The sequence below is a fragment of the Sphaerodactylus townsendi genome, linkage group LG06 (assembly GCF_021028975.2).
Source record: "Sphaerodactylus townsendi isolate TG3544 linkage group LG06, MPM_Stown_v2.3, whole genome shotgun sequence".
Classification (NCBI taxonomy): Eukaryota; Metazoa; Chordata; class Lepidosauria; order Squamata; family Sphaerodactylidae; genus Sphaerodactylus; species Sphaerodactylus townsendi.
Genome location: NC_059430.1, coordinates 82,671,925 through 82,816,103, shown reverse-complemented (window position 1 = coordinate 82,816,103; position 144,179 = coordinate 82,671,925). Strand labels below are relative to the sequence as shown.

Below are 144,179 nucleotides of genomic sequence, written 5' to 3'. Positions count from 1 at the left end.
TGGTCAATTGAATAGCTTTTTCTTGTTTGTTTCTTTTAAAAATTGCTTGTCCAAATAAAATAATGGTAATAATAAAGATAAATTTAGCAATGGATTCTGGGCAGGAAGTCAAGTAGTTGTATGTTATCTTTTGTTGTTGATGTAATTTTTATGGTAGAGTGACTGGTTTGCTATAGACTGGTTTGCTATATTGTAGTGTATTATTTTAGTTGTGGTGTGTAGTAATTAGAAAATTAATAAAAATCATAAAAATTAATAAAAATCAAGAGAGAATGCTGCTAGAACACGGCCATACAGCCCAGAAACCACACAGCACCCCAGTGATTCCGGCCGTGAAAACCTTTGACAATATAATAAAAATCATTATTTTAAAGAATAAGTTCATACAAATTTGAATCCTGAACTGGTAATGTCCCACCCAAAAATGTGCGATTACAGTAAAAATCTCCCTCCCCAAAACCCAGATCAAAAGTTATAATGAATTTTTTCTTGGTGCACATCCTACCTATTACTGTTGTTTTTTAATCATAATTTACCCTCACCCTTCTTTCATGAAGATCAGAATAGCATTCAGAATTCTCTCTTTCTGTTAACGTTCACAATAATTCAGTTGTGGGTTAGGGTAAGTGGTGGTGGTGACAAATGAGCTTCATGGCTCAGAAGTCAAATTCCGGCAGTCTAGTCACTACAGGACACTACCAGGCACAGTGACTGAAAAGAGCCATGTTTTAAAGAGATGGAAATAGACCATTAAAAAAAATCTGTACCTATTTAACAATTAAAACTGGAAGAGGGAATGGTAAAAGTAGAAAATTATATTTTGCACTGATTCTATTTGGCATCCCTTTGTTATTCTGGTACTCCATAGATTTTTGAATCTTTATTTAACTTTAGCTTTAGCATATCCAGAATAATTGAGGTTTCCCCTTTAAGGGAAAGTAGCACCTGAAGAATATAAGAATTGATCATAATGACAATTTTTTTTGGGGGGGGAACCAGTTTTGGGGGGAAAAAACAGAGAAAGCCAGTTGTATCAGGCAGAGATAAAAGCCAGAAGGTGCTCTGTGCCTTTTGTAAATTAGCATCTTATTCAAATGTGTGGAAGTTTCACTGCAGCCCAGCATAGACTATGCATTCTCATTGTTAAAAATAAATTTAATATGCACTTCTGGCTTTAGTGAAGAGTTTCTGGGGAAAGCAAAGGTATTCATGCACCTTGGCTGCTGAGAGTGGATATGGTATTCATGATAAAGGAACACTCTGCTTCTAAAGTATGACTATGCTGCCACATTTTTCAGCTGAATTTTGTTCAGATGAAATATCCTTTTAAGGAGATATTTACAGCCCTTTAATATTTTTCCATTTGCCACCATTTGAGTCTTACATTGGATTGCATTGTCTCTGGAAAGAACTATATAATACCCCAAATATAAGTTAGTAACCAAATGCTATCACCTTTTTAAAATTCCCCTCCTCTGCCTTTTAAGCTATGGCTTAAAGGAATGCATGAAGAAATGCATGAAGTGATGTCTTGTTATATTATTACTCACTTGATCAGTGGACTAACAGTCATTCAGTTTTGGGGTTTCAATCACACATAATGGAAGTTCATGCCACTCAAAGTTATCTTGACTTGGATGTCATCATATTGTTCCAGTTTTGGTACATGCAAATTCATCACTGGATTTTTGAGGGCATGCATTTGCATGTTTTTAGATGTATAAATATTGTATTGTCCTATTCACACAAAATAGTGACCACACATACGTATATGCTTTCAAGAGTCAGATAAGGGTACCTTGATGATATCTAAAGGTGCTACTATGCTATTATACTTGATCTTTACTCTTCTATTGCAGACCAACATGGTTATTCAGTTGAAACTTTGATCAATTGTGGCTCACCACATTTAAAAGATCACTTTTAAAAACTGGAGCAAATCTTCAGTAAACCTTTGGTGACATGATTTATTTAGCAATTGCCTGGAGTTGTCCAGTGTATGATCATTCACCTTACATGTTACTACAGTTTAACAAACACCCCCTATCCAGCTTTTATAAAGTTCTCAGATTTTAATATGAATTTGAGCTATATTCTCTGCTCAGCACTATTTGCGCCTTCAAGTTTAGAAAAGTGCTATGTGTGTGTAAATGTAATCGCTTCCTGCCTCTCTAATCAGATCAACCATAAAAGCTTCCCAGTACAGTCTATAAACTCAAGCCCTGTGATTTATCATGCTGCACATTGCTTTCACTGATCCCTCCCTTCTAGGGCTGTGATTGACTAACCTTGCTTCTGAGTCCCTTCTCAAGTATGGTATTTTGCTTCAAAAAAGAATGATCAGCATAACTTCAATTAGATCAGATTGTTTTATGGTACTTTCTCTCCTGCTTGACACTTAAATATGTTAAATCCAAATTGCTTATTTAATAGAAATATCTGAAGTGCTGGTGGCAGCTCATCAGTTGAGAACAATGCTTGAAATCCTAGAGAGGGGGGAGTTGTTGCTTTTATGACACCCCTAGCTCCTCGAAGTACAAGACTGTGGGGGGGGGGGGGAGAGAGATAGAACCAATATCTACTTAAAATAAAGGATTTCTCACACAACTTCCCTCTTTTGTCCATTGCCACCCCTTCACTCACATTCCTTCATTTCATAGTGTTGGAAGGGGACATATAGGCCATCTACTCCTTAATAGTGTTGGAAGGGGACATATAGGCCATCTACTCCTCAATATAGGATCAGCCTAGCACATCTCAGACAAGTGTCCAAAACTAATTAAAGACTGCCAGTGAGCGGGAGCTCACCACCTCTCTAGGTAGCCGATTCCACTGTTGCAAAACTCTTACTGCACAAAACATTGTAACACAGATAGTTACAATATTTTAATCTAAAGATGAGACTGGCTTCTTGGCAACTGAGTAGGAAAAATATATCTCACTACCCCCATTATCATCAGGGATATGAACAGGTAAGCAAAAGTAATGCCATGCCTGTAGGCATCAGGGCACTCACTTATGTGTTTATCTTCTACAAAGTACCTCTGCCTCATTGATTCAGCAGCCCAGAAGGCATCTCCCACTGTGATTCTGGGAGAATCCTTTCAGAAACATATGCCTTCATCATGGGAGAAGCTTGGCTTGGAGCCTCCTAACTTTTTGGCAGACATTTTGTAGTAGAACCTACTATCTGTTATCAAAATTTTTAAAAATGCCATCAGGTTTAACCAGGTTGGAGAGTCCTGGTCTTTTCAAACCATTTATCACTTTTTATCCTGGCTTTTATTATATTTGAGTCTGCACAATAGAAGAAGAAGAAGAGTTTGGATTTATATCCCCCCTTTCTCTCCTGTAGGAGACTCAAAGGGGCTTACAATACTCTATATGCAATTTCTACAGAGGTAAGTGGAGCCTTCTGCTTCTCCAGATGGCTTCCTCTCCTTTGATTGCTGATTGGTTAGTAAGGAACAATGCTGAATCTATCTTCCAACTTGCTTCTGAAATGGTTGTGATAAATAAGTAGGAGGAATATATATGGAAGAGCTTTGGCTCAGAATTCATTTTTTGGTTTCAGGCACAATAGCTTAGATGTTCATAGATGTTTCATGAGATGTTTCTGCCTTAATGATTCATTTCAGGGTCTAACAGGCTGGTACTTTCCTCTGAGTACCCTCATACTCAGTCTTATTTCAGTTTGAAACCCAACATTTAAACATAACTCTCTCCTCTGGAGGTAAAACAAAACAAAACCCCAATACACCAGACTAACTGATCCCAGGAATTCTTTTTTCTCCCTCAGAAGATCTATTCCTAACAGATTTATTTGTATGGCCGCTTGTGGAAAGACTCTGTTCTTCCACTTCAGCTTTGGCCTCTACCTGCACACTTGTCTGGGTATGATTTTTGCTCTCACAGTTCAGGCTGTCGCAGTATAACCAGTCAGAATTTCTACACTGACTGAAATGCTTTCTCCGAGAAGATATGTTTAACACGGTTAAGGCAATCAGATGACCACACACACAAAAATCAGAATCCAAAAGCTTCTCAAACTTTTCTTATCAGAGAGATATCTTCTTCTCTCTGGCCCCTTCCACACATGCAGAATAATGCACTTTCAGTTCACTTTCAATGCACTTTGCAACTGTGCCAAATAGCAAAATCCACTTTCAAACCATTGTGAAAGTGCATTGAAAGTGCATTATTCTGGCGGTAGGGGCTTTTGTGTGTCATCCAACTGCTACACCAATCAGAATGCACGTTAGCACATTCAGTCACGTTGCATCCCCTCTTCCTGAGGCACTTATTTTCACTCTAAAATGCAAACAACCTGGCCTTAGTCAAACCTGCAGTTTTTAAGACTTACTTAGACTGTGCAGTCCATCACACTGGCATTCAAGAGCTTCCACCCAGTTTTGATTGAATGAGAAAGCAAGGACAATATCATAACATTAACAGAGGCAGTAATCCTTTTATTAGTCTCTCCAAGACAACACTTGAGAACATTGTAATGTCATTACATAAGAGTCCGTATACTTAAGTCACTTTATGAAGTGGCTCACCTATTCTGCTACATATATTCTGCAGAGTCAAGGTCTGTAAACCTGTGAAAGTAATGGGAAGACTTGACATTTGAATCAACACCACTAATTAATAGGCTCAACAGAAGGAGGCAGTGTTCCTTCAGTGATGGAAAGCAAGATATTCTCACTCACGTGGTCAGAAAAGGCTTTGTCCCACTGTCATTTTACGCTTGAGATAATTTATTTAACCCATTGTTAATATACATTTTTTGCACAAGGAGATTCAAATCTTATGCTGAACTCTGATTGTCTAAGCAAGCGGTCAGTGTTAAGCTTTGGACTCTAAGCAAACTTAGTACCAAGATGTGATCCAAAAAGCTCAGTAAGGTTTAGGAAAGGTACAATTAGGAGACTATGGTTTTTAAGCTTAATTTATTGACATCACAATGTGTAGCATTTTATAATTGTCTATATCAGGGGTAGGGAACCTGCGGCTCTCCAGATGTTCAGGAACTACAATTCCCATCAGCCCCTACCAGCATGGCCAATTGGCCATGCTGACAGAGGCTGATGGGAATTGTAGTTCCTGAACATCTGTAGAGCCGCAGGTTCCCTACCCCTGGTCTATATATATATATAGTTTGTTTCTATTATAGCTCACAGTTTGATGTTTTCCCTGTACCAGTGAGTTCCACGCGGTATCCAGTTTAGTGCATTATAGGAATTCTGTAATTTTGCCAGCTCCAAAAAATACCTGGAAATACCTGGAGATTTTGGAGTTAGATCCTGAGGAGAATGGGGTTTGGGCAGGAGAAGGACTTCCATGAGGTACAATACCATACACTCCATTTATTCCAATGAAACTGATCTCTGTCACCAGGAGATCAGTGGTATAGTGAGAGATAGTCAGCCACTACCTGCAGGCTGGTAACCCTAGAATTTCATTTTGTTTTGAGGTTCTAAAAATTTATTTTAATCTTTATTTTAATCTTTTTTAAAAATTAAAAAGATAATTTGTCAACATACACTTGAGGGTATAAAGGTATACCACAAAGTATAAAGGGTACCAGAATACAATCCCCCAACAAAGTATAGAATTGTATAAGACACAATATGTGAAGTCTTGAAGATCGTACTGTATGTATGAGCATGCAAAGAGGCCTTAAGATCATGGCCTGAAAGATTTTTTCTCCCTCCCCCCCCCCCCCCCCCGGCCTTTTAAACTATCTAGTCTGATTAAGATTTCTGAAGAATTTGAAAGCTTGCACATTTGGGTTATATATTTTAGTACAATATATGGCTGTGGTCTGAACAGCACATTACAATTTAGTTTCCTCTGAACTTGACTTTGATGCCAGCAGTCAAGGAACATTTTTCCAGGTGACTGGAGTCCTGATTCAAATTGGGACCATGATATTAACGTTCTGAGGCTTCAGCATTTCTTCCTGCACTGTTTCCCAACCACAAGTTACCCCGGAAGGCACTATTTGCCTGGTGCCTTACTGTCGGCATAAATTCAGGTTGATGAAACCCCAACTCTATACCTTACAAATCATTGCTGTCTGAGAGAAGTAACTAAATGACCCCTTCCTCCTGCCAAACCCTAAATAATATATAACAACAAGTTTCTTATGGTAAAAAAGATTGGCCATAGCCTTTTATTAACATATTGATTCCAGGTTAAACAGAAGCATAAGGCGCAGCATGGGAGTCTGATCTTTTTTGCTGGGCAGCCCTATTGCTGTCCCCCAGTAACCTAAATTTTCCTTCAGCCTGTCTGCTGAGGAAAAATGCCACACATTGGAGCAGCTATGAGAGATTCCAGATGGGCGGTAGCCACTTCCTCAAAACTCGTTTTGCTGCCAGAGGTGCAAGCCATATAAGCACATGTCTGGGCACACAAACCCCTTGGCTTGCCACACCCCAAACCTCTTAAGGAGATTCCATCAAAGCGGGTATATCACCCCCTGTCCCCACTTATGGATCAGTCCCCATGCATAACCTGTCCAAACAAGTCATGTTATGCAGGATGCATTAACAAACACTAAAATTAAGGAAGAGGGGGGTGGGAACATGACCAGCTCCAGGTGAGTGGGGCGAGCAAGGCCACGTCTGGCCTTACATAGGCCACCTGGCTCACCCTCCCCGTGACGTCAGGGTGACATCCCTGATGTCACTGGAAGGCGTCGCTCGCTTGACCGCACATGCGCGGTGGGCCTGGCAAGCCTCGCGAGGCCTCATGAGGCCCAAAGGGAAGGCGGCAGCCTGCTGTGGGCTGTCCCTTCCCCATCAGCAATGATAGTTGTGGTAAGTTGCAACCACTCCTTGATGTGTTGTTTGGGCCAAGTGTTGCAAATCTGGAATCTAAGCAGTAAATCTCCCCTTTCTTTGCCTTTATATTATTATTGCTTACAGTTCCACAGATTTATCAGCAACTCTCAAAACTCTGTTCTTTTTTCCAGTCTAAGCAAATTATTTTAAAATGTGTTCCTTGATCCAAATGACAGCCAGTGCAGTAAGGCTGGCAGAGACTTCTTTGTTTCCTCTCTGCACAGTAGCCCACTGGATCCACCACAACATTCTTCTCTCGGTGGTGAAGGCAGCCTCAAGAATAGTATGGGGCAGTGCCTGCTTCAGGTGAGGGGTGAAGGGGGGCAGAGAGAGAGAGAGTGTAGCGGCAGCCAAGTCAAAGGCTGTGGCTGCTCATTTGACTGGTCCATGCTCTGTGCCCTGAACATGTGACACCCTCACCCATGACTTGATGGGAAGCAGGAAAACGCTGTATGTGGCAGTAAAGGCAGCTTCTGGCAAGGGGAAGGCAGCCCTTCTCCCAGCCCTTCTCATTATCTAACCGCTGCCCCACATTCTCCTAGCAAATCAAAGCTCACAACTGAAAGGCTGTAATTTGAACTGTAGCGAGGCATCGCAAAAGTAGGGGTGGTTTTGGAGCATCTGGGAATAGTTGGGGTTGTTTCTAGGTGGTTTTGGAGCATCTGGGAATAGTTGGGGTTGTTTCTAGGTGATGGGACACTTCTTTGTGGGACAACATTGCTCCCCCCCACCCCCGCCTGCAGAATAAGGAGAAAGAGTCTCTGTGACAGTGGGATGAGTTCCTCCTCTCTTGCCTTATGGTACATTGAGAGTAAGGGCAAACAGTCATAAGCAGTGACCAGGTAATGCAGGGAAGGTCAAGAAGGGGATTAATCCAATCAAGCTTCTTCCCCACATCTTGTAGATGCCCTTTGCACTCAGGTTGCCAGCCTCCAGGTGAAATCTAAAAATCTCCTGAAATTACAGCTGATGCCCAGGTTACATAGCCTATTTATTTGTTTAATACATTGATTCAACTTCTCCTGGAAAAAGGTTCATGACATTATATCTTACTGAGATCCCCCTCCTCCTTAAGCCCTAATCTCTGTCAAGACAACATCAAGGGGAGGGGGAAGGGTAAGGAGAGCCTCCTTTCATTTCTCCTTTCACCTTTCCTTCCTGCTCAGAGCCAAAAGACATCTTTTTCCAAAGCCAGCAGGGCAGGCAAGTGTTAGAAGGGCATCTCATGGGGCAGCTCCTGCCTTCTGATGGGGAGGGGAAGGAAGAAGCCACTGTGATCCCTCTTTCGATCCCTCTCTCATTTTTCTAAGCCCAGTCCTGGCAACCTACTGAGGAAATGGGGAAGGACCCAGCAAGCGCAGCCATCCTGCTCTGCCTGTGACCATTGGTACCCATGCCTCTTTCCCTTGGTCAGCCACACACAGACAGCTCCCAAGCCAACCAGGAAAAGAGGGAAAGGGGGAAGAGAGAAGTGGGTGCTCATGGCAGAGCCATGCCCAACAGACTGCTAAGACAGCAGTATCTGGTGAGTGACCAGCTCCTTCAGAGAGACATGATTCCATGCAATATCTCAAGAAAACTAAGTTGGAATGAACACCAGGATCTTCATGCAGCCACATACAACTTATGACATTCAATTCAATACCATTGAATTGAATGAGGCATCTTCTCAAGTAAATATGCAAACACTTTCACCATGACAATCCTCAAATTTTGTATGCTATGTATTATGTTGTTATGCTATTACAAACTGTTATGTGCTGTGCTGGTTATGTTGTTAGTGGTTAACCTGAATTGGAATATTACTATTAATGTATATTAAGCTGATTTTGGATTATTGTCAGAGTTTATTGTGAATGATGTTATCATTATGCTTGGTCCTATTGTATTGTTGTTCTTACTTATTATGTTGTACACCGCCCTGAGCCCTCCAGGGGAGGGTGGTATATAAATTAAATTTCAAATCAAATCAATATTAATTGATGTTCAAGCTTTCATTAACTTATTGGCTTCTTAATCACCAGGTGTGGAGGTGCTCCACAAGTAACTTTAAAAGGGGGATGGGAATTGGAGTAATTAATGGATTAAAATGATAATGTCTCTGACTGGTTATCAGCATGATGGTGAAACAGAACATCTATGGGTTTGGGCTTCACTGCCCAAATCTCCAAGAACCTCCTCAGCTGGAGTTGGCAGCCCTGCCTTGTTTTGAGTTTATTTAAAATCTTGGGTCATAGTCAGAACCCTACAGATAAGCCAGGATAAATGAAGATTGCCTTCAAGCTCTATGAATCTTTTGAGTTTTGCTACCATTTATTTGCCAAGAATGACGGAGTTGTCTTTTGCTCTAATTGCAATGGAGTAATGCTTCATGCTGAATTACAATGTAATTGCTATGAAGTATATTTTGTAATAGGATACCCATCCTGACTATATAAATGAGTTCATTATGGGCAGCATTGCTTCAGTGGGTTACAAAGAAATGAACAGGGGAATGGCATTCAAAGAAAGTGCTATTGTTCCAACAGGAGAATTAAACTTTCCCCCCCTGCGTATAGAACTTAGAAATACTGTCAATGCTAATTATTCAGCCATTATGGGAAAAAAATATGCCTGACACCATCTTATGTCTCCTGTGAATTGAGAGTAAGAAAGATACAAAGTAAGAAATTGTCATGCCGGTGCTGCGCTGTTCCCTTCGCCAGTGTGACAAGGCTGATTGAATAGAATCTTGATGGCCTAGGAAAACCACTATGATTTCTAATACATATAAATACAGGTTTGGACTAGTTAAAATGAAACCACTGTCCTCATTATTTGTGGATATACACAGTGGTGGGATTCAGCAGGTTTGCACCACTTTGGTTGCTAAAATGGTGCTTGTAAACAATCAGTTGTTAAATTATTTGAATCCCACCACTGGATACACACATACATGTGGATTCAGGGGCTAACTTACTGAATTGCCAACAAACAGCAGAGCAAATCAACAGTTTCACTCTCATTCAGTTCTCCTTGGTATTTTTGATGCTTCATAATCCTTTTTGTGTGACTATATTGAAAGTCATGCAAAGTAGTGGTCGATTCCGTACAGCAAACGTATTACGGTTTGCAATCGCTATAAAGAAACCCATTTTCTTTTTCTTTTTTTTTCATTCATATGCCATGCAGACAGTGATTGGAGCCCATGGAAATAATCCGGGTTGCTTTTATGCCTTTACATGGAGACTGTACTCTTTTGTTTAATTCCTCCAATACATTCATAGCTGCGTAGTCATACAGAAATGAACCTCCGCAGCCAAGCCAATCGTTTTACAATATGATCAGCTGCATCTGTGTAGCTGCGCATGTGCAACACATTTTTTTAAAAGGGGGGGCCTCCCTGCAACAGCAGGGCAATAATGAACATATTGCTATGGCAGACAGATTCTCTCTGTGGATGGTGTGGTGGAAGAGAGGGAAAGCACCTCCTGTCTAGCCATTCACGCAGGAGCAGCCCCAACCCAGGATTTTGCAAAAGGATCACTGGTTTGGGGTGCTGTGTGGTTTCCGGGCTGTGTGGCCGTGTTCTAGCAGCATTCTCTCCTGACGTTTTGCCTGCATCTGTGGCTGGCATCGTCAGAGGATCTGAAGATGCCAGCCACAGATACAGGCGAAACGTCAGGAGAGAATGCTGCTAGAACACGGCCATATAGCCTGGAAACCACACAGCACCCCAGTGATTCCGGCCGTGAAAGCCTTCGACAATACATTGATCACTGGTTTAGTGATTTTCGAAAATGCTGGGTTGAGGGAAATAAAATGGAGCAGACTCATTTTGGGAATGGGACCTGTGTAAAGTCTGCCCCTAAAATGGTTTGCATTGCATCCTACACCTGTTATATTTGCCCTGTGTGGAATTCATCAGTGTCCTGTTGTTACTTTTTCACTCTATAATAAATATGTTTCATCTTCTCAGCTTCCTGTGACTTTAAAAGGAGCTTCTAAGGATTTCTCATATTGCATTTTCATTGTTCACTCACCAGGCTTTCTCTTCTATTTGTGCTTAATGGGAAATTCTCATTATTTCACTTTTGCAGCAGTGAACAATCCAGAACTGGATGTATGTGGAAGTCTGAGATTGTTTCAGGTGGTGGAATAGCACCCCATCCTTGCCTGATCTGGGTACTTATGAGTGAAGGCTACTCTTTAAGCATGTCCTTGGGAAAAAATGTTTTCATTTGTTTCCCAAAATAAGAAGAAAATTGATTTTGGAAATGTGTTCAAAAGAAATCTTTACTACAGGATAATGAGGAGGTATCTTCTTCGGTTGGTGCATGTTTTCAAAATAGTTCAGGGGAAAATTATGCTTCATGGGTTGTTGTTTTTTTTAAAAAAACTTGGGAAAAGGAACCAATACATTTGAGGACCTCCAACCATAGATTTGTCAACCATAGATTTGTCAACCATAAATAAAACCATTGCACCTAGTAAATTTAAAAATGCATTTATACAGACATAATTGTAAGAACTAAGTGGAGAAAAAAGAAGAGCAAGAAAAGGAGAAAAAGAAATACCACTTTTACAATCCTACCCTTACTACTACCACCACCACTACTACCACTATTACTTCTACTACTACTCTAAGCTCACTTGGGATACATGAGATGCTAAAAACATCCTTGCTGAATTGTTTTCTCAAAGCAGATCCTAGAAGTCATTTTTGCTGTCCTACTATTTAACAAACTTTTGTTGTTTGAAAGATACCATGGAAAGATATAGTGGTAACAGCAGGGTAGAGCTTCAGTTCTTCAATGATACCATGCTTTCTCAAAGTAGCATCAAGATTCACCAAGATTCATAAGAAGTATAGTTTTCATATATTATAAATTCAGTATGAGTAGGTCTTTTGATCTGTGAAATGTAATGCATTCTTTTTAACAACTAAATTGTGATCTTGAACAATGTTTGACCCTCTCTTTAGTTCCATATTTGCTTAATACTATTAGTAACTTAATTCATAAAGTTGCAATCCTGATTACCAACAATAGAAAGCCTGACCATTGCTGTGGACTTTATACACATCTCATTGTGTGTAGGATCACATCTAGAGTATTTGTTCTCTGTACAAACTTGGTTATAGCACACAACTTTATTTTTTCACCACTGCATTTTATATGCTGTATCTCTGTCTCCTCCTATGCCTGCCTGTTCTTAAATCTGATATTCGGTACTGCTAGGTGGCAAGAGTTCTATTAATCCTCCCCTCTTTTTTAACTTCTGTGATTCTGTTGTCTTCTGTCTGCTGTACTCCAGGCTTATCCAGTCCTGCTTCACTGAATTTAGCTTCATGCCCTGCTTCAGTGGCTTTCTGTGCCATTCTTCCCACAACTACCATATCTTTCAGTTGTCTGTCCTGCTCAGTCAATTGTCAGTTTCTTTTATTATTCCAGTTCTACCTTTCTGTCTTGCTTCATTTCCCGCCTTTCCTATTATTCTTTAACTCTGTATTAACCCTTTTTACATTCTAGTCTGCTTTTCCTTTTCTTGATAGCTTCCTTTTCCCTTTTATTTTTAAAATGTGTTTAATTAATAACCTTCAAGTTTGACTATTCTTAACAGTGCTGGATCAACTTTTTTATTAATGGGGGGGAGTATAAAATGTAATGTAAACATATTTTTCATTATATATAGACATGTAATCAATTTATATAATCAACAACTCTTTTAAATGATAGAAAAAATTATGTTGACCTCTATGAGATTTAATGAATAACTACACTTGTATATTATTTTATAGTTCTACATTGTTTGAATATTCCCTCAACCCATCTGCATACATCAAAATTGAACTCAAGGAGAAAGTTTTTCAGCCTAGTCTTTTCCTGGCCATTTTTTTTACAAATAATACAGCACAAATAATTTTGACATGAGAAACATCGAACACACCTCATACTCTTTCACAGCCTGATAAAGTACAGTTCAAGAAAAGTTTTATTTGGAAATTATGTTGCTAGAAGCTAAAATTATTGAACTAAAACTACCGTACTTTAGTCATTGGAAAAGACAATAATGCTAGAAAACAGTGAAGGCAGCAGGAAAAGAGGGAGACCATGAGAAGAATTGATTCAATAAGGGAAGCCACAGTGCTCAGATTGTTTTGGAGGGCACTGATTAATAAGCCACAAATAAGTTAATGGCACATAATGCACATAAACAGGCCCGTCCTCCATTCTTGTTCCCCCTCCTCTTTCCAAAGATGTAAAATCAGGCTCTTTGGGAAAAGCCAAGCCTATCAGATGAAAGGGTAGGTTTCCTGACAAAGCAAAGCATACCACAGCTCCCAGTTTTAAAATGGTGGGAAGGGGTGCTCATCATCTTCCCTTTTCCCCATTTGACTCCACAGTGCTCCAGGGCTTGCATCAGCTCATAAGAACATAAGAAAGAGCCTGCTGGATCAGACCAGAGTCCATCTAGTCCAGCACTCTACTACTCGCAGTGGCCCACTAGGTGTCTTTGGGAGCTCACATGCAGGATGTGAAAGCAATGGCCTCCTGCTGCTGCTGTTCCCGAGCACCTGGTCTGCTAAAGCAAGGTATATTTGACACAGCAATCAGTCATGAGCTTAGTCTCAGACCTCCTTGTCTTGAAACAGTGAAAAGTGAGTGGCTGCTGAACAGCTGTGTGGCTACACATTAGCTATAGCATTGCACTTTCATTTCTCTTCGAGCTGCTTTTGCTTTCACTCAGACGATGAACTCCGTTCTCTTTGAGGTTCATGAGTTGCTGAGAAAGGTGTTTAAATGTTGTGCAAAAACATGCATGTGCAGAATAATCAAAGTGATAACATAGTCTTAGACTCTGAAGGTGAGACCTTTTTAAAAGACAGTGCTTGTTTATAATCACTGTCTAATTAATTAATTTGCCCAATGTTTGTACAGTTGGCAGCTGAGCAGTCAGCAGTGATAAGGGAGAGGAGGGAATAGGGCTGTGTAACAACAGACATGCTTTAAATACTGATGATTGCACAGGAGTATAGAGTTGTCAGGACATGCATGACAGCTGGCAGGAGGGTTGGGGGAGAGAGGTGAAGCACAAAGATGGGAGAAGTCAATATGAGAAAAATTGAAGCATCTTTGCAACAACTCAATGGTTTAGTGACCTTCCCAGTGATAGTTCCTGATCTTTGGAGCCTCCTCTTCAAAAAGCTGCTCATGTTGGACAGGGGACAACCAGAAATAAAATAAGGGGTGAGTTATAGGTCTGTCTTGGGAGGAATAATTGATGAAAATCATTTTCCGTTGAATATGTGGAAATTGCACTGCAAGTAGCAGAGTGCTGGACTAGATGGACTCTGGTCTGATCCAGCAGACTCTTTCTTATGTTCTTATGTTCTTATTATCCAGTGGATTCAGCCTTTGTTTAATATTTGTGACCTGCCCTTTCAATCCTCGGCAGAAGATGTAATCAACATAATAACAAAATAGTCTGAGTTATATGCTATAAAGTTGCTTCTGACTTTATGGTGCGACCTTTGTAGGAATTAAATGACCTTCTCAAAAAATGTCCTCCCATCACATTAAAGCCTCAAGAATCTTGCAGAAGAGCTGAAAAGCAGAAGCTATGAGGGAGTAGGGTTAGGCAGCAAGAAAATATTTTTAAAACACTTCAGATACATGAATTGGGAGCAGGAATTTTACAGTGATTACTTAATTTCAGATAGGTCATTATTTCAGGATTCAAATCCATGCAGTTTAAGACCATTTGTTTGGGACCATTATTTCAGGATTCAAATCCATTATTTCAGGATTCAAATCCATGCAGTTTAAGACCATTTGTTTGGGACCATTATTTTTAATAGGCAATGTTTACGAGTTCTGGGGCAGCTAAACAAAATGGCACCAAATTTACATAGAACATACCCCTTTTTCTATTCTAAAACCCCCCATGTTGTAGGTCTGGGTGTCCTGCCTTTTTGCAGTTGCTGCCAGAGTTCCCAACTCCCGAGAGTCCTCCCAAGTCTCCAAGGTGTGGAGACATGCTTTGTCTGGCTTGCCTTCTTTTACAGAGCTTGCTTTCTTAGTATCAAAGTCCTTCCCTTATCAATATTTGATAGCATCCCTGATCCTCTTCTAGCAGCCACTTTTAGAGCTGGGTAGCTTCTGGAAGGTAAAGTGGCAGCCAAGTTTGCCTTTGCCAACATTACTGCTGGTGCCATAGCTATCATGAAGGTTAATCCCACACCATCTGAAAAATACTATTCTCTGCTCTCCCTTTGAGTTTACAAAATATTTGTATTTACAAACAACACAAGCCAATGTATTGTCGAAGGCTTTCACGGCCAGATTCAACTGGTTGTGATTGGTTTTCCGGGCTGCGTGGCCGTGGTCTGGTGGATCTTTTTCCTAACGTTTTACCTGCGTCTGTGGCTGGAATCTTCAGAGGTGTATCATAGAGGGAAGTCTGTTACACACTGTAACAGACTTCCCTTTGTGATATACCTTTGAAGATGCCAGCCACAGATGCAGGCGAAACGTTAGGAAAAAGATCCACCAGACCACGGCCACACAGCCCAGAAAACCCACCACAACCAACACAAGCCAAGTTTTCTGCATTCTCAGGTTTTATGTTTACTATGACTCACCTCTATTTAGTTTACTTAATTTAATATGCTTATAATTGATTCAACCTCCTGTAATCCACAGTTTACTTTAATGTAAGTGGGAATTCAGAGGAGAAAAAAAAGTTGCTTTTTAAAAAAAGAAAAAGTCTAGGAATGCTGCAAAATGTAAGTGGGAATTATCAACCACTGAGACTTTCAGTAAGGTTTGATGAAGCGTGTAGTCAGTGAGTTGGAAACCAGTAGTCAGTGATAGGAATTCAATGGAACAGTTTATCAGGCAATCAACAGACAATAAAGGTTGAGCAATCAGTCAATTGTCAGACAAGGCTCAGTCCAAGTTATAGCTACAAAAATTTCAATAAACCTCAGTCTGTTGGGAAATGCACATTCCTTGGAGACAGGAAGATGTACAGGGGAAGAAGCAGTAATGCCCAGTATGAATTCTGTTTAGATTCACAAAAAAATGAGGGATGACTGCAAAGCAGAACCTGTAGCCTGTGGCATTCTCTTGTTTATACAAAGATGACTTTTCTAAAAGTCAGGCTCTTTTTCCATAATATCCCATTGCAAGTGAATTATGTCACATTATCTTCACACACTTTCAAGAACATCAGTTCCACATGTTCCCATCATCTTTAAATGGTTTCATACTCATAAACTGAGAAAACATTGGTGCATTATTTGACTTCTCACCTTCCTTCTACTCCTTTTTTTTACTAAACCCATAAACAAGCCAGCTTCTATTTTATGAATCAACCAACCTCAAACTCTGTTTCAGGATTAAAATCCCATAATGTATCGTATGCCCTCATTGGTATTTACAAACTTTGCTTCTTATCCTGATGAACAACGTTTAAGGGTGGTAGAACAAGGAAAAGGAAAACTGACAAGTCAAGGTCATTTGATCATACAGAGTCAAGACATTTGGGCAGGATGGCAGCAGCAGGAGTATGAGGTACGTTTGATTGGAAAAGGGATATGGTTTGATGAGCATCGGGGAACACAAAATGTTTCACAAATTTGATACAGCAAGACAGGCACTGGAAAATGAGAAGAAAACAAAGTCCTACTCCATATTATTTCCGATTAAATATCTCACATATGTATTTCATCCTAATGGCTGCACCTTGCAGTCAATAAAGAAACCCCTCCCCCCAGATCTCCCTCCTCCCAGCAATAAGCAATGCAACTTACGCCCTTATTAAGAAAACACTATCTTGTAAAAGTGAAATCAGTAGTGAACCCCAGTGAAACCCAGACAGCAGTAAGGCTGCAATAATGAGGAATACAACAAAAGAAAATAAAACAATCTTTTTATAGGCTGTTCAGATGGAGAATTTGCTTTGCTTTCATATTAATTACAATAATCACCCCAAAACTCAATTTTTGTAATTACTGTAATTAAGAATGAAATAAATACAGACGTCTAATATCTGGGTGTGTAACGGAACTGAAAAGTTTATCTGAATACTGCTCATCTGGCAATAAACCAAATGATCTGTTCAGAGACAGAAAAAGAGACTTGCTTATAGAATGGGGTGATGTCATACATACTGGAACATAATTTAACTGCTAGAATGAAAAAAAAACTTTAGAAATCTAATTTAAATTTCAGTTACTTTGAAAATATATTTGGATTTGATTAATACTGAGTTATAGCTAACACTATATCCAGTAATGCAGTAGAACAATGGAAATTACAGTGAGTGTGACATCTGTTCCTGGTAAATTAGTAGAATCTATCATTAAAGATAACATTATAAAATATTTAGAAAAGCAAGACCTGCTGAGGAAGAATTAGCATGGCTTTTGCAGAGGCAAGTCCTGCCTTACAAACTTACTAGGCATGTGGATAAGGGGGAACCAATGGACATTGGGCCTTTCCCCACTCCCTTCCATCCCCCCCCCCAGTCAGCTGCTGCTGCTCTCAAGCGTGCAAGGTCATCCCAGGCATTTGCACGGCCTTGAAGCGTCCCCACGACCCTGCGCTCTGTGCGGGGTCGTCAAAAGGCGTCGTTCAGAAGAGCGCCTGGGATGCCGCTGGCAAGGCTAAGGGGGTCTGGATAAGCGGCAGCATCGGAAGGCGGCTGCTTGCTGTGGCCAGCCCCTGCGATAAAGGAGGGAGGAGGAACCCCGCGCTACTCTCCTCAAGTAGCGCGGGGCTTATGGTAAGTGGGGAAAGGCCCATTGTCTACTTGAATTTCCAAAAGGCTTCTGACAAAGTTCCTCACCAGAGACTACTGAGAAAACTCAGCAATCAAGGAATAAGAGGGGAAGTCCTCCTGTGGATTAAAAACAGTTTGAGAAACAGGAAGCAAAGGTTGGGTGTAAATGGGAAGTTCTCACAATGGAGAGATGTAATGTGGTGTCCCCAAAGATCCATTTTGGGACCAGTGCTCTTTCATAAATGACCTGGAAGTAGGGGTGGGTAGCATGGTGGCCAAGTTTGTGAATGATACCAAATTATGTTGGGTGGTGAGAACCGCAAAAGATTGCGAAGAGATCCAAGCAGACCTTTATAAATTAGGTGAGTGGGCTAAGAAATGGCAAATGCAGTTCTATGTAGCAAAATGTAAAGTGATGCACATAGGGGCAAAAAATCCAAACTTCACATACACGCTTCAGGGGTCAGTGCTATCAGTCACAGACCAGGAAATGGATTTGGGTGTCTTAGTTGATAGTTCCATGGGAATGTCAACTCAATGCATGGCAGCTGTGAAAAAGGCAAACTCTATGCTGGGGATAATTAGGAAAGGAATTAATAATAAAACTTCGAAAATGGTCATGCCCTTATATAAAACAGTGGTATGACCATACTTGAAGTACTGTGTTCAGTTCTGGTCGCCACATCTCAAAAAGGATATCGAAGAGAGAGAAAAAGCGCAGGGAAGGGCAATGAGGATGATTGAGGGACTGAAGCACCTTCCTTATGAGGAGAGGCTGAAGCATTTGGGACTCTTTAGTTTGGAGAGGAGATGTCTGAGGGGGATATGATTGAAGTCTATAAAATTATGCATGGGGTAGAAAATGTTGACAGAGAGAATTTTTTCTCTCTTTCTCACAATACTAAAAACAGGGGACATACATTGAAAATGCTGCGGGGAAGAATTAGGAAAAAATTCTTCATGCAACACATGATTCGTGTTTGGAATATGCTGCTACAGAAGGTGGTGATGACCACTAACCTATATAACTTTAAAAGGGGCTTGGACAGATTTATGGAGAAGTCAGTCTATTGCTACCAATTTTGATCCTCCTTGATCTGAGATTGCAAATGCCTTAGCAGACCAGGTGCTCAAGAGCAGCAGCAGCAGAAGGCCATTGCTTTCACATCCTGCATGTGAGATCCCAAAGGCATCTGGTGGGCCACTGTGAGTAGCAGACTGCTAGTCTAGATGGATTCTGGTCTGATCCAGCAGGCTCTTTCTTATGTTCTTAATGAGAAATGAGTCATGGCAGGAGCATCACACACAAAAGTAAATCAAATTGGTGCAGCTTGGAGCTATGGACTGACAGTCAGTGATATTATCATCAAACACAACAAAGAAACAGGCATGACCTTAGCCTAACCGAGTAGGATTGGCTGGGTTGAAACTTGGGCAGAGTAAATGGCTATCCATGCCTTGGCCAGGCAGCCAACCAACAGAGTTGCAGGTAGGCCAAACAAAAGTGTGGCTGCCCAACTTGCCACTCTCCAAGGCAGACCACATATGAGCATAAGGTCTTAGAAGTGGGAAGGATGGGAAAGGGCAGATTAGCAGGGGGGCTTTTATAAGGAAGTCCTGGGCTAGCTAGGTGAGTGCTCCAACCCAGAAGTGAAGTGGTTTGTTGTTATAGAAAGCAAAGAAGAACAAAGTAGCATAACCCCCTCCCTCTCCACTGAGGACTTGTGGGCCTTCCAACAGGTGTCATTTGAAGAGGGAGGGAAATATGGAGATCCTCATGCCATTTTAGAAAATCAATCCCACTAATTTATACTTGTTTCAATGGGAACCACAATTCTAGAGAGGACTCCCAAGTTCTCTGGGACTGTACCCCCCATCCAAGAAACCCTCTATCCAAAATTATGCATAGAAAGAATCCTTATTTTATAGAACTTCAAATTTATTTTTTATTCAAGGAGTACAGGGAAGCATGGATTTGTGTGAGTGAGCTTTCCCATCTTTTCCAAAGATGTTCAAGTGAGAGTTGAGGGTATGGGGTTTTGCAAAAATGAAAAAAAAAAAGATTGTAACCAGAAGTTACCCTTGACCCTTCCCATGACTTTGCTCTTTGGACTCCATTTCTTTCAGTGTATTTATTCCATTCAAGATTTTTAGTATTAGAACTGACCACAGTAAAGCATGCTGCAAACAGCTAAGCAATAAATAAGTCAGCAACATTATCTCTCTTCACTTATGTATTCTGGCTTTGTGTAAAAAAAAATCGCCCCTTGATTTTTATGTGAATGGTTTAACTCATTCAAATTCAGTTCTACCATGAATGCAGTTATTTAAAATAAAATAAAGACATCAAAATATTTCAGCTTTTCCTAAAGCCAATGATATAGTTGAATGAATTATTATGGCATGCTGAAAAAGTAGTTAACTGTTCTGGTTGGCTGACAACCTTGTCAGGCACATATCTGCTGAGTCTCTTCCTCTGTTGATCATTCCGCCTTTTTCTGCCTGGGAAATGCAGAGCAGGCAATAAAAAATCAGAATGACTATCACATCAGACAGTTTCTATTCACTCCTGAATGATGACAATAATTCTATTCTGATTCAAAAGATACGCTTGATTTAAACAGTTCTGACTTAAAAGGAGCAGCAGTGGCATAGGAGGTTAAGAGCTCGTGTATCTAATCTGGAGGAACCGGGTTTGATTCCCCACTCTGCCACCTGAGCTGTGGAAGCTTATCTGGGGAATTCAGATTAGCCTGCACACTCTCACACACACCAGCTGGATGACCTTGGGCTAGTCACAGCTTCTCGGAGCTCTCTCAGCCCCACCCACCTTACAGGGTGTTTGTTGTGAGGGGGGAAGGGCAAGGAGATTGTAAGCCCCTTTGAGTCTCCTACAGGAGAGAAAGGGGGGATATACATCCAAACTCTGCTTCTCCTTCTCCTTCTCCTTCTCCTTCTCCTTCTCCTTCTCCTTCTCCTTCTCCTTCTCCTTCTCCTTCTTCTTCTTCTTCAAATCCACATTTTTTCCTTATTCCATGATCCTTTGTTGGATTCTCTTGGCAAATATGGAGTCATGTTGTAATACCTTCTTTTCTTGTTTGCGAAAATGTCATTGGTTTAGATTTGTTAATGATAAAATTATTTTGACTTCACTGTATTGATGTGCTGGTAGACATAAACACTTTGTGCCTATGCATGCTGTGATGATTTGGTGTAGTCTGCTGCTGGCAAAAAGAAATAGTCTGGGTTATTACAACAATAGATGTCCCTTAAATGCATAGAAAATTAAGGCTAATGATGCTTGAGTGCTGTTTTTGGTGAGGGCTTTTTATTTTTATGAGAACACAAAATGTGCAGGTTAAAACTTTTTGAATCCTGCACTCCTGTGCCCTCTGACAATGGAAAATGAATGAAATCAGTGTACTATTTGTGCTTCTAAATGTATTATTTATTGGCATTTCCTTAGAGACTGTCACTTAAGAGAGAGAAAACATGCTAGATTTATGGGCACAAGTACATTTTTTCAAGCTTGTCAACTATCGTAAGAAGCTACTTCATAAATATTTTGAATGCCATTGATGTAACAAATACTGGAAAAATAATCGGATCATTGTAATAAGCATACTTTCAAATGTTGCTGCACTCATCTTGTTATGATATTGGTTTCTGTTGTGCTGGCAGAAGTGACTCATTTAGACTCACTGTAAAAAAAATAAAACCTTAGCAACCACAACAGTTGTGATTATTGTTCAGTTCTTTTATGAAGGAAATGAAGAGCACCCTAGCTGTATATATGTATCTATAAAGCCTCTTTTGGAGAGTAATTTTTCCAGCTGATATTTCACGTGGAAGTCAGCCATTTCAGCAAAGGTACTGTAATACCTTCTGTAAATAATCATATGGGCATCATGATACTGCTGAAAAATATTCATTACATCGACGATCTAGCTAAAATATTCCTTACATTGAGGATCCCCCCCCCCCCACCAGGCTGAAATACTGAAATTGCCTGCTCCAATTCAGGCCCACACATGACAGAATGAGGTGCTCTTGTACACCATCCACTCATTTTCAAGTGCCAGAACAGGCTTCCTCGAGGGATCAGGGTTGAGACCTTGTGACATTTTCAATCACACCATTTTAGGCTTTAAAATTGCAGTGGTATTCCTGTGGTGAACCCAAGAATGCTCTCCTGTCTAGTATGGTCCTTAGGGTCAACCCAGACATATTGCTAGAAATGCATTAAAATAATGTACTAATAGTGACTTCTTTTTAAGCCATTGAAATCAGTGGGAGGTGCTCACTAGTAGAGTATATACTTGGTATGCTCTCAAGTTGAGGTTTTCACACCATCTGCCACTGGCAAATATTGACAAAATTAATTTATAGCACATTGAATTGCTTTTTGGACCATTGTATCATGTATCATGCTTACCATCCATATAAATTTCTTAACACTGTTCACTTTCCCCCTAAATTTTAAATAGAAAAGTGAACTGCATTTTTCCTCCACAAAAAAGCATGAAAAAGAAACAAGAAGGGTGTTTAAAAAAAAGAAAAAGATTAGTATTTGAATTTTCATGAAAAACTGTGATAATAAAAAAAAAATTAGGCTTGGTTTCTATGCCTGCCTTTAGCTTGCACTCCTCTACATCCACTGCAGAGGGCAGTTTGCTGCTGTGTATGTTCTTAGAAAGAGCCTGCTGGATCAGACCAGAGTCCATCTAGACTAGCACTCTGCTACTCACAGTGGCCCACCAGGTGCCTTTGGGAGCTCACATGCAGGATGTGAAAGCAATGGCCTTCTGCTGCTGCTGCTCCCGAACACCTGGTCTGCTAAGGCATTTGCAATCTCAGATCAAGGAGGATCAAAATTGGTAGCCATAGATTGACTTCTCCTCCATAAATCTGTCCAAGCCCCTTTTAAAGTTATATAGGTTAGTGGTCATCACCACCTTCTGTAGCAGCATATTCCAAACACGAATCATGTGTTGCATGAAGAATGTTTTCCTAATTCTTCCCCCCAGCATTTTCAATGTATGTCCCCTGGTTCTAGTATTGTAAGAAAGAGAGAAAAATTTCTCTCTGTTAACATTTTCTACCCCATGCATAATTTTATAGACTTCAATCATATCCCCCCTCAGACATCTTCTCTCCAAACTAGAGTCCCAAACACTGCAGCCTCTCCTCATAAGGAAGGTGCTCCAATCCTTCAATCATCCTCATTGCCCTTCCCTGCACTTTTTCTATCTCTTCAATATCCTTTTTGAGATATGGTCACCAGAACTGAACACAATACTCCAAGTGTGGTTGCACCACTGCTTTATATAAGGGCATGACAATCTTTGCAATTTTATTATCAATTCCTTTCCTAATTATCCCCAGCATAGAATTTGCCTTTTTTCACAGCTGCCATTCATTGAGTTGACATTCCCATGGAACTATCAACTAAGATGCCCAAATCCCTTTCCTGTTCTGTGACTGATAGCACTGACCCTTGTAGCGTATATGTGAAGTTTGGATTTTTTGCCCACTGAAGCTAGGCACTTCCTCTCAAGGAAGAAAAGTGTCTTCTAAAGTGCCAAAAATGTCTTGTATGAGGCAAATGATCACCTCCACAATGTACTTAGAGGAGTGAAATCAGAAAGAAGCAATGGAATCCAAGCCATAATGGGGTAACAGGAATAAAATTAAGCCTGAATGTTGCAGCTCTGAATGAAAAGTATTATAGAAGGATTGACTATAAAACAAATTATACATGGAATGCTTACCTTGAGTGTTCTCTACACAGTGGGCTTGCGTAGGACTCTCCTCATATTTTTTTCTGTTTACATGCAAGGAGACACTCCCTTCTTTTCCCAGAGTTTTTTCTGCAGAGAGCTCGCCAGGCCTGGTTCTGTTAACTCTACCCATTAAGTGATTTTTAAAGGCACAGATCTCATTACATCCTGCAGTCAAGACTTAGCCCTTTAAGCTGAATTTATGTTGATATTACTGTTCCAGAAGTAATCCTCCCCTGCCCAATGAAAAAGGCAAAGCAATTACCTGGATTGCAGGCTGCTAAAGAAGGGGACTGTCCTACTGCCTGTGCTGCCACTGCCAGAGGTCAGAGACTTGTTATTACCGTCCTCTTTATATTAATATCGCAAAATATCAAGAGAATTAGAGGTTGGTGTTGTGTGAATGAGTTTATTTTCTGTTACTTGAAGCAGTTGGTAATATGGAAAAGGGGTGAGGGGGAAGGCATGCAAAGTGGCATGAGGGAAGGCCATGGGTGGAGGGAAGCTCTCCAGTGCAAAGCTGTGCTCACTAGCAAATCTGTCCACTCTGGCAGCAAAGGAAATTAAAAGTCATGCTAAAAGTGGTCTTGTTTGCTGTGGAGAGAATGGAAAGTGAAAGCAGGCTTGAGGAAACAGGTTTGTACAAGAAATCTTGCTGCAATGGACATTGACACACACACACCCATCATGCAGCTAGTATATTGTGCATAATTGGCCATACAGTATTAATCCAAGATGTGCACATTAAGCAAATACATTATTCTATTGGACTTAGAATTCAGGCAAACAATTCATCATCTTGCAATCAATATTAAAACCAAAGACATATGTGGTGATGATAATAATAATAATAATTTGATGATATCTGAGACTGATTAAGTGCCAGATATGGGAGTTGGCACATATCTTCTAATTGGCAAAGCTGCAAAGAATCTACTCAATCTAAGAGGCTTGAAATCAAGGAACCAACTCTTTTAATTTAACTCACACATTCATCATTTGCCATTTTAACTTAGTATTTACTTCAAGCATTAAGACCCATGATAAAACTTCATATACATATTTAGCAAGTATTTATATATTTCTTTTAGATATGCCAGAAAGTGAACTGATAAGACTACTGTCTTTCAGATTTGGGTCTAGTGCAGAGGCGTAGCTGGGCCAAACTGCGCCTGGTGCACAGTCTATATTTTATACCCCCCGGCCCCCCGCAGCACACACCCCTCGGCGCCTCCCCTTCCCCCCTTCCCCCCTTTCCACACTTACCTTAGTTCCTTTCCCTTTCCTATAACTTTTTCAGGCTGAAAAAAGGCCTATTCACAGTTCAGGCTTTAAAATGGCCTGATGGAAACTATACTTCCCAGGAGACCTTGTGAGTCCAAGGTCTCCTGTGAACTGTAGTTCCTCAGGCCATTTTTAGCCTGTACTGTGAACAGGCCTTTTTTCAGTCTGAAAAAGTTCTAGGAGAAGGAAAGGAACTAAGGTAAGTGTGGAAAGGGGGTGGGGGCACCACGGGGGGAAGGGGGAGAGGCCTGGGGGCAATTTTCAGTCCCCAGCATGCACCTGGTGCACAACGCACCCCCCTGCCTCCTTGTAGCTCCACCACTGGCCTAGTGCAAGCATTTTGTCCCTCTAGTGATCTTTTTCCACAGTTTGGAAGAAAACTTACCGATTCTCTTAAGAGAATCAATTTGCAACAGCTTAAAATATTTAGTAGTTAAATTCTGATTACCTATAGGTAGGATTGTTAGATTTCGTTTAGAATCATGGATATGCCCAGTAGTGTGTGTGAATGCAGTTTAAAGAAACTTCTTCAGAGACATAAATGTAAAAGGTAAAACTTACATTTATTCAATCATCTTCAGTTCACAACTTTGTTCCAAGAAAAGGTAGATAGAAAGAACCCTAGTCTAAAGAGAATACTTTCCCTATGACAAGTGGGCACAACTAACGCGCCATCACGTGTGTGGAGGTGAGAGGATGCTGCAGTGGCAAAGGCCCCACTGAGCAGGCTGCCATTGACCATGCGCTCGGTTCAAAGGCTAGAGCAGAAGTGAGACTAGCATGGGGAAGAAAGGAAGTTAGTGGGCGGTCTCCTGGCCCAGACAAGGAGGGCAAACAAGAGAGGCAACATCACAGTTAGAGTGATATACAGCACCCCCCAGTGTCCAGGCATGCAGAAGTCGCTTATTCCAACAAGGATTAATAGAATGATTATGGAATGCCATGTTTCTGGAGATGCACTATCAGCTTGCAATATCACTACAACTGCCTCTCCTCAGCATGACTAAGCTGCAAGGTTACCAGTTAAAATCATGTGTGCCTTAGGCACACATAGGAATATCCTTAGGCCCCACTATAATTCTTTTTGAGATTCATGGTGTAAACAGGTATATTGTTAGTGAAATCATTCTTTTCACTGGAGCTTTACTTCACAACATGAAATGTGTCAGGGCATACGTTCTGAAAATAAAAAAGCCCCATCATCTTTTCCACCATTCATTATAAACGTGTGGCATTCTTCAGTTAACTGGCATCGAAGTCCACAGAATGTGCAGATTTAGAAGGCTGAATCTCTGGCACCTACATAGCTTTAGCATAGTATTAGGAGAGACCATGATAAAGGCAGCAAATGAGAAATCAGCTGCAAGCTGTGAAACTCATGCCAATGTACATCCTCATTTTTACCTTGACATGTCCTGCTACACTTACTGATGTTCACTTTGTCTTCATCTCCCAAGGATATCCTGCATGTGAACCTCTGGGAAATTTGATTTACTTATTTGCAGCTATTAATTAATCCACCAATTTGTGATCTCCCAACCATTTAATTGATTGCTTTTAATGGGTTTAGTCCTTTGTGATTTCCTGGCATTCACTGAGCTAACAACCTCACTTCCTTGTTGCTACCTAAGTGGTCCTTAGCAAACTAGGGGCTCATGTCTGTTCTTCCACATCAAACCTCTGGTGTATTGTTATTTAATTAAATTAATTTCTTGACTGAAATGTGTAGCTCCTTGTTCTTAATGTGATTGTCTCACAGTTGCTGTACTAAGAACTGATTCTTTCCTTGTGTAGCAATGTGGACATTTTACACACAAGCACCTGAATCTGCCTTTTTTTAAAATAATTTTTTTATTGATATTTTGGATTGTTACAGATTTATGTTATACATCTTTATGTTTCATCCATATCCTTTTACCCCCTCCCCCCTTCTTTTCTTCTTTAAATGTGCAGCAGCAGGTCCATTCTTTCTAATTTTCTTTTCCAGTTTTCTTCTGTGATTCCAATTTCGTTTAACCATTCTTTGAATTCAGTCCAGATCCACTTCATATCTTTTTGTTTTTCTTGCCATATTTGGTTTCTTGACATTATGTCAAAAATTTCTAATTGTATTTGTTCCCATATGTATTCCAACCATTTCTGTATTGACCAGATTCTTTTTTGTCGGCTTCCAATCCTAATAATGCTATTACTGCATTGGGCAGCTCTGATCATAAAGTTTAAAAAAAGCATTTTCTTTCTTTTGTTCTGTTTATTGTATAATCCAGTATGCCTATAAATAATAGATCTATGTTTATCTTTATTTTTACATTCACATATTTTTCCATATACATTGTAACATTTTCCCACAGGTGTTTTACCTCTGGACATTCTAACCACATATGGGTGTAAATTGCATTTTTATCCCCACAGTGCCAACATTTTGGGCTGAGTCCATTTATCATATATGCCAACTGTTTCAGTGTTCTATACCATTTTAATATTAGTTTCTTTTCCAATTCTGCATATTTCTCTATTTTTATCTTATTTATATTGTCTATTATTTGTTTTATAGAATCTATGTCTTTTACTCCATCTTGTTGCCATTTTTCCATTACAGCTCTTACCATAAATTCTTGATCTTCTATCATGTATTTATATAAAACTCCTAACATTTTTCCTTTCCTTTCATCATATGTTTTTATACAAAGACTGGACTGTACTATCTGAGACTTTTAAGGAAACAACAACTGAATGGAAAACTCCTGGTGTCCTTTTACCGCTGTGCTATAGAGAGTGTCTTAACCTACTGCATCTGTGTATGGTTCTCCAATTGCACAGTGGCAGATAGGAAAGCGCTCCAAAGGGTGATCACTACTGCACAGAGGATTATCAGCTGCCCTCTCCCCTCCTTGGAAGAACTCTATAATTCCTGAAGCCTAAAAAAAGCCCAAAATATTCTGAGAGACCCATCTCATCCAGCACACTCTCTTTTTGAACTGTTACCATCCGGCAGACGATACAGGTCTATCAAAACTAGGACAAAGAAGCTTAGAGACAGCTTCTACTCTAGAGATGTGGCTATGCTAAACTCTGCGGCTTTGTGTTGATGTGTTTGGGGCTGTGTAGGGATGGGTGGAGGAAGGGGAAAGTGAGGATGGGGTATGAGTCTGAAATTGTGTGCATCAAGGAATGCTGCTGTAAATTTCGTTGTGCATGCACAATTACAATAAAATGCTTATGCTTATGCTTATACAATTTTTCATTATACAATCTCCTATCCTGGAGACTTTTATCTTTTCCCAAATTCCTCTTAGTACTAACCAGTTCTCGGTACCTCCTTTCTCCATAAGATGTGGAAACATTATTAATTCTCCTCTTTCATTATATACAAATGTGCTACTTTTTGTAGTCCTTGTCTATGTAGAGATCTTATTACTTGGCCTCCCTCCTTGCCGACCATGTTCCCTATTGGTGCCGTGTCCAGAATCCCTGGTATCCATTTCCATTTCTATTTCTCCCAAATCTCTGATATCACTTTTCAAGGGCCTATTAGTTTTTGTCTTTCTGTTTTTGAACAACTTGAGTATATTCCAAAGCTACCAATATTCAGGTTTATCTCATTTTCAAATTTAATCCATCTATCTTTTTTATCTATTTGGATTCTTATCAAACTTTTTATTTGAAATGCCTCATAATATTCCTGTAGTTTTGGGATTCCCCAACCCATTAGATTTTTAGACATATAAACTATTCTGTTCATCACCCTTGATTTCTTTTGATTAAAAACCCATAATTTAATTTTCTTATTCCATTCTTCAAACTGTTTCTTCTTGATCTCTAATGGTAAAGTAAGAAATAGATAGAATAGTTTTGGCATCATACACATTTTTAATGACATAATTCTCCTAAAAATAGTTAGATTCTTTCCTTACCAATCCTTTAGTTGCTTTGTTATTTTTTCCATATTACTTCGTAATTATATTTAAACATCTTCTCCTTTTTATTTGTTAATGTTATGCCAAGGTATTTGATCTTCTTCTTCACTATTTCCTTCCCTAGTGTTTTTTTTCTATGTTTATTCCCAAGATTTCTGTTTTCTACATATTTACCACCAAACCAGAATGTTTTTGAAAATCATCTAATATTATTTTTAATTCTCTTAAAGTTTCTGCAGGGTTAACTGTTATTAATAATAAGTCATCTGCAAATAGATTTAGCCTTATTTCTTCTTGATTAATTTTATAGCCTTTGATTCTACCATTATTCCTAATTCTATCTGCTAAGTATTCCAGTGCTACTCTTTCTATATTAATTTCTTCTGACCATCCATTGTTTATCCTGATCTTTGCTTTGCTATTCTTATATAGTTCTTTTAATACCTCTACTAAACCCTTTCCAAATCCTGTCTGTTCCATTATCTATATATATAAAAAGCTAACAATGTTTTTGTTGATGATAGTATACCTCAGTAACTGCGGCCAATTCCTCTGAAAATTCCCAGCCACTATAGTCAGCCAGGTGAGACTGTTTTCAGATGTTCACATACCTGAAATTTCACACCTGGCCCAGGTAAAACGCCTTTTTTCTGGCGCTCCATGGTGAAGGACATGCAGCTGCCTGTGTGTAACTGTCACCCTTAGAATGTTCGTGCTGCTTAGAATGTTCACTCAGATGGCCAGATAGGAGTAGTGAAAACAGTACATAGGCAGTAACTTGAGTGGAAGTGAAACACATACACACACATACACACGAGGGAGAGGGAAGGGAGGGAGAGGGAGGAGTGGCATGCAAGGGAAGAGAGGGAGGGAGAGGAAAGGGACGGAGGCATGCAAGGGAAGAGAAGTGAGAGAGGGGAGAGAGTGAGGGGTGGCATGCAAGGGAGGGGAGGCAGGGGGCCCAGCATCTTGATATGACCCACCCATCCTAGCGGAGGGAAAGGGAAGGGAAGGGTGGCATGCAAGGGAAGAGAAGTAAGGGAGAGAAGAGAGTGAGGGGCAACATGCAAGGGATGGGAGGGAGGGGCCAGGCACCCTAGATTCCCTGAATACTGCGGTTACAGTTAAGAAAACCAGGAATGCATTACTCAGGAGTAAGCTCGGTACAGCAACCGTGACATACTTTGAATGGCTGCATTGAGCCCCTCAGAGGGTTTCCTCAGAAGCGACACCCAAACTTACTCCCAGGTAAAAGATCATGACCAGCCAGCCTGGATGTGTGGGAGGGGTGCCTTTTCACACACACACCCAAGGAATGCGGGCACACACATCACTGACATTGCACAGTATTAGGCTGCATGTTTGCATGAGCACGTACTGCTGGCCTCTGCAATTTATTTGCTGCTACTGTTCCTTTCCCATTTCACCACAATAAACCACAGCAATGCATGGCCGGGCCCTGCTAGTTTGGAATAAATATTTATGACTAACTGTATCAAAGGCTTTATAGACATCTAACTTTATTATAGCATATTTTTTAATCCTTTCCATGTTCCATCACATTCAGAACATTCCTTATTGGATAGCTAATATCTCTATCCCTCACAAACCCATATTGATCTTGTCCAGTTATCTTGGGCATGAATCTGCCTTATACCAGGTCATACAATTAATGCATCAAGGTCAATACTGCCTGCCTGGACTAGCAGCAGCTCTCCAGGCTTACAGTTCCAGGTTTTTAACATTACCTGCTTCCTGAGCCTGTTCACTGAAGATTATAGGGATTAAACCTGAAACTTCCTGCATGCAAAGCACTCTGGTACTGAGGCATTCCCCCTCCCTAAGCTAATGTATTGTATGAATAAACACATGAAGCTGTCTTGTACCGAATCAGATCCCTGATCTATTAAAGTTAGCATTGTTTTCTGAGTCAGTGGATCTCCAGGGTCTCAGGAAGAAAAGGTATTTCATATTATTTGCTTTTTACAGAATATTATGGGGCTTGAATTTTGGACCTTTTACATACAAAGCAGAGGTCTTCTTTGCAGAAGTCCTCTGTGGTAGAAAATCAGCTTTGCATGCAGAAGTTGTCAGGTTTAAACTATGGGATATCCAGTTAAAAGGATATGATACAAAAGACCTTTCTACCTGAACCTTAAAGATCCATGACCAGACTGAGTAAACAATGCTAACTTTAATAGATCAAGGGTTTAACTCAGTATATAAGGAAGTTTCATGGATTCATGAGAATGTGCCACCCGCTGTCAAGGAAGTCAGTTTAAAATGAAAGAAGCTTGCTTATGTATGATAAGCAGTGAAGGACTTCCAAAATATGTCTGACTGCATGTGTGATTTTCCCTACTTGCACATATGGCAAGACTTGGACTGTGAGTTTTGCTTATATTATTGCCTTATTTAAATGATATATTGTCGAAAAGAGGATAAACTTAGGCATTTCAATTGGACTCTTCATTTTTACATTTTCTGCCTAGGAAATGAATGTCATTTCCTTAGGATATACAAGTTGTGCATGCAGGCACCAAACCACTCATTGAATGCTTGCAACTCAAAATCTATTGCTACCACCAGCAGAGATTGGATTTCTGTTTTTCGCTCTTGCTGTCTTGCTCTCTCTTTTTAATCTGACTCCCAACTATTATACTGAGCACACATTTCAGTCTGGTGGAGTATAAACATATTTATCTGTCTCTCACTTTCCTTCTGCCTTTGTGCTGTGACTTTATGCTGTCACACTCACCTAGCTACATGCTTCATTCGCCCGTATTCCAGTTAATAGATTTTTCCTAGTTCGTGCCCCTTTGGGGTTTTATACAGCAAAGATCATGTGGTGTGTTATTTAAAACAAGAAAACAGATTTAACTTTAAAAGTTTCAAACTGGAAATGTTTTCTTCCAGGAGGCTGGGATTCTTCAACTGTTTAGATTTAGCAAAAATGTTTCTGGGACTTGGGAAGATTGAATTTGCCAATGGCGCTTTTCATGGCATTGATGTGGTCCCTTATGTAACTAAAGAATATGTTAAGGACAGGGTTTGCATCTTTTCACTAGCCTCTGTTCCTCTTGGCCATGAGGCATCTATTTAGATACCCATCAGTGTTGCTACATAATTTGGGGGAAAGACATGGTAAGCACATCAGGATCTAGAGATTAATTTCAAACACAGTAGGAAATACACTGATGCTGCATTTCCTTAAAAGGGCAGCAATTGCTCTATGCATACAAAAATTTATTCAAGAGTCAATGCTGTAAGCTAAAAATGATAGAGCTGAATGGACATTTGAATTGGATCTACCCACTGGGATTGTTAAATGCAGCATGGTCAAATCTCACAATCAGTGCATTGTTGATTCATGATTTCAAAATGTAGTTTTTATACCATTTATATTCAAGAAAGAACAGGATTAAAATGCAATGATGAGCCAAGAGAGCTTCTTCTGTGTGTCTGGGAATAATATATAGCTTTATAAGCTTTATAAATAGCTATATTTATAAAGATACACAAGAGACAATTTATAAAATATTCTCTATGAATAATCTCTACTAGTTTCAGGAGTCCTGAGGGAGAGCTTGGCAAACAGCAATCATGCTGGACCGTGTGATCATAAAAGTACTGATTGAAAAGCTGGTAGATTTTATCAATCAGTAAGAGTTCTATGGATTCAGTGTGAGTAAAGTGTCATCCTAGGCCTAGGGAGAATTGCACCCTTCTACATCCACTAAAAACAATGAGTTTAGAAGGGTGTGACTCTGTTTAGACGTCACTGTTAGATTTTCAAATTAGGATGCTCCTTCATGTTGTTGTAAATTTTGTATTTTCTTAGCAGTGGCAATTTGTATAGCTACTTACACCTCACACATGGCAAGTGCACACCAAAAATCATATTTTAAAAGAGAAACCTATTGTAAATGTAAGTTTCATTGTAACATATCCTTGTAAGGTGCTGGACATACTTCTGAAAAAAACTGAATAGAAGGCTAATGGACTCATCTAACTTAGTCTGAGTGACACATACAGTTAGCTGAGGATTTTACCATGATTGAATCATGTATGGTGGGCAGGAACTATTACCACTTCTGACTGTTGGGCATGTATAAGACCAATGAGTTAAATAGTACAGATCCCTGCCAGTTGAAAGCCCAAGCTCCAAGATGATTAGTTATTTTAAAACTAGCAGCAAAGACCATTGCGGGGAGATGCAATGGGCCCTAACAAAGGGTTGAAGAGGAAGTATCTCCCCCCCAATGGGCTTTATGGGGGCTGCAGGGCTGCCATCCCCCAACCCCAGTGTGATACTTACCAGATCCGGGTCTGCAAGGTGAGGTTTGGGGTGATGGGAGGGTTAATAGGTGTGGCTAAGGGTGGGGGAGGAAGGCAAGGTAAATATTAGGATAGGGTGGAAAGAAGTGGCTAGGGGTGGGCAAAGGCGTAGCTAGGCCAGAGTGTGCCCGGTGCACACTCTGGCTTTTTCGCCCCCCTGCGGCATCCCCCTGTGGCACTTTTAGGAAAGGAGCAGGCCAAAGAAGCCTGCCTGCATTGCCTGGGCCTGGTGGGAACTACATTTCCCAGGAGCCCCTGGGAAATGTAGTTCCCACCAGGCCCAGGCAACACAGGCAGGCTTTTTCTCTGGGATGTTCCATTCCTAAAAGTAAGTGGGGGTGCGCCGTAGGGGGTGTGCCATGGGGGAGTGGGGGCACCACAAAAGGGGAGGCGGGGTGCCGTGGGGGAGCATGGGGGCCATGGGGGGTCGGGGGGATTTTTCCGCCCCCCACGTGACCAGAATCGGTGCGCTAGGTGCGTTGCGCACCCCCCTGTCCCCTGGTGGCTTTGCCACTGGGGGTGGGGGAGAGTGGAAAGGTGAGGCTTGAAGTAGTGGGAGGGTTAGAAGGTGTGACTATGGGGTAGGGGAGGGTAGAAGTTGAATATTGGGGTGGGGAAGGTTTGAAAGGTTAGAGTTGAGTTGGGAGAAAGTGGCAAGGTGTGGAAGGGTGTTGAGAAGGTGGGAAGGATTGGGGAGGGGTGGGTGGCAGGGTGTGAGGAGAGTAGCAAGGTGGGGTGGGGGTTGAATTTGGATGGTTGGGGTGGGAGAGGGAGGCAGAGATGAGTGGCTAGGCTCTGGAGCTGCTCTGCAGGCCCAGTCTTGGAGTTGGGCTAGAAAGGTGGGGAGGTGTGGCAGAGGCCACAGAGGAGCTGCTTCATGGCTTGGCTGCCCAACCACAGTACAGCTATTCCACAGCTGGGCTGACTGTGGGTGGAGAGGCATGAGAGCTTCTGGCAGCCCACAGAGTGTACTTGATAGGCAAATTTCCAGTGAAGATTGCTGATTGACACATGTGGGGAAAAGGGAGGGGGGGAAATAAAACCTTTTGAATGAACAAATATAATTGTAGACCTGTAACACTATCTTACATATATTATACTATAAATTTAAACAGATTGATGGATTTTTAAAATAAATAATGAACTGACTTGAACTGAATTAGACCAATATTCCAAATAAACCCTAAGAAGAAGTTAGGATTTTCTTAGATCAAACTCAGATCAAGAATGAGTCTAGAAGCTGTTTCATACTCTGGCCAACCAGATGCTTCCAGAGGCCCAGTGCAAAGTCTAAGGGCAAGGATCACCATTCTGTTGGTTGCCCCCCCCCCCAATCATTCCAGAGAAATTGCATTTGAACCTGTATACAAGAAATCTCCTGTGGGACAAGATGAAGTCATTGAATGTTGACCCCAGACTTCTATTCCTGATCAAACAGTTGTATACCAACACTGTTTGTCAAGTTAGATGCTCTGGGGAAGGTCAGTTAACCAGCAGAATTAGTACTCCTCGTGGGGTTAAACAAGGTTGCATACTGGCTCCTACTTTATTCAATTTATTCCTCAATGATTTACCTCATGCTTTGGTGTCTGTGAATGGGCATAGTCCTAAATTACATCTTACCCATGTTCCTTTAATGTTGTATGCAGATGATGCAGTGTTATTGTCCTTGTCCAGTATTGGCCTTAAATGCCTAATGTACAGTTTTGCTAATTATTGCGAAGAGAACAGACTGGAAATTAACTATGCTAAAACTAAAGTTCTCATTTTTGCCAAGAGTTGGAAGCCCATGTCCTGGCGAATTAAGGGCCACAAAATTGAGCAGGTCAAATATTTCCGATACCTTGGCATTTACTATAGGTATAATTTGTCATGGTCCTCACAGCAACTAGCAGTAACTACCTCGGCACATACCAACATGACAGCAATATATCGCTTTTTTTATAGTAAAGGCAATCAATACATTCCTGCGGCTTTGAAGGTTTTTGAGGCTAGGATTGGCTCCTTGCTACTGTACGGTTCCCCCATTTGGATTTCGGCAATAAATAAATCATTTAATTTATTACATTCCAAATTCCTTCGGAAACTAATGGGGCTCCCTAGATGTGTGCCTTATGCTGCGTTGTGCATTGAGATGGGCCAAACAACTCTAGAAACCTTGGCATGGATAAGGGCCATAAAATATTGGCTGCATATACATTTTCTAGTGGGATCCAATAGCTATATTCCCTCTCTGTTATCAGATCACTTTATTTCAGAATGGTATACTTTGATCTTTAGAAAGGTTGAAGCTATTGGTTTCTCCTTGGAATCACTCCTTATGCTCACAAAGGTGGAAGCCTTCAGACTAGTTAAGAATAGGCTCTTGGATCTTGATTTTCATAATTTGACTCGTGCTGCCAAGACAACCTGTTCTCCGACTACATTATTAATCCCATGCGAGCGTGGAATTATGGCAGCATATCTTCGTTTGCTGATAAATCCCACCCAGAGGAGAGCCTTGGCTACTGCAAGATGTAATGTGCTGCCATCAGCTCTGCTGGAGGGAAGATTTAAGAATATGGAACGTTCTAAAAGAGTTTGTTCATGTGATAGGACTACAGTTGAAACACTTGACCATTCTTTGTTTCTATGCCCTAAATACAATAAGATACGCATGAAATACATGAATTCCATTTTCTTGAAATGTTCTCAGTGGCATGAGTGTTATAAGATACCCAATCTCCTGAACAGCTCTGATGTGCTCTTTTGTGAAACTGTTGCAAATTTTATACTGGAAATTAGTAATTTTAGCAATTTTAACTGTATTTCTTAACCTTGTTTTGTTTTAAAACTTTGTCCCGTTTTTATATGCCAATAAAGGTTTGTGTTAATTTGAACCTGTAAATTCCATTACTCTATCATAGTTAATATTCACTGATATTTTCCAAGAATGTTTCTGATCTTTAAAGTCACAAATAGATGGCCTTCATAAGATGTTGCTGCAGTGAACCCTTTATGTTAATTATGAATTGTGTGAAGAAATATTTTATTCAGCTGTTCTGAATCAAGAATAAAAGGTTCTATGCACCTGAGAAAGGGACTTCTCTGAGAAGACTCCGGAGGCTGGTGACCATGAGTGAAGGTTAGGTGGTTAGGTGGTTGATGACCACCCAAGCTCCCTGGATCATCCAAGAGGGTGGTCTGGTATAGGATACTGGAGGGGCGATTTAGGAGAGCTGTTATAGATGTTAGTACTGAAGTCCTCCTGGGCTGATATCTTACAGCAGAGCCATAATCACTCATGGGCCAGCTACCAGGGGGTTAAGAACACCCTGCTTTGGGTGACAACGCACTTCTTCTGGTCATCCACCTCCTGGGACTCCAGCAATATTGTCAGAGTCAGACATGAGGTGTGCTAAATGATGTCAGGGAGACTGGTTCTCCCTGCGCCTCTCTCTCTGTCGCACATAATACAAACTCCCTTTGAGCAAGTGGCCATAGACTTTGTAGGTCCCATACCTCACATACCCCAGGGCTTCCAATACCTTCTGGTGGTGGTTGACTATGGCATCCAAGGCAATTTCCATTTGAACCATGAAGACTGAGGAAGTAGGGTGGACACTGGTGCACCTGTTCACTCACATGGATTTACCCCAGGAAATACAGATAGACGGAGGTCTTCACAGCCTGGATTACCCATCAATTATGCCAGGTCCTGGGCATCTGCCAGATATTTGCTTCAGTGGCTCACTCTCAAACAGATGGGCTGCTTGAAAGATTTAGTCAGATCATCAAGGCCAGATTCCACAAGTGAGACTTGTTTGTAGACCCCCTGCTGTTTGCAGTGTGAGAAAACTCTCAAACCTCCACCAGGTCTGTGCCATTTGAAATTTTGTACGGTTAGTGGCCTCAAGACATCCTGAGACTGGAGGAAGAGCAGTGAGTCAAAGGTTGACGGCAAGCAACCCCAGCCCAAATATTTGCAACAGCTTTGTATCTGGCTACAATAAGTATGAGATGCCACTGCCTATCATCTGGAGAAAGCCCAGCAAGCCCATTAAGATCAGAAAACCAGCCTCTGAATCTTAGCCATGTGGAGTGGGCACTGGTAAACAAGTGGGTCTTGGGACCCAGGATCCATGGCAGGGGCCCTTCTGGATGACCAGAGTTCCTTTCCCCTATGAAATCCAAAGAGAAGGGGCAGGGTGGCACTGCAAACAACTCCACAACAACAACCTGAAGAAATGGCAGCCATGGGACACCACCTTCTGCCAATTGGTGGATGACCCTGGAGAATGTATGACCCTGGAATGAATGTACTAGTCTTATCAAAGTCTAGGTTCAACCTACACAGCATTCATAACTGTTACAAAAGTGTATATGCCATTTTTGGATTTCTTAATTCCATTAAAAAGTGAAAAAACTTAGAAGACAAATGAAGTGACAAGCTAAAATATGTAGCATTACATTAAAAAATAAGGCTGCCTGTCATATCTGGCAGGAAGGTCTTGGCATCTGTCTATATTCTGTCTGTATGTCTGATCTTATCATAACAACAGGGAGCTGGAAAATGGAGACCAATGCTGGAAGAAGACATTTGACAATTTTCTGGAGATTGTATTTCTGAAAACATTAAAGAGAGAAGCAAGACATAAATATCTAAATTAATAAAATAATTTTTGAGCAGGTCTGGAAAGGTAGCTTTCACAACAAGCAAATAAATAAACAGCAGGGTGACCCTTGGTGCTGATTATTCATGTGTTGCACAATTCCATCATCAAAGCCTTGTCCCATCATTTTTACCTTGTTATCATGGGTTGCTTTATTTGTAGGTTTTAGTTCAGTAAACAAACTGGAAATTTGTGTTCATGAAAGTGAATGGCCAGGAGACATAGCATGTGATTGGGTGTTGTGTGGAATGTCATTACAAAAATTTGTTCAGTACTGAGGTACAATACGCGAAAAAGACCCAAGAGTACATCTAGACAGAAGAATAATAAAGGTGCTTTTGACCCCTCTGCTGGAAACAAACAATACCTAGTAGTAAATAGTGTGATACAACTGTTATTGACCATTTCTCCCCACCTTCAGTCAAACTCATTTTGCAGTTTTAAATAACACAAAATCTTGCAAAATCTGTTTAACCAGAGATGACTAGGAAGACCTGAGATCAATGTCTAAGCAATAACAAAGCAGACTGCCAATACATTTTTTGAAGAAATAATTCTGTCTTTTAGAGCAGAATCTGAATCATAATCCATGGAATCTGTCCTATTTTCCAGGGGTAGCTATCTCTACGGTCGTTTCTGCACAGCCAGAGCAGCAGGGCTGCATTGGCATTGTTCATGCCAATGCAAGCCCTGGGGCCATTCGCACAAATGGCCTCGCTGGCTGTGCAGCTGGTGGAGCAGGCTTCACATGGCCGCACAGCCTCCCAAATGCCTCCTTACCTCCTCCTGCCTGTCGAGGCCAGGGGACATGCCCCATGGCCAGAGCGATGACTGCAGGGATGGAAGCCAGGAGGCATGTCTCTTGGCCTCCACAAAGCGATGGAAGGCAGGAGGAGGTAAGGAGGTGTTTGGGGCCAGTGCAGGGAAAATGTCGCCTTCCACCCGCTGCCGTTCGTATGGTAGCGGGTGAAAGACGCTGCTTTTGAAAAACCTCACTCCCCATATGAGGTTCAAAAGCAGAGTTTTCACGCCACTTGAGCAGTGCCAGCTGTGCGAACAGCGCCCCAGGGATGGTGTTTTTACCACCCCTAGGGTGCTGTTTTCCACCCGTGCAGAAACAGCCTAAGATAAGGTAGAAGTTCATATGAACCTGGTGTAACAAGCAGTTCTTATACTAGAATGTCATTCGCTGACCGAAAAATAATCACAGCAGTTTGGGAATAAAATAGTACCAAAAGATATTATTAGCCAACTGACCCACCTACTGAAAAATTCTATCCTACAATCTGTAGAACTCACTCCAGCTAATGATTCAAATTCAACATTTTTAGGTTTGATTAGGAAAAATGAAAAATTTATTGAGGCCAATTTTATATATACTATGTCTTGTTTATCTGACCCAGACACTTCACTATTATTGAGGTCTCTTTCTACATATGCCAAAGAATGTGGAGCTATATGAACCCTATTTGGCTAAAGCTTAACAAGCTGAATAGTACATTTATGCCGACTGGCAGGATAAGACCACTTTTTGGCAAGGAGGTATAATTAGTCAAGCAGTGGAGGGAGTACTGTATCTAATGAGTGCTGATATTGCTCATAATGTTAAACAGAAATGTTATTTCCTCTATAGCTAAGGTTAGTTGTTGGCCATTGCCTCATGACATGTAATGGGATTGCATTAACTGACTTTTAATCCCATTCTGAAACATATCACAAAATATAGAATCAGGTTGTGTTTCACAGATTACAGCAAAGCTTTGCTTTGTGGATCATGAAAAAATATTGTTGATTTTAACAGAAATGGGTGTGCTGCAACCTGATTGTTTTGATGCCAACCTATACTCTGGACAAGAGATTACTGTTGTAACAGAATATGGAGAAACAAAATGGAGTCAGACAAGGATATATGTTATCTCTCTATCTCTTCAATCTCTATGCAGAACATATCATAAGGTAAACTGGACTGGAGTTATTGGACTGAAAATTAATGGAAAGAACATTAATGGAAAGAACAATCTGAGAAATGCAAATGACACCACATTACTGGCAAATAGTGAAGACTTGAAATGACTCCAATGAAGGTTAAAACAGAAAGTGTCAAAGCCAGATTACAGCTGAACATCAAGAAGTCAAAAGTAATGACTATTGAAGAATTATACCACTTTAAGGCTGACAATGAAGAAATTGAAATTGTAAAAGATTTTCTATTCCTTGACTTTACCATCAACCACAAGGGAGACAGAAACCAAGAAATCAAAAGGAGATTGAGAACTGGAAGAGTAGTAAAGAAGACCTAGAAAGAATTCTTAAGTGTAAGGCAAGGGTTGGCAAGTACTCCCCAAAACTGAGAAGTGAAGTAAGTGGGAGGGTCCTACCAGCTGCAAATTGAGACTTAAGTTTAGTCCTTATTAGTACAATGATATCATTTCTGGAAGTTAAGTCATCTCAAACCAACCACACTGTTTGACCAGGAACGTCAGATCCTACTCGAAAAGGCTTCCAGGACTTGCTCTCCTTTAGCTCTAGGCATCACCTACACTGGTAATAAGGGGGCTCAATACCTGCACCAGATAACCGTGCCCAGGCTCCGTAGAGCAATGATGTTGGCCCGTTGCAATGCCCTTCCATCAGCCGTATCGACAGGGAGATTCACTAAAACCCCTTACCACCTAAGGCTATGCATATGCAATGGGAACTGTGTAGACTCTATAGATCATATTCTACTTTATTGTCCACTTTACACAGGACCCAGAGTCAAACACCTGTCACCTCTGCTACTCAAAAAAGAGTAGGCATCTGACTTGCAAAAGATTACCTTTCTGTTGGACAGCTCCAGTAGTGATGTAAACGATGCAGTCACCAAATTTTTGGATTTGTATATAAAACAGCGCTTTAGGAGCAAATCCTGAACATCAGCCTTCTCTACCTGTCCATTTATTTTAGCTTCCCTCTACTTGGTTAAGTGGATCTGTGTATATAATGTTGTTATGCCAATAAAGGTTCTTTGTTGTTTGTTGTTGCAACCACACTGGAGATGGTCTGGAATTTGGACAAAATCTCTGTGGCAGAAGCTGTTTTTACCATGGGTTTTTAGAAAATTTTGGGGTCTATTAAACCCAAACCTGAAAAATTCTTGCCATCTTCAAGCCCACATAGAGCTGGGAGGCAACAGCACACAGAGCTGATTTCTGAGCTCTAGAAGACCACCATTTAGCTCTGGGTTGCTGCTGTCTTCAAATCCACATGGAGACTGGAGGCAGCAGTCCAGAGCTGAATGCTGAGCTCCAGGAGCCCAGCATTCAGATCTGCATTGCTGCTGACTCTGGCAGATTCCGCACGGGCCAAAAACAGCAGTGTAAAACCGGTATAAAATGGTTTAAAATGGTGTAAAAGGGTTTACACTGTTTTCACACCACTGTTTTTGGCCCATGCGGAATCTGCCTCTGAGACCATGTGAAGGTTGAAGGCAGCAGCACAGAGCTGAATGTGAGCTCTGGGAACCCAGCATTCATATCTGTGCTATTGCTACCTTCAAGCCCACATAGAGGTTGGAGGCAGTGGCATAGAGTGAAATGCTGAGATCCAGGAGCCCAGCGTTCAACTCTGTGCTGCTATTGCCTTTGAGCCCACATGGAGGAACCCAGCATTCAGCTCTGCACTACTTGCTGCCTTCAAGGCCCTATGAACTTTGGCATTAGTGCACAGTGGAATGCTGGGCCCGGTTGAGCCAAGGCCAGCATTTAGCTGTGTGTCAACTGCAGCTTCAAGGTCCAGCCAGCAAGTAAGTTAGGAAGAGAGAGAGGGAGGAGGGGGGAGAGGATTTTTAAAAAATGGTGGTGGGCCAAGTGGACTAGAATAATTAAAAAAAACCCTGCCATTATTCCAAACTTGCTTTTTGGTACCCTGAAATCACCACCATTTTTTGGGAGTAACTCCCCATACTATTCTTTTCAATTTAGCTTATGCCGAATGCACAACTCAAATGTACCTATCTTCAAACTGTGTGGTTTTTTAGGTATCAGAAATCTTATTGTCTAGACTTAAAATATTCAGAAAGCAGTAAATAGAAACTAACTGTCAAGGTTGAGATTCAGTTCCCAAGTCCATACCAAGTCATATAAAGTGTTAACGAAATAAAATATGCAATGTATATTTGGTATAATAGGTAGGTTACTGGATTTGACCTAGTGGATGTGGGTTGTAATCCTTGAAGTGAACTCTTTCTCACCTAATCTACAAAAAATGCAGGTCAACCAATGGATAATATTGTCAGTTCCTTGGAGAAAGGGCAGGACACAAATTTGAGATAAGATACTTACAATCCAACCAAAGACACTCCCAGTTCAATTCTAGATGAGTTATTCCAGTCTTAACCCACTGACTTCACTGCCAGGGATTGTTGGATGCTATCTATCTGACAGCAAAGCCTATGCAAGCAATGGTAATTAAATCATGACTATTCCTTTCTGATACATATGCTCAATATAATCTTGCAAATACTACAGATGGCAGGCAACATCTAGCTTCTGTGCTTATGAGCTCAGTAATAGTGAGTGCACTTCACTTGGCAAGCTCACTGGCACTTTTCTCTTGACATGGTATGATTTTTCCAATAGCCTATTTTTTTTCTCCAGGGAGACACTGGGACCTAATTATGTGATCCATGCAACGGTCACCTCCAGGTTAGACTATTGTAACTCGCTCTAAGCGGGCCTTCCCTTGCGTTTGATCCGGAAACTGAAGCTGGTCCAGCATGCGGCGGCTCGTCTGCTCACAGGGGGCGCCTACCGTGATCACATCCAACCTGTGCTGCGCAGCCTGCACTGGCTCCCAGTTGAGTTCCGAATCATCTTCAAGGTGTGGGTGTTAACCTTTAAGGCCTTACGCGGCTTGGGACCCTCGTATCTTCGGGACCGCATTACCCCATATGTCCCTACTCGGCCTCTGCGTTCAGCAGAGGCCAATTTACTGGTGGTTCCTGGCCCCTCAATGATGCGGCTGGCCTCCACTCGGGCCAGGGCTTTTTCAGCCTTGGCCCCGGCCTGGTGGAACACTCTCCCTCCAGCTGTCCGGGCCCTGCGGGATCTTGGTGAATTCCGCAGGGCCTGTAAGACTGAGTTGTTCCACCGGGCTTTTGGAGTGCCCAGCCGCTGATTAGGAGCCCCTTCTATTCTATTCCTCCGGTTTTCGGAGTCCCCCTGTCATCTAGGGGACCCACTTCTGTTACTGTCTTGTTCCCCTTTCTTGGGAGGGTTCAATCTGGGGTATTGCTGACGCCATTTTGTTGACTACTGCTGCATTTTAAATATTTAAACTTTTAAACTTACTTTTAATTTAATGGGGTTTTGTTTATATATTGTATGTGGAACCCATGCTGTACACCGCCCAGAGCCCTTTGGGGATTGGGTGGATTAGAAATCCCATAAATAAATAAATAAATAAATAAAATTATAGTCTTCACAGAACTGCCAACCCAGTGCCTAGACATTTTATTTTGGGTACTGTTAGACCAGCCACATGGATACCAACAGGAAATGCTTCAAAAGCACAGTGTCATCACATGGGAAACACACACTATAAGGATGATTAGCCAATGGTTCTTAGAAACTTCACTGAGTACATCTACCCAGCACTGCAATTTCCACTCAGATTGGGGATTCACACATTAAGTATTAATGTATGATCACACACCCTCTCATTCACATAAAGTGCAAATTTAATTTACATTTTCCAGAAGCTTCAGTAAATTATTTCCTTCTTGCCTATTTCAGCAACTCTAAATTTAAAAATGTCATGTTTCTGAATCAGAAAATATCTACCTGTCAAGCAATCACAGTCAAATACATTATCAGGATTGTGCTATAAATGGTTTTAAAGATGAAATTTTACAACCATTACAGAATATGATGAACTCCAGAACCATGGAAAGAGGCCAAAATAACATTACCACCTAAAGAAGGGCAAGACTTATTACTTTGACAAAAATTATAGACGAATATTACTGAATAATGACTATAAGATGTTTACTACAATTTTATCTGATAGATTGACAACAGTGTTACAAGAGTTTATCCATGATCCATGTATATTTTTATCTAAAAGACAGCTAAAGGATGATGTTAGAACAGTATTGGGTATCTTGGAATAATTTGAAAAAAACATAATGAAAAACATCTTTCTAGATGCAAAAAAAGGGTTTGATAATCTGAAGTGGTCTTTTTTTCTTGGAGAGAATTTGATAAAATGGGTGAAATTGATTCATATATCACAGTCAGCTAAAATAATTGTGAATGGAGATTTATGAAATACAGAAAGGAATAAGGCAAAGATGTCCACGATTTCCACTTCTGTTTATACTATTTCTTGAAATGCTAAATACAGATATAAGAGAGGATTGGGACTATAAAAATTAAGAAAGAGATTTATAAATCGAGAGCATTTGCTGATGATCTGATATTAGTTTTAGAAAACTCCCTAAAGGGAGCTGAATTATTAATGTAGAAATTGAGAGTATTTGGAGCATTAGAGGGTTTTAAAATCAATAATCTGAAAATCAAGTTTTTTAAACAAAAAATATGAAACTATAAGATCAAAAGGAGATGATGAGCAAAACAGGTTTTAAGATCAAAAAAGGTGAAATATCTGGGTATCACATTGACAAATATTAATTGTACGTTATTTCAGAATATTCATGTCAAAACATGGAATGAAGTTAAAAAATTGTGAAGCTGGAACAAATTTCATTTATTGTTTTTGAGAAGAATTGCTGTGATTAAGATGAGTATATTACTATGAATGCTATTTTTGTTTCAAACAATACTGGTGCTGTCAACTGATACGCCATTTAACAATGGCAGAAGGCTATATTGAACTTTGTTTGACAAGGAAAAAAGCCTCAGATTAAATATAAAATCTTGCAAGGTGCAAAGGAAAGAAGAAGTCTAGGTTTATCTGAACTGGAATTACATTTTACTACCTGCTGTTTGATTTGAATGAAAGACTGGGTTACACTGAAAAATAGAAGATTGCTTGATTTAGAGGGACACAATTTAGATTTGGATGGCATCTATGGTATAACAAAGCCAATAAGGATTTTAATAATCTTTATATTAGGTGTATCATTCTGAGAATATGGGACATGTTTAAATCTAGATTACATAAAAAACATTATTATATAGCCCATAACCCATTATCCGTAGATACCATTTGTCAGTGATGAAGGAAGGGGAAACTACGCCTGGGACATGAACTGCCCGAGTGCCCCCTCCCATGCCTGACACACCCTACCCCATCCCTGAAATGCCCCTGACATGGCCCACCCCTCCCCAACACACCCCAAAGACGTGGCTGCAATGGCGGCACCCGGGGCGAGATGCCCCAGTTGTCCCCATTGCATCTTTGCCTCTGCCATTTGTTGTAGCAAAAATGTGTGTTTTAACTGTCCTTTATTTTTTTTAAATTAGTTGATAATATTTGTCTTTATATATGTATTCTAGAAATTTGGACCAATAATTATAACAGCAAAGTGAGATTCCATGTGAACATTTTTTTTCATCTGGCAGGTGTGAATAATTTAAATAGATTTAGTTAATAACCTTAAGAATTATACTTTGCTTTTAATAATTTTATTAAAAATTTATGAAACACTCAGACAAAAATTAATGTAAACAATTAGTGCTCTTTTCTTTCTTTTTTAGGCTGTTCACTACTTTGGTCAAGCATGTCGTAATTTTAACAGATGCACTGTTAAAAATCTAAACCATTGAGGAAGACCTCACAACCAAAACTCATTTGGTGTACCTGTATTTTATATTATCAAAAACTGTACCTTGTTCATAATGCCACTAAAAGGTATTTGGATTTGGAACTGTACCTGTTCATAGGAAAGATGCTTGTAAGAATGTGACATCCTCATGTTTATGAGTGTAAGTTTACTAACAAGCATTTTTTAAATATATTCTAGAAGTAACCGTAATACTGTGGGGATATTATTTTGTACTTTGTACTATTTTTGTACTTATTTGCTGTCATTGAGAACAGCTATATTGTGAGCTGCCTCGAGCCCTTCGGGGGTGAGGCGGCCTATAAATTTAACAAATAAATAAATAAATAAATAAATAAATATGGCGGGGTATAAATCAAAATACAAAAGAAAAGATAATATAACCAAAATTGATGTATTTTTATGCAGAGATCTTAAAAGTTGCAATTTGATTAAATATTCTGTGATGTAATGTAATTTTAGCTTTTTAAAAAGTGACTAATATTTATACATACATGGTTTTTCTTGTATTGTTTCACACTGGCCACTCTTCAAAACAACTCCCCACTCTAATCTTCTGCTGCTTCTATCTTTAAAAAAGCTATATATGACATGGATGTATATTCAGTGCATCTAATGAAGAGAACTGTAACTAGGGCCAGGCATTCTGATATTTATAACTGAAATTATACTTGAAATTTGCTCTTTTAGATCAGCTTTGAAGATCCAAAATGAAGATCCTGAAATTCTGGGGGTAGTGATAATTTATTTCCTGGAATTTTGGCAGCAGGAATAGGGAAGGAAGGAGTGAGAGAAATCACTTCCCAGCCCCCAGCTGGTCATTGGTGCATTGTGCTTTTACATTCTAAAGGGACTTTATTTTTTGGGCCTCAGGTTGTAAGACCTGAGGAAAGCTGTTAATGACAGAATGTTTTGGAGGACATTCATTCATAAGGTTTCTATTAGAAGAAATTGACAGCATTTAGGTCTGCTGTCTATTGACAGCTAGGTCTTTACCAAACTTGGGTGGTATCATCAGGAGAGTCTTTGGAAAAATTCCAGAAATTTTAGTTCTGCTAGCCTAAAAACTGCGCCCCCTGGTGGCCGACAAAGTAAAACCCCTAAAATATTTTTTAAAAATACACCTCACTCACGTATAAGTCGAGGGGGGCTTTTTCAGCACAAAAAATGTGCTGAAAAATTTGACTTATATGAGAGTATATATGATACACTGAAATACCTTCAGTTAGTCATTAAAATGCCACTGGTGCCCTTGAAAACTGCTCTGAAATTTCTGTATTTTTTCCCCCAGAAATTCAGGAGGCAGCTACAAGACTGCTGGCTAATAAAGATTATTGTGAACATGCCCCTTTCCACACAAATCACCTAAAATGTTTCTTTAAAAAATTCAGTCCCCCCCTTTACAATGATGTATGTCCACACTCATATCCTTGAAATGATTCAGTCCCCCCTCAACCATTTAGAGTATTGAATCAATTCTTCAATGCTTCAAAGCCTTGCACTGTGATTCTCTACTCCTTGTATACTTGGTGGCTCAAAGATTGGCCTCCAAAAAATCAAATAAAAGCAGAAATATTGCAAATAAACAGGGGCTGAGGAGAAAGTTCAGGGAAGCAGAGAAGTGTGGGAAACATAGTCAATAGATAGCACAGCAACTGAATACATTCTCAAAACATTTCAACCAGAGAATCATTTTAAAAGAGGATTCAAATAAAATGTTTGAGGGTAAAAACAATGGCTCTTTCCGCACGGGCACTGAGTGGGGGTGAGTCGGCATAAACAACGCCAATGCATACTCCACCGGGACCGTTTGCACAGATGGTCCCAGTAGGGGCGCAGGGGAAGGCACAGCATTCGCACAGGCTGCTCCTTCCCCAACCGGCTTACCTGATCCTTCTGGCTCCCATAGCATTGTGGAGGCAAGGGGACACCCCCCCTAGCCAGAGTGACGGCACTGGAGATGGAGGCCAGGGGGCATGTCCCCTGGCCTCCACAATGCAACGGGAGCTAGCAGGAGCAGGTAAGCCGGCTGGGGGAGGCGGGAGGGAAAAGGGGAAGGATAATCACATGAATATGCCTCATGTTGAGGCAGACTACTATCCTATCAAAGTCAGTATTGCCTACTGAGACTGTTGTGGTTCTCTATAAGATCTTAAAGAATAGGGTTGGCCAGGTTCAGTTTTCTGCCTTGCCTTGAGTGAGCTGAGCCAAGCATCACTACCCCCTTCATCGCATCTCTTGTGTAGGGCCCAGCAGATTGGGCTCTTTCCCCATTGTCTTGCATCAGCCTGGGTAGAAACCAAAATATCACAGGAAAAAGCCTTCCTGTCACCCTGCTTTTTGCTGACAGAAACCAATCCTGTTGTGGCTGCCTAGCAATGGCCACTGCGGGCATCAGTTTCTTACAGCTAAAGAGTCTCCTTTCATTTTTAAGGGTTTTTGTGGCGCTTCCCCTCCCCCCCCAGACAGTTTTTTAGAAGCCCTATGTAATTTTGTTTTAGGTTTCAGATTTTTCTGCCCCCAGACAGTCCCATCACTGTTGGCTTCCTTGCAGGGGTCCGCACCAACTTCTTGCAACCTTGCAATGAAAGAAGGCTGCCTGGTGTCAGTGTAAGTCATAGAAGGCTGCCCACAGCTCCACTTTCTCTGCATCTCAAAGGCTGGTGAAGCTAGAGAGTGATCATGAAACTTGTGGTGGTCAGATGAAGCTCTTTTTTGGGGGGAGGGGTACTTGCACAACTGCCAATGATGGCACAGTCATGCTGCCTCCAAAGAGACTTGCTGTGCTGTTGCCTGGAAGCCAACAAGGATGCTCCTCCAATCTGCATGGAACTGCTCTATGCAATTCCATGAGTGACACCTACCTTTTTGCTGGGATATGGGTGAATTCCCAGGCCACAAGAATTCAGGAAGCTGACCCCACCCCCTGGAATGCCCCCTTCAGTGCTGGTGTGGGCATCTGCACCAGACAGCACTAGGGCCACAGAGGCACTAGCACCCAAGTATCATGCTGCCACATGTTAAGTGCCTCTGCACTGGCATAAATGCCCCTTATGCCAGTACAAGTGACATTGTTCTTGGGGTCATACCATCTCCTGATGGATTTTGCTCTCCCTGTTTGTTTCCTCTGCCTCTAATAAGATAAAGGTAGTTCAGGACGTGGTCAAGATAAATGAACCGGAATAACAAATAGCAACTACAACTGCCTCTTAGAGCCAATGGCTGAGAATAGTAGTCTGTAAATCTTTTAAATAAATAAATACACTCTCCCTCTCATTTCTTGCTCTAAGCCCAAGGCTAAGTCTAGCATTATTGCTCTCTAGTCACATCATTAAGTTATATGTAAGAAAAATGGATGGAGGCCCAAGAGACAAGTCTTTGTAATGCAGAATCTATCAGGCACAAGTCTAACCGGTTTTGCTTGCAGTAGAAATACATGATATAACTGTAGTGACCGGGGCAAGCAACACAATTCATGAATAAGAGACACTACCAGAAGCCTTTGCTTCTTGACCAAAGTTTTCCTAGCCTCAAGATAGGTCAGTGAATCCTAACATAGGATAGAATTGATTTAGCTCATTGGACAGCCTATAAACCAGTGTTGGATAAACACTCCGCTTGTTTTCTGTCCAATAGATGATTGCTCTAAGAGAATGAGTTCAGAATGAACAGGTGCAAGTTGTTACTTTTAATGAGGGAAGCTGAAGAATTGCCCCTATAGGAATGCAATGAAGATTTGGAGGATTTTAGAATATGTATTTTATTCACATATACACACACATATATATAAGTGAATAGTGTAGTAGAATTCATTATGAGCACACACAAGAATCACATCACTTGCACTATAGGAAATTGATAAGTTTCCTGCAGCATTAGAAATCTAGCTAGTGAGGCAAATTGGGAATCTGCCCAGAACCTTGCATGAGCTTTTAAACTTCAAGGAACTAATCGGAACCTAGCCGCGCTCTTAGATGATATATTATAGAAAGATGGGAGGGGGAAAGAAGAATTTGGGTAGCTAATTATAGAAATACACGGGAGCATACATTCTGTCACAAAATGTACAATTTGTGGTTTAATTGTGCACAGAAAACGTAAGCTGGAGTCCACCTCCTGATTGAATTACAAAAAAGCTAGTCTGCTTTGTTCACCAGTTCTTCCTTTTTGTTGATTGAATCCTCTGATCTGAATAAAAGCCTATTAGTTCAATCACCTGTCTCCTGGTGCTTTTCCTGCACACCTTCCCTCTGAGCTGGGAGCAGGGTAGCTAGCCTAATATACTCCACAGAGCAGAGTAGGGATTCAATTTCGCTCAATGGAACTTACTCCAAGGAAAATGCTCTTTGGATTGTAACCTGAATCATGAAATGTCTTTTTTCATTTAGTGAGTGTGCCAGTTATTTTTATGTGCAGGAAATAATGTTAATTATAGCTGAGCATTCAAACATGCCATTCCTATCTATAGTCCAATGCATGTCAACACCTCCAAAAACTACACCATCTTAACTTTTCTTTAAAGAGAAATCAGTGCACCTTTTTGGAACTTCAGCCCCAGGGTGCTACTCTAGCAGTAAGGTAGGAAGGCTTGGCAAAACATTGCCTGTCTCTGAGCATCTACAGGTAAAATTCTGAAATTTTGTGGCCTCTCCCTTCTTGTCACACCTCCCTTCAAATTTCTTATTCTCAAAATTTCCAAACAGCAGTGATTAGAAACTGACTCCAAATTCCTAAAAATAGGAAAAGAACTGAATTTTCAGGAAGAAACTGGCTAAAGAATCAGTATGAGAATTTCTTGTAACAGCCCTACTGTAGAAAGTGCATGAGATTACACTAATTTTTGGATTACTTCTTCAAGATCATGCCTGAGAAAGCTCTTATTCTACCATGTGCACAATTCTGAGTCATGCAATGTCTTGGTGTGCAAAATTCATAAATACTTAGTTGATGGTTTTGTGAGAATCCACTAGATACATTTTTAGACTAATGCTGCTTTAATATATTTTTACTAGCTTGTGGATTGTGTTAACACAAATGAGAGATTTTAATTGCATTCAAAATTGTTGCCCATAAAATAGTTTTAAAAGCATTCTGAGTTTATAGCTAAGCATTTTCTTATTTGGCAGGCAACCAAATGGACTCTAATTATGGAAAAAATAGGTGTCAAAATAAAAGAAGGTAAAAGTGGAAGACAAGTTAATTATTCCATATTATTAAATTCAGTCTTTCAGGTTCTCTTTGCAAGGGAAAAGGTAGCAAAGGATGAAAATAAAATATAATACATTATTTTATGGGTTGGGTCCAAACTAGATTTTTCAATAGCAGAATGGAGCTTTTCTGACCCTTTCTTCTCACTGAAAGCCACTGATATTCATAAAATGCTGCTCCTGGGGGATGGGGGAATCTGAAGAATGACATCCAGGAGGTCTGCTGTGGGAAGAGGAAATCAGTGGAAATAGTCAATTTAGTCTGGACTAAATGTAAACCCTTGTTACGTCATCTGATAAATGACAGCTACCTCATCTGAGAATTCTCCTGTAGAAATGGTGTACTCCTATACAGAAAGTTTCAATGTCAATAAAATAGTAATCCAATGAAAACAATTTGCACATAACTTAACTGTAAACAAAGGATTTCCTCTAAACTCACAGATTCAGGAAGTAGTGGAATCCATTATCCTATTTTCTGCTAGAGCTAAAACTCATAAAATCCTGAACTCAACATGAATAAAGTGTTGCCCACTCTCCTGTCTTCCAGTGAGCTTGATTCTCCCGGTATAGCCTTAATTTTACTACTTTTTTCTCAGCTAAATCATTACCTTCCACTTGTTTCCATTTTTCAGAAATTCTGAGTGGTGCTACATTTTACCCTCATCCTGTACAGCACCTCTGTCTTACTTTTAATGTCCAGCAGTGACAGAGTCTGTAGTTTAGAACAGGGATGGGCAGAAAGTAGATAGGCCCCTTCTGCACATGCAAAATAATGCATTTTCAAACCACTTTCACAACTGTTTGCCAGTGGATTTTGCTATTCCGCACAGCTTTAAAGAGCACTGAAAGCAGTTTGAAAGTGCATTATTCTGCATGTGCGGAATGAGCCCAAGATTCACCAGTAGATCCTAGGCTGGGTCATGGACAGTCAGTCAACCAAATACAAATCCATCTAACAGTAACATTGTCTAGCCCACATTTTACTAGCTTGCTTGCAAGAATGTCCTGGAGGATCTTGTCAAAGGCCTTACTGAAGTCAAGGAATGTTACATCCACAACATTATCTTCATCTACCAAACTTATCACTATCAAAGAGAGAGAGAGAGAGAGAGAGAGAAGATTAGTCTGGCATCCCACTGGGCAACTTTTAACCAGCTGTAAAGTTATCTATTGAGTCATTGTTAAAAATTTGCGACACTCAGGCAAATTCTTTACATAGACTTGGGGGGAGGGGTAATTTTGGTGTAGCACTTGCAGGCCTGAACTGGGGTGGAGGGAAATGGTCTTTCTGAGCTTCTTGGGAATGGTTCCTCACTACCTTGCTGTGGGAGGCACAGCTGGCATAACAATTAAGCTTCACATACAGCTTGGGCAGCACATGTGAGTAAAAGCACTTGTTACGGCCTTAACAGGGATAAGGATTTTATTAAAGGGATTCTCCACCAGCTGCTAAAAAGTGTAACAGCACACATATATATTTTAAAAGTAGCAAAGGGGAATGAACGCTCACGTTGGCAGCGAGAGGGGCCGAGAGGGGATCTTTTAGACTGTATCTACGAGGAAGGAATTCTGGCAATGGATATTCCACAGAGAAGCAAGAGTCCAAATGGTATTTAAATGTTTATATAAATTTGTTTAAAAATACACACATACAGTGAGACATAAGAGCACATACATTCAAGTTCCTAAGATATAAAAAAGGTTTTAAAAGATAGATTGGATTATAGAAATGGAGGGGGGGGGGGTTTCAGGGAAATACTTTACCTAAGTTCAGCTGAAGAAGATCTTGTAGAAGGCAAGGATTTCAAATGACCAGCATCTGAATCCAAGCGAAGGACGATATCGTGTCTCAAACTGACCAGACCAAGAGAGGTACAGGCTAGTAATGAGCACATGTGTTGGGGTGAACTGACCTCTTATACTCTTTTGCCCAGGAAGAGGCGGGAACTAGTGAGTTTTCCTTTTTTCTAAATTCTCTGGAATTTCCCATGCTGGGCTTGGGGGGTGCTGAGGTAATTAATCAGCTCTTCTATTGTTCTACACCTTGGGACAATGGGAGTCAATTGGTCCTAGATTAAGTCAGGAAGCACAGAATGGCTTTATGCAAAGTAACTCTGATTTTGGGCTGAGACATTAGACCGGGGAAAGGTGGGTGCTTTAGGAAAATTCATAACAATGGGAAGAGAAGATGCAGAGAAGCAACCATCTGTTGATGACTTGGTTTCCAGAAGAGATAGGGAAATGACAGTATCTGATAGCAAGTTGGCTTTAACAGTTTCTATAGCAAGGTGTGGTAATCAAGCATTCTAGTGACTCAAATGAGGCCTCCAGGTTTATGCTGGGGTAACTCATTATCTTAGCTTTTGTTAAAGTAGTTTTGACCTTTTGACATGCTGCTACCTACACCCATAGGAGTGCTTTTGGCAACTGGCTTTTGCCAATATGATTTTAAAGCAGAAATATATATAAATAATATTCTGGGGGTCCTTTGGGTCGTTACACACTTGCTTCAGAAAGATCTTGGACTATAGCTGTTTCTACAATGTTTCAGATGACAAAAAACTTCGTAATGGCCTTTTCCTTGGGAATACAATTATCACAATTGTTTCTGCAAATAGTTTGGACATGACCTCTGCCCTTGTTGGTATGACCATTGTTCCTTCTCTTCTTGGTAATTTTAACACTGAGGAGGCGAAAGAGCCATCCCAGGGGGAATCTGAGTGACTAAACTGTAGGTGGAAGAATGAGGAATCATTCTTCTTAACAAGCAAGTTTCAAGCTTTTCTTCATATTTACATAATCATTGCTCTCCAGGCTGGAATGCACATATGCACACCCCTTTGAAAAGAAAATACAAAAAGGAAAAGGAATGATAAAAGATCATTCTTGCAGTACATGTTGCAGTGCATGTTCTTCACCTGTACAGGAACTCCTCATTTCCAGTCACTTGAACATCTGAAAACTTCACAGGTATTCACTCATCTTAAGAAAATTCAGTGTTTCAAAAAGGGCAACCCACTTAAATTCCTGCCTGTGATATTCCTGTGATATTTCAAAAGGAGTTAGCATTGCAACAAGAGAACATAATAGCAGGGGAGGATGATCAAAGGATTTGAGGGCATAAAAAAAGACACTGGTCTTTTCTGCACAACACAAAATGTCTTGCAGATGTTTTTAAAAGAACTGTTTTCACCTTTTTTGTTCATATAGCATGAAAAAATAAAGTGCTGCCAGAAAAAAACAGTATCTTTTTATTTTCTGCCACTTGCTGAAATGTTTCCCAGGACTGTTTCCTCTGCTTGTATCGCAGCTATTTCAGCTTGCAAAGTACATGAATAAACTTATTTTTTCCTGCAAATGACGTGCACATGTTGTTTTTTACTTTTTCTGTTTTTGAGCTACAGAGCTTTCGAAGCTACAAAGACATGATATGAAAATTCGCTGTGATTATCATATCATGTCTTTGTAATTTCAAAGATGCATCACTGAAAACAAAAAAAATGGGGAAAAATGACACATGCTTGTCATTGACAGGGAAAACTCAGTTTGTTCATGTACTTTACAAGCTGAAATGGTGACCAGGTGCAATGCAAACAGAGGAAACAGCCCTAGGAACCTTTCAAAAAATGGCAGGCAGCACAGAGGATCCCTGGAGTGACAAAAAATGGTGAACATGAGCTGCAGAGAAACCAAAAGTGAGAGATTTAAACCTGGTGAGGAAAATACATTTCCTGATCTTCGCACAGCAAGCAGGAAATGTCTTCAACCCATCCTGGGGGGGAAAGAATACTAGTTTAGAATTTTCAAAAAACTCTGGGTTGAGCAGAAATAAAATGTCTTGAGGGCACCTTGGAAGAAAAGCTGTGTGAACTTCCTCCCCAAAACACTTATTTTTATGTCCTCAAGATGTTTATTTGTGCTGTGCAGAAAAGACCAATGAAACCCAGAAGCCCTCTGAGAGCTGACTGTGAGTCTAGGTGGTATGTATGGTTGTTAGCCTCCAATTGAGTTCCCCTAGAATGAGAAGTGATCTCTAGACAACACAGATCAGTTCCCATGGAGGAAACCACAGCTTTGAAGGTAGACCTTATAATATAACATCCCTGCTGAGCTCCCTCTCTTCCCCAAACTCTGGCCTCCTCAAGTATCACTCCTAAATTTCCAAGAATTTCCCAATCTGGAATTGGCAACCATAGGGAGCTGTGGATTGTTTCCTCCTTCAAAATGGGGTTGTATCCAGTGACAAAGAGGGCAAGTAGACATTTTAAATGGGGAGGATGGAGTAGGGAACAAATGCAGGATTAGAAAGACTGGTTAATATACACGATCATCATTATTACAAAATCTGCAGTGGCAGTGATTATTTACTATCATGACATTCTATAGAAAAATATGTTTTTTTACATGTAAATTGGTTTTATGTATTTTTGTTGGATGACGTTTAAAATACCATGGGCTTCAATGTTATCCTAGTTGTAAATAGAGTTTGACTTTAACACAAGTATGTTGGAGCCCTCCCCCTGTAATGTGCTAAAAGCAAACATCTGAATATGTTTCAGTTTGTTCCTAATTATGTTTTCCCAAATTTTAATGGAATCAACTTGCAAGCAAGCACATATACATTCCTATGAGTAAGGCCCATTGAATTATGTGAAACTTAATTCCTAATAAGTGATTATAGGACTGGGTTACAATTTTAAATATTTCTGAATAAACAGGTTTTCTACTACGCTGTATGTTTTGTGCAACCAGATTAGTCATCTTTGGCCAAAGTTTCCCCATCCTTAAACCTGAAAGATCTTTTCTAGAAAAGTTGTCTACATGCTTAATTCCATGTGTTGTATATATCTACAGTTTGTACATGCTTAGGCTCTCTTTGTGTGATTTTGAACCCTGTGAAAGGCAGAGTCCTTGGTCATGTATATGAATGAATGAGTAGCATAGCCTTTATTGGCATAACAAAAAAAAATGACTAACATTAAAACAGGTGATAAAACATGCAAATATAAATAGATTACAAACTCTGAATTATTTCCATGAGAAAATTTGCTACCTCTTCACAAAGAGCAGAATCGGAATTACTCAACAGGAGAAATAATCTGAACAAATCTGTTAACTTGGGTTGAAAAAGAGGAGATAAATTGACATACTTGGATCTAATTTTGGCAAATCTAGTACAGTGTAATAATGTTACCGCTGTTTGTCAGGTAACAATAAGTGATTTCATCTCAGCAACTTAATGAGGCACAGGAAGCCAATGTTCTTCAAGCAAAAAGGATTTTATTGCAGATGGTGGTCACAGCTCGGTCAGGAGGGAACCGCGCCTTGCAATGCAATGCAAGAACTTTTATTCCCAAACTTCAAAGGAGGCAAAGGGGAGGTGAGGGGGTGAGTCCCTCACCCAAAACACCAATCGTAAAACAAGACAGTTCACAAACAAGATACAGTTACACTTTTCTGAATGGGATTCCCAAATCCCGCTGTCAGGCATCTTCCCGCGAGATCTCACAATGGTGCTGAACGGAGAGCAGATGAGCAGATAAAAATCCAGGTGACTCGCTATTGCAATGCCCTCAGGCTCCCGCTTCACTTTGCTGTAACAAAGAAAAGTTCAAACTGTCCAATGGTGGTCCCTGCACATCTTCCAACGGCTGGGGGACCTTTGGGTGCTGGCAACGGATTCGATTAGCAAGTCCAAAGAGGGTCATTGCCTTTACCAAAGAGTCGGCTGGGCATTGGTCTAAGCTGCATTCCAGAGCCAACATTCTTGTCCCTTAATATCAAACCTTTCTGGCCATCAGACCAGATCTGCTTTGGCCGTCAGACACAAATTTCAAAACTAACATTTCTAAACATTTCTAGACTCAAACGCTAGGGAAACCTTAAAGGGATAAACACATACACTTACACTTATAGGCACCTTACTTAAACCTAACAAGAATCAAACCTTAACTGGAGAACTTATCTAACTAAGGTTCTAAACAGTAAGAAAATCCTAAATTCAACTCTAAAAGGGGCCCTTATTACATCCTAGAAAGGCAGAAACAAAAGGGAAACCATGTAGCATTGGCACAAACATACAAATGCAATCTTTGTGAATCTTATGGAGGCTTCTAAACCACACAAGTCTCTGTGTCCAGGCATGGAGCCAGTGTAGCCAGGCAACCTGACTTCAGGAAAATATTTTGTTCATTTTCCTGGCGGTGACAATAAGTGGTGAGTCAGTGTTTCATCTTGATTGGAATTACAACTGCATAGCCTCTTAGATTTTTCAAGATTATTAAACCTACCGTTTAACAAGGCAGATGACATTACATTAAATCTAGCAGTTGAGAGATTTCTCCTTGAGCAGGGATTGGTTAAGGAATATAAGTAATGGGTCATCCATCCCTGCTCAAATGAAATTAAACATTGTGTGGAAGAGCAGGTATGTTTGGTTGCAGGTCATGTATATGGAATGTACGAGCTTACAGACTGTATTCATGTAGCTACTTTCAAAGTTCGTTATTGTTGTGATGGATGGCAAGACAACCCTAGTGGTTTAAACTGATTTATTGACAGTTAACAATGGGAACTATTAGAACAGTTAACAGCTAACAGAAGCTCTCCATCTTTACTTTCCCAGGTTTCCATTCCAACTGCTATTCCTGAGTCTCTTAACTCCACCCTTCAGTTCAAACATATCACCATATTTATAACCCTATTCAAAAGTTACAATGAATGTATGTACAATCCAGTAACAGTATGTACTTGATTGCCCCTTATACCAGTGCTGAATATTTTTTTTGTTACATTCAATGCATATATAGCTAAAGATATGATACAAACCCCACAACTACTTAAGTACTGGGTCCTGGTTTCACTGTAAAGTGAATGGGCTTTCCCTACAAATGTGTATATGTGCATTTACCATAAGATGTGAACAGTGCTTATGTGAATACATGTAGGAGACAGTCTGGGGCCAGCAGCTATGACCAGCTGTGACCCTACTCCACTGCTCTATGAACATACACTGTACACAGTTTGTGAGGTGTATATGCCCCCCCCCCAATCAGATTGCATTGCATAACTAATATCAAAAATTACTAATTGCATAACTAATATCAAAAATGTCATCAAAAAAGCACAACAAAGAATGTTCTTTCTGCGCCAACTCAGGAAGCTCAAACTGCCCAAGGAGCTGCTGATACAGTTCTACAGAGGAATCATTGAGTCTGTCATCTGCACCTCTATAACTGTGTGGTTTGGTTCTGCAACCCAACAAGATCGACACAGACTTCAGAGAATAATCAGAACTGCAGAAAAAACAATTGCTGCTAACCTGCCTTCCATTGAGGACCTGTATACTGCACGGGTCAAAAAAAGGGCTGTGAAAATATTTACTGACCCCTCGCATCCTGGACATAAACTGTTTCAACTCTTACCCTCTAAACGTCGCTACAGAGCACTGCACACCAAGACAACTAGACATAAGAACAGTTTTTTCCCGAATGCCATCACTCTGTTAAACAAATAATTCCCTCGATAATGTTAAACTATTTATTATATACTTATTATATAATTACTGCACTACTTTTTTCATCTTTCCTATTACCCATCTCCTCCCACTTATGACTGTATGACTACAGCCTGTGCTGACATTTTATTTTATTTTATTTTATTTTATTTTATTTTATTTTATTTTATTTTATTTTATTTTATGATTTTACATTTTATGTTTTCATTACTACTGATTGTTTCCTGATTGCTTACTAGACCTATATGACAATCATTAAGTGCTGTACCTTATGATTAAGTGCTGTACCTTATGATTCTTGACAAATGTATTTTTCTTTTATGTACACTGAGAGCATATGCACCGGAGACAAATTCCTTGTGTGTCCAATCACACTTGGCCACTAAAGATTCTATTCTATTCTATTCTAACTGTGTGTTCAAAGCCAGATGATAATTATTGCACTCACACAGTCTTTTAATATGCCAGATACTCCTTGAGACATTGGCTGAAAAACAGGCTTTTTTGAAAATAAATCATATTTCTTTTAATATGAGTTTTTAGGCTCCAATTAGAGACCATGATAAGTTATAATTTATTAATATCCAAGCTTCTGACCCTAAAAACCTTTCTAAAAGAGTAAAATGCTGATCCAATGCTCATTAAATTAGTCCATGATTCTCAGTAGCAAAAGGGAAGGTTCTGCTATCTTTTTGGAGATTTGTAAAGCATAAAGTGCATATGTTAGAAAAGATATTAGCTAATGGCCTGATTTCAAGCTCTTCCTTCTCTACTAAAACTCCCACTGAAGTTAACAGAGTTTTGTAAGCAGTAATAAAGCATCAAGCCGTTAAGTTTAATTCACCCATAAAATATTTAAACCCTTGCCATAGCTGATTAATGCCTTCTCAAAGCCATGCCTATTTATTCAGTGTAGCATTATTAGATGATGCACTGAATAAATCCTATATTGATGGCCATAATATATTATTGCCTATAGTATTATTTGTAAATATTAGGAGCATTTTAAGGCAAAACTACTTTCGGTCAAACTTTTACATGGCATTTCACTTGTGACAGTATATATCAAAGTCAAGATAAGATAAGCAAAGAGTGTGGGCAAGAAGGGAGGATTAGCTGGGAGGGATATGCCTCTCTATAAGATTGTAAGACTTTATGAACTTTATTCATGCTTCTAACAGCCAGAGAAAAGTCTTCTAACTGGACTTTTTTGTCAGCCCTAACCTGAAGTTTTCAGCTAGAGGTGGTTGTGGGTAACTCAACCCTCTCCTGTATACTCAACCCTCTCCTGTATTCACATGAACGGTCCCAGAATCGGCTGAGACGATGGCGCAGAGCTGCGCCGTCGTCAGATCAACTTACCGGTCCTACGGCCCGTGATTGCAGGGCAAAGGGGGCAAGTTCCCAGGCCTCGGCGACGCGCCGGAGGGCCGCAGGACAGGTAAGTCGCCTGGTCGTGGGGAAAGGGAAGGCGCTTGGAAGCCGCCGTTTCTCATAAACCTCGCTTGCCAAGGGGCCAATATTAGCAAACAAATAGTATGTGTTCATTAAAGCTTTGCAGAGGAATTGGCCGAAGTGTCCACTTGGAACACGAGGTCAACTGCCTATCATATCTTGGAAGATTGTCAGAGTAACTTAACAAAAATCCTTGGCTTGTCTCCTGAGTGGGCTGGAACAGGAGGCTGAGATTAAGACCACTTCTATATATACCTGTTGGACCAGGATTGCCAGGGGGCCTAGGTAGACCACTCAGGCCTCCTTGCTTCCAGCAGATCCAGAGTACCCCAAAAGGGACCCTTGGAACCAGGAAGGCTGGCAGCCCCAGAGGGACCCTGCATGCTAGGAGAGCCAAGAACTTCATATCAGAAAGCATATTGTTGACAATATTAAAAACAATTTGACCAATGTGGGAGATTTGAAAAATAAAAAAGGGAAATGTAGGTATTATCCCCCACATGTCTCAATAGTAGAATACTGAGAAATCTCCCTTTACACTCAGGAAATATACAGGAAATGAACACAAACATTTCTAACTGTTTTTGTTATTGTTGCTGCTTGTTATGGACAGTGAACCTCTTCGTTCTGAAAATGCACGCCTGTATTTCAGAAATATTTCTTCAGAAATCCATATACCAGGGGAGGGCAGTATATAAATTAAGTATCAAATCAAATCAAAAAATCTAATTTTCAGTTTTTACTGGAAAAGTAATTGATATACATATTTGAATGTGGGGATATGAAAGAATTTCAAAAACTGAGATGCACACAATCTGTTGAGACCATTAACATACAATCTCAAAATAACATATTTTTTGCCAACTTTAGTCTGTTTTTCACATAGTTTGAAATCTGGCAAACTGGTCAGTATACATGTAAATATTGTATACAAAAATATAACACCTAGTTAGTGTTTTGGTTATTCAATTTTGTGAATAACCCAAAAACCTTAGCTGCATATGAATGAAACTTTGTGATAGCTCTTTGGAAAACAGTAGGGTTTGCTGTTAATATGCACTTATAGTGCTTTCCCTTATTTGCTAAGCTTCAGCCATTTGCACAGCACCGTACAAAACACATTCTCTACACACAGGTCCCCAATATAATTCAAAAATAGCAAAACCAAGGTCAATGCAACAGCAAGAAAGTTCAGTAGAGGCTCAGGTTTGAATATAAATGGTGGATTACAGAAAGCACATATCTCATACTAATGCAGTGTTTTGGCACAGCAGTGAAAGGACAAGCCAAAGTCTGAGCTGCAACTTTTCTTATTTTTGAAACTTCAGCAGATAAACAAGCTCTAAATGGATTGGATGTAGCATGGTATCTGAACAGTATCCACAGAATGCTTCCGATATGAAAAAAATTGTTTCCTAAAGGAATAATTAGGGTAAAACTAGGGTCCACTCTGCACAGCACAAATAAGATGCCCAGAGGACATCTGAAAAGAACTGTCTCTGTTTTTTTTCCATCTGCACAGCACAAATAAAAGGTTCTTAGGACTTTTTTAAAAAAAGATCTCCTCTTGGCTTTGTTCCTGCACAGCAGATGTCTTTTATGTTTTCCACTTTCCATACCCCTTCCCCCCATTAGAGCACTTGCTTTCATTTTCACAGCAGCTGCGGCCACCTTTTTTTGCAGCTAGAGAGTCCTCTCTGCTGCTATTTGCTGCATTTTTTCCCATGGAGGTTCCCTCTGCTTGCAGCTCATCCCAGTGGGGTCTCTGCCCAGGGACGAGGAGTACCACTTTTCCCTGGGCACCACTAGTCTGGTCACGTGGGAGGTGCAAAATTGGCTCCCCATGTGACTAGGTCTGGCACGAAGATCAACAGGCACACAGAAAGTCCTGCTGCTTCCTCTCTTTGGGCTCCCTCGCCCCCCCCCCCACATCTTCATCAAGGGAAGCTATTGAAATCCACAAACAATGGAACAGTTTCAATAAAAAAGACAGAGTGAAAATCAACAAAACCTAGTACCAGTGCTAAAAAACACCGAAGCCAAAACCCAGAGACATTCAAAGGCAACTGCAAATAGACTCCACCCAGGCACATGCTGGTGACATCCCAGAAAGTTGTCAAGAGACAATGACATCACTTCTAAGAGTTACATCAGAAACTAATCACAGCATTGGAACAATGCCTATTTCTGTCCATTTCTTTCCTGCTATTCTGCTGAGTGGCAGCACAAAACTGGTACTAGAAGAGTTGGTGTTATACCCCACTTTTGTCTACCTTTAAGGAATCTCAAAGCAGCTTATAATTGCCTTTCTTTTCTCTCCCCACAGCAGACACCTTGTGCAGTAGGTGGGGCTGAGAGAACTGTGACTGACCCAAGGTCACCCAGAAGGCTTCATGTGGAGGAGTAAAGAATAGCACCCAGATCTCCAGACTAGAATCCACTGCTTTTAACCGCTAAATCACACTGGCTCCCACCTGGCAGTCTCACTCAGAGTCCAGAGGTTCTACATCCGGTGTGATGGTATGAGCCTCCTGAACTTCTTCAAACTGGTCCCTAGGAGTCTATTTCCAAGTCTCAGAAGGGATCCTGACAAAAAGGGAAAGCCTTTTGTATAGGTAGATTGCCATCTGTTAAAGATAATCCAGCTCAAAATTGTCTTCATTGAGCAGGGGGTTAGACTGGATGGCTCAAAATCCCCTCTCAGTTCCAGGATTCTGTTAGGAATTTCTCACTGTGCACACTAACAGCACCTGACACTTGCCTTTGTGCAAAAATTTGCCCTATTGGTTTTGCTGGTCATTAAAAGTGCTAAGCATTCTTATTTGCCCTTCATTAACAGCTGATAAGAGTACAGTTCATTGTTCTGAAATACATGTTAATTATTTCCCTATGTAAAAACAATTCACTTTCAGGGTTCATGTTACTTACCTGCCAGTATTTTTTTTTCTGTAAGGAAAATTGGTTTAGTTAATTAGAAAATTCAGATCTTGATGAATAGAAGACATTTTAATTACACATTTCTATTACCCATCCCCCACCCCATCTATGAACATAATTTGGCAACATGCTGGGATATTGAGGGGATTAAAGAAAATACACAGATAAAACACCTTGTTTGTGATAATGCTGCTTTTGTCCATTAAATAAAATAATAAGCATCTTTGTAATGTGTTTGCTAAAGTCTGGCCTTACTAGAGTATGTACATAGCTGATTTATGCGTTCTGTTGGATTTTTATTACATTTTACTTCTCAAAGAGGAGTAATAGAAGAGAAAGATATATGCATTCAGTATATTCCAAACTTTGTATAATTACAAATGCTCCCTAACAGATTATGCCTTTGGTCAGGAGTTTCTGTCAATTATTTCACCTCAGTTCTGAAGCCTTTATCAGGGATGTTGTCAAATTATGTAAGTTTGCAACATCACTTTGGTGAAACCAAATTTGATTTTGCTTCTCTCTTATTTGACTCAAATCTGTGAGTACTTTTGGCCAGTGGTGGGGTTCAAATAATTTAACAACCGGTTCTGGTGGTGGGATACAAATAATTTCACAACTAGTTGTTTACAAGCACCATTTTAACAACTGGTTCTGCTGAAGTGGTGCAAACCTGCTGAATCCCACCACTGCTTTTGACCAATTTTCTGTTTCTTTGTAGCAAGTTTCCCTCCTAAAGGTCTATGGATATTCAATAGCATTTTGACATTAATAAATCAGTTTTATAATATATATAAATGCTTTCTCAATACTGAACTCTTTTTTACAGAAGTTAATTGATTTTAGTAATAGTGTTTCAGTGCATAGAATGCCATTTTCTTCCAACTTTATCCTTCTGTGACATATGTTTCATATAATAAAAATCTGTCCTACTCAGGAAAATGTACTAAGTATACACAACATCATGAGACAAAATCTAGATTTGTTTATTGAAAATCCCTGTCGCTCTCAGAAGAAGGGGGAATAAACACTATTTTTAGTAATTCACAGGGGGAATGCAATCAAGTCAAGAAAAAGGTAATTATAAATTATACCCTCTTTCCTGTCCTGCTTTTTAAAAACAGCTTATGTTTCATTTGATGAAAGTAGTATGAAATTCTGGAGTATGACATGCATAGTGGTGGTGGTGTAAAAATTAGGAATTAAATTTTGAAATTAAGTATGTTTGGAATTCTTAAGCCCATTCTTTATCAGGCACAAACTTTTTCACAGTCCAGATCACAGCGCCCTGGGGACGGCAAAAATGCCATCCCCAGGGAGCTGTTTGCATGGAGGGCACGGCTGCTTTGCAGCCGCGCCACCCTCGTTCCTCCCCAGTGGTGCAAGGCCGCCATTTTCCCACCTCACTCCCCGAGCGAGGTTTTTGGAAAATGGCGGCTTCCAGCTGCTGCCGTGCAAATGGCAGCGGCTGGAAGGCGCCATCCCTCCTCCCTTTGCCTGATCGACCTACCTTCTCTGCGACCATCCGGCGCATCGCCAAGGCCTGGGGACACGCCCCCCTGCCCTGCGACTCCAGAGCGGTCGCACAGGGCAGGGGGGCGTGTCCCCAGGTAGGTCGATTGGACAACGGCGCTCCGCGGCGCTGTCTTCCCTTTCATTATGGGGACCGTTCGTGCGAACGGTCCCGGGGGGTTGGGTCAGCATCATGTACACCAACCCAACCCCCAGCGTGGCCGTGCGGAAATGACCATATCCACTGGCAGAGAGGGCCTCAATTAGGCCTTAGATGCTGCCACAATGCAAAAAGTGGGGGGTTTGTATAATACCCCTATCTTACCACTCCATTGAGCAAAGTTTGAAGCATTTCTGCAGCCTAGGATGACTTCCTGCAGTTTAAGTGGTTCTTTCATTGGAGGAAGGCTCCTTAGGCTGGAAGAAGGGTGCTTGGGAAATCTACCTTATTATTTAGGTTGCCAGAAACCATGGAAACTACATTTCTAATTGGTCCTGGCAGTCCCAGTGGTGGCAGAATAACTGGAACCAGTCTTTAAACTGAACAGAGAACAAATAAAAAGGGGGAGATTACCAAGTCAATTCTGGATCAAGCTAGTAGACAAAGTGATGTCTATGGCTTGCTCATACAAATATGCATAATGGTCAGAAAGTGGATTGTGATGTCATCCAAACAGATGGAGTAGTCATATAACATATGCATTCTGAAGTGATAGCTCATTAAAAGCCCATGTCCTCAGGGAGAAAATGGCAATCTTTGTCAGTGTAGCCTAGAAAATATCTTGTTTCATACCTACATATTTATTATTGGAAGACCACAATGTCAAGTGATGTGTGAATTGGTTTTTGAACCTACATACAAAGTCTTCTCCCTCAGTTTAAGTTCAAAGTCATTAGAAGTTTTTACTAAAATATCTTTGTATGTTAGCCAAACTTTACTGTTAGTGGTCACTGTAGTTTTCAAGGTTTCCATCCTGGAAATCCATAGAGGAATTTTGTTATAAATGATATTTTTTGTACTTATTCCATATTCTAAATGGACCTTTTCTTGATGGGTAGTTTAAAAAGTTTCCTGTATTTGTATTTGGGGGGGGGGGGAATAGATGATAATGCCATCCATTGTGTAGGTCAAAGCCTTCTAAATCTAATAAGTTCTGATTTTGTAGTGTGACCCACTTCTTTATCCACAGCAAAGAGCATGCTTCATGATACAAATCTAGGTCAGGACATGCTAATCCTCCCCTTTATTGTCTATTAATGCAATGTGTTTTATCCTTGGTATTTTTGGCACTCCAAATAAATTTTGAGATGTCTCTTTTCCAATGCTTTAGATTTTGTTTATTTATTTCCTTTGGAATATTATTGAACAAGTATAATTTTTTTTGGTAATATTGACATCTTTATTAAAGCTTTTCTTCCTAATGAAGATAATTTTTTTTCTTCAGTCCTCCAATTTCTTTTTCAAACTTTGCTACAAGTTGCCATAATTGTCTCTGAAAAGGTGATTGTTAAATGTTATTCCTAAATATTTTATGCCATCTCCCTTCTGTGCTACCTGAAGCCCCCATGGATGAGGCTCAGTGCCACCTTTACCACACTTTCTCTGGCCACCACAGTTCTCCCCCCCACCCCAATTTAGATTGTGCTGCGCCAGACATGAATCTGCCCATGACATCAATGCATATGTGAATCTAGGTTTTATCTCTTTGGGTCATTTTCTTTGTGATAATGCAATCTGGAAAGTGAAAAGTTTTTTATATGCATTTAGTATATCCCAAGCCAAACTTAGGGTGTGGTTGCATTGGAACAGGTTTCTTTCTAGTCCCTGATTTCCACATAATCATCTGGTAGCATGCTTCCTACCAAATGCATTTTTAGCAAGTTTCAGCATAGGCAAGTTCCTTCACTTAAACTGATGGAATCAAATCCATTAAGCAGCTCTATTTTGGTTGGCACCAATTCCAGAAGAAGCTGCTGGCATCCTGAAAGTTGTCTCTGATACTGTTCATTATGAGCTTCTTGCTTGCTCACACAGTGTATTGGCTTGGAAATTTTTTAACATGTCAACCATCTCTGTGGCAATTTCAAATTTGTGATTGGAAATAATTCAACAAACAGCAGATACTGTTGATTTTTTCTTTCAGTGCCACCAGTTCAAGCTGATGCCTTGACAATTCTACTATGTCATAAAGGAAGTCTCTGGAAATATTAGAAGATTGACTATATATATGAAGACATAGTAAGTGTCAGATGTTGGGTTGCTGTGTGGTTTCCGGGCTATATGGCCATGTTCTAGCAGCATTCTCTCCTAATGTTTCACCTGCATCTGTGGCTAGCATCTTCAGAGGATCTGATAGTAGATTTTGGATAAATGTTCTATCTTGAATTTGATCATGTAGGTCTTTACTATTAATAAAGTATATGAAAGCAACTGATGCTATGCCATGTATGTGTTTTATTTCTGCCAGACCTTGGGCAATATTTAAACTCTGAAGTGACATTCTAAGAGAATAGACATTCTAAATAGATTTAAAATATATTCCAATGTAAAGTTCTGTGGTCTACTGGAAGAACTTCCAATGCACAGAAATATACACCTTTTAGGATGATGTTTTTGTGTTCACAATAGGTCTGTGCAGTTGGATAAACCACACCAAAAATAAAGCTGGAAAATGAAAACCCTTGGCCACCTGGATGAAGCTGAAAAGCTAAAAAACATTTTGACTTTTTTTCAGGTTTTTGGCTTTTCCATTGCCCCTGTCAGGAGCTGTGAGGGAAAAACCTAAAAAAAAGCCCATTTGCAAAGCTAGCTATTGGGCTTTAACCTTTAACTCTCCCCACCCCAATGTATTTATCTTGACTGGTGTTCTGGTGGGCTTCTGCTGGTCTGGCAAAGGTGTATCCCCCCCCTTTCTTGATTGCTCTAGAAGAAGTAATCCATTGTTGCCTTTTTCCTTCCTGGAGTTGCTTTCCAGGACAACATGAAGGAGGGGCAGAGGCATCTTGAAGGGACAAATAGGAGAGCTGGTTGGATCTTTCCTATTTGGCCAATACCTTAAATACATGCTGCATTGCATTTTTACTTGGCTGCTAGTCTTAATGTGGACTATAAAAACCTCTGAAGAGGGGAGGGTGGAAGTGGGGGAATAAAGCTAGAGTATCCAATAGGATTTCAGGTTAAATAAAACACTGTTCTTTCTCCAATCACAAAAGATGATTTTGGCCTGGATTTTGTTCAGTTTGGTTCAGGGGATCCAATTCTGTGAGCACCCAAATGAAGGAAAACTGGTGGTTTATAAAGTTGTACTGCCTGACCCAACCTTCTCCAAGCTAGGAGGTTTTTCCAAGAAAAGTCACCAGCAGCTGTGCTGCAAATTTGATGCCTTGAAAAGCAGACTGCCCCCCCCCCGCAAGTCCTGCAAAGATCTCCCATTGAATCCAGTTGGCACAAAACAGTTACCCATTCCCTCACAATTTAAATCAATGGTGGGAGCTTTGTACCCATGGATGCACAGATGTGACATTGGTCCATTAAGGCCTATGGGGAATTTGGAGGGGGGGGCTCTGGGGGGATGTTTTTCAAAGTAAAAGGACCAAATTTGCAGCACAGCTGCAAATGAATTTCTTCAGAAGAATTGCTAGGTTTGGTGAAGTTGGGTCAGAAGGTCCAGTTTTATGGGTCTTCAAGAGGTGTCCCCATCTTTTATGAGTTGGTGATGTAGATCTTTCTCCACCTGGCTCTAAAAATAATATCTGCTTGTACCCTTAGATGAGGCAGTTTTACCAAGATTCTTATCACTGTTGCAGATCTTCTGTACTGTGTGTGTGTGAGGGGGGTGTTGTTTGTTTTTTTGTTAGGATCTCCTGACCTTCTGAGAAGAGTTCTGGAACAAACAGCAGGCTGCTTGTGAAAAAGAAAACCTGGGAAAGATTTGCTTTGCCAACTCTTTCCTAAGGTTTTCTTCAAAATCCAACCTAACGAGCCTTAAATATGTTTAACTTTTTTTGGATTGGAGCCAATGAAATTAAGCAAATGTTTGTTTTGATGCTATAATAATACATGTATATAAAGTGACTAATGTTAAATACATTTAAGTTCCATCATTTCAGTGAAAGAAGAATGTGTTTCATTCGCTTCCATTGAACTTAATGGGAATTAAATATGGTTTATGTTCGCTGTATCATGCCCTGTGACATTTGCAACAGGCCCCAGGTTCTTGAAATTGAAAGTATCCAGATATTCACATGCATATAAAAAACTTTGGTTATTGAAATTCATAGTGGCAGCTGTATAGCTATTTATCAAAAAATTATATGACAGTAATAAGAATGTTCAAAAAACGGAACATGCCCAGTGGGATCAACAGACTATCCCTACTGTTTTTTTTCCAGCTTTCTTATTTTTTAAAAAATGATCATATGACTCAGACATCATACAATCTGAGACATACAAAATACTTAGGTACATGTTACTGGTTGTATGGTTCTTTAGATCTTGACATATATAAATAGGACATGTTTATAGAAACCACTGAAGCCATTTCACAGGTTCTGCTATTCTCATGCTAAAACCTATAGAAATAGAGTTTGTGTTTGGGTCAAAGTATTAGACTAGGGTCTTTTCCACATGCACACCTTATTACAGATTTTCCAGTGGTCAATCAAACTCTATATCATGGCAATATTTTCTGAGAAATCATTCCACCCACCTCCATTCCCCCTATTGTTTTCCCCCTTATCTCTTCAGTTGTATTTATTCCACATGCTACTGCTGAAAACAAATTATTTCTAATGGTGATGGGCTGACATCCATGATGCAGAAGAACAATCCTCCTCCTTTTTTTCTTTTGTGCAGGTGCCCTAATTACTGCACAATTACATTGAAGCAGGAATTTAAAAACATTCTCCATTTCTACCAATGAGAAGTAGTCACACAAAATGGAAGCCCCCTCCAAAAAACCCTACTAAAGCAGGAGCCATTACCTGAAGGAACAGAAACATGTATCTTACCCTTTCCCCCCTTCCAAAAATCCCATATTTTTGGCTGAAGCAGAGTTGCTGTGAAGCTCCATCATTGCTGTGGCCGTCCCTTGTGAAATTCATTAAGTCCGACTGATACAGTGTACCTTTGCCTTAAGATTACATTACTAGTTCAATATGCAATTGGCAATACTGATACAATTGTTCCTGCTTCTTCCTGTCTGTGCCTGAATGTTAACATCACAGGTTCTTTGTGAAACTGACAAAGCTGGTCCAATTGCCCCTGGCTTTTTCTATCAGTGCTTGAGTATTAACATTGCAAATTCTAAGGGAAATTAACAAAGCTGGTCTAATTGCCCCTGCTTCTTATTTCTGCCACAACATTACATTGCTAGTTTAATATGACAAAGAGAAAAAATCCTTTTGAAAATGCATGATGAGGAAGAAATGAGACTGGGAGGAAAAAATGGCTAAAGGGAAGGTTGGCTGACTACATGGGGGCATGGATAAGGGTCAAGTGTTCGGTGAGATCATCAACTTAAGGGAAGCTAGACCAAAATACATAGAAAAAAACATTTCAGTATAAGTGCTCAGAAAAACAATGGAGGAAAAATTAAGAGAAAATCTTTCTGGAACTTAATGGAGGAATAAAATGTGTAGAACTTAAATGTAGCATTTGGTGACAAGCCTTGTTGTAAGCTACTTCTGAAGAAAAGGCCTAGGTTTTTCATCTTTATTACTGTTTTCATAACAAAAGTCATAAATACCAAGCCATCACACACTAAAAGGGCAACCTAAGATATGCTACCTGTGTTACAATGTGAATTTTCTACAACCACCAATCTAGGATCTGCAAGAACCTGTTTCAACTCTCCAATTTGTCATGAAGTTCATTGAGTTAATTCTTGTGCCAATCACTCTCTTAATTTAACCCAGCTCACAAGGTTGCTCCTAAAATAAATGGGAAAGGGAGAACAATGTATGCCACCTTGAACTCCTTTGATTAAAGGCAGAAAAATGTACTAAATAGATAGATGAGGGACAATTGCATACAAGTGTGTTACATATTTAGAATTGCCAAGCCTGTCAATCCTAGGAGCATTGGGTTGGGTCACAGAGAAAGAGAGTGTCATATAATGCTTTTGGAAACCCCAAATCTCACTGTGGTAAAGCACCAAAGAAGAAGAAGAGTTGGATTTATATCACCCCTTTCTCTCCTGTAAGGAGACTCAAAGGGGCTTACAAACTCCTTTCCCTTCCCCCGTCACAACAAACACCCTGTGAAGTAGGTGGGGTGAGAGAGCTCCAAAGAACTGTGATTAGCCCAAGATCACCCAGTTGGCATGTGTTGGAGTGCACAAGCTAATCTAGTTCATCAGATAAGCCTCTATAGCTCCAGTGGCAGAGGGGGGTATCAAACCCGGTTCTCCAGATTAGAGCACACCTGTTTTTAACTACTACATCCAGAGGTGGGATCTAGCAGGTTCTCACAGGTTCCCGAGAGTAGGTTACTAATTATTTGTGTGTGCCGAGAGGGGGTTACTAATTGGTGATTTTGCCATGTGATTTTTGCCTTAGTTATGCCCCTCCTCTCAGCAGTAGCGCACAGAACTTGAAGCAGTCTAGCAGGAGATGCACCGGCATGCGTGGCAGCCTGCGCCTGCATGCATTCGTTTCCTGCCCAAGGACCAGTGCAGCGACTGCGTCCTTGGCACAGCCCCGCCCAGGAATACCCCGCCCCCAGAATGCCCAGCGACACCTCCATCGTGCCCCGCCCAGCCCCATTGGCGCTACGCCACAGTTTGAATCCCACCACCATGGGAACCTGTTACTAAAAATTTTTGATCCCACCACTGGCTACATCACACTTCCTAGAGCATCACAGATATGGTGACTGAAAGTGATCTTGCTATATTCACAATCTCATTTCCCCTGCTGAGAAAGAAAATAGAGTTGGGCGCAGCTGGCAGAAATTGGGGCAGGGATCAACATATATATATATACACATGATGATGGTTTTGTAGTGTCCATAGAGGGTTGAGAAAAGAGTGTCACTTGCCAAGATGACTCAAAAACTTTGCATGCTGCTTAGGTGGTTCAGATAAAAAAGTTTTACATCTAGTTGCTATTGTGGAAAACCCATAACAAATGCCTGGATAATTTCAACCAGTGAAAAGTGTTTCCCAGAATCAGTGCTGGATAAAATTGTTGTTTCCTTTACTAAATGAAAAAGATAAATAATAATGGTTTCACAAGTGCCAGCATGTACCAATGTTCAGCTGAGACCATTGTTTTTATCACTAAAGAATCCCACACAGGGTTACATGCACCCATTTACAACTGTCATTTCTTCAGTGCTGATTAACAAGGCCATTGATTGATTGGGCATCATGTCAGACCTACCCCCACAATCTTCCCAGACTTCATCAAGACACATTGGCAAGACTGCAGGGAAGCTTATGTGGCTGTCATTTGTCATGTGAATAAATACAAATCCTCCATCTCCCAGTATGTCAATCTGGCATCTTTCCTGAGGACAACATGATTTCATTTTTTTAAACAACCAAAACAAATGGGGAGAAGTTGCTATCTGTGGTGGAAAAGCACAACATCCTGTCAATACATGGACAGGAGCAGCTGCTGCTGCTTGGGAAGGACCCCAGCACTTTGTTACCTTCAAAGTCAAAAGATGAAAAAACAGCCCCTCCTTCTCCATCTCTGAAAAGAACAGCTGAAGTAACTATAGACTTGGCATGCTGGGACCAGCAGGATTTTTACATTTCATTGAGTTTGGAGGAGAAAAGATATTGTAAACAAGAAAATGAAGGCAGAATGCAAAACTGCACTGTCAGATTCCCTTACTTTAATCATAGTTGTATCTGGCCTAATGTGTCTGTGGTTGCATCCAACCTAATGTTTCCCACTTCAAAAGTAATAATGATAGTGAAGAGTCAGAAACCCTTTTTGAGAATTGTGTCACACCAAACATTTCTATCATTTGTATACCAGATGAAGATGATTCCATTTTCTCAACACTTTGGAACTTTCCCATTGAGAGTGTTTTAAGTTTCTAATTATGTGCTTCATTTCATATAGGGTTTTTTCTGTTTCTATGCTGACATAAGACCCTTAGATTGAAAAAAAATAGGAAGAAATGTTTGAGACTTATCAGTTAGCGATGTGAGACCTCTCAGCACAAGTTTATGGGCACTTAGATTCAGATTAACTGACCACTAGGGATGTGCATTTGGGTAAAATTCAGCCAGAAAACTCCCTGGCAAAAAGCAATTTCAACATTTTTCATGGCCTTTTTTTCAGCCAAAACAACAACAAACAAGCTATTTGGCAGAGTTGAATATTTGAAGCTGAAAAAAGGTTGAATAGAATTTTTGGAGTTTTTGCCTGTTCAGATATTTTTATGGCCCAGAGTTTGGTTTTGTGTGTGTTTGTATGTTTGTTTTCTTACAACTGTTCCAGGATTTTCCTTTGCATTTCTTTCTCTCAAAGTAGGGGGGAATTTTTCAGTTTGTTGAGTTGATTCTTCCTCCCCCATTTCCTTTTTTCCATTGTGCTTGCCTCTCTGTAGTGTTATTGAGGTTTTGTGGTTGGCCAGATTCATTGATTTGTTTGTAGGAATTGGGGAGGGGGAGGGAAGGTTCTGTTGCTTGTTGCTCTGTTAAGTTAGATGGAGTTACATAGTTGAACCCTCCTTGCAAGTTCCATTTGAGCCTTTCAGACATAAGCAGATTCCGCATTGGCCAAAAACAAGGGTTTACACCGTTTTCACACTGCTGTTTTGGGCCCATGCGGAATCCACCATAGTGATTGAGAGATTTAAATAGAAGCTAGTAATTAAAAGGTTATGTTAGGAATTGATTTTTAAAACCTAAAATTTCAACTTAGGAGTAGCGCTTCAGTTTCCTTCTATTTAGGCTTGTGGTGGGTTTTAAGAAGTGGTAAGGATCTTATTTGTCAAAAGTTAATCTGTATAAAATTTGTCATGTTAACACTTCATTACAATTGAAGCCAGGTAGCCTTAGAAAATTCGATACTTAGTCCGGGCATCAATTTTTAGAGGGGCCTTAATCAGTTCATTTATCTGGAATTTTGGGGAGTTTTCAGTAGAGGAACCAAAACTAATTTTAGTGCAGTTACTTTACTCTATTTAAAAAGTTTTAATATTTCATCTCCAGGATAGTGGCAGGTTAATCTTAAACAAGTTCCAGAAAGAGAAGTCACTGGGTTGTTCTATAAACAAACCACAACAAATCAAAACTGCACATTTGAACAAGGTTAGGTTAGATGCCTTTTCACAAAATAAAGCCTTAATTTTGAGGAGGGAGAGTTTTAAAAAAATGTTCAGGGTCTATTAGGCTTCAGTGCAGGACAAGTAGTTTGGCCCTTAATTTTCTTCTGTTAATTAGACAGAATCTGGCCCAGGGGAACAATGAGCAACAGGAAGGGAACACAATGAGGCCCTGGGTGAAAGTTGAAGGTCAAGACTAGGCGGGAGATGACGAGGGCTACAGCTTTGCCCCCACCTGTGTAGAGACTTGCTTCTCAACCACATTCCACCACCCCAACCTCTGACTGGAATGGTGCAATGTAGAAGGCCTGCACGGCTCTCTTTGTTGAGGCAGCTATTCGAGTGGTGCCACCTTCACAGATATTGCAGGTGTTGGCACTGGACGGGGATCTGAGTCCCAGTTGGCTCTCCTCCAGCTGTTGTTGAGCCTTCTAAGCAGGAGAAGTTGTCTGAGATGTCTTTCAGAATGATCTTTGGGAAGGAGAGTATTCTGTCTCTGGACCTCACCCCAAAAACAAAGAGGATGTTGGAGAGGTTAGGAAAGCTCTGGGTGCACCATCTCCTGGTTAGTTTCTCCAAAATCCAGCAGGCCTTCCAAGGGAAGACAAGAGCAAAGACCAGTTCTCCAACTATGTCTTGTGAATGCAAGCCCAAAGGGGCATGTTGCCATGAGAGGAAGAGATGGGGATGAAAGCAGCTCTGCTGCTGTTTGTCTTCTGCCTCTTCTGCTAGGCAGCATTCCACCCTGGGCAACCACCAAGATTGTCATGGAAGTCATGAAACAGGCACTTGGCCTCTTTGGCACTTTCACACATACCAAATAATGCACTTTCAATCCACTTTCACAATTGTTTGCAAGTGGGTTTTGCTATTTTGCACAGTAAAATCCAGCTGCAAAGTGAATTGAATGTGGATTGAAAGTGCATTATTCTGCATGTGTGAAAGTGCCCTGAGAGGATGAGATGCATGAGAGAAGATACAGCCACTTCAATGGTGAAGGAGTACCTTGTGAAGCCCTTAAAACTGCATGAATCTGCTGAACTACTGGATCATGATGGTGTCAGTCTGGCTGGACCTCGGTACCATGGCCCAGAGGCTCCTCTGTGGTCTTCTACTGAATGTACATAGTAAGCATGTCCCCCCTGCCAATCTGGGTGACATTCTTGGCCCACATGGCCTGTCCCTAGACCCCTGGAATGCTGAGCAGTTAGTCTTCTTCAAGGTTAACATGGTTCCATTCAACAACCCATTTTTGAACTGTAAGGCTGATTGAAGTGAGTACGTACTTGTGCCTGCATTCCCTTGGCCAGTTGGGGCAAAGTACTTTTCCCACATTAAACACATTAAAAGAAAGGAGTATCAGGACATTTCCCCAATTTGATTGTCAGTTCCCTTCTTATCTGTGATGATACCTGAATTAGTGGGGTCTGTCCATTTTAGTTTGGAGAATTAGTAGGGGCAGACCTTGCTCTGTGAGACGAGGAATAACTGCTATGGATCTTTTCCACTTATGTTTTTCCTTTAGAAACCCGAAGGAAAATAAAATTTGTAGTTTAACAATTTTATGAAAGAACAAAAATAATAAAAGGTATACATGCAGGTAATAATAAAAGGTATACATGCAACACACACATACACATATAGAGTTTCAAGAAGGATACAGATAGCGGTGAAGCATAGATGTGAATAGTAGAGGTCATTGCAGGGAGGGTGATATTCAGCAGTCCAGAAGAAAGGTCCAAGGAGGCAAGATCTAATGCCAGGATTGGATGCAGAAGGACAGGGTACAGGCACAGTATCATCATCATCATCATCATCATCATCATCATCATCATCATCATCATCATCATCATCATCATCATCATCATCATCATCATCATCAACCTTTATTGGCATTGACAGATAATAAATAGTAATAAATAAATAATAATACAGGATAAAAAGCTAAATACTGAATAATTTTATTATGGCCACAAGGCCAGCAAAAAGTAAAGAAAAGCAGATTCAATTTATACATATGTACAAAAATCCACTTTACGTGGGCCTTCCCTTGCATCTGATCCGGAAGTTAAAACTGGTCCAACATGCGGTGGCTCACCTGCTTACACGGGGCGCCTTTCGAGATCACATTCAGCCTGTGCTGTGCCATGTGCATTGGCTCCCAGTTGAATTCTGAATCATCTTCAAGGTGTGGGTGTTGACCTTTAAGGCCTTATGCAGCCTGGGACCCTCGTACCTTTGGGACCGCATTACCCCATATGTCCCTACTGGATCTACTGGAAGTCCCTGGCCCCCCGATGATGCGACTGGCCTCCACTCAGGTCAGGGTCTTTATGGCTCTGGCCCCAGCCTGGTGGAACACAGCTGTCCAGTCCCTGTGGAACCTCAGCGATTTCCACAGGGCCTGTAAGACTGAGTTGTTCCACCGGGCCTTTGGAGAGACCAGTTGCTGAATTGTGCCCTCTCTGATCTCCTGTTTGAGGGTCCCTTTACATCTTTGGGACCCACCGTGCCCTCTTCCTCCATGTTAGGAGGATTTTAAGTAAAGGTTTTGTGAGATGCCTATTTAGTGTAGTAATTGCTGTTTTAAATTAGTGTAGTAGTGTAGTAATTGCTGTTTTAAATTAATATTTTAGAGTTTATGGGGTCGAGTTCTTAATGTTAGGTGTTATTTATTTATTTATTGTTAGGTGTTATTTATTTATTTGTTGTTACCTACTCACTCCTCTTGTTAATTATATTTTATACTGATTATGTTGTACACCGCCCAGAGTCCTTCGGGGATGGGGCGATATAATACATCAGACATCACTGTGATCGAGGACAAGAAAGTGACCATCATTGACATAGCAGTCCCCGGTGACAGCAGGGTCATTGAAAAAGAACACGAGAAGGTCACTAGATACCGCGATTTGAAAATCGAGCTTCAGCGTCTATGGCACAAACCAGCTGAGGTCGTCCCAGTGGTAATCAGCATGCTGGGCGCCATCCCAAAAACACTAGGGCAGCACTTGAAACATCTTCGAATTGACAAAATTAATATCTGTCAAATTCAGAAGGCAGCCCTGCTGGGATCCGCACGAATACTACGCCGATACATTACAACTTCCTAGGCCTCTGGGTGAGGCTCGAATTGTAATGAAGGCCAACAACCAGCTAAAAATCTGGGAACTGTGAAATCTACAACAACAACAACAACAACAACAACAACAACAACAACAACAACAATAATAATAATAATAATAATAATAATAATAATAATAATAATAATAATAATAATAATAATAATAATGTAATACCCATACCCAAAAGAAACATCAACTTAAAACATTATTACAGACACCATCATCTAGTACTGCTTCCTGTCTTAACATAGATCTGTGTTTATTGTATACTAACATACAAAATTTGGCTACCTGCAGAGATATAAAAGAAACCATGTTTTTCAATAACATTCTTGTAAGAGCTAAATCAGAGTCAACTCCAATTGGATTATTATAATTAATTAACAATGGTTGGATTAATGACATTCTCACAATGCAGTAGGATGTGTGACATAGAGTCCATGTCTCCTGAATTGCAAACACATACCCTCCTGGACTGTGGATTTTTTTTGAAATCTACCCGCTAAATTGGCTGATGGAAAAGCATCAAAACGGGCCCTAGAAAAGGCCCAGTGACATTTTGCAGTTACAATATTAGATAAATAGGGGGCGGCCGAAATTCCTGATCAGGATTTTAATGGTTTATATAACAAGGGTAACAAGGAATAATCTGTTTGCATTTCAATATCGTTGAACCATTGACAAACCAAGATTGTTGCTCTATGGATACCCAATTCCAATAGGTGCATAGGATCAAACCCGCATTGTTTGACCAACTTGGATATGGTGACACTGCCAGCAATAAAGGCAGTAAACCCAGAGACTGGAGAAGAGCAGGATAAAAAGCAAAAAGCTTTGCAAATAAAGGGAACTGTTAAATGTTCAGATAAGAGCAGGCGTGCTGGGCTAGCACCAAGAATTTTGCCATGTCTTCAGACCTCTGGAAATTTCGATCACACAGCAAAAAACAAATTTTTGCCTTGTCAGAGGTGAATCGACAGTTTCAAAGATGAGGGTCAATGAGGGAACTTCTAAGTGAGAAATAGAATTTGCAAGATAATAGGATGTGTTCGACTGACTCTATTGACCCCTGGGGGCAAGGGCATAATCTTTTGTTGTAAGGCATTCCTAAGAATCTGCCTTGCAGTAGTGAGGATGGTAAAATATTCAGGTGAGCTTGCATGAAGGTGCGTCTTAACTGAGGCAAAGTCAGGCAGGAAAAGTATGTGAGGAGGGCTCTGTTGGGTGGTAAAAAAAATGGGCCAATATGTTGGGTGAGTTTCTGATATGAGGACGTTAGGTGTTGGAATTCTGTGTCAGTTAGCCTTTGGGACAGAAGTCTGGAGATAGAGTTTTCTTCCATATTAGCCAGAAAGTTCAGCAAAAAGCCCAGTGACTGGATTTTGTCAATGATACGTGAACTCCACTTAGAGGAATCTGGATCTGTGAGCATCAGATGGGTTAGGGCGCCTGGCTTTGATCAAAAATATAGATGCACCCAATATTTTGCAAGTGTCCAAATTCGAGTCTCGAGCAAGTTTGAGGCTGTCTCAGAACAATGGGCAAAGTAAGAGATGCAATTAGGGTCTCCCAATAAGCTGCAAAGGAATCTTGACTGGATCCTTTCAAGAGATGATAGGGGGCACCATAAAAGGCCTGAGATAGCAGTCTTGATCTAAAAACTCTCAGGGCTGCAGGGACGTATTGTGTGAAAGAACCATCTGATTGCCACTGCCCTTTGGTTTGCAGCTGAAAAAATGTGTTTATGATGTGCTGTCCATTTCAAATTAAATTGAAAACGGATGCTTAGTTAATTAAAGCTCTTGACTTGTCTGATGCTGTTTCCTTTGATGTGCCAAGACTGATGCTTCCAGGACTTGTTGAAAACCATAATTTTGGTTTTCATGTAGTTAATAAAGAGGTGATTATAGTCACAATAAGTGATGAAGGCTTGTAGTAGGCGGGTCAGCCCCACTTTAGTGCAAGAGAGAAGCACTGTATCTTCCGTTTAGAGTAATACTGCTAAAGGTCGTCCACCAAGACTAGGGTAGTGGGCCTCCATAGACGGGATTTTACAAAGTCATTCAGGATTAAATTTAATAGAAGAGGAACAAGAATGCAACCCTGTTTAATGCCTTTGTTAGAGGTGATTTCGTTGGAGTAGAGACCGGAAGAAGTGCAGTGAATTTTTGGGGACCCAGTTTTTTTATATCCCCGAAAAATATGTTATATTTGGTGTTAGAATGATAATATACTTTTGGATACATTTTTGGCTTGGTTTTATCCAGGTGTAAACTCTCCATATTCTGAGGTAAATATTCCTAAGCATTTTGGGGGGTTTTCAACATACTTTCACAGAGTAAGTATGTTCAAACTTTAATTTTACATCTTAAATTAAACAAATCAATCACAGCGTCACTAGTTTTTATTCATATGATTTATATTGTTGGTGCATTGTCTTACTGGATCTTATCCTGTCTTGCAAAATCACAAGAAAAAGGAGAGAAAATTAAGGAAAATCTTGGCTGAGCCAGATGGCTTATTATACAAAACTGGGAAGAAAAACAGTCATATTAAATTAGTTTGAGTTTACATCTATAAAGGGTAGTCCCATCAAAATAGATTAGTTTTGCTGCTCTTGCCAGCTCCAGCAAACAATCCCAAGGGAAAGACAAGAAAAGAACAAAATAGGGATTGTTACATAAAAGTCTCCAAGTGTGTAACCTACAGCCCCTTTTGTGAATTAGCCCCAAGCTTAAGTTTTTACTATCTCTTGTGGGTCACTTCTCATCTCAATGAAATCATTTGTAGCAATCTAGAGCCAGCTGACCCAGGTTGGACCTTAACCTGTGAGCTGAGTGAAGTCATGTAAACATGCCAGTCCTGTAGCATATCAGTATGTTACAGATTTATAGTGAGTAGCTAGATTATGACCTGCATTTGTGCATTCTTTGCTGATGTTCCAAAGGAGACAAGATCTAGTGAAGTTATTGTTCTTAATACTGTGGATTGATCCTGAGTAGCACTTCACATTTTGGCTCCAGAATTATCTGCAACAATTATTCACAATGAATGAATGAATTGTAACCTTCTGCAAAGCTTTAACTAACCAAGAGAATTATGAAGTGAATTGGAACCACTGGAAGTGTTCCTGGAAAATGTTCACAGAGTGGATGTTCTTTTGCAAGCAAAAGGGTGCAGATCCCTTCTGCTCATGAAAGCCTTGAGGAGAAGAGAAGTTTGTGTGGGGGGGGGGGGGGCGGGAGATCCACGCCAACAGCTCCTTCTGTGAACTCTTCCAGTGAATCCAATCCAAAGAATTGTATCAAAATATAGTTAGAATAAGATTTTTCAATTTTCTGAACACTAAGCTTGCTGAAATATTTTTATCACTCCTCTTCCAGCCATCTCTTCAGTAAGTAAGCATGAACAGATACTAAAAACAGACCAACTACTGCAAGCCAACCTCTACAGAGTGGGATGAAGACTCCTGAAATAGTTGTTTAACAGGGCTGATCTGTCCGTTCAAACCTGTCACTTTGTTGCCAGTTCTATTCTATCACTTACCAAGTCAAGCACATTTCTAATCCATCTTAAAGCAAGAGAGGGAAGACTGAACCTCAAAAGTGAAGATTTGTGAAAGTCTGTGGAAGTCAAGAAAGGAAAGCTCAATAACTTCTGTTGAATGGCTAGTGTCATTCATACTACTTTGAGCACAAACTCTGAGAATGCCAAGAGGGGATGTTGTGAGTTTCATAGAAAACATATTCAACATTTGAACTTACCAAGTCTGACATGTGACAATCAACTTCAGCACATCACCATGTTTGTTCAGCACCAAAAACTCAAATGCCTGCTGAACAGTTTTGCAACTTTTTTCCCCGCGAAACACTGCATGCATTTATCATATGTGATTGGAAAGGACAGAATGGGGATGACTTTGAACCAAAAGCATAGAATGCTATTCACAAATCCGAATGGTTGCATTAATGGAAGGATGAGAGAAGGGGGAGAGGAATGTCCTGCTGGCTTACTGCAGCAGACTGAAAGCAGTTGAGGTCCATCTGATTTACTCCCTCCTCTTTCTGCAAGTATTTAATCTTGATGGGGCCAGTGACATGGGCTGTTGGGCAGGGACAGGCTTAGTGATTATGGGGCCCTGAGCAAAAATCAAGGATAACACCTAGAACCACTCTGGCAGTGGGGAGAGTGATCAGCTGGAGAGATAAGGCCTCCCCCCCCCCCACATGCTACAATCCTTCACATGGTGTCTCTCAAAATATCCAAAGATGGCACCTGGAGCGGAGCATTAGGAAGAGAGCTCTGAGGAATTACTGTTTTAAAGTCCTAGATTTTTTTTTACTATTCACTGGAGTTGTTACTAAGGCTGAAGTGGGGACTGAGCCTCTGAGGTTAGGGTGAGGCAACTATTTTCTCTATTTTCACTTGGGCTTGTGTGTGTGTCCCTGACTTGGCATGCACCTTTAGCCTGATAGCAGGTGAATGAAGTTGCTACCCCTCTCCAGGTGGGAAGCTTCTCTTGGCAAGCAGAGCAGGGAGGACCAATGACAGGGGCCCTCCAGTTCCAGCTACCCAGCACACCCATGGACACAGTCAAGCAGGGGGCTCCAGGCAAGAAAGGTGCAGCAGGAGAGGTTGACTACACCGACGCTGAAGCTGGTGGAATTGACTATGGAGGAGGTGAGGATGGTGGTTGAGTCAGCTGCTGTGGTTGAGGCCAAGGGGGTTGAGCTGAGCCTTCAAGGAGATGGCAGGGGCCAGTGACTGAGGTCCCAGACCCCCAATTTTTGGGATCTGCCTGTAGAGGACCATCAACCCTTCAATTCTGGAGCGTGCATGGGAGCTGGAACCAGAGTTGGAGTGGGACCTGGAGCCAGCCTGTCAGCAGTGAGGGGGCCGAGGCTGGGTGTACCAGTTGAACTAGACGTGAACATGAGAGGTGGTGAAGCCCAAGTTTGGTGATCGTGGCCCATCAGGGAGAGCCAATGGCAGGGATTCCCAAGCACCACCTCCCTCATTGTGCCCTGAAATGAGCAGAGGCCTCCGGGAACCAGACATTGGGTGAGGGAACAGCATGCGTCATGTACTGTGACCACTGGGGGTGCCAGGAGCTGGTGGCAGGGGCTTGTATGCAAGCATTGCATTACAAGTAAGAACAGCACCACCAGTTGGATTACTGCCAGCAAGGCATAATCATTATTACCCCTAAAAGGAAACAGCTGTTGCTGATGGAGAAAAAAGGTTAAATAGGCACAAAAGGAAAAAGCTGGGGGTTTTTTTGCTTCTCTCTTGTTACGCAGAGCAGAGAGACAACTAAGTGGGGCTTTTAGCCCAAGGTTTAGTCAGTACTGAAAAAGGGTTTTTTTATTGGTGCAGGAACTACCTGCAATATTGGTTATTCCTGTATTTTAACTGCTACAAATAAAGGCCATTGAACGGCGTTATTGACAGCAGTTGGATTTGTCTGCATTCTTCTCCGTGTTCGAAAGCGAAAGTGAGGTGAAAGCAACTCACAGAGAAGCTGTCGTGGGAGAAGAGAAAGGGAGAGCCTCTTGAAGGAGCTTGAAGGCTATTTGCTAGCTGGTTTGCAAGAGGGTGCGGACGCCAGAGCAAAGAGCCCGGCTCATACAGGGCTCCAGTACATCACTTGATTGGTGCCCATTTTGGGGAGATTTGAACCAAGACTGAGCATGCCACACAAGATCAGTAGCAGCGGCAACAGTGGCTGCAGTCCTCAGGTGGTGTGGATGCCAGGGGTGTCAGAGTATCAAAGTGCCTCTGTAAGCATATTGTGTGTCTTGCTAGATCAGTCTGATCTAACTGACAGTTCACTGACAGCTACTTGATGCAGTGAGCTGCTTCAAATAGGTTCTGGCCAGCTGCTACTAATTCGTGTGCGACCTTTAAGCTGATTGGTCAGCTTCTGTATATATGTGTGAACAGCTGCAACTGTACTCTCTCTTCTGAGCATGCTGTGTTGGCGAAGCATGCTGTCAGTCTGTTCCATGATCTTGTATATATCTTCTTGTGATTAGCTGCACTGTATATAAACTACACTTCACTGAAGAGTAACTGCTTCTTGTGGTGTTTCTCCTGGTGTTGCAGCTAAGTCCTAAGACTGCTTCTCCTACTTTCGGTAACCAGCACTCCGCTGTGTGATTGGTCTACTCGCTAACAAGGGGACTGGCAGTAGAAGATCAAACCCTAGGGTGGAACTCACTGTGTGGACTGAGGCCTATCAGGGACTTTGATGTTCCCCACAGTATTACAACAAACTCCTCTTCGCTCCTTAGTAATTATTTAGTTATTTTCTCTCTCTCTTTTTATATTTTAGAGATTAGGTTATTGTAGCAATTAGGTGTAGTTGTGGCTAGCTATTTTTTCTAATTACTGTTGCACTTACAGTTTTATAGTGAGTAGTTAGTCATTTAGGAAGTTAGCATTGTTTCTTGTTTAGGTGAGTTGAGGTTAGCTTAACTTTTAGACTGAAGTTACTGCAGAGTGTTTCTTAGTAGCTGGGCTGAGTTATTTTAGTGATAACATTATTGTGAAAATTAGTCCTGGAATTTTGCCATGGAAGGGGATATTGGGGGTGTGGGGGTGGCTCTAGTGGGGCAGGGGATCCCAGTACTGATGGGACAAGGTAAATATGATGGTAGGTGGAATCCATATGATAGAAGGGGGTCAAGAGGCAGTTATGCTCATCCCCGCTCTGACCTCCGACCTATCCAAAGGATTGAGGGCTGTGGCTCAAGGTTTCCCCTGCTTTGTCTTTGGTGTTGATCAATGCCAGGTTCATTAATAATAAGACCATGATGCTCTGAGATTATCTCAGAGCTCAGCAAATGGACCTGGCATGTATCACTGAAACCTGGGTATGTGATAGAGAGATGGTTGCCTTGGGTGTGGTCTCGCCTCCAGGTTTCACGTGTATTCACCAGTCACAAACACAGGGCCAGGGGTGACGGGGTGGCAATGTTCATCCATGATTCAATCCCTTTGAGGACTATCCTTGTCCCAAGGATCGCAGGTTTTGAGTGTGCTTCCCTAGAGTGGGAGACCACAGAGAGGTTGGCCATCATCCTGGTGTACCAGTCACCCTAGTGTACTGGGGGACAGCCTGCCACAGCTACTGAAGGCAGTGGCCGATTGGGCATTGTGGTTCCCCAGACTTATTGTTCTGGGGAACTTCAATGTCCAAGAGGATGCTGCCTCATGCTCAGTTACTGTGGACCTCGTGGTAACACTGGGCCTCTCCTTGATCAACTCTGGTCCCACCCATGAGGTTGGTCACACTTTGGATTTGGTCTTTGGTTCAGGAGTTGATATGGTCATATCCTCTGTGGACAGAGTGCCATGGTCTGACCTTCATGCCCTGAAAGTCCAGGTGGATTTGCCATGCAAACCTTGTCTAGGCGATGGGCTGATTTATGCCCGCCTGTGGAGACTTATGGATTCTATTGGTTTCCTGAATGCTCTGAGGGATCCTGAGCTCATTGGCACCCTTGATGAGCAGGTGGAGGACTGGAACTCCATGCTCTCCAATGCCATCAAGGTGATTGCTCACCAGCATCCTCTGCACCCTCATTCTTGGCTAGCTCCTTGGTATTCTGAGGAGCTATGCCAAATGAAAAGGGAGCTCAGATGGCTAGAGCGAGTGTGGAGGAAGTTTCGTGATGAGGCTACGCATACATCTTATAGGACGTTTATGAAAATCTATGAGATGGTGACGAAGAAGGTGAAGTGGGATTACTTTTTGTCCTCTCTCGCATTCGCTAGCTCTCGTTCAGCACAATTATTTCATATTATTTAGTTATTGCCCTCCTTGAATGAGGGCTCAAAACATACCAAATTGGTGCATGGCTGTGAGGCTTTTATGAGCTTTTTTGAGGTAAAAATCACGTAGCTCTGCCACGACCTTCCTGCCACCTTTGAGACAATTAGTGAACTGGTGGCTCTGTTGCCATCTTCAGGTCCTTCTTTGGAGCAGTTTTCCCTGCTCGCTGAGACTGATGTTAACAAGGTCCTAGCTGCTGTTAGAACTATGACCTGTCCTCTGGACCCATGCCCCTCCTGGTTAATTCGAGCATGCCAGGAGGAGTTATGATGGTTGTGTGTCATTAATTGCTCCCTTGAGCAAGGAGCCTTTCCAGGTGGGTTGAAGGAGGTGGTGATCCACCCACTCTTTAAAAGACCATCCAGTCATCTTGCCCATTACTGCTCTGTCTCGAATCTTTCATTTCTGGGGAAGGTAATTGAGAGAGTGGTGTTGGAGCATCTTCAGGGCTTCCTGGAAGACACATCAGCACTCGATCCCTTCCAGTCTGGCTTCCATGCAGGCATGGGACAGAGACCGTCCTCACTGCCATCACAGATACACTCTGCATGCAGCTTGATCAGGGTGGATCAGCGCTGCTGGTATTTATTAGATCTTACAGCAGCGTTTGATGTGGTCCATTACGATCTTTTGACCCACTACCTGAATGTTTCTGGGGTGCAGGGCATTGTCTTATGATGGATTGCCTTGTTCCTCCCGGAGCGGAGTCAGCAAGTGTGGCATGGGGATAGAGTCTCCCAGAGGTGCCTGCTATATTGTGGTGTGCATCAGGGGGTCTTGTTATCCCTATTGTTATTTAACATCTATATGCAGCCCCTTGATCAGTTGATGCAGAGTTTTTGGCTGATCTGTCATCAATATGCTGATGACACTCAGCTCATTCTGTTGATTGGGGGGGGGACTTCCCCTGCAGCTCTACAGCATTGTTTGGAGGTGATCGCTGGTGGGTTGAATCAGAGCAGGTTACAACTGAATCTATTTAAGATGGGGATCCTATGGCTGGATTGCAGAGGGGATTGAGGGTTTCCAGCCACTGGTGCTGGAGGAGGTCTTTTTAACTGCGACCTCCTCAGCCCACAACCTGGGGGTCCAACTGGACTCGTCTCTCTCTTTTTTAATTTTATTGCAAATAAAAAGTTTAACAGCATATCCAAATTTTTGTAAGCATATCAACATACAAACAGTATCCATTCTCTGGGTAACTATAGTAATAATGCCTCAATAAACAAAATGTTTAAATTCTAGCCCCTTACCTTAACATACTTGTATTATTTCAAATATTAAGTGGAGCATTGTTTTCCACTCCTTTAAACATATACAATATGTGGGGGAAATAAAACTTGTGTAATCCCAATTCCAGAGATTTTCCCATTCCTGTAATGTTATTATTCATCCCAATTCATCTCAATTCTTGGGACAAATAATAACCCAATGTATCATTGGTTCTGGTGAGTTTTCCAGGCTGTGTGGCCGTAGTCTGGTGGATCTTGTTCCTAACATTTCCTTGTTACTTGTTCCTAACATTTCACCTGCATCTGTGACTGGCATCTTCAGAGGTGTATCACAGAGGGAAGTCTGTTATCCACTGTGTTATGACACAGTGTGTAGCAGACTTTCCTCTGTGATACACCTCTGAAGATATCAAATGTCTCAGATATTTGATTATTAATTTTCAGTGCTTTCATTTGAAAAGAATAAATCCTCTTTATTGCATCTATAAAGTGTCCTTTTATTCCTCTTTTTCCCAACATGTTTAACATAAAATTCCAATTAATGCTGTCGAAAGCTTTGAATGCGTCTAGAAATACCATCGCTAATTTTTCCTGATTTTTTCTGCAAATTCTATTATATTTAGCAGTGCCCTTATATTGTTCTTTGCCTGTCCTCCCTGTATGAATCCTACTTGATTATCATTTATGTATCTTTTAGCATAGTCCATTAATCTTTTACTCAGAATGTTTGTAAAAAAATTATAATCTATGTTGAGGAGTGATATGTGTATAAATTTATTAGCTACTAATATTTCATTTTCTTCTTTTGGTATAAGTGTTATTTCTGTTTCTGTCCATGACTTTGGTATTTTATAACCCCCATTATTTTATTAAATATTATTTCTAATTTAGGTATTAAAATTTCTGAGAGATTTTGTAATACTTTTCAGTTAACCCATCTGGTCCCAGTGATTTGTTTTTCTTTAAATCATTAATACTCTCCTGTATTTCACTCCTTGTAATAGGTTCATTTAGCTTTTTTAGCATGTCTTCACCAATTTTTTGTATATTTAAGTCTTACAAGTATTCTTACCTTGTCTAATCTTATCATGCTCTACAACCAGGGGGCCATCCAACTTTTCTCTGAATTGGAATACCCAGAGTTGTAATTCCATCAACTGCACTTAAACACTGGATGCTCCCTAGTTTTGAATTATCAAGCCATCATCCATCAAATTGTTCTCTTTTGAGAACCAAAACCCTCCTTTGTGTAGGAAGATTAGCTCTCTAAACATAGCTGAGGGTTTATTTTTTCCTATATTTAGCTTGTCCAGGCAGCAGTCCCTTGCCCAGTGTTTTCTGGATTATCTCTGGTTCAGTTCTGCTGTGCCCAATATGTTCTTCCTCCTTGAAGCATGGACATTTGATTCTGCCTCTTCAGACCTTTCCTCTTCTAGTCCAGGTAATTATCATTCTTTCCATAACAACTTTTACTATTCCAAACCTATCCCTCATCTCTTTCTAAATCTTAGGCTTTCTCAAAATTCTCTTTATGTGTGTATCTTGCCACTTGCACGTGCACACTTACATGTTTTATTTTACATTTACAAAATATCTAAATTGTGGTCTCCTGCAATTTCCTAGGGAGAAAGCCCCCCCAGAAACTTTGGTGGAAGATCTCACAGACCATGCCTCTTGCATTGCAAGGTCTATCTTTAGCTAATTCCCCCATCTAAACAAGGACAGACCCCTCTAATTCTGGTAATATCATTGTTCTCCACTACCTGCTCTCTCACACACATACAGAGTCCAGTTTCCACAGGCAAAGTTGTATTTCAGAAGTCAAGCACAAAAGTTCCAACACAGCAACAATCCAAGGGTAAAACACAAGTCCAGAGATTCAGGCCAAGGTCATGATAGAGCAGATAGTTCAAAGCAGGAGCCACCATGTCAGCAACTGTTGGATGTGTTGTTTCCATGCAGCTATGCCCTTTCCAGTTCCTTATAACGGGAAGGCTACTCAGAGGGCCTACAATGCTGTGCACCTTCCAACTGCCTCAGACCTATTCCTTACTGCCCTTGCAGAACCTATGCTGGGCTGCCAGGCATGCACATTGTCTTCTGTGTGATTTCCTCTTCTTTTGTTCCTGAGGCTCTGGGGATGAGGAAGGTAAGCAGGCTGGCATCTGGTTTTCTGCTCTTTTGCTTAGAGCTGGAGGGCTGTGAAGTCACTGTGCTGGCATCTGGCTCTGGTTTCATGTCTGACCCCACAGGGGCTGCTTCTCCCCATGCCACTACTACTATTGGCTGAGGACAGGAGCCAGGGCTTCCTACGGACTCTTCATCAGAGGAGTCCTCAGTACCTTCTGAACCCATCTGGTCCATGACAGGTAACAAAAGGGAAAGAGCTTGGCTTGGCAATCTTGGTCTGGGACCTGTGAAAATTTGCTTGGCATTTCTGGACCAGCCCAGATCTGTTCATTTTTGTTTGTATATTTGTTTTTGTAATTTGGAATCTTCTTTTTGCATGTTTCTTTAGGTATGTCTAGAGTTAAAAGTTGCTAAAAATCTTAAATCAATTAATAAGGAAAGTCTCCTTATTTAAGTTCTGTAATAAGAACAGGCAACTATCTCTGGAAAGAGCAAGACTGAAGAGGAAAATATCAAGTTGAAAAATGAACTGCATTGCTTGTTCTTTGAGAACTGAGTGATTTCCAGTTGCTGCTTATTTTTTATAGTGAATATTGTCCCCATTTGCCATCTTCAAGTCCTCCATGCCCTTCCTTGATGAATGCCATTCACAATTGTAGATTCAGTCACAAGGACCAACAATATGAGATGATGTCCCTGGGTTCACCCTGGGAAAGAATATCTATTTTGTAGAGTCCTAGAATGCCTTTTAAGGGCCCCAGGGACCTGATTATGGTTGGAAACATGACAATGTGACATGAAAGGGCTTGTAGGGAAGGCAGGAGCCCCTCCTCTTCCCATGCCATAGTGGTCCTGACTGCAATTGGGCCCCTACAACACTCTTAAAAGGTGTTCTAGGACTAAAAAAAGAGGTGCTTTCCAGCAATAACCCAAGAATGTCATCTTAGTTAAGTCAGCCAAATCTTTGGATACTTAAATCTGTGAACAATGCCCCAGGTTTTCAGAAGACTATAAATTGAAAAAAAAATAAATTGGCAACTTCAGAATGTAGTTTTATGCAGTGGATTTCCTCTGAGACTGTTGTTAGGCAACCACAGTATTCCAATACTTGGTTCAATAAGAAAATCAAAGGGTCAGGGTTGGGGTGGGGGGGAGAACCATTTCCTGGCCTTTTTTTGGATGTTGAAGAAGGATTCCTCATGGATAGGCCTGATTTGGGTTGCCAGATTTTGTGGCGGAATCTGAGAGAGGGCAGAGTTTGGAATTCCCCAACCCAAAGTTGGTAATCCTAACCAAAAGAGAAATATAATTACTGAAGTAAAAGTGGTAAATTGGGATGCCATACATTTCGGAGTTAACCCATCCAATGGTTGAATTTACCTCATGTAATGGCTGCAACCAATTCAGTTTGACAGTAGATAGCTCTATCATCCTGCAAACAGTCTTACAGCTGCATAGTAGCCATTTTGGGGGGAGAGGGTGCTTCTCAATGTATATGGAGTTGAAGCAGTGTTGGCTGCATCACTATGTCATTTCTCTGTGGTAAAGTCAAAGAGTTCCTGCTGTTCCTAGAACTACTCAATACTACTTCTGGGTTTTTCCCCTGGACATGTCATAGTAAAGCAGTTGACATCACCTTTTTAAAATAATTTTCTCCTGCCAGGCAAATAGGGCTGACAGCCAAAGCTGGAGGCAAGGCAGCCCTATACCCACTACAGGTGAAAAGACTTTTCAAAAACTTCTAATATTTGAGTATTAAAAGTAAAATTGATGCTTTTTTCTTATTGTCATTTACTAAGAAATGGTTCCATATCAGTCATGAGTGTGTTCAGAATCATGTTCTTATAAAATGGCTGTTATTGCCTTTATTATCCTGAGGATTGTCCTTGTCTGGTTGCATCAAATGGGAAGATGACAAAATCTTTTAAATAAGGAGTTAATAAATGCTTTTCATAGACTTTTTCAGCATCAGCAATGCATCAGTTGATTAAAAATAGTTTATATTTCATCCATTTAGCTATTAGTATAATTGTATATGAAGACCTTTAAGTAACCCTTCACCCCCGCCCCCCCAAAAAACAACAACAGACAAAAAGAATATGAAGGGACTTCAAAGTGTGATGAAAATCAATATATGGAAGAATATGAGTCCTTTCTTAATATATTCAGTGAAGCAGAGTAAGCAGCACAATGCATCCAGTGTCTGCACAGCCAAATAATGGGTAAGAGAAGGAAAAAAATGATGACACTTAGTGGTGTGCATTTGGATATGGAAACTGAAAGAAACCCAGCTATCTGGATGCAGCTGAAAAGCTGAAAAAATTGACTTGTTATAGTCTTTTCAGCTTTTCCACAGCCCATATAAGGGCACAGGAAGGATTTTAATAAAAACTAGCGGGCCCAGCCACGCGTTGCTGTGGCAATTGTCCTTCTCATCACAGTCCGCAACCCACACAGATGTCCATGCAGGTCCAATGATCCCCAGCATAGCCTTTTGGGGTGATCAAATGGAATTCCTCTTTCCCTTTTCAATGCACATCGTTATATGGTGCTGCCTTGTTTTTTTTAGTATAAGGTAACCCTTCCCATTCCACAACGGAACTGTCCAGAGTGTGAATCCTGCTGTCCATGAGGCTGGTTGACACGCACAGTCCTGGCTTGGGTAAGGCAGAACTGGGGCTAGCAGGCTATCCCAGTCAGGCAGCAGAGGCAGGGTGGTGAGGTGCTCAGATCGAGGCCAGCTCCCTGGGTTTGTAAAGGGCCATGTGCAAAAGAAGCAGAGCAGGTAGTGTTGGTTCGCCCCTACCCCGCGGATTTTCTTAGAAGAAAAAGGCAAACTCCAACTTGCTTTTAGTAAAAGAGAGCTGTGGCGAATATGGGTGAGGAAGTGGGTAAGTGGTCTTTGGATGTGAGGGAGAGCAGAGTGAGGTGTGTGAGGATGAGCTGGATGTGTGTTGTGTGGTAGCAGTGGGTGAGGCACAGAGAGTGAAAGTTACCTGTGTGTGTGGGGGGGAACCCCACCTGACGTCTCACACAACAAAGTGTGTATGTGTTTCACTTCCACGCGTATTACCTAACAGTATTACCTATTAACTGTTTCCACTGCTCATCTCTGCCCATCTGCATGAACATTCTAAGCCCTTTGGCCACAGACAGACAGGCTGCACGAACATTCTAAGGGTGACAGTTAAACACAGCCAGCTTCATGGCCTGGTGTGCCAGGAAAAAGACGTTTTACCTGGCTCAGGTATGGACTTTCGGCAATTTGAAGGTCCGAGTACCTGCCAGCAACAGGGAGGGATGTCTTGTGAAAATTTAGGGGTGATCTGTCCAGCAGCTTCTGAGGGAGACCATCAGGGACAAACACACTGTTAGATTTTTATATATATAGATTGAAACAAAAATTTAAAGCCCATTTGCAAGACTGGCAATTAGGCTTTATATTTTAACCCCCATCCCTTTAAATTTACTTTGGCTGGTGTTTTGCCAGGCATCCAGGTGGCTCCTGCTTGTCCAGCAAAGGTGCCACCTCCCTTTTCTGGAGTGCTCAGGAAGAAGCAATTCCCTGTGGCCCTTTTCCTGCCATGTGACTAGTTTTCAGGGCAACAGGAGGGAATGGGAGAGGCAACTTGAAGGGACAAATAGGGATGATCACTGGAGTTTTCCTATTTGGCTAGTGGCTGCAATGCACTTTGTATGGTAATCTTGCTAGGCTGCTGCAGTCTCAATGTAGAACTACTGCTGTCTGGACTTATGAGAACCTCTATAGAGTAGAGGGTGGAAGTGAGGGAGAGAAAGTTTGAGTGACCAGTAGGATTTAAGGTTAAGGACAACACTGTTCTTAGCCAATCACAGAATATGTTTTTGGCCTACATGTCTTTCAAATTATTCTGTGCATAGCCAAAAGAGCAGTCAGAGGTTTGAGGAAGTTCAGTGCAAAGACTGGCTTTGGCTTCTGCACCTTTCTCTGAGTTTTTCGTGCTTAAGCTGCTGAACCCTTGGATGACTGCCTGTCTGTGGTAAATTTCTGCTGCCTGCCTATTGCCTGAAGAAGACTTTTTTTAAAAAAATGAATGGTTTATTTTGAAATAATTCCTTTCTGTTGCTCTGCTGAAGCCTGTGCCAGCTGGGAGGCTGTGGCCACGGCTCCCTGGCCCATTTGGCATCTGGCTCCGTTGCTGCTTGCCCCAGGCCATCGGCACCCCAGGGCTTGTCCCCTGCACCTGGCCCCGCACCTGAGACTTCATGGGCCCCACTCCGGCCCTGGTGAGTTGGGGGGTTGGCGGGTAGGTGGGTGGTGGAGGCTGGTTGGGGTGGGTGCAGGGGCCACGAGCAGTCCAGGGCCAGGCCTGTTACTTGGTCCGGACTTCTGCTACTCATCAGCCCTGAACAATATTCTTCTCTCAATCTTCTTCCTCATTTTTTCTTTCTACTTTTCTCTTTCTCCTTCAGTTTATTCACACAGTATTCACATGCTTTCTTCCTTCTACAATTCCTCAAGTACTTATCTACTTACTGACATCACATATCATTGATTCTGTTTATAAATTTAAATGCTTTGGACTTCAACCTAAAGGATCAGAACTGCAGCCAAGAAGTTGCTAAAAATGGGGGGGGGGGGAACTGTATTATGAAGCATTAAAAATGACCTCCTGTGTCTTTTATTCAAACCCTAAATATTTTTGGTATTTTAAGTGAAAAACCTTATTACAGTTATGTGTTGTGAGGTTTTTTTTTGTCATCCTAGACAAATCAAGTTCCCTATATTCAAAGGCAACATTTCAATAGAAAGTCTGTGGTTCTGTCATCTACATTTGTGTCTGGAAAACACAAGGAAGAATGACCTTGTGCATTTTATTGCAAGAAAATCTATATTAACTAACCTAAGAGAATATAGGGGCAATCTGAAAAGACATAGTGAAGAAGCAATTGCAGAGACAAATTGGATTAGATTGGAGTAGACACTAGACTGATCAAAGGATGCTGCGTCTGCTGCTGAACAGAGAGAAGAATGCTCTAAAAGAAAAAGCATCCATGAGCCAAATTTCTGCAGGCAGAACAGATGAATTACTAAGTACAAGTTGCTAGAACTCATGATTTCAGGATACATGTTAAACCAACAAAGCACATGTTTTGTTGCACTTCAGTTCATGACCTAATTTCTTTTCCATTTCTAACTCATATTTGATGTCACTGAATGCAACTAATGTTTTATTTTTGGTAACAATATTAAAATGCTTTCTAACCTATTTACCAGGGAGTAAAATTGCCTATAGTGGAATTGTAGAGGTGAAATTAAGAACATGGATTTATGCCTTCATTGTGGAAACAATGACCTTTTTATAAAAAGAAATATTCTGTCTGATTCAATGTTTATGTTTCCATTCTGTTTTTTCTTGAAGCAACATATTTTTCAAGTCCTAAGACCCTCCTTAGAAATCAGGCGAAAGTGAATGAGACTTCAAAATGGCCAGTTTCATCTTGGAAACAGATGTCCAGCAGGTGCCTGCTATTGGCCCTATTAAAACAAGAATCTTGCAGTACTTTGACAGCTGCAAGTCAATTTCAACAGACAAGTTCAGTGTTTCGTTTGGGGGGGGCATACCTCAGTGATGAAAAATCTATTTTGCATTCAGCAGATCCTAGGTTCAATCTTTGGCAACCCAAGTTAAAAGAATCAGGGAGGAGGCAATGTGGGGAGGGAGACTGTATTCAAGAGGGCAGGAGTTCATCAAGTGTCAGAGATAGTAGTCTGAAGGTTATAATGTGAACGGACCAAATAATTTAAAAATCCAACAGTGAGAAGGAAAAAACCTTAAATAAGCAGTCAGTGGGAATAAGCCATGGTCTAAAATGTTTCTATATTAATGCACAGAGTCTGGGGAATAAACATGGCAAATATGTTATAATTGACATAACTGAAACCTGGTGGGATGAGTCTCATGATTGGAATGTAATAATTGATGGGTATAACTTATTTCAAAGAAACAGACCAACAAGGAAAGAAGGAGTGGCAGCATTATAGGTCAGTGATGATTACATCTGCGAGCAAGTCCATGACTTAAATTCTGGAAGCAAGGTTGAGAACATCCGCGTAAAAATTAATGGTGAGAGAAGCAACAGTGATCTCATTATGGGGGTCTATTATGGGCTGAAAAGCTGGATGATGCCTTCCTGAAACAGATGACTAAATTTTCAGAAAGGAGAGTAGTAATAATGGGGGATTTCAGTTATCCTGATTTTGTTAGGAGTCAAACTCTGCCAAGATTATCAGGTCCAACAAATTTCTCACTTGCCTTGCAGACAATTTCATGGTCCAGATGGATGAGGAAACAAGGAGATTGGCTATTTTAGATCTGCTCCTAACCAACAATGATAACATGGTTAATGGTGTGGAAGTGACCATATTCTCCTGGAGTATGTTATACAATGGAAAGGGGATGCGAAGCATAGTCAGACATGCATTCTAGACTTTCAGGAAGGTGATTGCAGTAAACTTAGGAAATTACTGGATGTGATCCCATAGTTAAGAATACTAAAAGAGAAGGGAGTGCATGCTTAATGGAAGTTTCTTAAAAGTGAGCTCTTGTTGGCACAATTTCAAATAGTTCCAATGAGGAGAAAAATGGGAGGTGTCTAAGGAATCTGGATGGATGTCTAAAGACCTTTCAACTTAGCTAAGTTTTAAAAAGGACATGTGCAAGAATTGTAAAAAGAGGGAAATCACCAAAGAGGAATTCAGACAAATAGCTAGGGAATGCAAGAAGAAAGTCAGAAACAGTAAAACTCAGAATGAGCTCAGGCTTGCCAAAGAGATTACAAACAATAACAAGGCTTTAAAAATTATGTCCATTGCACGGGGGGGGGGGGGGATATGATAAGGTCATGGTGTGGAGAACATGTCAATATCCTAACAGGGGATGGAGAAAAGGCAAAATTACTCAACACCTTCTTTGCCTTAGCCGTCTCCTATAAAGAAAATAGGGGGAAATGGAACAGGAGATTCAGTAGGGGAAATTCAGTGCAGAATAAATAAAAAGGTAGAACAGGAATATCTGACTATTTTAACTGAATTCAAATCTCCAAGGCCTAATGAACTGCATCCCAGGGTACTAAAAGAACTGGCAAAAGTAATCTCAGAACCACTTGCAATAATCTTTGATACTTCCTGGAGAACAGGAGAAGTCCTAGCAGACTGAAGGAGGGCTAATGTTTACTTCATCTTCAAAAAGAGGACCCAAACAATTACATAGCATTACATCAATAGCAAGAAAGATTCTACAGCAGGTCATTAAACAGACAGTCTGTAAGCATTTAGAAGGGAATTCCGTGATCACTGGATTTCTCAAAAACAAGTCATGCCACACTAATCTTATCTCTTTTTTTGATAGAGTGACAAGTTTGGTAGATGAAGGGAATGGTGTGGATGTAGCATACCTTGACTTCAATGAGGCCTTTGCAATTCTGGGCTGTATCAATAGGAGTATAGTGTCTAGATCGAGGAATGTAATAGTACCACTTTATTCTGCATTGGTCAGACCTGGAATATTGTGTCCAGTTCTGGGGCCACAATTCAAGGATATTGTCAAGCTTGAATGGATCCAGAGAACGATAACCAAAATGTGCATTACATACTATAATAACATTAAGAGGTAAAAAAAATAAGCAAGGAAGGAGGAAAAGAAAAGAAAAAGAAAATTTGGGAAATTCAATTAACCTTAACATATATATATCAGTTTTTATCTTCGCATCTACATATATTACTGTATTGGAAAGAAAAAAAAGGGAGAAAGAAAGAAAAAAATATTTTAAAAGCCCTAGCTCCAACACCCTTAGTGAATGGACTTCTCCTTGAACATTGTATCGCTTAGTAAGCGAGATTGGAAATTACAACTTATATATCTAGTATGCAGGTAAGTATAACTTATCCTGAACTGTTACATAATAATCATAGTACTAATCCTTGCCATCAAGGTACAACTTATATTACTTTGCTAGATAATTAATGTCTACTTGTTCAACTTAACTCTTAATATATTGCATATTATTAGCATGACGTTTCTTTAAATTAAACATTTATTATTTATGGACAATATATATGGACAATATGCCTTTCTACAATTTATATCTTTGTTTGATAAACAATTTCCATTGTTCCCATTTTGAATTTTTATCTTTCAAAATATTTATGTTTCTTGATGACATATTGATTTGCTGCGATAGACTATCTGCGATGTAGTATTCTTGCGTTTTGTGGATCCATTCCTCTAATGAAGGTACGGTTGGCAATTTCCAGTGTGTAGCTATCAACAATCTTGCAGTTGATGATAAATAAAGAAAGATATAGGTTATGTATAGACAGTTGCATTTCTGCTATTACTGGACTTAACAGGTAAGTTTCTTTGGTCATTTTGAATTTTATTCCCAAAATTTTTTGTGTATGTTTATGTATGGTTTTCCAAAATTTCTTAATTTTCTTACAGGACCACCAAGAATGTATGAAAGAGCCGATCTTTTTCCCACATTTCCAACATATTGGTGAGTAATTTTTGTACATTTTGGCAAGTCTTTGTGGGGTATAGTACCATCTGTAAAATATTTTTATGTTATTTTCCCTAAGAATGGTACATGGTGTGAAATTGTAAATATTTTTCCAATATTTTTCCCAATTATCTAGTTGAATATTGTGTCCTATATTTTGTGCCCAGTTGATCATAACTGGTTTTATTATGTCTTGTTCTGTTTTTTGTGTTAGTAAGATTTTGTATATCTTACTAATTTGTTTATTCTCTTCATAAAGTAAAATAAAATTAAAATGTGGTCTCTTTCAACTCCATGATTCTCTGATTCTAAGACCCCAGTCTGAGAACTTGGAGAGCTGCTGCTAGTTTGAATAGACAATACTGACCTTGATGGACAAATGCTGTGATTCATTATAAATGCATGTGAAACATTAGCATTAGAACTACATTATTTTTTCTTTATCATTAATGACACATCAAAAAAGAAATTTAATGCCCAATCTGCAGTGTTAAGAACATGTAAAGGATCTGAAGCAAGAAGAGAAGGGAGTCAAAAGGACATCCTACTTCTAAGTAACATCTGTTTCTCATTAAAAGTTATGAGACAATTTAGTCTACTGCATATACAAGGCATCATTCAGAATATTCTGATGTACTGCTACAGATTTGGGGGATCTAGGGTGCTCACAGAATTCAGGTTCATCTATTTAACATTCATTTGTCAGCAGCAAGGCAAGTCAACCCATAGGGGCTGCTTCACCACTAAAAACCCAATGGACTGTGATAGCCTTGCCAACTCAGAGTAGATCATTCCTTGACCTCAGGAAACAGAGAAACATGAACAGATGAAAATGTCTGTTGTCACACAAGAACCAGTTACAGTCACCATCAGGAGCTTATTTTGAGTATGGTAACTATTCTACTGCAACAGTTTGGCACATCCTAGAAGCTACACAGGTTATCAACACACTCATCTTCATTATCGGCTTATTGTGTGTGACAATTCCACTGTACAGCAATAAAGTCAAAACCTTCCAACACCCCCTACCATCACATTCATGATGTATGAAATCAGTAATCCTGTCTTTTATAATAAGGGTGTCTGTTGACTGTCCCAAAGACAAAGAAAGGAATATTCTTGGGGTGGAGATTTTGGAAACTGAGTGAAAGATGCTTATGTTGAACATAGGAGAAGTCCTGAGAAAATGGGATGCCAATTGTCAAGACCACAAATGACAAAATCAGAGATCACTTTTTTAGCCTCAATAACAGAAAGACTAATAACTGGACATGAAGTCTGTAGATAGGAAAAATACAAGACTAGTTGACAGCGTAAGTATGAAAAATGAGTGAAATTAAAAATGTGATTTAATTTTTTTAAAAAACTGTATATATGCTGTTTATTTATTATTTTTACCCCGGTCATTCCCCAAATTGCTCTGGGCGGCCACAGCGACTGGGTAATACATTAAAATTCCAATAAATAATTTTAAACAGTAAAATGGTTAAAAACAACTAGCTAAACAATTCAAACTCCAGATGGTGACTCAGCATCGCACTTCACCCCCCACCCCCGGGATGTTGTCATTTGGGCAGATGTTGATCAGCCATCTTCCCATACCAGAACACACAAACTGTCTGTGGAGAAAACCTGTTCACAATCCCTTCTGCATGTCTGCAATAGAATCTGACCTTTCATCTTTGCCTTATGTAAAATGGGAGTAGTTTTAGTTTTAATGGAAAAGTAAAGGACAGAAAAATGTACTGATCTTTTTATTGAGAAAAAATCAACTCTGTATCTAAAGTTTATTATCATACCATGCATAAGATTTTGTAGCAAGTTTTATGTCGAGAAACTTGCCATGCAATCATATTAACATTTGCTTGCTGAAGCACAAAATGCTCTTGGCTAAAGTGGTTTATGATGAAGTTTAGCTATTAACAGGTTGATAGGACATAGCTGATAATTATGCTTCATTTCTAGTTCATAAAATGCAGTTTGCCATATAAAACTCTTCATTCTTATGTCCAAAAGGGTTTGAAAGGTCATCCTCCCTTCTTAGCATAAAACCTACTACATTTTATCTTGATCCAGACAATCAGAGTTGCCATTATGAATAATCATTCAATCAAGTTCCTTTGTACAGCAATATATTAAATTATGCAAAATAATTACTGTATCTTCTCACTGGTTTTCATATTCTTGCTGAGCTATTGGAGAGCTATTAGTAGGGCAGAGCTGTTGTTAGCAAGTCATCTTTGGAATCTTCTCTATGACATCTAACTGGACACTATTGGAAACAGAATGCTGATGTTTCAGAGGTTTCCCCAAAAGATTATAGGAAGAATACCTTTCCAACTGGAGTCCTAGAATCTTGGTTTCTTGGTTATCTTCCCTTATCTCTAAAGATTTCCCTAGGAGCAATCATAAGTAGGCCTACTCAGAAATAGGTTCCATGTTATTCAGTGGGGCTTACTCTCAGGTAAGTGTCCTTAGGATTGCAGCCAATGAGAAGTGTCTCCCTAGATCATTATTAACCATTCAGGTAAGTGTCTTTTTTCACAGTGAGATAGTTCCATCTGCTGTAGGTAGGAGCTGCCACCAGACTTTCACGATCACACTTCGAGGTGATCAACCTATGTTGCAAGCCCAGTCAGGCTGAATTCAGGATCTTGATATTGTAATGAAGGTCACTATAGGCCTGTGTCCTCAACTTCTTCACAGAGGCTCCTTTGGCACATGCAGAATAATGCACTTTCAATCCACTTTCACAATTGTTTACAAGTGGATTTTGCTATTTCACACAGCTGCAAAGTGCATTGAAAGTGCATTATTCTGCATGTGCGGAAGGGGCCTCACTTCAAGAGGACAATTGGCCTCGGCTTATCTCTTTTATCCTCTCTGGAAGTGGGAAGGGAATAGCCACTGTATCAGTGATGGCTTGACTTCACTTCTTGCTCAGTCATGTTTAAATCTGTCCAGGCCAGTTGTGCCATGCAACCCTGGTGGCCTTAGACTAAGCAGACTATTGGTCGACTCTAACATAGCTATTCCTATGTCCTTAGGATATTTTTGCATCTGTTGAATATAAATGTTGTAAATCATGCATAGAGTAAAATGGTATAAAAATGAAATGCAAGCAACAAGAATGAGTGACCAACCCCCCCACCGCACCCCACACACACTACATTTCTTGATAGGCATGGCATTAGAACACAGGGAAAATTGCTGAAACCTTACATAAATGCAATTTTTACTAAAATGGCAAAAGAACACTATTCTCTGAATAGAAAATGGCTTTCATTGTCAGTCATTTTTTTAGGCATCAAAGCTTCTTTTTATTATATTAGATTAATAAGGTTTGTTCTTAAGTTGGACTTTTTTTTCATAGCCAAACTAAATGACATCCTGCTATTTCCCCACATGTCAGAATGAAGATTTGAGACTGATGCCTGACAATCAACAGGAGGGTTGAGAGGGAGTCTGCATCTTGGGGGGAAAATTAAAAGAAAAACAAGGCCTTGTCTGCTCACAGAAACTTGTTACCATGGAGTTCCTGGCAATCCCTAGAGCCATCAGGAAGTGAAAAAGGGAAGTTCTAGTAATTTTTGGGAACTGTATGGTAACACTGAAAGTTTTGGGCCCTGGGGCTGAGTGCTTGGCACTCCCACTGGGGTCTTGGCAACATTACTCAAATCACCGGGCTGTGGTCTAAACTTAGGTTTATATATGTGTGACTTCCTGCCATACTACATGTGGGGTTAGGGGTTAGGTTTAGACCTCGATCTCGAACTAGAGGCCGACTTCAAACTCAACCTCGAACTAGAGAGGAGAAAGGGTTAACAGTACTCTGTGTCTTCCTCCTCTCTTTATATTGCCCTCAGAGAACTAGCATGTTCTCGCAGGTCTGAGTTCCTGTCCCTTTACAGCAGGGGACTTCAAACTATGGCCCTCCAGATGTTCATGGACTACAATTCCCATCAGCCCCTGTCAGCATGACCAAGTGGTAGGGCTCATGGGAATTGTAGTCTATGAACATCTGGAGGGCCATAGTTTGAAGACTCATGCTTTACAGGATAACTCCCTGGGGCATGTCTAACCTTGAGTTTATTTAGTCCAATGAAAGTTTCCTGGAATGTAACCCATGTGTTACAAACTTACCTAGTGTTCAGTATGCACCTATGGATTCTTCTTGACTTAGCTCAGAATAGAAATTGCCCTGCACTGGTACAGTTATGACTGAATTCTCTTGGAAACATGTCTTATTTATTCTAGGATTATTTTTATTCTGAAAGTGTAACTTTGAAATATAAAAACTCAGTCTTTGAAAAAGTTTTCCTGTGCTTAGATTTGGATTTGAAATTGTGCCCTTTAAAAAACAGCAACTATTTTCACAAGAATTTATGAACAAACGAACTGGCTAATAGGAAATTGGCTATGTCAGTGAAGTGACCCCATGGTTTCTTTTTTTAATGGCTGAGGATTTGGGCTCATAACAACTATGGGATTTCTGTGCCACATACAAGTTAAGATTTCTTCTTATCTTTCCCAAGCACCTTCAGCTTGGGAGTTCTGCCTGATTATACTTTTCTTGAGGGTTATTTGAAATTTTTACTTTTAATGAATAAATAGTTTGTTGAATGAAAATAAGGGGGGGAGGACAAGGATGTTATTGTGGGAATAAACAGACTAGGTCACTGAAAACAAGAATGTGTGTGGGGGGGAGGGGGAATGCTCTAATGAAGGTTCTTGCAAAAGTCTCATGGTGATAAGCCCTAATGTATTACAAGAAATTGCTATTCTTGCCAATAACTCCATTCTAATTTAAAGATCTCAACCCCTTTCAAGTGAGAAAATAATTTGATCTTTCTGCTATTTTCATCTTGGTACTCTTTTGAAAAGAGACAAATTGTTATAAATTATATGTAGTGTTGTTCTCCTGTGATTGATTGCTGAGGAAATCAAGCTATTTCACTCAGATAGTCTTTGTGGACTGAACCATATTCCCAGAAATAAGACAAACACTTCACATTGAGTCTTTCAGCCCCTCTTGCTTTGTCTAGGTTCTGCATTTTGAAAACTTCCTGCCACCTCCATCTCTCTGCAGGATGTCCTGCTTTCCATTTTTTGGTCTGCCAATTAACAGAAGTAGTCATTGGGAGGTTAATTATATATATTCCACAGTTAATTTACCTACAGGAACTAGAAGGCAGTTTATCATGGGAAGATTTGATAAGCAAGCAGGCACTTAAGATTTAATAGATCTGCAACCATCTGAAATGGTTAATTATATTGGAGAATTTATCACCCCCTCTTAGGCATTTTATACTAAATAGAATATATTTTAATTATTTTACAAAGGATTAAAAAAACACTCCCTGCTGCTATTGGCTAGGCTGTCAAAATATCATATGAAAGAAAGGGGGGGGGGAGAAACAGACTGGTGGAATTGCTTAGAACAGTGATGCCATGTAATGGTGTCCAGAATGTGCCTTGAATATGCATAAAAATCTCTTAAAATCTCTACAATAGGACCAAATGATTAGAAAATGTAGAGTACAGGTCTACTCAGAATTCTACTCAGGTCTGTTCAATGATGCTTGCTCCCTGGAAAGTGTTCCTAGGATGAGAGTCTTTGTGTTAGGTCCATCCAGCTTTTCCACACAATGTCACCCAATTCTCATACTTATGGCAAGCCTGGGTGAGGGGAGGGGGCAGGAAGTTACTGAACCAATGAATAGATCATGCTAGATCCCCTAATGGGATGAACAAGTCCTCCATTCTGTAGCCTAAGTAGAATTCCACTCTTCTAATTCAAAGGAAATCAATGGGATTAGACTCTGTTGAAGATTGCACTGTAAATAAAATCAAAAGGCTGTTCATCAAGGGAATTTCAAGGTACTTTTTTGGTATTGATAATGTCTTTCAGAGTTCATGAAAAAAACACCTTTTTCTTAGCATCATTGATTCAAGAAACTTCCCAGTGTTAATACTGTCTTTGTTTTTGTGACACAAAAGAAGCACCAAAACAATTATGTCTTAGAGAGGATAATCATATTGCATAATAGTATCACTGCCAAACAGCTTGTGTTCTGAAATTCTTAACATGCTGGTTCAGAACAAAGCTCTTTCTGGAACTCAACAGTTTCCATATCAAAAACTACTTTAAGTCTTTTAAAAATATTTTGTTTATTATCAATAAATCTAATTCTCAACAGGGCCAAATCTGTGGATACTTAAATATGGAGACTGGAGCCACGTATAGACATGACAGATCTTTCTACAAACCTGTAAAACACCCCATATTAAAAGGCAGATGAAGGGGGCAGGGTCCTTTCCACGGTCCTTTTGACCTTCAAAGAAAGACTCACAAGGAGGACTGGCAACCAGCTCTGGATGACTTGATACCATACAACTTGCATGACTAACCCAGGCCCAGTTTGCTTGTTCAACAGCAGCCACCCCTCCGAAAAAGCCAGTGCTGTATAGCGGTTAGAGTTTTGGGCTAGCATATGGGAGACCCAGGTTTGAGTTCCCATTCTACTGTAGAAGTATACTGGATGGTCCTTGGGCCAGTTATACATTCTCATAACTACTTCACAGGGTTGTCATGAGGATAAAATGGAGGAGAGGGGACTATGGTAAACTGCTTTGGATTCCTATTGTTAGAAAAGCATGGTATAAATGAAATGAATAAATAATAAATATATCTGTGAAAGAAAGGAGAAAAAAGGGGAAGGAGAAAAGAAAGCAGAAAAAAGTAGGGATATGAGGGTTGCCAAGAGGAAGGAAGGAAGGAAGGAAGGAAGGAAGGAAGGAAGGAAGGAAGGAAGGAAGGAAGGAAGGAAGGAAGGAAGGAAGGAAGGAAGGAAGGAAGGAAGGAAGGAAGGAAGGAAGGAAGGAAGGAAGGAAGGAAGGAAGGAAGGAATAGTGTGGGAAAGGGGATACAAGGGAAAGCAAGGGACTTCTGAAAGTCCTTGCATGTTCCTTATCATGCAACCCAGCCCAGTGACATGAACCACACAGAGTTCTCCCAAGGACACATAAAGAAAGTTGAAGACATGGGGGCAAATTATATAGGCTGACTGATAAATGGGGTGGAGAGAAGGAAGCTGGAAAAGTGAAGATGTTATCAAGGCTTTCAGGAAAAGGAAAGAGGAAATCGTGATGAAGGAGAAATTCGATTCCCTCCCCTATGGCCCCTACTTTTATTTATTACTTAAAGGAATATCTGTAACCTCCCCCCTTCCAACATAGTAGGTTGGGAACAGGAAACATTGCCTTATAGAGGAAAGTAAATTTTGCACAGATTAGGTGCATGGTTACTTGGGTCCTTTCTGTCTGAGTAAATGTGGGGTGGAGTTAATTCTAAAAGAAAGAGGAAAAGAAACTTGAGAGGGGGAGTGAGTTTAAGTGGGTGAGAATTTCTATGGGAGTTTCAGAGATGGCAGCCTGTGTAGCAATGAAAATAACAGCTGGCAGAAGAATGGCCATCTTCTGGCACAAGCCAGATGTCATCATGTGCTCCTCAACATTTATGGGATGTCTGCTGCTGCTGTAGCAAAAAAAGGGGGTGAGGAGACCTCATTGAGCATTTAGCTGTTCTTGAACCTTTTGAGTTAGATCATTACCTCTGCTTTCACCCTATTTTTGAACTTCTCAGTACATTGTATTTTTAGCTCTGTTTTGTTCAAATCTCCCAATTCTATACCCCTTGGGGTTTTTTCCAGTCTATAAATAAAAGCTATGTTGTTTAAGTCACAGTTTACATTTTGAGTGAGACACTGTGATGAGTGGACAAAAGTCCTGCCCCTTTCTCTTAGTCATCAATATCCTGTATCCCTTTTTTATGCATATGTGTGTGTTCATGTGTGCACAGAGTGGGTACAGGCAATCAGGGCCTAAGGACAGCTGAAAGATCCAGATGGAAATATGGAAATCTATTATTCTGTCTTGTGAGATAAGATTTGTGCCTTCAGAGAATTAAACTGATGGAAATTCTTCCTCAGGAGACTGTGCATGTCTCAGAGCCTGACTTTGAGTGTAAGCAGATGAAAACAGTAAACAAATACAATTTGCACCTCCAAATGAATAGGCTGAAATAAATCTGTTTTCAGGAGACTTCATATGTTGATGAGCTTGGGTTTCAGGATAAAGCAGGCTATGTTAAGTGAATATTTAAAAGAGGAGGTGGTGGTGCAGCCCATTACCCCTGAAAAACAGGCTAAGTTACTGGAATCCCCAGAAGGAGTTCGTGCTTACACTGTGAGATTTTGAAGGTTTTGAAAAGGCCCAAGACTCACCTCAGGAATAAAGGAATGATTGACAACTGCTCCCTGCACTCCTGAATTATAACTTGGAACCTTTTAAACCTGCAAGTAAGAAGCTTTTTCCATAAGCGAGTTTGAGTCACCAATTTAGCACAAGTTTTATTGATTGCATATCCAGTTCAATATACACTAAACACTTGCACTACTCAATACTCACTCAGAATATACTAGTTGATCAGAGGATTTGCTAGTAGTTTATGAGGACTGGGAAAAATATGACATAGTTGCCAAATATTTATTGTCTGTTACTTTTCTCCACAGTCTTAACAAGGCAATCTGTGCTGGGAGGAAGGAAGATTTACCTAGTTATAGGACAGCTTTTTGAATATCCCTGTCCAAATGCTTATTAAACTAGAGAGACACATTTCTTTTATTATTAACTAGCAGGGCACCCATGCTTCGCTACACATACTTCATTACAGGCTCTCTATGAATTTTGGGGTGACATTCAACATACTTCTTTACAGCCTGTTTGTGAACTTTGGAGTGATATGCAGCATATTTTCTCACAGCCTGTCTGTGGACTGATGGGTTTGTTTTCGCGTATTTTGCAGCAGCTTCCTGCAGTTGTCTTTTTCTAATGCAATGTGTTATTGCTCTCTTTCACCTGGTGTGCTCCAAAAGACATCATGTGGAAGCAGCCGTTGTATTTTCGGGATGCAGAAAGGAAGTGTTCTGCCATTGGATGCTGATGAGTGAGAAGGCTGTGAAGAGGTTCAGGGTAAGGTTGAAGGGCAGGGAGCTGGACTGTACCACCACTGCAGCACATTCCTGGGAACTCATCCTGCCACTTCAGAGCACAACACCAAGCACAGGGTGATCGGAGGCCGAGAGTAGTAAACTTGTCTGCACAGTAATCAATCTGATGTCCATATGCAAAACCCAACAAATGTTTAGTAGTACAAGGTGATAGTGTGGTTTTTAATCTGTTTTGATTGTATTTGGCTGTAGCAGTGTTGTTAACGTGAGGGTGGGAGGAGGAGTACTTTTTCATAGCCTGTCTGTTAACTTTGGGGTGACATTCAGCATGCTTTTTTGCAGCCTGTTTATTGAAGCTGGTGGTGTTTAACTGTCACCCTTAGAATGTTCGTGCAGCGTGTCTGTGGACTGAGGGGCTGATTTGCCCTTAGAATGTTTGCGCAGATGGCCAGAGATGAGCAGTTAAAACAGTAAATGTGTAATAACTCGAGTAAAATGGAATATTTTGAAAAATCCTTTCTTATTGAGCACTTAAACCACATAATGAACCGGTGTGCCAAATTTCAACATTGTAGGTTCGGTGGTTTTTTAGTTCTGTGCATGAGTCAGTGAGTGGTATTTCGCGTTTATATATATATAGATTCATTCATTCATTCTCTGTTTTTCTCCTCAGTATGGACCTGAAGTGGTTTACAGCCAACATCATTCTCTTCTTTTCCATTTTATACTTACAGCAATCCTTTGAGTTCACTTAGACGGTTGAGGCCAACCAGTGAGTTTCCGTGATAGAATGGGGATTCAGGTGAAGGCCTCTGAGATTCCAGTCGGACATGCTAACCACTATACCACATTATTTCAGCTGTAGCTTTTCTGGACAAATAAAGCCTCACAAACGCCAACTCAGTTATCTGAATAAGCATGCAGTCTTATTGAAAGTTAGGAGAAAGATGACTCATTTTTTGGAATGATCTGACCTTGGATTGAGGTCAGAAGCTCCTTTCCCCTATGTGTTTTTGAAAGGATTAAAAAGTAATTTATTTCAGAAGGCTCAGACAATTAGTAGGCTCCAAGAAGGGATTTGATGGCAGCTTTGATGAGTAGTTTGCTTCTGGCATTTTATGTTTAATTACAATGCTTAAAATATGTTTTCATGTTTGCATGTAAACAGACATTATAAAATATTCCCCACACAGGGCAAGTGGTCTATAAATATACATGATAAATAATCTGATTGTTGCGCCCTCTCAGAACACCACAAATTGCTAGGAATAATAAGGAAAATACCTTAATACTTAAATTTTGGAAAACAAATAGACTCATATCCAAGCAACAAAGAAATCAACTAATTGGAAACTGTCAGGAAAAAAATCCTATCTGATGAAGAGCAGCAGAAAGGTGGCAAGATTCAAAAAAAATGTGTCCCAGATATCCATAGTAAGAAGAAAAAAATAATGGCTATTAGAAACTTAACAGAGGTACAATGTTACTCCAGTTAAATGTCATTAGTAATTTAGCTGATGTTTGTTCAGTTTTCAACAGGCTGTTTACAGTTACAATTTATGGAGGGAGAAACCACCAACACAGTTTTCACTGGTTACTGAACATGCATATGAGGTACAAATGGCAGCCATGACCTCTGAATATTCATTATTGCCAACTGAAAATAGACCAAGCCCCTGAAACCAGATTTACTGTTCACAGGAAATAATAGCCCTTTAAAGTTTAAAGGGCCAAAATACCACTAATCATCTGGGAACAGCTTCTTGCTCCCTAGCTGCCTGGGCCTCTGCAGAAGGATTCCCAATTGAGAATTATTGAGAATACTATTTTCAATAGTGTTATTGAGAATACTATTATCAGAAATGTGGTTTCTGTCAAGGAGGTGTCCAGACAACCATATCCTGTTTGATTACACTAATCTTTGCCTCAATTATTCAAGGATATTCTGCATATAAGATTTGGTTACCTATAGAAAATGCATCTTTAAATCAGTATGATACATCACCATCTCAAGCTTCCCTCCCCCCATTTTATCTTTGATCCTGCCATTCACATATTCCTCAACTTAACTCAACTGAAAGGTATGTCTTTCTATTCTATATTGCCAGCTTCCTGTTATTGTTGATTATTCACACTTGTGGAACAATTGGCAGGGGAAGAAGTTGGGGATATCTCACTAACTTGCTACTAGCAGCATCTGAATACTATCCTAGCTAAGTCTGTTTCTTCTCTGCTTGGTACCTAAGCTTGGTTGTGGCCAAATTTACAAGTCCCTGAGTATGAATAGGAGATCTTGTGATCCATGACTTGCAGTCTAATGTTTTTAAAAGCCTCCCCACTGAAACAGGACCAATTGAGAATGTGTTTTTTAATATAATACAGACTTCTATAAAATAGATTAAAGTACAATTACAGTGACTTAGAAGGGTGAAACTGTGTTTAGGATTGCACTGTTAGTTTCTCAGATGAATATTTAGACCTAAATACTTGGCCAATGTGAAACAGGGAAGCTTTACTTCATTTACTTCAATTGATTTCTGCCAACAAAAATGTGTGTTCAGTTGTTTAAGTAGAAAGTGTACCTTAAAAAGATAAATTGATTCAGATAATTATGTTGGACTTGAATGAATCCTCCCTTTAATTCTTAAATTAGACTTTGCTTATTATAGATCAAAGTGTGTCACTATCACTGCTTTGTAACATATTAATTATGCAATTATCATGTTTTATAATACCCTTTTATCTGCATTTTTTCACACAAAACATGTCTCATCAATTGAATAGAACAAAAAGAAAGACAAAGATAATACTCCTGGTGATTCATCATTGACCTAATGAAGTTACATATTGCCTCTGCCATTTGAAAAAAAAACCAAGTAAATTATATTTATACAAAAGATGTGTCTCCATTATTGATTCCTCAGGGAACAAGGTCCCCCCCCCCCCCATTATATGTTAAGCATATCACATTTGCAGCATGTCCTTCTTTGAAAGAATAGGCTTGGTTCAAAAGATAGAATTCCCATAGTGGTAAAAATATAAAAGCAAAGTGATGCTTCAAGCCTCAGATTTAAACAGAAAGCAAGTAATTTGATTTTATTTGAATCAATCATCTGCATCCATGTGTACCATGGTAGATTTTATATGCTTCTGGAATGATGCATCTTGCATGTTCTACTAACGTTTGGAGTTGATTAAGCACAGGGGAAAAAAACAAATGTTAAATACTCCTGGAGTACAGTGGCGATATGGCACATAATGGTCAGTTATGCTCAAGCTGTTTGCCACATGATTGAGGCAAATGTCTGTCACGGCAAGATTTCTTGTACGGACATATTTCCTCTAGCCTGGCTTTCACTTTCTACTCTCTCTGTGGCAAGCAAAACCACTTGTGTCATGAATTTAATTTACTTCACTGCCAGAGCAGGGCAGATTTGCCAGTGGGCACAGCTTTGCTTGAACCTCTTCCCTCTGCCCATGGTCAGCCTGCCTAGCCTCACCCCCCTCACTCCCTCATACTGCTTTGCATGCTTCCACTTTGCCCTCCTCTCTGTTGCCAACTCCTTCCCACTTCTTAATGTCCCCTATCATTCCCGTTGCCCTTGGTCTCCCCACTCTTGCATATCTTTGATCTTTAGATTTTTAAAAAATTAAATAACTATATTGATATATCAATAAATTAATAACACTAAAATGTAAAAATAATAAGATTCCTCCATCTGTCCAAACACCCAATTTGCCCATGCATTTCATCAATGTTTGCAGCCTCGTAGTTTTATACACAAGCAGTCAGCTATTCCAGATCACACTGGGAAAAGCCAGTTGATCTTGGTGTTTGGGTTTACAGCACATTGGAAGATGAACAATCTTGAACCTAGGGAACTCAGCAAATGATGGTTCATGTTGTCTTTTTGCAGTTACTGTGGTTTGCATGCTGCCATTACTCCCCATCTCACTCCCCCCCAAATAATAGTTCTTTAATACAGTTAATAGTTTTTTAGTACAGTTCGACAAAACAGTTCTTTAATAGTTCACCTTTTTAATAGCAATATATAGATATATCAATAAGATAATTTAAATATTAAAAATTAAAGCATGCATGTGTGATAGAGAACATGGAAAACACCCCCTCAACCCAGATGCAAGCCAAAAGTCAGCTGATGGGTAATGCCTGCCCCACTGCAAACTGAATGGTGGATAAAATTGTTGAACATGCCTTGAAACAAAGACTCCATGGCCAATTCTCTATGAACTCGCACAAACCTCACTATGCATAATCAGCCAGTGATTCAGTGGTGGGATTCAGGAGGTTCGCACCACTTCGGCAGAACCAGTTGTTAAAATGGTGCTTGTTAACAACCAGTTGTTAAATTATTTGAATCCTACCACCATAAGAATGAAGAACATAAGAAAGAGCCTGCTGGATCAGACCAGAGTCCATCTAGTCCTGCACCCTGCTAGTCGCAGTGGCCCACCAGATGCCTTTGGGAGCTCACATGCAGGATGTGAAAGCAACGGCCTTCTGCTGCTGCTCCTCCTCAGCACCTGGTCTGCTAAAGCATTTGCAATCTCACATCAAGGAGGATCAAGATTGGTAGCCATAGATTGACTTCTCCTCCATAAATCTGTATAAGCCCCTTTTAAAGCTAAAACATTCCCTCATTTCAGACGCAAGCAAAAAGTCAGCTGATGGGTAATGCCTGCCCCACTGCAAACTGGATGGTGGGTAATATTGTCTGTCCAAGAAACGGTTGTTAAATTATTTGAATCTTACTACTGCAATCACTAGCGTAACGTCCATTGGGCAGGATGGGCGGCTGCCCAGGGCATGAGACCGTTTAGTCACGTGGGGGGCATGCGAGGGATGTAGTCACGTGCAGAGGTGGGATGCAGCCGGCTCCCGAGAGGTGGTTACTCATTTTTTTTTCAGTGCCGCGGAAGGCTGCTAAGGGCTAGCTCTGGCCCCTCCCCCCCCTTCCTCACCGCCGCCGCATCCCCGCCCTGCCAGGCAAACAGACTTGCAGCTAGCAGCACCTTCAGAGTTCAGGCTGTGAAGGAAGTTGAAGGTAAACAAAAGGAGGGGTATGTACAGTCAGCAGTCGACTCTCAGCAGTCGACTTTCAGCTCTCTCCACCTCCCTTCACACACACAGAGACTCTCTTGGAGCCAGGGAGGTTGAAAGGCCAATGCATGCAACACGTCCGTCTGGAGTCTGGAAAGAAGCTTATTAAAAAAGGGAAGAGACAAGGCAATCCAGCTTCAAGACTCAGTGGGTCAGGAGGCAGCCAGGGACCTTCTCAGCTAAAGTTTGCCTCCTCTCCTCTGGGATGCAAAGCAATCCCCCCCCCCCTCTTTCCCTCTTCTGTCTGTAAAACGTACTTTGCATTTGCTATGGGGGACTAAAAGGGGAGGATAGCAGGTCTGAACTCAAGTGGTTGGCAAACACAGGGCAAGGTATCTCCTCCCAGTGACCCGGTAATACTAGCTCCTGCAAGTTTCCTGAAAATTGCAGCATTAGCCCTCTTTGGAAAAGATCCTCCCCCTTCCCAAGCTTTGTTTATCAGATAGACTCTGTTCCTTTTGAGTCAGAAAGGATTAATGACATCAACCCTCTGGATTTTTTTGTGATCCATCATCCTTTGGGATTCTGGGTTCCATTCAATTCCCACTGCCTCTACAACTCTTGTACACAATCATTGAATTCATTTACTTTGTACCAAAACAAATTTTTTAAAAATATCCATTTTATTTACACTGTAGCACCTTGAGTTCTGCAAATGGAAAAGGAGGTTAAGAAACATTTAAAAATAAATAAGTAAAAATTAATGTTATTTCCCTTGACATCTCTAAAACTTTATGTTGCTATTCACTTTCCATTGGTCTAGTTACAGAAGGAGAGGCCTACACCTCTGATTGGGTGGGGACTCTGCTGCCAGAGCCTTTGCCAATGGCGAGGGGTGGGTGGGATGCTGGCAGCTTTGCTTTTGACTAGAGCCCTTGCAGCCCTAGGTGGGTGCAGAGCCGGTGGGCGAGTTCTGGGCAGGCTGGAGTCCAGCATCTTTGGACTGGATGGTGCTCTTGGGAGTCTGAGGATGGTGGGAGGGGGCTGGGGATTTCTCCCGCTCTCCTGAGACTTAGAGCCCTTTCAGTGGTTTCTGTTGGTGAGGAAAATAACAGTTCATTTGGGGACTTTGTACCTGGATTTCTGCTACAATGTAATGGGTCATTCACTCTTTACTGCTGTCCTTGCAGTGGTATTCACAAGGTGATGGGTCTCACCCAAACATCTCCCCTACTCTGGTCAGGGTGGGTTTTCCAGACTGCAGCTCAGTTCAGATCTTGTTCCTAACGCTTCACCCAGCATCTGTGGCTGGCATCTTCAGAGGTATCCCAGAGAAACTGGTTGCCGTGGGTTTTCTGGGCTGTGTGGTCAGTGGTCTGGTAGATCTTGTTCTAATGTCACTTCTGCATCTGTATTGCATCTTCAGAGGTGTATCACAGAGAAACTGGTTGTGGTAGGGTTTTCCAGGCTGTGTGGCCGGTCTGGTAGATCTAGTGAATGAGCCCTATAATTGTTATATATGAATGAGCCTCTAATGACTTTGTCATTAATATCCTTTGATGTATCTGTGCCTGAGCCTGTGTGGTGCTGCGCGCTTTTCCCGTTTGTCACCGCTTCACATCATCAACTATTGTTTGTTTGTTGGGCATTATTGAACAATTGTGTTCAGCTTTTGGTTTCTCTCCCACTTAAACATGGAGAACTAGCTCGCTGGATCAGACCAGAGTCCATCTTAGTCCAGCACTTACCTCGCAGTGGCCCACCAGGTGCCTTTGGGAGCCTCCCCGCAGGAGGTGAAAGCAATGGCCTCTCAAGGCTCGCTGTCCTAAGCACCTGGTCTGCTAAGGCATTTGCAATTCGAGACTCAAGGGAGGATCAAGATTGGTAGCCATAAATCAATTCTCCTCCATAAATCTGCTGTCCAACCTTAAAGTTATCCAGGTTAGTGGCCATCACCACCTCCTGTATAGCATATTCCAAACACCAACTGCTACACGCTGCATGAAGAAGGTTTCTATTAACTCACTCTTCCCCAGCATTTCTAATGAATGCCCCTAGTTCTAGACAGGGAGAAAGAGAGAAAAATTTCTCTCTGTCAACATTTTCTACCCCATGCATAATTTTATAGACTTCAATCATATCCTCTCAGCTGCCTTCCTCTCCAAAATAAAGAAAGTCCCAAACGCTGCAGCCTCTCCTCATAAGGGAAGGTGCTGCAGTCCTCAATCATCCCTGCTGTCTCTGCACTTTTCTGTCTCTTCATATCCTTTTTGAGATGTGGTGACCAGAACTGAACATAGTACCTGGCAAGGGGTCGCATCTAATGGGTTTTATATATGGGCATGACAATCCTTGTAGTTTTATTATCAACTCCTTTCCCACTATCCTCAAGATAGAGCTTTGCCTCTTTTTCAGCTGTTATGCATTGAGTTGACATTCCCAAGGAACTATCAACTAAGACGCCTAGTCCTTTCCTGGTCTGTGACTGATAGCACTGACCCTATGCAAAGTGAAGTTTGATTTTTTGCCCCCATGTGCATCACTTGCATTTCCTACATTGAACTGCATTTGCCATTTCAGCTCCACTCACCTAATTTATCAAGGTCCTTGGAGCTCTAATCCTTTGTGGTTCTCACCACCCTACACATAATTTGGTATCATCTGCAAACTTGGCCACCAAGCACTACCCACCTCTACTCTGTAGTCATTTATGAATAGGTTAAAGAGCACTGGTCCCATAACGGATCCTTGAGGACACCAATTCCTATATCTCTTCATTGTGAGAACTTCCCATTTATACCCACCCCTTTGTTTCCCTGTTCCTCAACCAGTTTTTTTAATCCATAGGAGGACTTTATTCCTTCATTGCTGAGTTTTTCAACAGTCTCTGGCAGGAGGAACTTTGTCAAAAGTCTTTGAAATCCAAGTAGACAATGTCCACTGGTTCCCATTATCCACATGCCCTGCTTACACCCCTCAAAGAAACTGGTAAGTTACAGCAGGACTTGTCTCTGCAAAAGCCATGCTTGACTCTCAGCAGGTCTTGCTTTTCTACATGTTTAATAATTTTATCTGTAATGATAGATTCTACTAATTTTACCAGGAACAGATGTCAAACTGACTGGCCTGTAATTTCCTGGGTCCCCCCTAGGCCCTTTCTTAAAGATTGGTGTGACATCGGCTATCTTCCAGTCTTATTTATTTATTTATTTATTGTTTAAACTTTAGTACTGCCCCATCCCTGGCAATCAGTCTCTAGGGATGGAGGCTGGGATTTCTAGGATAAGTTGCATATTAAAGTGAGAAGATCAGCAATTTCATGCTTGAGCTCTTTAAGAACTCTTGGGATGAATGCAATCTGGGCTAGATTTGGTAGCATTTAGTTTATCAATGGCTGCTATGAACTCTTTCCTTGTTCACCACTATCTTCGCCAGTTCTGATTCCCTCCTCCTAAGAAGCTTGTCCAGTGCAGAATTTTCCTCACTTCTCTTTGGGTGAAGACAGATGCAAAGAATTTGTTCAGCTTCTGCAATCTCCTGTCATCTTTTAGCACACCTTTATTCCTTTGTCATCTGCTAACGGGCCTACCTTCCCTAGCTGGCTTCCTGCTTTTGATGTACTTGAAGAACTGTTTGTTACTGGTCTTGATGTTCAGAGCCATGCGTTCCCTCATAATTCTTTTTGTCTCCCTTTACAGCTAATCTCTTGTTTCTTTACACCATTTGTGTTCTCTCTCTGGTATTCCTCTTTCATCAGCTGTTGGACTTCCATTTTCTAAAAGACATCTTTTTTTTCCCCTAATAATTTCTCAACCCTCCCTTTGTTAACCATGGTGGCTTTTTTTTTTTGACTGTATGCTTGCCTTCTCCTAAACTCATGGAACACATTCCAGCTGGAGCTTTGAAGACTGTATTTTAAATAACCTCCAAGCATCTTGGACAGTTTTACCTTGATTTTCCTCTTTCAGCTTCTGCACTATCCCTCACCTTTGAGAATTTCCTTCTGAAGGCAATGTAATCATATTTAGTAGTTGTCACTTGTCCATGCAGAGATACTGAATCTGGATAGCATTGTGGTCGCTGCCCCTATCGCTCAACAACACTGACCTCCTTCTCGGCACTCAGGTCCTGGGTGTACCACATCACTAGATTCAGATCACCTCTCCTCCTGGTTGGTTCCACAACCATCTGCTCCCAAGTCACAGACATTTAGCATATCAAGGAATGTTCTCTCCCACTATGACCTGAGGGGATGCATTTTTCCTGTTTATGGGGATAGTTAAAATCTACTTCATTACCACTACATTTTTTTTTTATTGGCCTCTGATTTCTTTTCCATCCAGAATCCTCTTGTAATTTTGGTCAGGGGGACCATAATATATTCCTAATGTTAAACCATGCTTCCACCCCCTGATATTGATATCATCTCACAGTGCTTCTGTAGAGGAATCAGCTCCCCTGCATTGTCTATTTTATGTGACACTATGCTCTCTTTTGATGTAGAGGTGGCCACCCCACCCCCCACACGTACTCTGTCCTATCCTTCCGGTAGAGCCTGTAATTGGGGACAACATCATCCCACTGGTTTGCCCCATTCCACCATGTCTCTGTGATGCCCACTATATCAATGTCCTCCTTCAAACTCTGTACTCCAGCTCCCCCCCATTTTAGGTCAAGGTTTCTACTATTAGCATAGAGACACTTGTATATTCTGTCTCTGTCCCTAACCTGGGATTTATGTGTTTTCCCCTCTAGCCTTTTGTAGACACTATCACTTATCACATTGCTATGCTCCTTGCTTCTTGTATGTGGTTGATTTAGAAAAACCTCTCTCTCTGTCTGCATCCCCATAGATACTGTATTCTGAACCGAAGTCACCTCTGCTCCTGTCGGCTTTCCCCCAGGGATCAATTCTAAAGCTGTTCTGCCACCTTTTTTAATGTTGAGCCAGCAGCCTGGTTCCTCTTTGGTTAAGATTAAGCCCGGGTCCCTTTTGTACAGGCCTGCCTTGTCCCAAAAGGTTCCCCAGTTCCCGGGGACAAATCTGAAAACCCTCTGCCTTACACCACCTTCTCATCCACACATTGAGACTCCTGTATCTCCGCTTTGCCTAGCCTCGGGCTGCAAGTACGATGGAACAGGTAGCATTTCGGAGAATGCCACCTTGGGGGTCCTGATTTTAACCTGTTTCCCCTAGCAGCCTAAATGAAGGCTTCCAGAACCTCCCGGGTTGCCATTTCCTAATGTCATTGATGCCTATAAATCACAACTGTTGACTCACTTCCCAGCACTGTTCGTTGCTAACAGCTTTCTCCATTTTAGACGTAAGCGTGATATCCGCGAACCTTCGCACTCCAGGCAGGCAAGCCACCATCTGGGCCACCATGCCTCTCTACAAAACCCAACTTCTATAATTCCCTAATGATCAAAATCACCCACTACTAAGGAGCCCCCACCTCCTCAGGGTATCCTCAATGCGAGAGGATATCTGACTACCAGCTAAGGCAGGGGTCCCATCTACCGGAGCTTCTTCCCCCACCTCAGACTGGCCCCCTCTGTCTCACAGAACTTATCTCCAAAGACTAAAGCTATTGTTGTTTGTATTTTCTAAAGTTATTTTCTAAAGTACTTTTTTTCACAGTAAAAAAAATTTTTTTAAAGCATTTTTTTTTATTTCTGTTGTGTTGGATGGCCCATTGGTGTGCTCAGAGTTGTGAGTTGGGGCATATTGTATATTGTGATGATTTAGAAATGACCTGGGGCAAAAAAAAAAAAAAATTAATCGTGGTGGGGTGGCCGGCCAAGTATACAACCTAGGTTTGCCCAGGGCTACAAGTTTGCCTCATGCTACTTCCTGACTGCAATGATTTCTAGTGTTATCTGTAAGTGAAAGGACAAGAAAATTGAAGTAGGTACTTTCCCTTCCCTCTAAAGAAACCATACTGTTTGCATTGTGTCTGGTGGTATGGTGGTCTATAGATCCCTCCTCAATCAAGCAGATGTTCCACAACTTTGATCAAGGTATGTTGAGGGTTAAAAACAGATGAACCACATCTATGATTAGATCTTTCCAGGTTTTTTTAAAGAACATAGCAGTTATGCAGGTTTTAGCTCTTCTCCTATATTTGATTGTCTGATCAAAACTGTCTTCTCCCTGGATTATTAAGAGAAAATGACAAAAAAAAATAGGTGGCTGCTTCCCCCCACCACCTCAATACAAGAAAAAATTGGATTTAAGCACAATAGCTATTGATCCTGGGACAACAATATTTATTTCAGAAGAGAAACAAAAAGTTTTTGGCTCAACCTGTGACTCGGAAACCTTATGCTTTTATTCAAGACCTAGTAAAATGTAGAGAAGTGATTCCCTATGGTTTCTTATTTTTTATTTTTTTGGTGAAATGAGGGAAGAAATAAATATCTGAAATCAGCAGGAGAAGCAGACTTCCTGGTAGTTTCATAAACTGTTGAATGACATTTAAATATTGAGAATGTAAAGACCAGGCATGCATGCTGTGAAGACTTCATAACATTAAATGCTAATATCTATAAAACACAGCAGCTTCAACTATTTATGAATTGCCATTCATAAATCTTTTTGCTGAATTATTATTGCTGCTTTTATCTTCAAAACCTGGAAATGTTTTCTTTTTGCCATTTCATTCTACCTTCACAAAACATTTTGATTCACTTGTTCCACTTTTACTTTTGTAGTGACATAAATCTAAAGGCGGAGTTCAGGATGTTCTTGAAAGTTAAGGACCAGCACATATAACTTGAATTACTTTATTCCGTAATGTAGCACCATTTACCTAATGTTTACTGAAGAAGTATGCCACTTTTAGAAATGCTATATTTTTCTAAATATTGAACTTTTGAACTTGAAAATGTCTTCCGTATTTCTGTAAGTACATAAATAATACCTTTTACATCCTCTGTTGCATAACAGCCAGTTTGACTCAAAGAAAAAAAGTGTTATTCTTAGCCAGAGAAAGTGTGTAACCATAAAAAAGGAACAATCAGTCCAATCCAGACTAGGCTGTTGGGCAGGGATGGCACCAGTCCAGAACCGCCTTGCCCCTCCCAAGGGCTTTCCCGCAGCACGGGCAACATGGACTTAAATGCAGTATAAAAAAGCACCGAGAAGCCTAAAAAGTATACATAAAACATTTAATGTGTTTACCTTGCATGGATTTGTTTTTGACCCAAGTTACTTTTCCAAGTTCCACAACTTTTACACAATTGATTCATTGTGTGTAACATTTATAAAAACAAATATACATATAGAACGAAAACAAAAAAAATCTGCAACACAGTGAAAACATATGCAAAATAGATTTAGGACAAGATAAAATATTATGGTCCCCAAATGGAAGCTGTAGGGACCTGATTCAATTAGGTAACGTTTCTTGACTCTCACTGTCCATACTCAGTAAGAAATACATGCACTAGTTATGTGGTGAAATAATTATGGTCCACTGTCCAACAAGAGGCTATGAATCATATTAAATAGCTGGCCCTAAACTAACTGGGAGACAAGCCACTCCTGCCAACCCGACTGGGTAAACAGCGTCTGCCAAGGTCCCCCTCCTTTGGCCGACAAGATAACTCCGCTGATGGGGCCAACGCCTCAACCTCCCACCTGGGAGCTGGCATTCCCGCTTGGGGGCTTGTTTGGGCTACCCTCTCAAATTTCTTCAATGCCCCTCCCAATTTTCCACCTGGGCATTTGTACGCAGTGTTTGGGGGGCATGTGGAGCTAGGGAGTGGGTTGCCCCCTCTTCCCTCCACCCCTTATGGGCATTGAAAGGGCTTAGGGTCTTTGCTATCACGGGTGAGACGATGGTCCCCGTAGGCTGGCTTTATGGAGGTGAGGTGGTTTACTGGGGGTCACCCGGGTTCCTCCCTCTTTGGGCCCATGTTGGGCACCAAAGAGGTGGCTATGCTTCCGGCCTCTTGGTCCAAGGCTTTGTTAGCACAAGGTCCGCCTGATGCAGCTCAACGGTAGCCTATTGCATGACTGGGTGGCTTCAGTGTGGTAGGGGCATCAGTGGATGGAGTCTTTTGTGTTTGAGTCTGGATTCATTCACCAGGATGGGAGTAGCCTCTGATGAGGTCAGGGATTGGGTGTCCCTGAGCAAGGAGCCTGGAGGTGGGGTCGGCGTTGGTGGTGCCAAAACTGGATGTAGAATGTCACCTGTTATTTTACTGTTTACGCAGAGCTGCAGGAAAGCCGGAACCAGGATAATTGGGCATAGCAACGTCCACTGGGCCTGCGTTTACACACACTCAACAACTTGGGGTGCAGATCTGGCCCTTGGCAAGGGCATGGATGTTGTTTGGCATGGCCAGTGGGGTATGCACTGGGAGGCCTTGTTGCCAGCCATATGGGAGGCACTTCAAAGGTTTGGTGCACCTCAGGGGCTTGTAATTCACTTGAGCGAGAATGACCTCCCAGGTTTAAAGGGCTTGGAGCTGTCCTTGCGGATGGCAGCCGGCCTCCATGAAGTCCTGGAATTGCTCCTGGACGTTAAACCATTTTGGTCTCGACTGCTCCCACATCTTCTCTGGAGGTATGCTTGGAAGCCAAAGAAAGTGGATGTGGCATGCGGGAAGATGTGTAAGGCAGCAGCACAGGTGGCCTGGGAGCTCTGTGGTAGCATCATCTTGCACCCTGACATAACCACCCGGGACCGTGCGCTCTTCTGTTCTGACGATGTGCACCTATCTGAATGTGGACTGGACATCTGGCTACATGCCATGAGGTGGGCACTCTTGGACTGGTTGTAGGGTTTGCAAAGCTGTGGCAGGAGCAGAAGGGTCACCTCAGTGGTGGTTTGGGCAGAGGAGCACATCTTTAGGGGAAGTCCGAGCTTGTGCACCAGTCCTCCCCATGATTGGGGGCCTCCATAGGAGGCTTGGGGTGGGGCGGGCTCATGGTGCATGCCACGGAGGCCTCTGCAATTCGAGCCTGACACCCCAGCAGGAAGGGGGCCACAGCGGACGGGTGCCCAGGTGGCCCAGTACCTCCTGTCCTCCCCAATATGGATTGGGGTGTGGTGCTGGGGTCAGCCAGGGGTGCTGACCAGCCACAAAACAGATGCGCTCCACTTGCTTGCCCAGCTTCTGCCTCAATAAAGGGCTGAGGCCCAATTTAATTCCAATATGTGTCATGTGGTTATTCACCAGATGGAACCTCTGTACCTCTGGGCACAATTGTGATGAGATTAGTCCTGCTCAAGCTGCTAGCTTCTTTGTCAGTGGTGTGGTGATGAGTCCCAAACTAGTTTGATCCATGCAAAGATAGGGAGAAGAGAATCTGTTCCCAGGTCAAGATTGTTGCAAGGCATGAAGGAAAAAAAGGCAAACTAAAATGGAGGCTTATTGGCAACACTCTATAATATTTATAAGACCTTTTCTGCCAGCATCGTAGAGGAATTTTGGGTAATTCTAATTCTCCATGCAATTTTGTGTGGTCTTTAAGGCAATAGGGCTATAAATATTAAGTCACCTCATCTGAAGCATCATCATTTGGTAGAATTTGCAACTTCAAAATAAAAGCAATTCTGATCTCGGAAATCTTGCCCTTATTTTGCCTTAATCGGTTCTGTGACATTTTTACATACCTTAACAGGGTTGACTGTATAGTATTTTGATGTCTGCAATCACCTGTTAGTTGGAATGACAATTCCTATAAGTACCTTTTTAAAATGTTGCTACAATTCCCATAAGTACCTTTTTAAAATGTTGCTAAAAAGACAGATCAGAGAACAACAGGAGAAAATAATGCTTTATCATCTTTGAACCTCATTTGTATCCTCTCAAAGTTAGTTGATTCTGTTATTTTAGGTTGTATAAAAACAACACAATGGCTTGACTGCAGAGTGTGAACCCATTGGTACGAATAAGTTGTAGAACAAATACATTGGTTTGAGTACATCACTCATGAAAGGATCTTTATGTTGAACATATGCAAAGTTCAACATTTTTGCAAATGTTGATAAAATCTGAAGAAGATGGATGCAAATTGTTTCACGAGACCAAGATCCCCCTTTTGCACACACACAGAGACAGTATTTTTTGGGTGGCTTCCAGGAATGCCTGTTGATATACTTTGATCAGGGGCCAGGAACCTGACATCATTTGACTGCTGTTATTCTGTTCTGACTATGTTTTACAACTGTTTAGCAGTTGGAGCTTTTTACTTTGCTTTTTTGGCTTCCTGCCTGTACCTCAAAACAATGTATAATTAACAAGTGGAGGCAGAGTTACATACACAGGAAGAAAGAATGGGGAGGCAGGACAGAAATACATAAGGGCATGTCAACATCACAGTACCAATGCTTTAGTTCAATCCCCATTGTTCTTGAAAAATACTGCTTCCCCCCCTTCATCCTCAACTCAATTACTTTGTAGGAAAAACCACAATCCATAAAGCTTGCTATTCAAATGGACTAAACAAAGCAACAAAGTACTCCTACTTACTTTTACTGACCCAGTTGTTCAAACTTTTAGCCCTATACCAAATATTCCAGAAACTAACCACGGGGTGCCATTTTCTATCCACTGATGCAATTGTATTAATTTGCTCAGTTCAGCCAAAATACGGAGTTTGAAGAGGGGTACTCTCCCTGGATAAAAAGGGAGACCAAAAGAAGAAGGTGACTTCTTCAATATTGTCCACTGGAGGGGAGAGAGGCTCCTGTCTAGAGCCCCTGGCGGGGGACTCACACCCTACCGGGCAAAAGAGACAAGGAAAGCACACAACGGTAAGCCATAAATGTGGCGATCCCCCTCCCCCTCTTGCGGTTGAGGCTGACAAGCCATCCCACCGTCCCTTTCCGAGGTGCTGGTCTCCTCTGCCGCCCAGGTGACCCCTTCCCTCTCTCCAGTCCCCTGAACCGGCGCCGTCCCCTCCGGGCTTCCACCACTCCCTCCCTCCCCCCGTCCCGGACAGCCTCGCCCTCCCGTCTCACTCTCCCTTAAGTCTCTTTTCCCTGGTGGGCGGGGCGTTCCCGGCTTCGCGGCCGCGCCCGACTGCCTGGGCACGCTGCAGCTGCGTTGGTGGCCTTACGAGCCGCAGCTGCGCCGTTTCGCCCCCGGCCGGCCGGTCCGACTCCCTGCCGGGGCTTCCCAGCCGAGGCGGACCATCACCAGGCTCAGCTGCCGGGTCACAACAGGCCCCGCCCCCCGGCTGGAGGAGTCCAGGGCGAGCCGTCACGGCGACCCCCAGACAATAAACCTAAAGCTCTGCAATACTCTAAAAACAACTAAGGACTTAGCAAAAGAAACTATACATTCTTGGAACTGAATTGGAGTGGGCATAGTGGCAAAAGAAAGAATTCTAAAAAGACACTTGCAAAACGAAGAAAAGAAACAAACGGCTTACTTACAAGCCGGGGCCAGTGGAGTTGCTCCCAAGTTGCAGGGGAGGAGGTATTTGTGGGGAAAGTAAATGAGAGCAAGCATGTGCAAATAAGAAAAAAAGAAAATAAGCATACATAGTGGTGGCGTCTGGAACAGCAGGAGAAATATTGGGAAACGGAGTGAGCATGCGTGGATGAGAGACGAGATAGTGGATTGCAGTTTGTGGAGAAAGTTTAACCTAAAGCGGGAGCAGCAATGCGTTGAAGGAGCGACATCAGCTTAACAGATTGACATAAGACTCAAATCAATTGAGTGTTGAAAGAAACGAGAGAAAGGAAGGAATAGAAGAAGGTTAAGAATCCAAAATGCTCAAAACAACACCAAGAAAGCAAAGTAAACCAGATAAAATGGAGAAATCAGATATGGAATCAAAGATGGATCAGATGTTGGAAATGATGGAAATGATGGAAATGATGAAGAAAGAAACAAGTGTAAAATTAGAAGGACTGGACAACAAAATTAAAAACCTTGAGAATTGAGTGGAAACAAAATTCCAAAAAACAGAAAATGAACTGAGTATAATGGGGGAAAAAAGAATTTTCTCAACTGTGATAGAAACCACAGTGAAGACACTAGAAGATAAATTTGAAGAACAAGATAGATTAAATGGAAAATGGGAAAGTAAAATCAATTTATTAGAGGAAGAAGCTGAAAGGACTGCCAAACAGTGTGCTCTACTTGAATTACGACAAAAAAGAAATATTTTAACATTTAAAGGAGTACCAGAAGAAAAAAAAGATTGAAAAAAATTATACATCTTGCAAAATTCTTGGATATGGAGGAAGAAATGTTGGAAGAAGACATATCAAGAATTATAAGAATACATTTAAGAGGGAATGAAGAACTTAATAAAATAGAGATGTTTTAATTTTCTTTTCTAGAATGCAAACACGAGATGAAACATTGAAGAATTCAAAGAAGATGAAAATAGACTCAAGAGACATAATAATAAAAGAGGTACTGATTTGGATTTTGAATAGGAGAAATTACAAACCTCTGATAAATTTTTGAGAGAAAAAGATATCACCAGATGGGAGGAAGTGGAAGGACTGCAATTAAAATACAATAAACTTCTCAAGCACAAAACTTTCTTGAGAAAATTAAGAAAGTCTTTGAATAAATTAATAACAGGAAGTGAGAATGAATTTATATTATTATTTATATGTTTATTTAATTGTGATCAATATGATTTCTAAATTTATTTCATGGAATATAAATGGGTTAAATGTACCAGAAAAAAATGTACCAATTGTATTAATTTGCTCAGTTAAGCCAAAATATGGAGCCATCATTTATGTTAATGATGGTTAGCTTGTGAACCTGGGAGCTCACTAACAAACAAACATCCAATTACTGATCCCCTTCGGGGATGGGGCGGTATAAAAGCCTCAGAAATAAATAAATAAATAAATAAATAAATAAATAAATAAATAAATAAATAAATAAGACCCTAGTAGAATAGCCCATTAAAAACAATAGCTTGAAATAACTTCAAATGAAATAAAAGTACTGGAGTGTAAAAAGAAATACAAACACAGAGAAAATATCTACTGTATCCGCTTCATTATGGGCTGAGTTCCAGTCAGGTATAGTTTGTTATAAGGAAAAATATGTATGTTTGAGGATTTTTCTTCCAAAATTCAGTTCAGTTATAAGTTATAATCACTGTTCAATTATCAGCTTTAAAATCAGTTATATAGGCAGTGTGGTGCAGGCCATGGCAGTGAATGAAGTGGGATGAACTGCTGTTGGGGAGCAACTAAAGTGGAAGAGGGTGAAAAACCCACACTTCCCCAAATTTATCCGTCTGCAGTTACAAGAGATTCCCATTATGACCTCTTGCATATAGCCCATCTAAAGGGATGCAGATGACCAGAAATAAGAACCATATCCAGAAGACCAATCATCTTAGCAGTACCAGTTTGAATCTCAGTTTGAGCCAAGGGAGAACCATTTCATTTTTAATAGATGTTCGAATGTTACACTTTTTAAAATACATGCTTGTTTATTTACAAAAATGTGAGCAAATATTATACAGGTTTTGAGGAGTAGTATCTCTCACTGTCTTCCGCATCCTCTCCTCTCCTGGTTTATCCTTTGCATAATAGTTCATGAATATCATATCCACTGTTTCATGATAATGGTTTACAAGTTCTGAAATTATACAGGTGCTAAATACTTCACAAGCCTCTAGTATCATTTGCTCCAAGCAACAGATATAGCACTATGGTCAGCACTTATGTGGCATTCAGTTGGGCTTAGTTTTAAAAACCATGAGAAAAGCCAACCATGGATTTTACAGCCTTTCAAGCTTCTGTGTATAAATACCTTAGCCATGTGAAGCCTTTTTAAAAATGATATATATTTAACAAGCATTCCAAATTAAACTAAAATATAAACTGTTACATCTATTTTATTTATTTTTTAAGTTGATTTACAGGCAGCTTTCCAGGTCTTGGACTCAGGACAACTTTCAATGGTAGATTCTGAACAGGGCAAATATAACGAGTGTCGGTCTGGCAATCAGGGAGAGGGCTGTGGGTGTTGACATGGGGATGCATGTCATATCAGCTGCATCAGCAACATTTCTACGTCACTTCCAGGTAAAATCTGGAAGTGACAAAGAGTAGTTCTAGGAATCGCCAAAAACTCCATGGTAAAACCATGGTAACTATAGAATTTTACCTTTTTTTAGCAATTCCTATAGCTACCTTTTGTCATGCTGAGTTTTAATTGGAACTGATGTAGCAACGTTAATATTTTTATTTTATTTTCTTCCCACTGCCTCTCTAAGTGGCAGGGTGGCAAGTCTATTGTTGGCTTCTTTGATAATTCAACAGAGCCTCTGTGTTCAGAAGTAGTGTCCTTATACAGGAATTTACTTAACATAGGAGGAATAGCAATGGTTCACCGCTTATAAACTGTTACAAAGCATCTAGCTGGCTACTGCTGGAAACAGAAAAATGGACTAGATTACATTTGTCATGATCCATAAAAGATTTTTCTTATATATTGTCAGAAGGTTCAGGAGTTAAGCTTTGAGATCAACACCACATATAGACTCCTATAAAACTACAGTGCAAACCCTTCTTCCCTATGATTTTCCTTCAGAGACAATTTATTCTCCCAGCTCTACAGTATAAAATCTAGCAAAGAGGCATCACCTAAATCTGCAAAGTAGAATGCAATTCTCCATTTTATTCAAATAACCCCTAGATACCTTGTCAGCAAATGTCTTTGTTCCTGTATTACTATTTGAAACACTGACTTACAGCAGTATCAAAAAATCTACTGGAGACAGATATATCTACATATCTGATTTATTCATGCAATGCAAAAAATACATGTATTTTGAAATAAGAAAGTAAGAATGCATCTTTTGCAGGAATATTTACAGACCATCATATTTAGATGAATAAAATTTACATTTGAAAGTTACCTTGCTTTGACAACAATGTTGCCATTGTTTTAGGCTTAATCTCAACTCCATTGAATATCTTCTTGAGAAGAATGGCAATTTGAGTTTGTGTGATGCATTTAAAAATTTGCTGAGATTCTTTCCTGCTAGAGAGGAGAAAATACATATATATAACTATCAGCAATGTGCTTGCAAGCATGTGCCATATTCCTGTGGTGGTCATTGAATTGTATATCACAGAAAGAAATAAAAGAGACACAACTACTGGAAACTGCATTTATATTCTTTCTAAAGTAATACATAACAAGCAATGTAGAATAACAGGGTGAATTGCACTGTTTGACTTGTAATAGGAACCAAAATAATCTAGACTACTATTAGGCTGGTTAAGGGGTTGGTTACTAATTAATTTCCACCAATTCCACCAATTCACTGCAGACACCTCTCTTCCCACTGCATACCTCTCTCTTGACATTCCTCAGGGAGGTCAGTGGGCTGTAGGAAGAGCAGGAATCAGGAAACTTCCATTCACTGATGGAAAATTTAGTCTGGGCCCAATTCAAAGATTACTTCTCACACACAACTGGATAAACACTGGATTTCAGTCAGTATCAGAAACTATGTTATATAGTTGACAGACTGGATGATTTGGAGAGGATAGGATGCAATCTGATGAAGGAAGCTTTGTATATCAAAACTTATACTCTAGAAATTTTGATTACACAAAAGGCATTTGCTGCATGATGGGGGCAAATGTCTGTTGCAGCAAGATTTCTTTTACAGATGTATTTTATCAAGCCCCACTTTCACTTTCTAGTCTCCCAGTGGCACTTGTAGCATGAATTTAATTTTGCTTCACCACCAGAGCAGGGAGATTTTCCAGTCATCACAACTTTGCCCCAGACCTATTCTCTTCTCCCACAGCCAGCCAGGCTTTCTCCTTTCCACTCCTCACAGTGCTGTCCATGTCTCTCCCCGTTCCATGTTGCCAGCTTCCTGCTTCTCTAATGCTCATTTTAAGATATCAGTGTATTGACATAACAGAGCTGGCTTTTGCAAGGAACAGCACAAACAGGGTATGTTTCTGTCTCAGCCCATCTCTCTTACTCTGCTTTTAAAAACTTTTTTTCAGACACCTCTTTTTTAAACAAGCCTCTCTCCCACTGCTGCAGTGAGACACAGGTTGGGGGAGGGGGAGAATATCAGTTCTTACAGAATTGGGACTACTGAGTGTTATGAGATCTTTGCTTTTAAGAGGGGCATGTAAAAAGAACCAGGAAACAGAGACCTGTTGAGTTGAGCTGCAAGGGAGGACTGGGTTGCCTCCTCACATGTAAACAGAGAAATGTGAGGAGATCACACTTCAGCCCCTCTGCGCAGCTAGAAATCCTAAGTGTTCCACGAGTAATGAGCCATTTTGAGTCTTTAAGGTCTTATTGGACTCTTATTTCTACTGAAGACCAACATGACTACCAACCTGAAACAATCTACACAAAAGTTAGGCAAACCTGGCATCTCAGTCCTAAACACATTACTTGGAAGTCACACTGGTTTGGAGCAATTCTTTTGGTACATGTTGAGAGTTGGAGTGTTATTTGAGTGGAAACAAATGTCTTGGAGCTGGCATACCTGAAGGATTATCTACCCTCATGAATTTACCTGCTTCCTATGATCATTTTTTTGAGGTCCCGCTTTGGGTGTTCCTGTATTCTGAGATTAGATTGGTGGCATTCCTGGAGAGGGACTTCTCAGTCATGGAAACAAAGTTCTGGAACTCTCTTTCCAGAGAGACTTGCTTACCTCCTTCTGTTGTTGTCTTCCTCAATGGCATTCATTTGGTGATCCCTCCTTCCTGCCCAGTGTTTTGATTGCTGATTTTATTATCCTCATCTCTGCACTAATGGTGAAGTTGGCCAACTCTGAAAATATTTAAATCCAGAATCACAATAAATAGGCAAGATATTTCTACGAATCTGTAAAGAGACCCAGGTTTGCAGGAAAAAAAGTGAACTCTTTAAACAACGGAGGTTTTAAAAACCCAAAAATGAAAAAAGGAGCACTTGCAGTTGCTTCCCCCCATAAACTTTGCCTCCCAAGACTCCACAGTCAAATGTCCAGAAATTTTCCTAAGTGTAGTTGGCAAGAAGGTAAGGGAGCATGAAAAAGGGAGGGACTATGGGGCCTTTCAGAAAAGGAAAAATAAGAAATAGTGTGTGTTGGGGAGATGGGATGTCTCTCATAAATTGCTGTGGGCTCCTGCTTATATATTCTAATAACAAAATTGGCTGAATTGCTAAGTCTGAAACCTAAAAAGAATACTTGGGGGAGGGGGCAGTTAAAAAAAACTGCAAAATAATAAAAGGAACATTTGTAGCTTCAAAAACAGAAACCCTCAGTGCAATTGCTGGACAAGCACAGTATTTGAGGTTTTGTTTTTATCAATAAAAGTTAGGATGAGGGGGCAAGACCCATTCCAGAACTGCTTTGGCATTTGAGGGAGGATGTCAAACACAGGTCTGGGGGAGTGACTTGAAACCACTATTACTGCAAAAACATAATTGAAAAATGTGTTCATTTTTACTGTTTATCCAAAGGATTCAAGATGTCTTACAATATAAGAAGAAACATATAGGCAACAAATTTTAAAACACACCTGCACCTTCAATTCCATCACAACAGGGTTTGGGATTATAATTCAGCCCTACACTGGCATAACTCAGAGATACTACCTACCAAACAACCTAAGAACACAAATGGCCACCCACAAGACCTATTTAGTCCATCTAATTATATTTTAAAGGCCCTCAATTAATACTTCCTTTCAATAGCACCAAAATACCATCAAAGTATAGGCCTTCCTTATATTGGGTTAATCCAGATGAAATAAGCAATTTTTTACCAATTACCTTTTTTCACTGCAGGAAATCTTCATGTCTTTCTCCATGCTCATTTATCCCTCAGGAGCCCCATTTTGCATAAATCAGTGGGAAACAGGAGGGAGGAAATTTTCATGCAGCTGATAGAAAATTCCCATTTGGACATGACACATTCTTAAGAAGACCATTCCAGAGAACTGGTGTCATGGGTGATAATCATACCTGCCCTGAAGTCCTTAACATTGTCAAGAGAATACCACAAATAATAGATATGTCATGTTTATCTGTTTCTGAATGTATGTGTAAGCTGTTTATTTGCGTTTTATATTTCAGACTGATTCTATAATCATTTTTCTTTATTCATGAAGGGGTATTTTTAGAACTAAAGAAGAACACTGAACACAATTTTGCTTTCTGCTTAGCTGTTAATATGCAAATAACTTTATGATCCTTATTTTATTAATTCTTGCAACAACCCATTACATTCAGGGTAGGCATCACATATTCATGTTAATTACTAGGTTTCAAAATCAAGTAATGTTTACCACAGATCAGTCTTCACAGACACTATGCTGATACTGTTTCATATCATCTCAAACACAATACTGTTCAATGGCTGTAATTCAACTATTTAGTTGGAAGTCACTGAGTTATGAGCTATTAAGTCATATAGATGCACACTGAACCAGTACTAAGGGTTGGGGCACATTTTATGGTTGCCATTGGATTGGCATTGAAATAGCTTGCCAGTGGAAAAATGACCCCCACCATAGGTCCAATGTGTACAATAACTGACCTTATGTCAGCATCAACTCATTGCCTTTAATAGCCCCTGGGAACTGGGAATGAAGATTCTAGGTTTGCTTGAACACCAGTTTGGATTATATCCTGATCTTCATTGCTGAAATTTGAGGGCTCCTCCAGTGCTACTTTGTCAATTAAAATATTCTTGCCTCCACTTTCTATTTAGCAAAATAATACTTAAGGCAGGTTACAATACTAGATTCCATACAGACAGCAATTGTTAAAACTTTCAAGTGCCAGAACAAAAGGCCTTTGAGATTTTAAACAAATCATTTGATGCCACTAGTGATTGTGGCACAGTAACCTTGAATGGTCTGTTTGCTGGGAATTAAATATTCTGTGTTGCTTTCTTTAAAGAGTTACTGATGCAATTTTATTGAATTTGGTCTTAATATAGCTCTGGCTAGAGTGCTCTAAATTTGTTGGTGAATATGTATTCCTCAAGCAGTACCTGATTAAGGAAATGCTAACTATTCTGCATGGCTAGGTAATTATGGTTTTAAGTAATATGCTTTTATGAAAGCTTTGAAATTCTGTGTTTCTTGATAAAATTTACTCACCAGTGAATCAGAGACCAGGTCTAATTAGGTCTCTAATTTCAGTGCCTTGGGTATTCACCTCATGGAATTTTTTAATGTTCAACATTAGTAATTTCTGACATGTTTATGGTAAAGTAGCTATAAAAAGTGTATTATTTACAACGGGTTTAAGTATATTTGGATACCATAGTAATAGTAGAGTCATAATAAAGCAGCATGACAAAAAAGAGAAAGGGAGGGCATGGAATTTGTTGGCTCAATTTGAGAAGGTTGTGTTGATTTCTCAGGTGCTTGTTCTAGAATTTCTCTTTCTCTGTTCAGAGGAGGCTGGAAAGTATGGGGGAGTAAGCAGATTTCTATTGTTTTAGTCAGGGGCCATTGATGGCGGATTTCCAAAATAGTAAAGAGCATGAAGAGTTACCCTCTAGAGCAAATACTTTGAGAAGAAGATCACTAAAAAGTGTTCAATGTAATGTCCTCTCTTGGTATTTCTAGTGCAGGGGTAGGGAACCTGCGGCTCTCCAGATGTTCAGGAACTACAATTCCCATCAGCCCCTACCAGCATGGCCAATTGGCCATGCTGACAGAGGCTGATGGGAATTGTAGTTCCTGAACATCTGGAGAGCCGCAGGTTCCCTACCCCTGTTCTAGTGAGTGTGTGTTAAATGCCATTAGGTCATTTCAGATTCATGGTTACCCTATGAATCAGTGTCCTCCAAAATGTCTTATGATTGCTCTGGTACCGCAAACTGAAGGCTGTGGCTTCCATTATACAGTAAATATAACTTATATTGGGTCTTCCAGAATTCCTGCTGCCTTAAATCTTTCTTAGCATTATGGTTTTTTCCAATGACTCTTGTCTCCTCATTGTGTGACCAAAGTACAACAGCCTCTTAGCTTTGAAGAACAGCTCAGGCTTGATTTGATCCAGGCCCCACTTATTTGTGGGAGGAGGGGGGGAATTGGCAGTCCCAAGCATCATCTCCAGAAGCACATGGTCTGAATCAAGGTATGTCTGAAGCACACTGTCTGAATCACAGTCTCCAAGATGTGGGACAAATAAAAAAAAATCTGCTAACAGTGTTAAGAATCTTCCATCTCTAGGCTATATTTTCACAGGCATTCCTGCCATTTGGCAGGCATCACATACAACACTATGGCTGTTCATGCATGGGCTGAAATCACTGGTTTCAGCCCAGTAAAACACCGGGGGGGGGTCCTTTGCACAGGCGCTGCTGCCAAATGGATGCAGTGTTGCTCTCTTCCCCCCCAACAGTGTTTTTTTGGAAAACGCCAGCTTCCATTCTATGCAAAACGAATGGCAACGGGGTTGAAGCTGGTGTATTTCCCATGATGCTCCCAGATGCCTCCTATCTTCTGCTGCTTCCATCACTCTGTGGAGGCCAGGGGACATGCCTCCTAGCCCCCAACCGCAGAAGCATCCCCTGGCCTCCACAGAGTGATGGAAGGTGGCAGGAGATAGGAGATGTTTGGGAATGACGTGACCCATGCAAAGGCTGTGCTGCCAGCTGCGGAGCCAATGGGGCCATTCATGCGAATGGCTCCCGGGGGTGCATTGGCATGAACTATGCTGATGCACTCCTGCTCAGCTGGCCATGTGGATATGGCCTATGTGTTGGAATTTTGCTATTGGTAAGCTAAGAGAGGGAATCTGCAATAATCCATTCCATCCTTTTTATATTTAATTATGAGGTAGAAATTGTAAACACTTTGCTATCAACTTGACAGACATGGCTATACAATGCAATAGACTGCAATCACATCCCCTTACAAAAGCACCCTCCTAGACTGTTTGTTTATTATATTTGTATCTCACTGTTCCTACTGCAGCAAGCTCAGAGCGGCTACCAACATGTTCATACAATGCAAATATATAAAACAATATTCAATGCAAATATATAAAACAAAACAATACAAATGCAATTATATAAAACAAAACAATGAAAACACCCCACAATACAATCCAGCATGGTGCATAAACTAACCAGGGTGGAATGATCTAAAATAATAATATCTCCTCAGCTCCTATACCATACATCTGCTAAAAATTTGGTGAAGGAGTGGGCAGAAGACAAGGGGAAATGAAGAAATGATAAGGGAAAGAAGGGATAAGAAAGGGGAGGGAAGTGAGAGAGGCTGGCAAGGTAAGTCAAACCGTTGCTGCCTTCAACTATAGCCTTGGCAGAACAGTCACTGTGGAACTGAGACAAGACCTATCATATTACAGTTCAAATGATTTTATAATTTTGCAGAATTATAGAAATGAGGGGTGTGCATTTGGGTATGTAGAACCGTGGGAGGGGGGCATTTTAATGAAGCCAAAAAGGCAAAGCTGGAAAAAAAAACCTGACTTTTAAAATGGATTTTTCCCATATTTTTCAGGCTCATTATATTTGCAGGGTTCAGGGGAGGAAATTTTTTAAGGAATAACCACCAAATTTTCAGCATAGCTACAGGTGACTATCCTTACAAGAATTGTCATGTTTGGTGAAGATTATATCAGAGTGTCCAGTTCTATAGCCCCATCCATACTTCAGTAGAGGAAAATTTGGGGGCCCATAAAATTGGACCCCCTGACCCAAGCATCACTAAACTTGAAGTTTCTTGTTAGGAGAGTCACTTACAGCTACACTGAAAATTTTAGTCTGAATGTTGTAGTTTGTAGGGAGCAGAAGTGTACCAGGGGCAAATGGCGCCCGGAGACAAATTGTCTCCAGGACGCCCCCCAGGCTCTGCCCCCACCACCCTAGCTCTGCCCCTGATGCCCCCAGGCTCCACCCCTACTGCCCGCAACCCTTCCCATGTCACCATGGACATGGGCAAGGTCCAGGGTGCCCACCTCCCCCCCCAGACTCCCCCTGCTGGCTGGGTTCCCAGCCAGCAGCCTGCAGTCTCTTATGAAGAGAGGGGGAAGTCCAGGGTGGGGTTGAGAGCGCTTGGAGGCAGCAGGAAGTCATTTTTGCTTGCCTCGGATGGTGTTGAGGCACGCGAAAACAACGAGACAGAAGGACTTCCTGGTCACATGCGGGGCCGATATTGTGCCCCCCACATGACCAGAAGAGTGGCGCCCGGGGACAAGGGGTACCCCTTGTCCCTAGGCAGATACGCCACTGGTAGGGAGTCAAAGACAGGGAAAATTTACCATACCATTCTAATCAGTTACAACCTTCTCAGCTCAGTGTCTTTGATGGATTTAGGTGTAACTATACTGAGGATTGCACTGTGGTATTGGATACAGGATTTTTTTCATTTAATCCTGCCCAGTTCTCCTGCATACCACAGATCTGTCCCATAATCCTCACAATAGCATTTTTGGAGGGTCATTCCACTGTCATCCCCTGAAAATTTGATTAAATCCATTCGTAGTCTGGAGCCTACCTTAAAACCTGACTCTACATTCTCAGAGATCAACTAATATCTTTCAAAAACACTAGCAACATGTCCACAAATCTGCAAATAAAAAAGTTGCCAGAAAGGATTGAAAGGAATCCACTGAAATATAGAGTTGCGGGCGGATGGGAAGAGCTTGCTTTTGGGTTCCAAAAATCACACCAATACCACTTGTGGAATAAAATTGGGCTGCAGTCAGTTTTATTATAATGAGAAGCTAGAGCGAGCAGAAGGGATTACATTGGAGCCTTGGGCCAGCACCCTTGCTGGCCTCCTAAAACCATCCCCAATCCCTATTGGGGCATGGGACAGGGAGCTAGCGGGTGCCACCTGGGCTCAAGCCCTATTCATGGCACACACCCCTGCTGGGGTAGCAGGCTTGATTGCATAGCCTCCACAGCTTGCACCATGAGACCCGCCCCATCCTAAGCCTCCTACAGAGCCCCCCCAACTGCGGAGAAATCCAGCTCCAAAGCTAGATTTTCTCCCCAAACGATGTGATCCCCTGCCCTAATCCACCAGACTGCGACAATAAAATACATTAACAACAACTGAAACACAAAACAGACATCAACTGTGCAAATTGAACCATTCCTACAACAGGGCGGGGAGGGTGGGTGTTGTATGCCCAAATAAGAGACTGAGGCAAGCCACCTTATAAGGTGAGCACACCCCTTTCCCCCTGCACGTGACCGTGTTTCAACTCGTGCTCACGAGAACAGGCTAACATCCGAGCACTGTGTCGATCCTTCGACCGATGGGCTACCCATTCAGCCTTCCCACCTCCGCAACGGCAACCCCCAGTGAATCTGGGGCTGCTATTTCTGGAAATGCAAATGCTGCATAGAATGGGAACTTTTCCAGACATGGTTACAGGAAGGTTCATATGTATGTTTGGAGAAGGAAAAAAAATCTTAGTAAGCAGAGCAAACCTATGACATTGCTATGTGTGTAGCAAAAAAGCATAAGAGAAGACAACAAGAAAAAATGTCACTGCATTAGTCATTGAATTATTGTTGCTGTTGCTTGCCTGTTGCTATTAATGCTATAACTCAAAACAATAGTACCACTCCATTCTTTTTGTTTATCAGCACTAGTCATAGTATGCACATGTTTTTGCTTTCACTTTACTGACAGCAGTGGTGCTTTCTGGAGACATTTACATACATCTACTCCCAATCAAAAGGATGGCAAAAGTCCTTTCAAATAAGGAAGAAAAACAGAAGATCTGTGTATTCAACATGATAGTGCTCAAATCATTTTAACTGACTTGAGTACAACATGGGTGACATCATTTGATAACAATGGGCATTTTTAAAGGATAGTACAATAGACACTAACTTGTAAATACCACACTCAAATGTACAACACAGTTGACAAACAGCTATTGACTTGTTAACAGTAAGGTATGTGTTTTCCATAACTGAAAGCTCCAGATAAACAATGAAAATGAAGTTAATGGTCATCTATATACAAAGGAAGTTAAAAAAGGTTTAAAATAAATTTGTCTAGAATGTAGGTACAGCACTGCTAGGTGAGAACAGAGGTTTAACTAATCCAACATCATTTTCCAAATGGGGAACAATCGGATGGATGCCTATGGAATAGTGGGAAGTGTAAGCTTACAAATGAGATATGGGGGCCTACTGTGCCTCAGAGTGGCACAACATTATTCCTTCTGAATACTGAACCATTTTGTCATAATGTCTAACAGCTGTCACAAAGCCTCCATTAGTTCTCATCTCCTTTTTGAATTTTCTAAAGAAACAAATTGTCCTGAACCTGAATAACCCAGGCTAGCCTGATCTCATCAGATCTCATCAGATCTCAAAAGCTAAGTAGGGTCAGCCCTGTTTGGTACTTGAATGGGGGAGCATTAAGAAAGTTCAGGCAGGCAATGGCAAACCACCTCTGAATGTGTCTTGGCTTGAAAACCCATGAGATCACTATAAGTTAGCTGCAATTTAATTGCCAATTAATTAATTAATTAATTAACAAATCTGAATCTTATTGAGTCATTGATTCATTTAGCCATAATGCTTGCTGCTTTTAACTTTTGTACCTGCTGACTGCGAACCTTTCATCAAAGTTTTTGGAGATTGAACTTGTGACCTGCCTTCTGGCAACCCTCCATCATGGAAGTCGTTTATTGCTTGAATGATAATATAAAAAAAATACTTAAAACTGAGGACTTCCCAGGGAATAAAAGCTTTGGTCTCCTCCTGTTTAAAAGCCACTGCAAAAACCAGCAGACTTTTACCCAACAGGATATAATGATATTGTGGTTGTAAGGATAATGAAGCTGGATATGTGCACCTCTGGCTAAAACTTGGGACAACTTGATGTTTATAAAATTGGTATTTGAATATTGAACTTACCTTGTTCACAGTCAGGGTTGCAGGCCTTCAGGTGGCGGCTGGAGATATCCTGATACTACAACTTATCTCCAGATGACAGAGATCAGTTCACCTTGAGAAAGTGGTCACTTTGGAGGGTGGGCTGTATGGAATTATATCTCGCTGAAGACCCTCCTCTCACAAACATTGCCTTTTTCAGACTGCACCCCCAAAATCCAAATCCGAATCTTAGCCACTACACCACTGCTGCTCCCAAAAGGCTATGCTGGGGATCATTGGACCTGCATGGACATGTGTGTGGGTTGCGGACTGTGATGAGAAGGACAATTGCCACAGCAAAGCGTGGCCGGCCCCACTAGTTTATAATGAACATTATTTTGAGTGGTTCTGCACTATGGTAACATTCAACATAGTGACTGGCCAGGTACTAGCTATGCTTGGTCAATACCCTAGAAATTCGGTAAAATTCGGATTTGGATTTATTCAGGCATAAAATTATCTGTATGCCCAAATAAGACAAATAACATATTCAGATATACCCTAATATTCAGGTATACCCGAAAAATTCAGGTCTGTCTGATTTTTTTGTATTTTTGGTATTTTTTGCATTTTGGTCTGCAGGGGGCAAATTTGTAAAGCTAGTGGCACCAAAATTTCAGGGGATAATCCAGAGACTGTCATGATGATACTACCTGAGTTTCATAAAGTTTGGTTCAGGGGGGCCAAAGTTATGGACCCCCAAAGGGGTGCCCCATCCCCCATTGTTCTCAATGGGAGCTAACAGGAGATGGGGGTCCATAACTTTGGCCCCCCCAAACCCTTTGAAAGTCCATAACTTTGCCCCCCCCCCGAGAAAACCAAAATTCACCAAACTTTGGTGGTATCATCAGGAAAGTCTCTGGATGATACCCTGAAATTTTGGCTCCACTGACTTTAAAAATGTACCCCTGACAGGTACCCCAATAATTTGCCCAGATTCTCTGCTTTGCAGTGCCTTGGCTCCATTGTAGCCAATGAGGAATTTCTTAGTGTGTAAGCAGGCTGCACATTTGTGAAGATAGAGGCACCAGACTTTCAAGGTGGCTCCAGGAGGCCCTCTTGGTAATAGCATCTAGACTTGGTGAACTTTGCTTCTGGGGGTTCAATTTTATGGACCCCCAAAAGGCTTATTTTGTTTCCCCACTCCTGCACTTGAAGCCTGCTGGCTGAGTTCTCTCAGGACTCTCTCAACCCGCAAAGTTTGCCAAGCCTGGATGCTATTACCAGGAGACCTCCTGGAGCCACCTTGAAAGTCTGCTGCCTCTGTCTTCAAAAATGTGCAGCCAGTGCTTACACACTCAGAAATTCCCCATTGGCTACAATGCAAAGCACAGAATCTGCCAGGCTCTTCAGCAAGTTCTATGGTGGGAAAAATTAATTAACTTTTCCCACCATAGACTTCAGTGGGGTTTGCTGTTATGCCCAGCTGGCTCTGTGCTGGAGATTTGGGGGCAGCCTCTGGGGGGGTTGTTCGGGCAGAGCAGAGAGCAGGACGTGATCAGGTGATTTTTGTGCCCCCCAGGTGACTTCCACGGGAAGCACCCAGGACATTTGTCCCCGGATGTCCCTGTGGGTGTTTCGCCACTGCCCTTCCCACACAAAACTGTTCAGTAGCACATAATGGAATTACTAAGTCTCTTGCTAATGACTTTGTACATGTGTGCATAGGTATGTGTGAGACCTCAGATTTGGTGTTAGTAGAACTGCCCTGATCACAAAACTCAGAAAGGATTATTAAAAGATGAATGTTCAACCACATCACTTTTCAGTCATTATGTTTAATCATATCTATGGGGAGAATGTGTCCCACATAATCCTGCTGATTCAAATGGTCATGTATTTTAGCTCTGATACTTATGTACCAGAATGCTGATATTTCAGTATTCCTGTTCATAGGTTACAGTGAAGACTCCTACAATCCACACACACTGTACACCTGATTGTTCTTTCCATGTGCTGGATAATTCTCAGTGTAGGGCACAGCTGAACTTGTGATTCAAGCCCCACATTTATCAGGTTTTGGTTTCCACTTTTATTTGTAAACTGGATGTGTGTTGGCTCTTTCTTACAAACAGATTGTGCATGTATAAGCAGGATGCAGAGGCGTATATAGGGGAAATGGAGCCTTGGGGCAAAATCTGAATTTTCTGCCCCACCCCCAGCACCCAGGTCTAGCACCAGGACCTGGCGCTGGAGCCCAGGTCTACTGCCCAGAGCTGGCACTGGAGCCCAGGTCTACCACCCAGAGCTGGTAAGCATAGCCTGGGCCCGACACACACACACACACCCCCACACATACACACATGATTAGATGGCATGTGCCTGGGGACATGTGATGTCCCATGTCCCTCTGGCAGGATGTATTTGTGTTCACTGTAATATGTGGACAGGGCTAGTGATTGTCCATGTAGCACATGCTCTCCACATGTGTAATAAAATGTAATTATTGAACAGAGTTGTTATCTGATAGAAGTTGAAGGTGGAATGAGTTCATGTCTCCTTGCTCCATTGCAGTGCAATCACCACCTTAGCTGTAGTCTCATTTGATAATTTACTCAGTGTCATTTTGCACATTTGAATAGTTGCTTTCTTTTGTCAATTAGCATGTTTTTGTAATTGTATAACAATTGCCCGGATTGTGTTAGTGTTTGAAACACCTTGTGCAATTGTTTTACTTTTGCATCTTATTTAGATACAATGGAAATAGTTTTTTTCCCCAGTTGTTCTGGCTTAAGGCTTGTTAAGTAAAACATTGCAAAAGACTGACAATTAGGCACATCAAGGATGCTCATATGCATTTGATGTTCCATCAGGCAATGACATCTCTTGATGTCTCACAGTTAGCTGGATAAGGGATACCATCCTCCAGGTGGGACCTGGGGTCCTCAGAATTATGGACTACAGAGTTCAGTTTCCCAGGGGAAAAAATGGATGCTTTTGGTGGGTGAACTATATGGTCCCTGTACTCTCCAGACGTTTCGCAATCTGAATCTGATTACCATACCTGCCCTCCATACCTCTTTAGTGACCAAGGGAAATGTGGTAATGTGTCAACTGCAGCTATTGAAAAATGCTCTGTTTAATCAATTATCCATTGAATTAAAGTCATGAGAATACATACCTTAAAAGAAAAAAAATTATGAATGTAATGTAATCTTATTCAGTTCTTGAGAGGTAGTATTTTACCAGTGCACAGGGGTGCATGCACACATCACTGTTGTTTTAGATTTATGGAACACATATGCAATTGCTTCAAGATTATATCAACACCCCACATAGTATAGTCATTACAGTTTCAGGCTGGGATTTGGGAGGCCTGGTATCAAATTTCTAATCTGCCATTGAAGCTGCCTGGGTAACCTTGGGTCATTCTCCCTCTCTCAGCCAAATCTATCTCACAGGATTATTGTGAGGACAGAATGGAGGAGAAGAATAAGGTTGTACATCTCCTTTTTCATTTCACCATTAAAACAATCCTGTGAGGTAAACTAGGCTGAGTGTTACTGGTTCAGAATTTTTATAGTAAAGTAGAGATTTGAACTGGGGTCTCCAAGATCCTAGTTCAGTACTGTAACAACTACACTACACTGGATGAATGTGCACAAGACAAACGGCAAAAGTTAAGAATGGGGATCTGGGGAAAGAGTAAAAGCAGAAGGACTGAGATATTTGAAATTGTCTCTGAAAGGACCACTGTGGGAGAAATCCTCTTATCCCTAACAGCTGATTTTCCTCATTAAGAACTTTTGCTTCTCCTTGATACAGGAGTACATACCTCTGGCAAAAAGTAAAGACACTTATTTGCCCTTTCCGATGTTGGTGTTTTCATTGCTAAAGAAAAGATTCCTTTGCCCACAATTCAGCATGCACCAGAGTTCACCAAAGGACAGAGCCACTATTACTAACCCTTCACCCTGTACCATTTCCAAAGGTGCCTTCTATTAAAAATTACTCACTATAGAACATGTGGTGTCAGCTGCTTGTATATTAAAGTGAGACTAAACAGATGGATTTTCACCCTGAAGTCAAATTCACTTGGCTTTTGCAGTTTGAGTTCAGGCTTCTAATATTGATAAAAGCTTCGCCCCCACTCCTCACTCTCTTGTGTTTTCCACAGTTTAACTAATGCTGTCATGAGCTGCACAAAATGAAAGAAGCCGTTTGTAAAATGATGACCTTTTTTCTTTAACCATCTAAACACTTTGGAGTCTGTGTACTTTTTGATCAGCATGAGAAAGCCATGTACAGTGACAGCCTTTGGAGAATTCCACACCAGCCTGGTAAGAAAAGAAAGGTATGCCATGTTGACAACAGCATTGAAGGCTGCCCCTGAATCGATCTGGTAAGAATGAGACTTGTGGTTTGATCTTACAGCACAGCATTGCTGTATTTGAACTCTTCTGGCACCCTCATGTTTGTAAAAGGGGTCGAGGACCAACCTCAGGAAGCAGAAGTGCCAAACAGATAGCACAGGTTTAAAAGCAAACCTCAATCCATCTGTGAGCAGTTAAGCTGATTATGAAATACAGTGCTAATAACCTCATGGTCTTAAAAAGACTCTCTTCCCAAGCCACTCCTGCAATTGTCTCTTAATATTGGGAAGGAAAATGAGATCTCTGCTGCTGCATATTGATTGAGGATCAGGGCTCTCTAATAGCGTCAAATCCTGTGACCTGAACTCAAAACTGTGCCTCTACACAGTTAGCTAGGCAGATTAACTTCTGCTCTTCTTTCCTCAAATGGGGAACAACCTCAATACTAAACAGTGTTTCATAGATCTCCCAAATGTCCAGATGAGGAATAGGAACACGAATGATTGTGATTGTAGTGAAAGGAAGAATTTGAACTACCAGACTGGTTTCAAACACTACAACTGATCCAAAATGTTTTGTTTTTTACTTTTTTGCATTCATTAAAAATGCTTTGGTTTATCAGACATTCTTTGGCACCTCTTAAATGTTTGTTGTGAATGTCTTTTGAAAAGCACAGTGGTTATGGCTCATTCAAGTCATTTCCTATAGTGTTCATTAAATTAAATATATAAAATTCTTCTTTGGCACCTTAAAGACTAACGTCTTTGTGTTCTTGCACATGGTTTCATGGACTAGAGATTGTTTTGTGACATAATGTTGGGGATTCTTAGTAGTCAGAGACACAAATCCATATGGGAAGGTAAACAAAATTATAAACAATAGCGTCAAATGGCCATTAAGCATACTACAGAGTGAGATATAATAAACAAAAGTATTGAGTATTCCCAATCATGGATGATTTGATGGTGGGTTCTAGACCATGAAAGCTTACATTGATCAGAAGTCTTCAAGATGCCACATGACTCTTATTCCAATCCATGTCAACAAACTAACATGGCAATCCCTTTGAAAGCATTAGCATCTTCTGGTTGCTGCTGTTTTAAAACATGTGAGTCACCATGACCAATCAGAGATGCCCAGATGGTGGTACCCTTAGTTTGGACCCTCTAGGAAGTGATTGAACTACTTATAAGCATTCTTACTCCCCCAATACTGCCAAGAAGTCAGGATGCCCAGCAGTCCATGAATTTATTCGTTCAAATTAATTTCAAATTTCAGTGGGATTGGGGAAATCCCATATACCATGCTGAGCTTGGAAACAGGAAAAGCTTTGTCCTATTTTGGAATGTAGTACAATATGAATCTTTCCCATCATCTACCCATGCATTGGAGAACTTGGGAGGGTGGTGTCTCTGTCATGCTGATCTTTGGGGCAAGCAGAAACAGTGTGTGAGCGAGTCAGCTTATTTTTGCCTGCTTTGAACCTGGTGTGTGTGTGCATGTGTGTGTTGTCAAGTCACAACTAACCTATGGCATCCCTGCAGGGGTTTCAAGACAAGAGCTGTTCAGAGGTGTTTGACATTGCCTGCCTCCATGTGGGCTGAGAGAATTCTGAGAGGATTGTGACTGGCCCAAGGTCACCCAGCAAGCTTCATGTGGAGGAGTGGGGAACTGAACTTGGTTTTCCAGATTAGACTCCACCATTTTTAGCCATTGCTTCACATGGGTCTCTGAATAGCATTGGAGAAATTCTTCCCATAGCTTCTGGCAAGAACAGAAAAGTTGGGGATGGGGAAAGATCAATGCAGAGCACAAAGAATGGCTGGCTGCTGGGCCAACATTTTGTGGACCTCAATCTCTCCTGGTTGTAAAAAGCTGTTTAGTTCAGATGCAAATGTCCATGAAGTGTAGAAAATCACTCCAGCACTAGGAGCCCTGACAACTAAAATGCCTGATTCTATCTATTCTTTCTTTATTTCTTTTAGAAAAGACACTCTTGACAGTCACATCAGAATAGCCACTGGGGCAAAATGGCACTAATGTGATCTCAAAAAATGTTCATTTTAAATCAAACTCCATGAAAATCTTGCTCAGTCATAAACATCTTCAAAAATATAGGAAGTGCAACTTCATTCTGTTCCTTGCACTTGCTCATATCACTAATGTCAACAACTCCCAATGTGTTGTGTTAACATAACACAGAACTTGCACTTTTTAAAATCAGATTGATAACTTCCTACTGATGTGAAAATGCCTGCCTTCTGTGAGATCGGCTGTTCACACTCTCTCAGAGCTCCCTTCTCCTTTGCTCATTTCCCTTTCCTGTAGGCAATCATCCTGAGTTAGCAAAAGTAATCTATAAGTAGAAATAGGTTTCCTCTTATAGATCTCTCCTAGTGGAAAGCAAAAGAGTGATGTGGGAGTTAAAAATATATGTTCAGTGCTTTGATACTGCTACAGCACATGCAAATGTGAAATGTTGGTTACGATAGGTACAAAGCCTAAAAGAAATAGAGATGTCTGTCTAGGGAGAGGTGGTTGTCACCAAGGGTAGAACTGTAACCATCTGCTCTCACCCCCTCCCCATCCTGTGAGTTAGTCTATTGATGACAGCTAGATATATTTATTTATTTATTTATTTATTTTTTCCACTTTTATACCGCCCTCCCCCAAAGGGCTCAGGGCGGTTTACATCACAATATAAACAAGCGGATAACAAAATAGAATACTAAAAATTCATGTCAGTTAAAAGCAGCGCTCTTAATTTATAATCAGTTAAAAAAACAGATGGCGTTCAGCCACTAGCTCCCCAACTCCCCTGAGAGGGGAACAGCGGATCTTAGTTGTTAATGGGCATATTGTTAAGTAACCTGGGGTTTGATGTCTGCGGTATTAATGATTTTCTGTTGTAGTTTTGACATTGTTGACGCTGTACTGAAAAAGATGGGTTAAAAATGCCAGCATAAATAAATAGGTGCAAAAATAAATTGGTCCCAGAACTCAGATGTAAGGTGAGCTTGAAATAGAGACAGTCTTGCGACAGTTGCCTCTGAGCAAAAGTTTAGGTGAATTTCGCCTGCATCTGTGGTTAGCATCTTCAGAGGATCTGATGATAGTAAAGCAAGTGGAGTAAAATCTCCTCACACAGCCTTTAGGATTCTGCCTTTTTCTGCCAGTCAATCACAAGTAGTCCTGACTTAACTCCACTTGCATTAAATAAGGTCAAATGTTGGTAATTGTCACACACCACCTCTAACAACATTTAGATCTTCCCTAATGTCTTATTGTTTTGTTTCATCTTGATCAGCATTTTTCTTCAAGTTTAAACCTGTAAGTAGGTAGGTAGGTAGATTTCCAATGAATAATAAGGAATAACAAGGTTTTAAAGTTGGTAATAATGAACTGAGCACATTTTCATGCTCCACAATTGCCTAAAACATGTTAGCTTATTTATTAAGACCATCTGCCACATTTTCCCAGTCACTCATCCAAATTAGAAAGCAAGCTGTTCTTCCAGTATTTGGTCAATAAGAACATTATTTGAGTGAAAGTTTTGAAATAATTTTATTTCTTCATTAAGGATTTCTAATAACTATATTGACAGAACAATTTTCATAGCATGGTCTCCTACAGTATGACTATGGAAAGATGTCTTCTTTGAAACCACTTTAGGATGTGACAACTGTGGCATTAAATCTACCTCATAGTGATTTGTCACCTGTTTCAAAAAAATCATGAATAACATTACTCTTTTGTGAACAATGCTAGCTTTGCAAAAGCCTTATCCCTAGGTTTAAAAAAAACACCTTGCAAGGTGTCCAACTTTGACTCCTAGAAAGCAGTGTCCAGTGTCTTCTCTTCAGCAAAGACTCTCCAGTGTCTTCTCTTCAGCAAATCCAAGGATTGGGTATCAGTTTAAAGACAGGTAGAAGGTTCACTTGCACCTTGAGCTGCCTCTCTACACAACCTTGCGTAGTCCTCTGGCTGCAAAGACTTGGTCTGGCCCTTCCTCCTCATTAAACCCTGGGTCTTAAGAAAAAATTGTCTGAGGGTAAACTGACCTTGGGGACCCCCACCATTCCCTGTCTTCAGGATCATAGCCACAAAGTGAAGGAAATCTGCAACAATGGTCTCCCTGGCTGGGCCCTCTCGGCCACAGTGCTTTAGAATGCTTTAGAGATGGTGCATACAGATTGAAAGTTGTGTATGAAATGCCCATTTCTATATTTCTTCACTTGGAAATGACTAACAGGTGTTGTCCATTTTAGAACTGTAATCAGGAAGAAGACAGTGACTCACGCTGAAGGCATGAAGGAATGTAGGGGCAGCTCCTCCATCAATTATGGAGAAGCCCATCTCCGATTAAAGTCAAATGGAGGGCCATTTCTCCCAAGGACCTAAAAGCCTCCTGATAATTTGGTCTTAAAGAATTACTCAGCTCTCTAAGACAATAAACAATGAGGCAATCCTGCCATTTCCCCATATATTTTAATGACTGGACAGAAAAGGTTTCTGACCTTAGTCATGTTGTGTACCCAGCCGCCTGGGTACAGCCTACTGCCTGAGCCATGCCTACATTCTGAGACATGTGCCAGGCCTGCTGGACTCTGAGACTGCTGATACTACATTTCCAGTACCTTTCTCCACAACACCTGGTCAGGCTGCCTGATCCAGAAGTGCCCGGACAAGGCTATCCTCTGCCAGAATCCCCTCCACAGCAGGAGAGTATGGGGTTGGATGCTACCTCAGGCATGAGCACTAAGCCT

General features: G+C 40.9%; 1 pseudogene; it reads right to left on the bottom strand.

Moving 5' to 3' along the window:
- Nucleotides 1-51,783: 51,783 nt before the first annotated feature.
- Nucleotides 51,784-128,018, bottom strand: LOC125435389 (annotated as a pseudogene).
- Between the last annotated feature and the right edge of the window lie 16,161 nt (nt 128,019-144,179).